Genomic DNA, 108310 nt, shown 5'->3' on the forward strand with positions numbered 1-108310 from the left:
GGGTGAGAGGGGAAAGATATAAAAGAGACCTAAGGGGCAACGTTTTCACGCAGAGGATGGTATGTGTATGGAATGAGCTGCCTGAGGATGTGGTGGAGGCTGGTACAATTGCAACATTTAAGAGGCATTTGGATGGGTATATGAATAGGAAGGGTTTGGAGGGATATGGGCGAGTGCTGGCAGGTGGGACTGGATTGGGTTGGGATATCTGGTCAGCGTGGACAGGTTGGACCGAAGGGTTTGCTTCAATGCTGTACATCTCTATGGCTCTATAATTGCACCTTTTCATGTCCGCAGTGTGGATCAAAAACATCAAACTCCTGAATCAATCACTAATTTCTAGCATTGTCAATTTATGTACCCTTACATACAACGTTAATGCATGCTCAGATTTTGACAGACAGCTTTGCAATATCTATTTTGGCCAAAGAGTCAGTTATTGTCATTCCTCATGGTAAACTGGTTAGCCCAAGATTAGATCACATGGAATAGAGGGAGAACTATCTATTTAGCTCAAAGGTAGAAGATGGTGGAGTGGGGTTGGGGGTGTGCAGTGGTGGAGAGTTGCTTTTCAAACTGGAGGCCTGTGCCCAGTAGTGTGCCACAAGGGTTGGTGCTGGGTCCACTGCTTTTTGTCATTAACATGAATGATTTGGATGTGAACATAGATGGTATAGTTAGTAAGTTGGCAAATGACACTAAAATTGAAGGTTTAGTGGACAGTGAAGAAGGTTACCTCAGAGTACAATGGGATCTTGATCAGATGGGCCAATGGGCTGAGGAGTGGCAGATGGAGTTTAACTTGGATAAATGTGAGATGCTGCATTTTGGAAAGGCAAATCAGGGTAGGACTTATACACTTAATGGTAAAGTCCTGGGGAGTGTTGCTCAACGTGGAGAGTTTGGAGTACAGGTTCATAGTTCAGTGAAAGTGGAGTCACAGATAGATAGGATAGTGAAGGTGGCATTTGGAATGCTTGTCTTTATTGGTCACTGCATTGAGTATAGGAGTTGGGAGGTCATGTTGCAGCTGTACAGGACATTGAGGATGTCACTGTTGGAATACTGCATGCAATTTTGGTCTCTCAGCTGTAGGGAGTCCAAAACTACAAGGCAAAGGTTTAAGGTGAGAGGGACAAAATTTAAGAGGGACCTAAGAGACAACTTGTTCATGCAGAGGGTGGTGCACGTATGGAATGAGCTGCCAGAGGAACATTGCAAACGCATCTGGATGGGTATATGATTGGGAAGGATTTAGAGGGATATGGGCCAAATGCTGGCAAATGGGACTAGACTTATTTAGGATATCTGGTTGGCATGGACAAGTTGGACCGAACGGTCTGTTTCTCTGCTGTATATCTCTATGACTCTTTGATAATGAATGAATGAATCAAAATAAATCAGCCAATCAAAATCTGTAGTCCAATGATTCCTTTCAATTCTATTTCTTAAGAATCTCTTAGTAATTTAGACATTCAGAGTTAGACTGTGTGGTATTCTTCCATCATTCAGAGGATGTGGAAAGATATGACAACAGACTGGAAATGACCAGCTGGTCCATTAAGCTTGCCACCACATTGAGGTTACCTTAAGCCAGGATCAAAACCAATGCAGAACTACCGAACATCTAATCTAAAATGTGAGGCATCTTCTATGATTTCTACTAGAATGATTTATCATTCATCATGGATAAGCTAAACTATCAGGTACTTTAACAGTCAGTCAATTATGAGATTTTTTTTGCTGGCACAAATATTGGAGGAAATTTCATTCTTGTGTTCTGAAGGTATAAGGGGTACTGTACCTTTAAGAATGTTGAAGGACTTAGCAAGCACACAGAGTACTGGAGAGTGTATAGTGTAACATTTGGTCCAGCAGCTGGCAGTACCTGGGTTGCTAGGAGACAAAAAAAATTCAAATTTGGACAATCAATTTAAACTATGCCCCAAGATACTAACCTCCAATCAAGTTTGAATTTTGTATTTTGACAATACTAAAACCAATTAAACAATCTGATGCTTTGCGGTATAAGACCAGTAAAAATTGAACAGTTAGAGGAGAACTGCCAAAAGGCTAACATCTGTAGGCTGCTAGTCAGAATTCTCTGAGAGGTACCTGTCTGGTGAAGGAGTTGGCACAGAGTAAAAAAAGCATTGACAGCCACCTGAAGAACAAATCTACAGAGGAAGACACAAAGAGAAGCTTCAACAGCTGGCTGGTGTTGAAATTTGAAATTTTGGTTAATCTTAATTGGAGGTTTTATTGGACCAGTATTGTAGAAGGAGAAGTAAAGGACAGGTTTAATTAAATGAGTTGTACATAGTTGCGAATTATTCTCTGTTATACTTTAAGAAATAAAGTTGTTAATTTTTACTTTAAATAGTTCTTGGCCTCATGAATTTTCACAGATTACAGCATGGGATAAGTCATTTCTATGTTGCTGGTTTAAATTAAGCAGGGGTGTTTATCCATGTCATAACACTTTGGGGGCTCGTTGTCGGGATTTGAATGATTTGGGAGGCTTTTGTCTGTGATTTGAACAGTTTGAGTCTTGGATTTATGATTTGAACAGGTTTAGACAGATTTGAATAGATTTGAGGTACGAAGAATCCCAGTAGATTTAAACATTTGCAGTATAGTATCCTAGATCTTTAAATAAAATGTAGGTGAGACAGTGTATTTAATTTTGGTAACTTGTGGTTGATTAAATTAAAAGTGAGAGAAATGGCTCTTAAAAATTGCTAAAGAGGTTCTGTTGTTTGAAGATGATTCTCAAATTTGCCAAGAAAGGAAAGCAAAAGGCTATATTTTTAGAAATACTAAATAAGTTAGATTTGGGTTTAACCAAGGACAAAAGTAAAACTGAAATGGTAAGGGAGTTACTCAAACAATAAGGTGTGTCAGAGAAACAGACAAGTGCAGTAGAGGTAGAAAAAACTTAAATTTCAATCGAGAATGGAGTTAGAAGATAAACAAAAAGAGAGGGGGGGGAGAGAAGAAAAGAGAGAGGGGAGAGAGAAGAAAAAGAGAAAGAGAGAAGGTTCTTAGCTGAGCAAAGAGAGAGAGAAGAAAGGGAGAGAGAAAAAGACAGAGAAGAAAGGGAGAGACAAAAAGAGAGAGAATTTGAACTTGAGAAATTGCGACTTTGTCAGCAAAGTCAAGTTAACAGCATGGAGATTAAAAGAGAAGGTAGAAATATACACAAATATATCAAAATACTGCCACATTTTGATGAGAAAGATGTTGAAGCCTTCTTTATTTGATTTGAAAAATTGGCTAGGCATATGGAGTGGTCTGAGGATTTTGGGGTAATGCTAGTTCAGACTAAACTAGTAGGCAGAACTAGTGAGATATTTGCCACGCTGTCAGATGAGGGGTCAAGACATTATGAAGAGGTGAAACAGGTTATTTTAAGTGCTTATGAATTTATGCCAGAAGTGTATAGACAGTGGTTCAGAAACATAAAGAAGGAACCAGGTCAGACTTATGTTCAGTTCGAAAGAATTAAACACAGTCATTTTGATAGATGGATGTGTGGTTTTAAAATAGACAAGACCTTTGAGGCTCTACAAGAGATTCTTCTGCTGGAGAGTTTAAAAACTCACTTCCAGAGATGTCTATTTATCCTATCCATGCCCGTCATAATTTTGTAAACCTCTATAAGGTCGCACATTAAATCCAATGCGTTTCATCCTGAATCCCAGGGAACTGTAGAAAGGTGGCATCAGATCATAAAACCATGTTGAGAGCATGGATTAACCGAATGATTGGGAGAAAGGTATCCCATTATTATTGTTTGCCATTAGAGATGCCCCCAATGAATGTACTCTGGTTGATCATCTATCTTAACACCATTTTCCTGCTATCCCCACATCCCTTGATGCTATTCGTATCTAGAAATCTATCAGTCCCTGTTTTGAACATTAATGGATGACTAAGCTTCCACAGCACTTCAGGGTGGAGAACACCAAAGATTCACTACCTTTGAATGAAGAAATTCCTCCTCATCTCGGTCAAAAATGGCTTGTCTCTTGTCCCCTGGCTCTCAGTCTCTCCAGCCAGGGGAAATATTCTTTTCTGCACCTAACCCTTATCTAGTCATAGAGATGTATAGCATGGAAACAGACCCTTTGGTCCAATTCATCCATGCTGACCAGATATCCTAAATTAATCTAGTCCCATTTGCCAGCACTTGGCCCGTATCCCTCTAAATCCTTTCTATTCATATACCCATCCAGATGCCTTTTAAAAGTTGTAATCATACCAACTTCCACTACTTCAGTACCTACATAGGTGCTGTACTCCAACTTTTCTACTGTTACATTGATGACTACATCAGTGCAGCATCTTGCACTCAGGCTGAACCAAAGCTGTTCATCAACTTCACCCACAACTTCCACCCTGCCCTCAAATTCACTTGGTCCATCTTTGGCACTTTCCTCCACTTTCTTGACCTCTCCATTTCCATCTCTGGCAACAGTCTCTAGACGTTCATTAAATCCACAGACTCCCATAACTACCTGGACTACACCTCCTCCTCACTCAATATCCTGTGAGAACTCCATCCCAATCTCTCAATTCCTCCGTCTCAGTCGCATCTGCTCACATAAGGAGACATTCCACTCACAAGCATCTCAGATGTCAACCTATTTTGAACAATATGCTTTCCATCCCTCTGTCATCCAGACAGCCCTCCGCCACACCTCCGCCATTCCCAGCTCCGCAACGCAAAATCCCCCACCTCCAAAAACACAATAAAGCCCGGTCCTTCTTGCCTTCACATACCACCGCACCAGTCTCCTCTTTCAATGTATCACCCTTAAACACTTCCACTAACACCAATTAGATCCCGCCACCAAGAACATCATCTTCCCCTCCCCACTCCTCTCTGCCTTCCATAAGGACTGTTCTCTTTGTCAATCCTTGGTTCGGGCCAATCTTCCCACCAGCCCTTCACCACTCCCCCTCCTCCCGAACCCTCAGGGTACCTTCCCCTGCAACCATAAAAGGTGCAAATCCCAACATACCCTTCCTGGGCCTGAAACTTTCCTTCCAGGTGAGACAAAGGTTCACCTGCCTCTCATCCAAGCTAGTTTACTGTACCTGGTGCTCCCAATGTGGTCTTCTCTACATCGGGGAGACCAAACATAAACTCAGGGCACATTTTGCTGAGCATCACAGCCAGGCCCATGGGGGCTGACCTGAGCTCCCAGTCACCACCCACTTTAATTCCCCTTCCCACTCCCTTTCTGACATGACCATCCTCGGCCTCCTCCATTGCCACAGTGAATCAGACAACAGATCGAAGGAACAATACCTCATCTTCCACCTGGGCAGCCTACAGTGAGTTGTCCAATTTCAAATAACCTCCCTTCCCTTCCCCCGACTTTCTTCCCAGCCACCCCCCCCACTTCCATTTCTCTTTTCGACCCTCCCTTCCAGCTACCAACCAGATTCATTCCTCCCATCGACCAACCAGGTCATACCTTCTGCCTGTGTTCACCTATCCCTACCTCACCACCCCACCCTTCCATCCCCTTTTATCTGCAGCTCACCTTACACTCCCCCCACCCCTGCACCCACCCACCCCCAGTCCCAAAGTAGGGTTACATCTGAAATGTACTCCACCTCCTGATGCTGCCTGCTTGTCTATTTTGGATTCCAGCATCTGCAGTTTGTTTGTCTCTACCACTTCCTCTGGCAGCTCATTCCATGCACACACCACCTTCTGCGTGACAACATTGCCGCTTAGTTCCCTTTTAAATCTTATCCCTCTTACCCTAAACCTATGGCTTCTAGCTCTGTACTCCCCCACCCCAGGGAAAAGACTTGACTTTTTACCCTATCCATGCCCCTCTTGATTTGAAAAACCTCTATAAGGTCACCCCTCACCTTCCAACACTCCAGGGAAAACAGCCCCAGCATATTCAGCTTTTCCCTATAGCTCAAAACTTCAACCCTGGCAACATCCTTGTAAATACTTTCTGAATCCTTTCAACTTTCACAACATTCTTCCTATAGGAGGGAGACCAGAATTGCACACAATATTCCAAAAGTGGCCTAACCACTATCCTGTACACCCGTGACATGACTGCCTAACTACTCTACTCAATGCTCTGACCAATAAGGGAAAGCATACCAAACTCCTTCCTCACTATCCTATCTACCTGCAACTGCACTTTCAAGGAAATATGAACCTGCACTCCAAGGTCTCTTTGTTCAGCAGGACCTTACCATTAAGGATATAAGCCCTGCCCTGATTTCCCTTTACAAAATGCAGCACCTCACGTTCATCTAAATTCAATATCATCTGCCACTCCTCGGTCCTTCGGTTCATCTGATCAAGATCTCGTTGTAATCTGAGGTAACTTTCTTCGCTGTCCACCACACCTCCAATTCTGGTGTCATCTGCAAACTTACTAACTACACCTTCAAGAATTCTGTAACTTTCAATGAAATCACCTCTCATTCAGTTTTTGCCAAGGTAACTAAAGGGAAATTAGCTTTTTTTTCAGGAATAATGTAAAAGATCATGTGTTTATCTGTGTGGGCTCAAGTAAATTGATGTTTTCCAAAGTTTCTGATAGCTGTGAAGCTTTTTCTTATTGATGATGTCTGAGACTTTTTCCTTCTAAAGAGAAGATATATTTGGATGTCTTGTATTATAATTCTATATTGTTGCAAAATGCAGTATTTCTCTAGAAATTCTTGAAAGAACTTTAAATGTCCACATCACAAGGACAGGACTGTGTTCAATTCTGATCTCCCTGCCATAGGAAAGATGCTGTTATACAGAAAGAATTAACAAGGATGTTGCCAGGTTTGGAGTGTTTGAGGTAAAGCGAGAGGCTGAGTAGACTGGGGCTGTTTCCCCTGAAGCATTGGAAGCTGAGGGGTAACCTTATAGAGGTTTATAAAATCATGAGGAGCATGGACAGTGTGAATAGCCATTGTCTTTTTCTCAGGGGAGAGGAGTCCAAAACTATAGGGCATAGATTTAAGATGAGAGGGGAATGATATAAAAGGGACGTAAGGGCAACTTTTTTACACAGAGGGTGGTGTGTGGATGGAATGAGCTCTCACATGAAGTGGAAGGCAGGTACAAGTACAACATTTAAAAGACACTACTGGATGGGTACCTGAATAGGAAGGGTTTATAGGGATATGGGCCAAATGCGAGCAAATAGCATTGGTTTAATTTAGGATATCTGGCTGGCATGGATGAGTTGAACTGAAGGATCTGTTTCTGAGCTGAGTTTCTCCAGAATTTTATGTTTTTATTTCAGATTTCCAGTATTGACAGTATTTTGCTTTTGTTGTGATAATAATAGCACATGTACCGTATAATCTTGAACTGTCTAAAGAATGCTGTCTAGCAATAATATAAGTACAAGGAGATCTCATACAGTATTGTTGATGGAATGGCATAGGTCATGCTTTTCTGAGTTGTAATCTGAGTGTACTTGAGGAGTACTACACATGGGGAATAAAAGAATTGAAATTTGTGGAAAATTGTGTTCATGGTGAAAAAGTAATATTTCTTGAAGAAATTGACTTAAGCAAGATTATAAATATTTTTAAACAACCTGTTCATGCATGTTATAACACACATTTGGAGTAGGTGAACTCAGATTTTTTGGCCCTGGGCAGGGGCACTATCACTGCAATACAAGAGGCCTAAAACCCACAGCCTCAGTTTCAACCTGCTCCTTCCCACAGATATTTAAATTAACCTATGCAGCATGTTGTGACATACCTCACAGCAGGTGAAACTTGAATGCAGATCTTCTAACTCAAAGGTAGGGACACTGCTTCTGCAACATAAGACTATTGATAGGATTGTATACTGAGGGTAATTATGCTTGACAGAGAAATTTAGTATATTCCAAAAACAGAAGCATTTTGTATAACTATTTTAAAAACTTAAATATAGCACGTGTCCATCATAGAATCCCTGCAGTGTGGAAGCAGACCATTCAGTCCATCAAATCCACGCTGAACTTCTAAAGAGCATCCCACCCACAGCCATGCCCTACCCTATCCATGTAACCCTGCATTTCCCATGGCTAATTTAGCTGCCATGCACATTCCTGAACACTATGGGCAAATAAGCAAGGCCAATCCAACTAACCTGCACCTCTTTGGACTGTGGGAAAAAACTGGAGCACTCAGGGGAAGTCCCCACAAACACGAGAAGAATGTGCAAAGTCCACAGACACAGTCACCCACAGGTGAGGTCAAACTCAGGTCTCTGGCACGGTGAGGCAGTGATCCACTGTGCCAGTCAGGCATTAACAATTTCACAATTGAAAATGTACATTATACATTTGGACTAAGTTGAAATGTTAAATGTATAAAACAATTAACCAGATATAGAGTGCATCAATTGAGGTGTCGCCTTTTTGTACTCTACCTCAATTTGTCTTCCCAATTGATATTAATGGGAAAGAAAATCAGGAGGGAGATAGCTCACAGGCTACCGAGTTGCTTTTCGTTGTGTTTTACTATTGTCAAAGGCTAACATTTCTCCATTATTTCTGCCATCTGGTATCATTTTTCAACACAAGTGACATTTTGTTATACACTTTTAGGCCGGTTACCTTTAAGTTACTACTTCCCTTTAAATCATCACTACAGTCCCCTTATGTTCCACTAGCTATTTGCAAACTACTGCTTCTCCACTGCCTGAGCTCCCAGTGCCAAGCCAACAGCTTGCAATGGGAAGAGTCTGGAAACCTTGGCACAAATGAGCTTATGAAGATGGGTGAAAAACCCAGAGTGTGCTGTTCTTACTGAAGAGGAATTCAGTTTGTAATTTTTTTGAAAATTCACTTTCAGGATGTGAGCATCACTGGTTGAGCCAACAACTATTGCCCATTGCTAACTGCCCTTGAAAAGGTGCTGGTGAGTTGGTTTCTTCAACCGCTGCAGCCTATCTGGTATAAATGGACTCACAATACTATTAGAGAAGGAGTTCCAGGATCTTGATCTAGTTACAGTGAAGAAACGGCAATACATTTCTAAGTCTAGTGGCGAGTGGCATGGAAGGGATCTTGCAGGTGATGGTGGTCCTATGCACCTGCTGCTCTTGTCCTTCTAGATGACAGTGGTCATGGGTTTGGAAGGTGCTTTTGCCCTCCTTATTTACTAGATGTGTTTATATTGATTAAGAACTACATAATTGCTGGCAAAAAAGAGGTCAGTAAAATGGAATGAATGATTTTTCATTAAGCAGATACACCTTCATTGATTGGGCAGAAGAGTAGCAGTGATAACTGAATATTAACTGATCCACAATGGGAAAGAAAAGTCCAAAAGATGAAAATGAGTTAAAATGTTTTTGTTTTAAATGTGGTTGAAGGGCAATTAGGGATTGACAATAAACATTGCCTTCACCATGATTTGCAGACTTTGAGAACAAGTTTGTTAAAAATTTCAATTTTGTAACTCTCTTTACTCAGTTGGATATATACCTTTGATAATGATTGTGTCATTCTGGCAATAAGTGATATGCTCAAAGTATAAAATAACAAGTTAGGATGATGCAATCCTATACTCTCACACAATGTGCTTTAGTCATATTCTTAAAGTAATGTTGGTGTAATGTGCCCATATACTGTTGTAATGACAAATTTACTTTTTCTGAAACTTCCCATGAATATCCTTATTTTGAGATCGCTATGTCGAAGTGTTCTCCAACATGTTATTATGCTGCTGATTGTGTATGACTGGACATGGATACAACTTCAGTCTTGTTCCTGTAACATGCAACACAAAATATAATGGAAATTTGAGTTCTTCTAAATGCTAATTGTACTTGGAAGTTTCATAACCTGATGTGCCAGTCACTCTAATTTCAGCAGCATTTAGTCAAAAACAACAATGCGATCGTGCGGAAATGCCAGGCCACTCATTTTCTCATCTTTCCTGTCCCTCAAAAACCTGACTAGCTCAGCTTAGGCCATCATTCTTCATAAAGGGAACTTGGTTCTTCCCTTCCCAGTCAGCACTTTTTATTTGGAACTGTTGAGAAGGAGAGTCAAATTGGATTTGAAACACTAACTCTGTTTCTGTCTCCACAGATGCTGCCAGATCTGCTGAATTCCTCAAGTATTCACTCTGTCTGTTTGTTGGCACTGTGTTTGAAGGTATTTTCACCTGCATTGTAGGCAAGGATAACATGGAGGGGATGTTTGGGTCTGCATTTGATTGGACTTCTGACTCTTCTTTTGCCTGAGGGTTGGTCAGTGGTGCTGAGAGTTTTGGAAGTTATGAACCCTCCCAACACTTCCTTAGTCAAACAGCCCACCACCACCAATTGATCCCCAGCATCCCCTGTGCAATCATTTTCAAATGGAGAATTGGCCCTTAATGACTTTTTTTTCTAAAACTCAAACCAAATGTCTAAAGGAACTGTCTAAGGTAACAAATCTCCTTTTTTGAGATTCAATGCACTTGAAAAAATATATTAAAGTTTTTAATGAGCGTTTTGACCCAATCGCATCAGCTTCTGCCAGTAAAGAGGATTTCAAAACCTGTAAAAATTATTTTATTGAAAGCTACAGCTTAATCAAGCTATTTTCTAAAACCTGAGTTTGAAAAAACTATTCCAAACTTTGGTGACCTATTAAATTTCAAGAGCTAATGCTTCGTTGAAAGTGATGTGCAATATGAAGATGTCCAAATGTTTAGAAGTTAATATTGCAAACAGTATTTTTTTCAAATTATGGAGTCTAAACAATTATGAAAGAAAGAAGAATATACATCATCCTTTATAAATGTCAGCTTCGACATTCAATTGCTTGTGGTTGTCCGAGTGCAATAAATTTAAAGACCACAGGAACAAATTGCATATGCTGTCTAAAGTGGGACAGTCACAAAGGCTGTTTTAAGGTGAGGCAGTTGGGTCTCACTCACTGATTGGAGAAATGACGTGAGCACTGTATGCCTTGAGTTGGGGTATTTTTTTGGACAACACAAATTTAAATACAATGGATCTCCAATGAGATTTGGTGTTTCAGGTGCATGACCTTTTAAGATGTAACAAATTTTGCAGAAAATAGTCAAGAGGTTAATGGAATGCTGGCTTTCATATCAGAAGGGCTGGAGAATATGGATTGTAGATATTATACTACAGTTATATAAAACCTTTGTTAGACTACACTGAAAGCATTGTGAGCAGATCTGGGCACCACGCCTTGGGAAAGATGTTTTGGCCCTGGACGAAGTTTAACACAAGTTTACAAGGATGAGATCTAGACTTCAATGATTAATTTATGAGGAGGTATTAGACAAATTAGGCCTTTATTCTTTATAATTTAGTTGTTTAAGGAGTGATCTAACTGAGGTATTCAGGACATCAACTGGAAGAACAGGGTAGATAAGGATAAACTGTTTCCACTGGTTGAAGATTCTAAGACCAGGAGGCATAATCTAAGAATTAGGGCCAGGCCATTCAGGAGACCTGTTAAAAAGCACATCTACATTCAAAGAGTAGTGGACGTTTGGAACTCTATTCATCAATTGGCAGTCAATGCTATTTCAATTGTTAAATTTAAATTTGAGAGAGACAATTTTTTTCAAAGTAAGGTTATCAATGGATTTGGGCGTATGGAGTTAGGCCACAGATCAGCCATATTCTTATTGAACAGACTCAAGGGGACAAATGCCCTTCTCATGTACCTGGGAAAACTGATTCCAGCCTGTAACTGGGCATCACTGGGCTTTCTCATTCAATTAAGCCTTAAGTGGAGTGAAGGTCTGATCCCTGAGAGTAGCCAGCCAATTACAGCCCAGTGCCTCCCCAGTTCTGGTGGTGCCTCCGGGAGTAGTGGACAACTGTTGGTACTACAGTGAAGAGCTTCATGGAGATTGTCAATGGACCTTCTGGTTGAGGTGAGTGTGATTGGGATCAGAGTTGCTAGAAAGGGCTTGCCACCAAAATGAGGTGGGAGAATGCGAAAAGGTCAGATTGAGGGCTGTTTTCCAGCAGAGCACCTTCCTGTCAACACCAGATTCATTGATCGAGCTTTCAGTGCCCATGATCGAGGAGTTTTTCTCCCAGACCGATGGCAAGTCTGCTAAGATTTTCTTCCTGCACAACTGGCCCCATGCTCAGTGCTGACTGAGTATGTTTGGGAGGAAATTAAATTCTGCACAGCATCCTGAATTACTATTACAGGCGAAGTGCATCTTCAATAAATAAGTATGTTACTTGATAAATGTATTTGAGGGAAAACATCACCTCACACCTTGAGTTGCAACCACAGCTACACTGTCTAGCTGTTTCTGTAGGTCAGTGGCCAATCACCTGACCAGCTGCTTTGGTCTCTCATTCAAGTTTAAACTTTCTAGTTAACAGTTGTGACAAAAAATATTTTTAAAAACTTTATTCAAATTTCCCAAAATGAAACAATATGTGAAAATATTTGGGAAACTAATGAACTGGAATTTTGCTGTTTCACCGACAAATTTTATTTTGAGTTTTGGGTACAAATAATATGGTTATGGATTGGCTTCAGAACACACAGGTCCTAATAGTGCTGATGGCAGGTAGGGCCATGAAGCGGCTGCTTGTTAACAATTTATCAAAGTTCCAGATAGTCGCAACATTGAGCTCCTTGTTCAATTTCAGAGTGAAGAGGAGGGAGGCAATTTTGTTCTGTATACAGAAGTAATTCCAAGTGGATTAGGTGAGGAGTGTTACCCAACGTGATGCTGAAGCCACAACAATAAAGACATCCTGCTTTTGGTCTCATCTTTGGTTGGGCTTGCTGATTTTCAGAGCTTGCATGAAACAAGAATTGTTCTATTTATGCTTGGGATGTGAGTATCAATTTCAAGGCCAACATTTATTATCTATCCCTAACTGTGCTGGATAAGTGATGGGGCTGACTTATTGAACTATTCCAGTCCTTGGGACAGCTGTAAGGACAGCTTTAGTGCTATTCAGAAGGAAGTTCCAGAATATTGACTGAGTAACAGTGAAGGAATGATACTATAGTTCTAAGTCAGGATGGTCTGTGAATTGAGTCCTTACTTGCTACCAGGAACATTGGACTCCAATTTATGAACAACTATAAGTATGTCACTTAGCCCTTTCAGCTTGCTCTGTCACTCAATAAGATCATAGCTGATCTGATTACTCCACATTCCTTCCTATTTTCAGAACCTTTGACCCCTGTGGTTATCATGAACCTACTGACTCTTCTTTAAAAGATCCAAAGACTCTACTTCCACTGCCTTTTAAGGAAGAGAATCCAGAAGAATCATGACACTTTTTTGAGAAAATAATTCTCCTTATTTCTTATAAATGGGAAACCACTCATTTTTAATAAGTGATGCTCAACTGTAAATTTTCTCTCCAGAAAAAGCACCATGCTTTCCACGTGCACCCTGTCAAAACCCAGAGGGATCTTACATACTTCAAATGTGCATATTTATTGGGTCTATCACCTGACTCAGGTTCCAGGCCCCAATGAAAAGATGTCCTTGGCTTCAGTGGGAATAATTCGGTAAGTCATACCCTTCCAATTTTGGAGTGCTATTATGCACTTCTACCAGCCAGAAATCTCAGTATCACTTTTAATATTTATCTAGATCTCTCACTATCATACTTGTCTCTTAAAGAGAAATTAATTTTCAGAAATTTTTAGAAAATTCAAGGAATTTGATTGGGAATTCCCAGCTAAAGAGGGATAAAGGTGCTTCAATAAATATTTACTCCAAGAAATAGTGTCCAGAGCAAGAAGAGGAAATAAGGGGCTACCTGTAGTGAGGCCAATGCAGTGTGTTATCATTAGTGCAGGGATAGCAGATGATTGGTGAGCATGTTTGGTTAGTGTTTCCAGTCTTTAAAATTTAGTGATTGTGTTTAAGTCTCTAGACTTCTTTATTCTTCTGAGAAATAGCCTATTCAGTTTTCATAGTAAGTCTTATTTTTATTTTGAAAATATACTTTATTCATAAAAGATATCTATCTATATATATATATATATATATATGAAATACATAGTTACAAAGAGCAGCCTGGTTGTGTTTAGTAGCATAACAAGGAAAGAAACTTTGGAGTTTGACTCTATTCAAAGGCACCAATTACTTGAACCAGACAACATTTACATGCATTTGAAGCACCAGGAAGGTCAGATAATTGAACAGACCATGGTGAGTTTATGCTAATTCTAAGGCTTTCTACTGCCAGTTTTTGTTTCCTGCCATTGCAGCCCTTATCATGCAGGTCCTCTCTTCCAGCCTGCTTCACAGTGATGCTGACTTGCTTAAAATTCCTCCTAGGTGATTGAGATGTGCGCATGTGTACATGGGTGCAAAGCAATCTGAGAAAAAAATGACAGGCTGAAGTGTCCATGAACTCCAAAGTGAAGTCCTGAAGGGTTAAAGTTATATGTCAGTCGTTTCAAAAGAAACCATGATGATGTGGTGAGCTGTTGCCCATTTGTGTGTACAAAGGGTGGAACAGGATGACAATGTACTTGGAGCATGCAGAGAAATAGTGGTGATGGTGGAGCAAAATGAAGGCCTAGAGACACAAACAGTGAGCTCCCTTCACCAGGTAGCTGTTCTGATTTTCATGTTGGGAATTGGCACCATTTCATTTCTCAGGAAGGAGGAGAGAATGAAGACCTGCATAAACATATGGTGAGATTAGCAGTTAATGGGATGCAAATATACAGAAATAGGGTGGTTTCTGTTCATTAGCAAGAATTCAGAACTTACTACTGAAACCTTAAGTGGAAGGTCTCAACATCAGGAAACTAATTTTTCTGCTTTTGTCACATTTTCCCAACTCTCTCTCTGTCTATTGCCCAAGGCTGGGAAAATCCCAGCCTCCATTTCTTTTTCTTTCATTTTATATCAACATGAGAAGTTAGTTCACTTGCAGTGTTTCTTGGGAACTCAAATTTATTTTTCTTTCCTTCAGGAGTTTCTGACTGACTGGTTATGGCTTTTTAAAATTTTTCCCCTAGGCTCTTCAATTTTCACAGAACAGCTCTTTTTATATTTTGACTGTCTCCCCAATCAAATGTAAAAACGAACTATAGGCCATATATAAATTGAACCTAATAAATTTAAGATATGTTTCAGTTCAAATTAGGTGTAAACTATCATTCCCTTCAGCTTGTGATGGGTGAAACATGCAACGCTGTGTCACAGTGGGGACAGCATGTAGCATCTGCAAGATGCATTGCAGAACCTCACAAGAATGCAAGTGGACAACACTTCCTGGATTTGAATTCTATTGCTGTTTCTTCACTGTTCTACGATCAACATGATGGAATTCCTTTCTGAGCCACACTATGGGGGTAACTGCACTAGCAGCAAGCATTAAAGGTTAAGTAATGCCCCTCTCGTATATCCAATTCTTTGCTCTTGAAGTTCCTGCAGGTTTGGCACCAATGCAATGAGCACAAGATGATTGAATAGGCTAACGTCACAGTGGCAAATGTACTCCACATTGAGATGAAATACTTTGAGATATTTCTCAAGACGCAATAACAAGCTGTACAAATATGGTCCTTTCTCTCATAAAAGATCTTGATCTCCAGATGCCTGCCTGAAGCTCTGATTGAGAGGTGGATGTGCCTGACTCAATAACGAAGGCACAAGAGACAGTATGTGTAATTAGACATTTGATGGTTCTGCAGTGATGCTGCTACTGGAAGATTTGATTTCTTGTACAACAAATTTTGAGGAACATTATCTGAGGACTGTTGAAGATACTTTGTTGTGTTAGGGTACTTACAGTGAGTCTATGGACTTATGATTGCAGGCAACATTATATGGAGTGTTTACAACATAGAAACAGGCAATCCTGACATTAACCCTGTTCCTATATTTACTCAACATCATCCATCAAGCCTTAAAATATTCTTTGTAACTCTGAATGCCCTTTCATGTTCTCTTCACACAAAACTATATAATTATGTGCTCTACTTTAAAAGCAATTTGGGTAGAGCTGGCCACCAATGCCTTAAAGAATTCACTCTAACTACATCTTAAATTATTTTCTTGATCATCTGATCTGAAATTTATTTTCACTCATTGCTGTATCACCAAGCACTGGGAGCAATTGATCACTGTTGACCTTACTATGACCCCTCATGGTATTGATGATTTCTATTAGGTTACCAACGACCTTTACACTTTGAGTGTAATAAAAGTTCAATTTATTTGGTTTATTAAGCCACCTTTGCACTTCAAATGGGAGGTTTAATAAACTAAGTAAATGTATTGATGCTAGATTGAACCAAGCTGCAAGGAATCAATTGATCTCTGTTTCAATGCGTCAAAGGTTATAGATTATTGTGACATTCCTCCAGGACTCATGATGAAGAGTAGTCCATAACATTATGGAGACATGCAACTATAACCAAGTAGCCTGCTAACACTGTAATGTGGGAATTGTTTTATCAACTTTTACATCTTGGCTGAGACTGAGATGGTGTAATTTGGCATTTTCTATTGTGCTTCAGTTGACATGTTGGTAAATATTGCAAATCATTGGCCCAGTTTTTCTGGAAATGTTAATGGTGTGTGAATGATATACATCATTGTTAAAGTACTAATTGGTCAGTTTTTATTTTGATGAGGAGAAGGTATCCCATAAAGTATGAATTGATACAGGTGCTGGCCTATTTGGATCCCTCTACTGTTAGCATTGCAAAAACAGCTTTTCATATTTAACCTCCCTGTGATTTTCCTGAAATTGTTGTATTTGCAAATTAGTTGCCCATTAAACGCGTTACAAAAAGTTAAAGTCTAGTAAATTAATAATGCCATTTTTCTTTTTGTGATGTGACAATTTGTTTTGACAAGTGCCCAAACTCTCTTGCACAGACAATGGCAAATATAATTTGGAGTGGTACTATTTCAGTGGTACCATAATCATGAACTGGGAAACGAGATTTTGAAAAATTACTATTTCTACTTATTTGTTAGCCTTTCTTTATTCACTCCTAATCTAATCTTAATTCCTCATATTTCCTATTCTGTATCTCAGTTGGGAAAGATTTCAAAAATTTTAATTCATCCTCCTGTCTGTTAATTAGACCTGGTTGGGCAGTTCTGTATATTCTATGCATTAATTGTATACATCCAACCTTCAAGTCTTGAAACACTTTGAAACAAATCCTGTAAATGCACATAAAATTAACTAATTCACATTAAAATGTGAAGGACTACATATAGTCATGTCTGTGGGTCAGAAACCTGAAATACTATGGACAATTTTAGCCCATAATTCCAAGGTTTGTTTTGTAAAAGAAGGCACTGCCATAAATGGAGAAAGTGAGGACTGCAGATGCTGGAGATCAGAGCTGAAAAATGTGTTGCTGGAAAAGCGCAGCAGGTCAGGCAGCATCCAAGGAGCAGGAGAATCGGGCTTATGCCTGACCTGCGCGCTTTTCCAGCAACACATTTTTCAGCACTGCCATAAATAGCTGTGATGTAAATTAAGTGGTTGAAGAGAGAGAGAAGAGAAGGGTGGTGTTCCTTCTAAGCCATGTTGCCACACTGCCACTCAAAGGGAACCCACATCCAGGTTCTCAAGTCCCATCTTCACATTGAGAAGTCCTTTCTTCAAATTGACAATATCCTACATCGTGACCTTTACTATACTCATGGAGAGGGATAGGAACAGACGGTATGGGAAAATATTTAAATGGGGGAGGGGGAATTACAATATTATTAGGCAGGAACTGGGGAGTCTAAATTGGGAACAGATGTCCTCAGGGAAATGCACAACCGAAATGTGAAGGTTGTTTAGACAGCAATTACTGATAGTGCTGGACAGGTTTGTCCCACTGAGGTAAAGAAGGGATAGTAGGGCGAAGGAACCTTGGGTGACAAGGGATATGGAACACCTAGTCAAGAGGACGAAGGAAGCTTACTTAAGGTTGAGGAGGCAAGGATTAGACGGGGCTCTAGAAGGTTATAAGGTAGCCAGGAAGGAACTGAAGAATGGAAGTAGGAGAGCTAGAAAGGGCATGAAAAAGCTTTATTGGGTAGAATTAAGGAAAACCCTAAGGCATTCTACATTTATGTGAGGAACAAGAGGATGGTCAGAATGAGGATTAGGGCTGATCAGGGATCATGGAGGGAACTTCTGCCTGGAATCGGAGAAGGAAGGGGAGGTCCTTAATGAATACTTTCCTTCAGTATTCACTACTAAGAGGGACCTTTATCTTTGTGACGACAGCGTGAAACTGACTGATTTGCTAGAACAGGTTGATGTTAAGAAGGAGGATGTACTGAAAATTTTGAAAAACATAAAGATAGATAAGTCCCATAGGCCAGACAGGATATACACAAGGTTACTAAAGGAAGCGAGGGAAGAGATTGCTGCACCTTTGGCGAGGATCTTTGCGTCATCATTGTCCACTGGAATAGTGCCAAATGATTGGAGGGTGGCAAATATTATTCCCTTGTTCAAGAAAGGGAATTACAGACCAGTCAGTCTTACGTCAGTGGTGGGCAAATTATTTGAGAGGGTTCTGAGATACAGGATTTATGATTAATTGGAAAACCATAGTTTGATTAGAGATAGTCAGCATGGCTTTGTGAGGGGCAGGTCATGCCACACAAGCCTTTGAATTATTTGATAAAAATCCACACAAAACCAGGATATAGTCCAACAGGTTTAATTGGAAGCACACTAGCTTTTGGAGTGACGCTCCTTCATCAGGTGGTAGTGGAGGGCTCAATCCTAACACACAGAATTTATAGCAAAAATTTACAGTGTGATGTAACTGAAATTATACATTGAAAAGTTGATTGTCTGTTAAGCCTTTCATCTGTTAGAATACAGTGATAGTTTCACTTCTTTCATGTGTAAATCACAAAACCTTTTCTTAAAAAAGTTGATTGAGCCCTCCACTACCACCTGATGAAGGAGCAAAGCTAGTGTGCTTCCAATTAAACCTGTTGGACTATAACCTGGTGTTGTGTGATTTTTAACTTTCATCTTCAGAGGCTTTCAAACTGACAGCATCATTGTGATTGTGCATCCTTGGATGTGTTTGAAAGCAGATCAGAAGTGGAAGACCCAGAGTCTCCAGGGCAACTATGACATATAGTTGTGGAATCAGCACAGCACAGTGCTGAGTGCCTATGGGTACCGACCTTAGCTATCAGCCTCTGCTCGGCCACTTTCCTCTGCTGCCTGTCCCGAAGTCCACCTTGGAGGATGGTCACCCGAAGGTCCGAGGCTGAATGTCCTGGACCACTGAAGTGTTCCCCAACTGGGAGGGAACACTCCTGTCTGTTGATTGTTGTGCAGTGCTCATTTATCCGTTGTCGTAGCCTTTGCTCGGTTTCTCCAATGTACCATGCCTCCGGGCATCCTTGTCTGCAACGTATAAGATAGACAACGTTGGCTGAGTCACATGAGTACCTGCCATGTACAAGGTGGGAGATGTCCCCACGTGTAACGGTGGTATCTATGTCCACACTCTGACACGTCTTGCAGCGCCTACCGTGACAGAGTTGTATGGAGTTGTCCTGAGAGCCGTGCACCTGGAAGTACTCAGGGATGCCCTCACATCCCTGAGTACTTCCAGGTACATGGTACGATGCCCAACTCATCGACCAACAGTTCCGACGTGCCACAGCAAGGAACCATAATGACCTCCTCAGGAGACAGACACGTGCTGCAACCGACAGGGTACCCTATGTTATTCAGTATTTCCCAGGAGCTGAAAAATTATGCCATGTTCTTCGTGACCTGCAACACATTATCAATGATCCGACGTGCCACAGCAAGGAACCATAATGACCTCCTCAGGAGACAGACACATGCTGCAACCGACAGGGTACCCTATGGTATTCAGTATTACCCCGGAGCTGAAAAATTACGCCATGTTCTTCGTGACCTGCAATACATTATCAATGAGGATGAGCACCTCACCAAGTCCTTCCCTACACCTCCACTACTTGCCTTTAAACAACCGCCAAACCTCAAACATTTCGTTGTTCGTAGCAAGCGGCTCTCAGGACAACTCCATACAATGCTGTCACGGTAGACGCTGCAAGACATGTCAGAGTGTGGACATAGATATCACCATTATGCGTGGGGACACCTCCAACCTTGTACATGGCAGGTACTCATGTGACTCAGCCAATGTTGTCTATCTTATACATTGCAGGCAAGGATGCCCAGAGGCATGGTACATTGGGGAAACCGAGCAAAGGCTATGACAATGGATGAATGGGCACTGCACAACAATCAACAGACAGGAGGGTTCCCTTCCAGTTGGGGAACACTTCAGTGGTCCAGGACATTCAGCCTCGGACCTTCGGGTGACCATCCTCCAAGGTGGACTTTGGGACAGGCAGCAGAGAAAAGTGTCCGAACAGAGGCTGATAGCTAAGTTCAGTACCCATAGGGAGGGCCTCAATCGGGACCTTGAGTTCATGTCGCGTTACAGGTCACCACCATTGCACTATACACACACCCACACTCACACACACACAGGCACGCCACTACACACATACACACGGACACACATACACACAGAAGCGCACACAGACACCCACACACTCCCTTACAGACACATACACTCCCACACTCACACATGCACCCCCTCACAGACTTAAGACACTCTGCACTCACTACACACACACACATACACTTTCTCACACTCAACCCCCAACCCAGACTGACACACACACACAGACCCACATACACACATATATTTTGTGGAGTGAATTTGTACTTGTAGGGTTACATTTTAATTTGCTCAAACACTGCACGCATTCATGTAGAACTCTGAGCTCAAAGACTGCATGAATTTATGTAAAATTCCGTTATCTCACTTTTTAGATTGGAATCAATCTAAACATCATGGCATAGACAGAGAACACAGGGGGCCAACACCTTCAACATATTGTCTAGCTATCACCATTGTTAACAGCTAACCAGAGAATGCAACTTTTTAAAAAAAAGGTTTTGTGATTTACACATGAAAGAAGTGAAACTATCACTGTATTCTAACAGATGAAAGGCTTAACAGACAATCAATTTTTCAATGTATAATTTCAGTTATATCGCACTGTAAATTTTTGCTATAAATTCTGTGTGTTAGGATTGAGCCCTCCACTACCACCTGACGAAGGAGTGACACTCCGAAAATTAGTGTGCTTCCAATTAAACCTGTTGGACTATAACCTTTTGTCGTGTGATTTTTAAATTTGTACACCCCAGTCCAACACCAGCATCTCCAAATCATGAATTCTTTGAGGATGTGACAAAACACATTGATGAAGTTAGAGCAGTAGATGTGGTGTACATGGATTTTAGCAAGGTGTTTAATAAGGTTACCCATGAAAGGCTCATTCAGAAAGTAAGGTGACGTGGGATACAGGGAAATATGGCTGTCTGGATACAGAATTGGCTGACCCATAGAAGACAGAGGGTGGTGGTAGATGGAAAGTACTCAGCATGGAGCTTGGTGACCAGTGGTGTTCTTTCTGCAGGCATCGGTTCTGGGACCTCTGCTCTTTGTGATTTTTATAAATGACTTGGATGAGGAAGTTGAAGAGTGGGTTAGTAAGTGTGTTGATAACACAAAGGTTGATGGAGTGGTGGAGTGTGGGGGGCCGTTGTAGGTTGCAACAGGACATTGACAGGATGCAAAACTGGGCTGATAGGTGGCAGATGAAGTTCAACTTGGAAAAGTGTGAAATGATTCATTTTGCAAGGTCGAATTTGAGTACAGGTTACAGGGTTAAAGGCAGGATTCTTGGCAGTGTGGAGGAACAGAGGGATCTTGTCCATAGATCCCTCAAAGTGGCCACCCAAGTTGAAAGGGTTGTTAAAAAGACGTATGGTGTGTTGGCTTTCATTAGCAGGGGATTGATTTTAAGAGCCCTGAGGTTATGCTGCACCTCTATAGAGGTCTATAGAGTTCTGGTCACCTCATAGGAAGAACGTGGAAGTTTTAAAGAGGGTGCAGAGGAGACTTACCAGGATGCTGCCTGAACTGGAAGGCATGAATTATGAAGAAAGGTTGAGGGAGCTAGGGCTTTTCTCACTGGAGCAAAGAAGGATGCGAGGTGACTTGATAGAGTTATTCAGAATGATGAGAGGCATCGAAAGAGTGAATAGTGAGCAACTTTTTCCAAGGTCAGAAATGGCTATCACAAGGGGCCATAATTTTAAGGTGATTAGAGGAAGGTTTAGGAGAGATGTCAGAGGTCAGTTCTTTACACAGAGAATGGTGGGTGCATTGAATGCACTGCCAGCAGTGGTTGTAGAGTCAGATACATTAGGAACATTTAAGCGACTCCTATATAGGCACAGGGATGATAGTAAAATGAAAAGTATGTAGGATAGTTTGATCTTAGAGTAGGATAAAAGGTCAGCACAACATCGAGGGCCAAAGGGCCTGTACAGTGCCATGTTCTATATTCTATGTTCTATGTTGTGTAGTATTATCACCATGCTAAATGTAGTAAACTTCAAATAGATTCAGTATTTCAAAACTGGGCATCAATGAGGCACTGTGGGCCATCAGCAGCAGCAGAATTGTACTCCAATGCAATCAAAACCTTATGGCCTGGCATATCCTTCACTCTCTCAGTACCATCAAGCCAAGGGAGTCACCCTGCTACAATGAAGAGTACTGGAGGGAATGGTAGAAGCAACACCAGGCATACCTAAAAATGAGCTGTCAACCTGATGAAACTACAAAACAAGACTATTTGTGTGCCAAACAGCATAAGCAGCAAGTTTGCGACAGAGCTAATTAATTCCACAATCAGTGGATCAGTTCTGCAGCCCTGCAACATCCTGTTGTGAATGGTGGTGAACAATAAAAAAAAACCTCTGGAGGAGAAGCTGCACAACTATCTCCATCTTCAATAATTGAGGCACCTAGCACATAGGTACAAAAGATAAGATTGAAGCTTATACAACAATCTTCAGCCAGAAGTGCTGAGTGGATGATCCATCTTGGCCTCCTTCTGAGTTCTCTGACATCACAGATGCTAGTCTTCAGGAAATTCAGTTTACTCCATGTGATATCAAGAAGTGGCATTGGATCAGTAAAGGCTACAGACCCTAACAACATTCTGGAAACAGTACCTAAAGCTTGTGCTTCAGAACTTGCCACACTTCTTGCCTAGCTGTTCCACCGAGTCCAATTTTGTTAGGACTCTTCCATGCCACATTCAGACAAATGCAGCCTTGATGTAAACTCATGACTATAATAATGCTGACAAGAAAGTACAAGAAATCCAATCTGGCCAATTAGTAAAATGATAGGGTGTGTCATCACAGTGTTATAAAGCAACCCTTGTTTTGTAACAACCTGCTTTCTGATATTCAGTTTAGATTCCTGTCGGGCCATTCAGTTGTTGACCTCATTACTACCTTGGTTCAGACATGGACAAAATAGCTGAATTTCAGAGGTGACTTTACATCAAGGCCGCATTTGACTGAATGTGGCATGAAAGAGACCATCCGCTCTGCGACTCCCTCATCAGGTCCCCCCCCCCCACTAGCCCACACCCCACTTCTGGCACCTTTCCCTGCCACCGCAGGAAGTGCAAAACCCGCGCCAACACTACTATCCTCACCTCCATCCAAGGCCCCAAGGGATCCTTCCACATCTGTCAGAAATTTACCTGTACCTCTACCAATGTCATCTTCTGCATCCTTTGCACCAATGTGTCTCCTCCACATCAGGGTGACAGCATGCCTTCTTGCACCCACCAATCCCACCACCCCATGGCTGAACATTTCAACTTCCCCTCCCACTCTGTCAAGGACATGCAGGTCCTGGGCCTCCTCCACTGCCAATCCGTTACCACCCGATGCCTGGAGGAAGAACACCTCATATTCCACCTTGGGACCCTGCAACTATATGGGATAAATTAAGATTTTTAATAGCTTCTTCATTTCCCCTCCCCCCACAATATCCCAGTCCCAAGCCTCCAACTCTGCACCGCCCTCCAGACCTGTCCATCACTCCCCCCTCTGACCTATCACCTTCTCCCTCACCTTCATGCTCCTATCGCTTTCTCAGCTACCTTCTCACAAACCCCACCCCCTCCCATTTATCTCTCAGCCCCGACCCTCAAGCTTCATTCCTGATGAAGGGCTTATGTTTGAAACATTGATTCTCCTGCTCCTCTGATGCTGCCTGACATGCTGTACTTTTCCATCACCGCACTCTTGACCATGAAAGAGTCCTAGCAAAATTGGAGTCAGTGAGAATTGGAAGAAAACTCTTCATTGACTGGAGTGACATCTGGAACAAAGGAAGATGGCTTTGATCATGACAGACCAGTCTTCTAAACTTCGAGAAATCTCTTCAAGTTTCCTGATCATTGCGTCCTCGGCTTAACTATCTTCAGCTGCTTCACAAATGACCTTCCTCTATTATAAGTTCAAAGGTATTTTGCTGATGTTTGCAACTCTTCCGATACTGAAACAGTCACATCCAAGTACAGCAAATCCTGGACAATAGTCAGGTTTGGCGGACAAATATGCCATACAAGTACTAGGCAATGACCATCTCCAACAAGAGCGAATTGAATTATTGCCCCTTGTCAGTCACGACATTACCATCACTACATTTCTCATTATTAACATCCTGGGTGTTATTATTGGCCAGAAATTGAAATGGACTAGCCATGTAAATACTGTGGCTACAAGTGTGAGTCAGATGCTTGGAATCCTGCAATGTATAACTCATTCTTAATTCCTCAGAGCCTGTCCAACATCTACAAGGCACAAGTCACACGAGTGCTGGAATACGTCCCACTTGCCTGGATGGTTACAACTCCAATAACGTACAAGAAGCTCAACACCATCCAGAGCAAAATAACTTACTAAATTGGTACCACCCCCACAAGCATCCATTCCCTCAGTAACTGTGCACAATTTTAGGTATCTGCTGATAATGTTGAAAATACCTTTGTGAACTCCAAATTGTGTACATTTGTCACAAGAGCACAGGAACACTTTCAAAATCTCATAGCCAGTGAGTTATGAACCAAGAAAAAGAGAAAGAAACAAACAAAAAAGAAAAAAAGAGACAAGTAAAGTTAAAGGTGAGAAAGACAATGAGAAGATAAAAAGCTGAGGAGACTGCACTAGTATTTCTTGACTGTCTTTTGTGACCCATATAATGAACACTACCTTTAAATAGATTTATCCTTTTAGCAATGAGGTGATGTCTTCAGACTTTCACTTAGGAATAAAAGTTTCATACTTCATCATGACAATTTGTCACAGTTCGGTGATAACACAAGAAATACAATCAGGATGAGGAAGTTCTGAGTATTCACATCACTTCAAGGTTAATTTCAGGCCAAGCAAATCAAACATTTTGTGCAAAGAAGCAGGGAAAAATATTCTTAATCAGTTTTCTACTCTATTTAAACTATAAAGCAATAATAAAAAAGGAAGTAGCTTGAGCACAGAAAGGGCTGGTTTTGCAAACCTTTGCTCTCGAACATGGAGCCTTGCTCGACAGGAATGCAGTTTGAGTAACACTCGTAGTGTTCTTGGTATTCCCAAAATTGGTCACTCGCCAGGTTCTCCAGTTCAAGGTCCCCACAGAATAAAGCTCCAAGTTGGGAGCCAGCCAGAGGGTGAAATATTCCCAGCATCTGAAAGTCATGCATAATGGTGAGAAATTTGGGAAAATATGGCAAGAATGAAAAATTAAGATTCTTGGCATCAAGAAAAAGAAGATTCTGAATTTCTACTTTAGCCTTCAATGGTTAGATGAGGCTCTTGCTGAAGGCTCTCACCTAATGCTCTTGTTATTTCCCAAATTCACCTACTTTATACACAAACTGCTATTTTCACAGGTACAGATGAAAAACTAGATTACAGTTCCCAACATGAAAGTAAGAATGGCAACTAAAGAAAGAAAGTAGAGCTAACCTTTTGAGTCCATTGACTTCATCAATACTTCCTGCTTCCTTGGGAAAGCAACCAACATAATCAAAGGCCTCTCCCTCCCTAGTTATATTCTCTTCCACCCTCTTCTATTGGGGAGAAAATATAAAAGTTTGAATACACTACAAACAAATTCAAGAACAGCTTCTTCCCCGCTGTTATCAGACTTGTGAACGGACTTCTCAAATGTTAATTCTCATCTCGCGCCTTCTGTACCCTCACTGTGGCTGTAAAACTGTATTCTGCACTCTGTTCTGCCACCCTGATGCACTTTATATGGTATGATCTACCTGTATAGTACGCAAAACAACATTTTTCACCTTATATCAGTACATGTGACACCAATAAATCAAACACAAACTCAAACCCTTCTTCAGAATTGTTAGTAGCTGGAAAATATGGTATATGTGCTGAAGACATGGGGTGGAGGAAGGGGTGTGGATGGAGTGAGTGGATAAAGGAGATGGAGAGAGAGAGAGAACATCTGTTAGGCAGACAAAGAGACAGACAATGCCAATTTGTGCTCTCAAATTCAACCCTGACTTTGTAATCATGCCTGCTAACAAGGGTGGCAGCACAAGGAAATTGTTGTCTTGTGTATTGACCTTTACATTACAAAAGCTAAGCACCAGCTTCCTATCTCCCCTGACAACCACAGAACATCTGGCTATTGTGTCCACAACGGTCATTAATCTCATCTTATCTGGGGATTGGTCCAATGCAACTTCCAAGCTCATAGTCCACACAATGGCCTCTTCTACCTCCTCCTAAACATCCACAAACAGGATTGCCTGGGCAGACCCAATGTTTTTGCTTGTTCCTGCTCCATGAAATTTATCTCTCCCTATCTGGACTCCATTGTTTTCTCCCCTTGTGCAGTTCTTTCTCACTTGCATCTGCAATTCTTCTGATGCTTTATATCAGTTTCAGAATTTCCGGTTCGTGGGCAGCAGCTGCCTCCACTTCACAACGGATCTGTATTCCCTTTACACGCACATCCCCCATCAGGATGGTCTTAGGGCTCTCTGCTTCTTCCTGGAAAAAAGTCTCCATTCACCACCACCCTCCTTCCACTTGGCTGAGCTCATCCTCATTGACGTCAACTCCTCTTTACCTCCTCTCATTTTCTTCAAAACAAAGGTGTGGCCATGGGCCCCAATTATAACTGGTTGTCCTTGTTCCGATCTTACTCAGTCACTCCCCACAATTCTTTTTCCAGTGCATCGATTACATTATTGGTGCTGATTCCCTCGCTCATTCGGAATTGGAAAAATTTCTCGATTGTTTCCAATTTCTACCCTGCTCTCACCTTTAGCTGGTTCATCTCAGACTCTTCTCTTCTCTTTCTTTCTGTTTCTGTTTCTGCAGTTAGGTGGGGCATGGATATCCATTGCAAACCCACCAACTCCCACAGATACCTCGACTATACAGCCTCATACCCAGCTCCTTTTTCTCCCAGTTTCTCTGTCTCTGTTGCATCTGATGATGCCACCTTCTGCAGGGGGCCTCAGAAATGACCACTTTATTCTGCACTCAATGATTCACCACGACCATGAATTGCAATGCCCTTAATCATGTTTGAACCATTTCTTGCACTTCTACCCTCACCCTTCCTCTTTCGTCCCACAATATAGATAGGGCAGTCCTCACTTTCAACCCCACCAGCATCTACATACAAAAAGCATAAGGTGCCATTTGTGCCAGCTCCAATGGGATACCACACCAGATACATATTCCCTTCCCCGTCCTTGTCAGCATTCCAGTGATCCTGTGATTCCAGTTGCCTGCCTCTTCAATACATCCCCATGTTCCCTCACCAACATCTCTGTCTCAGACTTGCTGCAGTGCTCCAGTGTGCCTCAGCACAAGCTAGAAGAACAGCATCTCAGCATCTCATTTTCTGCTTGGCGACCCCACAGTCTTCAGGAGTCAATATTGAGTTGAGTAATTTTAGAGACTGAACATGTCCTTCCATGTCCTTTACTACCCCCACACTCCAGGCCCTATCATGACATGGACAACTTTTTGCACAAAGAGTGTGGTGCTGGAAAAGCACAGCTGGTCAGGCAGTATCTGAGGAGCAGGAGAGTCAACGTTTTGAGCGTAAGCTCTTCATCATTCCAGCACCACACTTTTTGACTCTGATCTCCACCACCTGCAGTCCTCACTTTCTCTAATTTTTTGCACAGCCAACTTATTGTCATCTACTGATGGTCTCCATTATCATATTTTCTTTCTCCCTGACATACCATCATCTATTCCTTTGCCCGCCGAACTCTTTCTCCTTCGGGATTCCATCTCAGCTTATCCGCTAACTCTTAGCTACTTTCAGTTTGAAGAAGGGTCACTGGACTTGAAACGTGAACTCTTGATTTCTCTCCATAGATGCTACCAGACCTGCTGAGTTTCTCCAGCAATTTCTTTTTGTGTTTCAGATTGCTAGCATCCAAGATTCTTTGTTTTATGAAAGTAAGAGTTGTAACTTGGTGGCTGGTGTGTACTCGAGGTATTTATCTTGGTCAGGACCCTCTGTCCTTGGACATCAGAGTCAGCAAAGCACCAGCCTTACTACATCATCATGGCACATCTCTGACTAACTTATAATACAATTCAACACTTCAATACTGCATTCTGGAGTTCACTGACACCTTATATTGCAATGATGCTGCCAGGCTGCTTCGCGCACAGGAACATGCATCTATCTTATGCACTGGATAAGGATCCATCTCAGGACTCTTGATTTGCTTTCTTAGCATTCACTTATATTGTGCTAACTTGGACACGAAATTCTTTGCTATGCTTTTTAATGCACTGTTATTTCATTCAAAGTACACAGGCTGACAGTACTTCCATCTTAACTTGCCTTTTAGTGCGGACAGAAAATCAGACAACTTGTCATGTTTACCAACACTAAACAGACAAGGAGGTGGACATATTGCTGTATAGCTCCATACTATGTCAATGTCAAACCTGCAGCACGTGCCCACTACTTACATTGCAAACACACTGTATATGTTTCAACCACATGGCTATGTCTCAAAGTCCAAGGTGAGTGGTGCTTAATCCAGCCAATGGGGCTATTTTAGTCAGCAGGCGCTGCCACAGTTAGTTAGATTTTCTGATCTCAGCCCAGGGCATGGCACCACAGATAGTCGAGCACTTGGTGAGATCAGGGTCCAGGGATCTGTGTCCTTAGGTATTAGGCCAAATCAGTCCTGGGGGTTGAGTCCAAACAATGCGGGGTTTATGGGTAAACCAGTCAAGGAACTGCATAGAAACTGCAGAGAGCCGGTCCAACCTCAGTTGGGGATGTCCTCTCATGTCAATCCTGCAATGGGCCACGGTCAATTCCTCAGAGCTGCACACATCAAGGAGGGTTTCCTGGGAGTGGGATGTTAGGAAAGTGCAGTCATATTTCCAAGAATTTAGGGAAGTCAAGTGTGAGAATTGGAAGCAGCATGCTGGGATGCTGAGAAGGGAATCACTATGAAGTAGGGCTGGGGCAGCAACTCTATATATAAAGGCAGAAGCCAACATAACAATTGGAGGGCACACGGTCATTTGGGAGGGGAGAATATTTATTGAAGGTCACCATCAACTTAGAGGAACAGTACTATGTGATACGCCTAGGTTTCAGAGTTAAATTAGAGACCTCAATAGTCGAGGAAAAGAGTTGTCTGGAAATGTGGGAGTTCAAAGCTGATGAGGTTGACAGGGACTGCAAGGCAAGAGCAACATTAAATGGTTGGGGGGGGGGTGGCGGTGGGGGACATCCAGTATAACTGGTGGAGACTGCTGTTTCACTCTCTGGGGCTCACACTGGAAAGCCTTATGTTCTCAATTCTCAACTGTGCAATGCAAATGAAAAATAGCTGACTGCACATACAGAGTGAATGAACTAAACTATGTTTGTTTTGGTTGGTCTGCAGGAGTGTTTCCATTTGTGGGTGATATGAGGCCCTTCAAGGGCAAATTGCAATAAACAGGCTGTCAGAGAATTGAAGTTCAACACATCTACATTCACAAAACACTGTATGTGCAGCTCATGCATTGGCCAATTATGTATGTTACAAAATCCTGGGCTATAAGCAACTGAAGGATGAAATAAATTAAAATAAAAAAAAAACAAGAACAACCTTAGCACTATAAGGATAGCAAGGATGTAAAGTTTTATAATAGAAAAGACCATAGTGTGGAAGATTATTGAGAGTCTATACACACACATTATGACAGATGTCCAGGAGCAATAAATGGAAGATACAAAGTATTGCACTGCCCCCTTCCTCACCCACCGTTATTGAGAAACTGCTGAGACCTGTCTTCAGCTGAGAAATGCATCTATTAGCTATGAAGGGGAGAAAACCGCAAGGTTTAGGTCAGTATCTTTGAGATAACAGATAGATGAAGCCCAGAGTATAATGAAGTCTTTATGGCACCCAATGGGTAACAAAGGAGGACCTGTGCACAGTTTGGGCAGATAATTCAAACTGTTTGGAGCCAGCCAGCAGGCCCTTTGGAGACAAACTAGGGCACATCACCAGGGTAACCTGAAGTCAGGATTGGGATTGAACCTTCTGACCAATCAGGACATTACATGTCATTTTGTAATAGTTAATGAGAAAGTTAGGCACTTATCCTGATGAAGGATGGAACTACAATATGGTACTATTAGGAAAATATGTCAACCTTTTATTATCTTGAGGGAGTATATATTTAGTTTTGAATGAATTTATCCCACTTAACTGTTATAAGGTTGTGTTTTGGGTTAAGGCTTAAATAAAACAAAGAACCTGGAAATTTGAAACAAAAATAGAAATTGCTGGAGACCCTTAAAGGTCACTGGATTTAAATATTAACTCTGTTCTCTCTACAGATACTGCAAAACCTGCTGAATTTCTTCAGCAATTTCTGTTTTTGCTTTGTTTAAGTCTGTCTGAATTGTGAACAATCATACTCAAACACTAAGTGAGCAGTTAGAATATGCGACATATACTATAAAGCTAGTGATGAGTAGGTTGTTTGTCTGAAATGGTGTGTAACTGTATTTTGTGTATAAAGACCATGCATATGTGCATGTGTAACTCAATGGACAGTCTTTGAACTGCTCCCTGCATGCATGTGAATAAACCATGTGTATCTTGGATTTGGACTGCTCAGTGACACTTCTATTATTTAATATTATTTCATTGATCATCACAAATTAATCCTAGTATTCCCTGTGAAACCTTTAAAGCGTCATGCATGATCTACAGTTCGCAAACACCTTCCAAGGCATCATAGGCTGCCCAAGGGTATGGAGTTTCTTTTCTCTTACATTGCACCAGATGTCAGAAAACATATAGTTATATGAAATGTTTCATTTCTTGGGTGATGTAGTGATTGGGATGGGACAAGGTTTCAGTAATCCTTTGGCATTTATCATCTCTGACTACATGTGCACAACATGGCTAGTGCTCCACACATCTGAATAAAGTCTAATGATTAGATTCCTACAGTGTGGACACAAGCCCTTCGATCCAACAAGTCCACACCAACCCTCCAAAGAGTAACCCACCCAGACCCATTTCCCTCTCACTAATGCACCTAACACTATTGGCAATTTAGCATGGTCAATTCACCTAGCCTGCACATCTTTGGACTGTGGGAGAAACCGGAGCACCTGGACGAAACCCATGCAGACACAGGAAGAATGTGCAAACTCCACACAGACAGTTACCCAACTCTGGAATTGAATTTGGGATCCTGGTGCTGTGAGGCAACAGAGCTAACCATTAAGCTACTGTGCCGTCCATATGTCAAGGCATCCAATTAGGGGCATCCCAGTGCCCTTTTCAGGAACTTTTTTTGTTTCTGAAATTCTCCAGTGGGATAATGGGAACAATCCCCAATCCAGCAATATCAGGTACTATCATTGGTCTGGTAGCTGTGCAGCAAGCCCAACACCATTCACTACTGGCTTCCAAACAGTCTCGACATGAAGGAGGTCCAGCTGAAGTTCCCCTCAGGATGTAAAGGAGGTACAGGAGGCTCAGAGTCCGTTGTCCTCACTGTCATTTCCTGTAGATGAGTGAGGCACAGGATTGCAACATTCTGCGGATATTCTAGGCCACTACCACTTAGGAGTTGATAGCTATCCAATTCCAGTGGCTGTCAAGGTGGCACTTAATTTTTATATTACTGATTGCTTTTAAAGATCCAATGGGAACTTGTGTGGGACCTTTCAATCCTCAACCCATAAATGTATCAAGGCTGTTTCCAATGCAATTTGTGCAGGATGACACTGCTTCAGTTCATTTCCCTGTGATGAGGTCAGTGCTGTAGCCCGGGCAGTATGGTTTGCTAATAGCTAGCTTCCGCTAAGTGCAGGGTGCTATAGACTGTAAACATGTCCCATTGAGAGTGCTATATTATTAAAATCAGCTTATATTATATTAGTACAAAAGAGCAGCAACTGGTCAATGTGCAAGTCTCCTGTGATCATCATGACCACATTTTGAAGTCTGTCCCAGACTTGGGCAGATGGCGTCGGGGGGTGTTTGTGGCTGGAGGGTGCAGACATGCATAGATTGTCCCTGCCAGATGCAGGCTTTGACTCAGCCTCAACTACAAGAGGCTGGGACTCACAGGCTGGATCAAAGTGAAAGGACCAGCACCACAGAGTCTCCTGGGAGGAAACTTTTGGGGGGTAGGGCCCTGTGCGTGGTTCGTCTTCTACCTGGGTGTTTACATTGTCTCCTTGAGGGCGAAAGGTGCCAGGAATGTGGTTGAGGTCCCTTATGTCCATCTCACCTTGCTGTTGATGCAGAGCCCCAGTGATTACAGCAATGGAATTCAGATCTGTCTGCATCTCCTTCAGCCACTGATTATTCTGCTGGGCATGGCCACTGCCAACTTTTCATGGAGACATTAAGGTGTCTCACATCAGAGTCATCATGGTACTTGACGCCTCTAATCTTCAGTACAGTTTCCCAAGGGTCTCAGACAAACCTGCCTGTGCCATTGTGATCAGCTGTACATTTGCACAAAGTTACTAATGGCTGACACCAAGGGGTCCTCTCCTCCTGGGGCTGAGCAGTGCTTGGAATGTCAATGACTGGGGCATTTCTCCCTTGGCCTGCTGCAGTGATGTGCTGAGCAAAATGTGCTCCAGAGTTGAATCTGACTAATGTTCCCACTGAGGTGAAAGTATCTGAGCTAATGGAGAGTACAGGAGAGAATCTTGATGGCGCATCCTCTGAAGAATCTTTCCAGCCATATTGTGGTTCATGTTCTTCTGTGATGAGAGAAAAGGAGTGATTGAGTGAGATGCAAGTAGCTGGTATAACTGATAGTGTTGGTGCAGATTGTGGGGAGGGGTGAAACAGAGGAATGGGAGATGGCGAGGCGTTCAGTGTGATTCAGAAACAACAAGGGCATGAAGTATTAATAGTTCAGGAGCACTGGGTGGGTGAGAGTCATTGAGGAAAGATGTTGTATGTAATAATGAGAATGGTAAACCATGAGCCTTGAAAAGGTTGGCTGCAGTGTGATTGCAAAGTATCAGAAGGAAGATGGTGGCACTTAAACTTGCAGAGTACAAAACATCATGCACATTCTAGTGGAATTGATGCACACCCTCCATCAAATGTGGCATCCACATTTACTTCCTGGCAAGTTTGGACCATGCTGCCAGGATCTGATGCTGTGGTCTCCTGAAGAAACAGACATCCCTCTTCTCCTCCTCCATCCACCAGAAACTCCTTGTCCGTGTAGGCAAAATGGGGTATAAATTTGCCCCTCTTAGAAGAGCAATGTGAAGTACTGAACCTGACGTATACTGGTGAAAATAGTGTACAACTGGGGTTTAAATATGATGGGTGCCTGCAGGTTGAATTCCAGAAAGTGCCGGTACTGGTGAGCACTACCACTGCTGCTCAGTGTAAAATTACATGGAGAGGTGCCTTGGGGCCAGATGCCGTACTTAGTGAGGTGGAAACTAATGTGAGAAAAATCACCAGGGTAATTCAAAACGCCCAAAATTAACACAAACTAGAGAAAATTCAGCCGGAGTTCCTATTTGAGGCTGCCAGATCACTGTGGGTTTGTCTTGTCAGATGGAATGGCTGTATATGGCTTCTCTTCAATGATATTCATTTCCTCAACCGATCCCCATTGTGCACTATGGGTACTATTTGTATCAAATTTTTGAATGTTTTAATTTAGCAATCACATATGTATTCAAAGTGGAAAGGAAATTTGAATACCTTGGTTCATTCTATTTACATGTATTGTGGTTTGTTGAGGATGAGAAATGAGAAAAAAACCCACTTGCTCTGTTCCAAATTACAGAAAATATCTGCATCGCTGGTCCAGTGGGATATGTGTGCACAAATCATAAGTTGGTGTGACAGATAAGCAGCCAAGTCAATTAGAGTCATTCTGACAATTTCAGAAAAAAGAGGTGACGGTTTTTCACATTAATGCTATGCTTCAGCATTCTGACTACTCAGTAATCCTGTGAGGCTTGCTCTGCCTGTCCTCTGTTATTTTCACTTTCCTTAATACACATCTCTGCTGGCTTGTGTGGAGACAAACACTGGCACCAAGTGGATAGCTAAATGCACATCTTTCTCATGCCAGTGGATTTAATAAAGGAAAAGCTGGAAGGATTTCTGCAGACAAGAAGTAAAAAGATACTTGTAGTTACATACACTTTACATGATGTGCATGTCTGCTTAAAAAAAAGATCACAAAGAAAAACATACGGGGAAGCACTGATTTTGTGCATTCATAACAGGAATGAGCTTGAGCTAACAAAATGAATGCGTGAATGAGTTAGGATTTTACAAGCATTCAAGAACATTTATTTAAAAGTATATTATTTCACGACAGATGTTCAATGTTATTCTGGATCCGTGCATTGGTGCGTTGGTCCATATTTCAAATGAATAGATTGAAAACAGCTGAGGCAAAGACCACACACCTTTGCGCTGAATATGGACAAAACATAGAGAAAGGAGCTGAATTCCCCTCCACAGTCCAAAGATTTGCAGGTTAGGTGAATCGGCCATTCTAAATTGCCCATAATGTTAGGTGCATTAGTCAGAGGGAAATGGGTATGGGTGGGTTACTCTTTGGAAGGTCGGTGTGGACTTGTTGGGCTGAAGGGCCTGTTCCCACACTGTAGGAAATCTAATCTAATCGAAACTTCAGAGAGGAGGTGAGAGTGACTGCCCTTGGTAGCAAGTTCACATTCGTCTGAATGTGGCATCAAGCAGGCCTAGGAAAACTGAAGTCAATGGACATCAGGGCAAAATTTCTTCATTGGTGTCACATCTGGTAAAAAAAGATGGTTGTACTGTTGGAGGTCAGTCATATCAGTTCCAGGGCATCTCTACAGAAGTTCCACAGGGTAGTGCCCTAAGCCCAATCACCTTCACATGACCTACCTTCAATGACCTACCTTCCAACAGAAGGTCAGAAGTGGGGATTTTAGTTGATGATTGCACAATGTTCAGCACCATACATGACTCTTTAGCTACTAAAGCTGACCATTTCCATCACATTTCAAATGTTTATGTATTGAAATACCTCGGTTCAGTAATGACATAAATATACAGATAAAGTAGAGGTGCAGTAGGCAATCAGGTCAATGAGAATTGACAAAAATAAGTACTTAATGCCCTCTGACAATCCCAAAATACAAGGTCCACACAATTAAAAAGGCCATTTATTTCCAAAACAGTATATCAGCGACCCATTTTTCCCCCATGGACAGCCCCATAATAGATAAGCTGTTGGTGGAAATTGTGACTGCCCGATCATTCGAAATCTTCAAGATCCATCTTTGGAATATATCCACTTGAAAATTAGCAACATGAGGTCAAGTGTCTTATGTCTGATGTAGACATATTCATCTGTGATAGTGATATAGCTAAAGCAGATGCAAGAAGACATGTTGGTCTTTATTGTAAGACAATTAGAGTATAAGGATTATATAAGGATTGGTGAGTACCATGCACACTTTTGATCTCCATATGTGAAAAAGAGCATACTTGCTGTGGAGGCAGTCTGACGAGAGGTCACTGGGAAGTATCAGCCTATCAGGAAAACCTGATTGCAACAGATTTCCATTCTCTAGCACTATTAGAATACGAAGTGATCCAACTGAAACAGACAAGATTCTCAAGGGACTGCACAGGGTTGATGCTGAAAGGCTGTTTCCCTTAGCCAGGGAATCTAGAAACTGGTGTAAAGTCATAGCACAAGAGGTAAACCATTTATGACAGATAAGGATAGATGGATACACTTGGGCTTGTATCATGGGATTCTTTACCTTAGATGATTGCGATGCTTCATTGTTGAATGTTTTCAAAGTTGAAATAAATAGTTTTCAATCATCTGGGAATAAGTGAAATGGGGAGCAGGCAAGCAAGTGTCATTCAGGCAAAGATCAACCATGAGTACGTACTTAATAAAAGAGCAAGCTCAAGGGTCAGTATAGTCTACTCCTGCTGTTATTTCCTGTATTCTTGTTTTCTTATCCTTTGTTTATTCTCCTTTTTAACTTCTCAACACATGAATTGAAAATTCATTGAATAACATAATATTTTGTTAATATTGGTAGTAGTAATATAAAATCTGCATTTAAAAACATATTTTCCGTCAGGGCTGAATGTAACTGGCTCTCAATGTCCATGTTATATGCCAGAATAAGTAGACCACGTGAAACAGGCATTAGCAGGTAATACGTGAAATTCTATGCAAGTTGCATTAGATACAATTGTGTGCGCTAATTAAAATCTCACACTCCAGGCCCCTCAGGAAACGACATGATTTATGAATACAAAGGGGAGTCAACAAATTATGGTCCTGTGCCATTTCCTGTGCCCCCAGAGATCAAATCTGGATGGTGACTGTGAAACAGAAGAATGAAAGCTGAATGGTGCAGAAGTAACAGTCCTTTCTAGTTGAAGGAAGAGTTTTGGTATTTCTGCATTTGTGATGTTCACATTTACCAATAAGATTTATGTTTAAATAAAAGGGCGATTTCTCTATGAAATAAGACTTTCAGATAACTTTACAAAAGGTAACATTTGTTCAAATATTTAATATATGTACATGCAAATATTGTGGCTTTTCAATAACATCAATTACTCCTTTTTTTCTCTGTTGACAGTACTATACACTCAGATTTTAATTTTGTATGAGCTCCTGACCAAACAAAGACATTTGACATTGAAAAACTGGCCTTAGTGAATTTGTGCGGAACATACCTGCAACCTGAGGATTGTAGTTAAAAAAAAGTCTGTAGATAAATTGGGAGCAATAAACCAATGTACATGGAACCCAGAATCTTAATAGAGCATAAGTTCATCTCAGTGTGGTATTGCAACATATGTCTGGAAACTCCCAGGTTTGATCGTTAGCATTTGCTGATTTAATCTGTTTGAATGAGGTTCTTGTAAACAACAGTTCAAGTGTGTCTCATGATATTGGAGACAGATCCAATGTTGGTAAGAGTAGAATAATCTGATACGAAAATATGTTGCTGGAAAAGCGCAGCAGGTCAGGCAGCATCCAAGGAGCAGGAGAATCGACGTTTCGGGCATGAACTCTTCTTCAGGAAGAAGGGCTCATGCCCGAAACGTCGATTCTCCTGCTCCTTGGGTGCTGCCTGACCTGCTGCGCTTTTCCAGCAACACATTTTCAGCTCTGATCTCCAGCATCTGCAGTCCTCACTTTCTTCTAGAAGAATCTAACAGTTAATTTAGAGGAAGGTTCACTCACATGTTCACTCACACATGGAGTTTTGAAAATGAAGCTTTTATTGATGTTTGACGTCCATTGTCTCAGTGAGTCATAATGTATTCTATACAGTTTCACAAGTTTCTAGCAAATATCTGCTGCACTCATGGTTACAATAGTGTGGAATTGTAAACACATTTGGACCTAACAAGCTTCTAATGTGATTTCATTGGGAAGCTGAATTTGTAAAAGCAGCAGTGGTTCTACAAAATGCAAACAAACAAGCAATTCAATGGCACAAATAAAGTTACAAAGCATGAATTGCACACAACACCTGGATCAAAGGGGCATATACATATGCAGCCCACAAAGCTTCCACCCCAAAAATTTGTCAATTAAGTTTGCATGAAGCCAATATCTTAATCCAAGTTAATTGACTCAAACAGATCATTAGATGTAAAATTTCTTGCTGTAGGATTGATAGCGTGAGTTAGAAAAGAATGACAATTGCTACAACATAATTTGCCATCAGAACTTTCTATTTGCTTTTTGTTGTATTTATCCCTATTAATCTGGCAATATTTGAATCAAGTATAATGCTAATCAAATAATAGCAGGCACTCAAACCACTAAGTGCTGTACTCCAATAATATTCAATTTTTAAACAAGAATAAGTCAAATCTGTTGCTTTTGGATTTGTGGCAAATTGGTTTTACCCTAACTCTATTGAAAAAAAAATCTAGAGAGGGCAATGATATCTGTTCCATTAGCATTTCAAACGAGCATACAGCCTTGTTTAAATTTAATGATCACTGGCATCATACAAGCTCCAAGGTTGCAATTCACTTTCACTGAGTATCTGTAAAGTCCACAGGTTTGGATGACTCTCATTTTCATTACCTTTTAAGTTTGGAAAATCATGCAAGGAAAAACAATTATTCCGCATCAGAGAATGTATTTGGTGGGACGTGATTTTGAAATAAAGGTTGAAGATAGAGTCCTAATGTGCCAATTACACACACAAGCACAAATATCCACAAAAACAGACGATCGATTACCATAGCAACATACTTCCAGTCTTCAATGACCTGAAAAATAAAGAATAATTAATGTAGAAATGCAGTTCACTATAATGTTGAAAAAATATTACTAATAATTTACTGATAGTGAAATTTTTCCTTGGTCCTTTTTATAGCAGTGATGTCCACCCCAAAATCCAGACTTTCCACTCATTATTATCTGTCATGTTTGAAAAACCATGTTGAGGAGAAGCCGATGTAGGACTGGGGTAGACAAAGTTAAAAATCACACAACACCAGGTTTTAGTCCAACAGGTTTATTTGGAAGCACAAGCTTTCAGAGTGCTGCTCCTTCATCAGGTAGCTGTGGAACAGGATCATAAGACATGGAATTTATAGCAAAAGATTACAGTGTCATGCAACTGCAATAATATATTGATCACACCTAGATTGCTGTTAAGTTTTACATCTTTCAGCATGGATTGCAGGTTTCAGTTCATTAATATGTAAATCCCAGAATTTCCTTTAAGTCACATTCTTAAGATAACCTAAGATTTTATTTTAAAAAAGTGACATCTCAGCTCAGACAATGCATTAAAGGTGTGAGGTTAGAGTCTGTCTGTATATTAATCTTGTGTCAGACTGGTTCTATTTCCAAATTAGGAATTTATAAAATATTACATGGATTGGCTGCCTGCTGATTCTGTGCTTTTTGCGCAAAATAGAATGTATCGGCAAATATAATTCTGCAAATGCTAATTCACCCCACACACTTGTATGAATGTGTGTGTGCATGACAGAGAGAGAGTGTGAGTGAGTACATGTGGTAAGGCACGGATAAGGAAAATTTTACATCCTACTGGAATTACCCCCTCAGTTTATTATGTAATCCCAATTTCTTAATGTGTTATTTGCTATCTATTACTCCAAGTAAATTACACCAATACCAGTTGTTAGATCGCAAACAATCAGAAATTCCAGCCCAGTATTAAAATGTGTGCTGCTATTTTTGATGAAAAATTAAATGGTGGCTCACTATGCTCTCGCAGGGATATGTAAAAGACTCTTAGTCCTACTTTGTAGAAGAGCAGGGTGAGTCATCACTAGTGTCCTGCTTAAAACATTTATCTTTGAACAAAATCACTTGAGCAGATTTTTTTGGTCGCTATCACCATGTTTTTTGTGGGTTCTTGCTGTGCACAAACTGCTATGCTAACTTCTTTACATTTTCAAAAATATTTACACTTCAAAGCACTCCTTTGGTCGTAAGATCCTGTGGACATAAAAATTGCTTTCAAATGCATCTTACTTCTTTCTTAAGTAAAGAATTACAATTTAAATGAATTTTTTCAAAATTTAAAATGGGATACTGATGTAATTATCCTTTTTATATGTCACTTATTAATTTATATGCAATTTTTAATGAACGAGAAAAAGTACTCTCAATGAATTTCTGAACGGGCAATAACATTTGAATTAAATTGATATGACTCCTCAGAGACTTACATTATTCAGGGCTAGGATTCCTTTAAGTACAACTTACTTATTTTTTGCATCTTACTTTGTTGCACTGGTCAGGGTACAATGTGCATGCAGACATAATTTAAAGAAGAGGATTTAACTCAGGTTTCATGTGCATGCAGACATCATTTAAAGAAAAGGATCTGACTCAGGCTCAGGATTTTCATTATCATATTTAAAAGATTCCTGCATTTGTTGCAGGTGTTACAATTAGACCTCAGATGAGGCTCCCCAATTTAAGATCCTGGATGAGGAAAATGACAAGCACCCTTTTTCTATTCATGCACCCCATTAGTTGGCTGCAAGAATGTTGATTTACAAGTATTTTGCTCCCTTCTCAATACCTTTTTTCCAGATTCAAATGAACTTATGTTTTAGTCAGACTTTCTTGAACTAACAAAAGCAGTGGATTTATTCATTCCTACTTCCATATTAACACAACACACATAAACTGAGATTAGGGATACAAAGTGAGTCGAAAAAAAAGATAAAAGTTTAAAAAAATAGATTTGCGGATCAGTCTCTGAATTGTTCACAGAGTGTATAGTTCAACATTGTGACCATTACAATGGAGGTTATCAGTAGCAATGACAATGTTGGTTGAACATTTATTTGAATAATTTATCTTGGTTTGGAGGCTGGTGAAGTTCCTTTGTCTTGATGGCTCTTTTTTAACTGGTTTGCAGCACTCAGAATATATGAGGATCGTTACCTGTAACTTAGGGGTAACTAGGCAATAATTCTTTTATGGTGACCTTCACAGCATGCTAAAGCTCAGACTCAATCTGGTATACACACAAATACTCAGTCACATTAGTCTACCCCTCTAGAGTTGCAAATGTCTTTGTAAACCCTACTGTTGTGTATTCTTCCAGAGGGAAATACAAAAAAGTGCCTCCAGTTGTTGTTGCGCGGGGGATTGTCATCTTTGTCATCACAGGAAATCACTGCCAGTTTCGAGTTTCTTTGACATATTCAAGTCTCATCAGTCCTACAGAATGTTTATTACATCTGCAGTAATCTTATCTCTGTGGAATCTTCTTAATAACAAATTTTGGAATTGAGAGCTAAAAAAATGCTAGTAGTGTTTTTGGATTCCAGCCCATCACTGTAACCTAAGGAATCACTCTTCAACACTCAAGAGAAGTGTGGCCTCATGTGGTACTGGGCTTCTTTGTGCCAATTCTGTATCACAAAGTCATGTAAGCCATCCAGAGTTTTCCCTTACAAACACAATGGTATAATAGAACATTTTTTTCTATCACTATGTGTCTGCCTAACTAAGTTCCACTGAACTTCAGTCCGCTGTCATAACCTACTGTCTGTTCCATCCGAAATTACGAAGATAAGATCAGTCATGTGACGGGTTTAGCTTGTGAAACCAGCCAGGAAAATGAAACTGTTCCAAAGTGAGTTCTGGATTTATGATGACCTTTGACAAAGTGGTCATAAACTAAAGTATGCCAGGAAAGGAAAGCCACCTTGACTAAAATGATGCCAATAAGCATCATACAGAACTCAAATAGGCTGCAGCTGCCCACAGACAGTCTGCAAACAAACCTGATAGTTGCAGACCCTGCAATACACACTTGAAGTTGGATTTGAATGGGGCAATGGGACAACTGGCAGCATTGAGTAATTCGCTAGACACCCTTATTTGGAGGACGTTATGTGCACCCAATACCTAACATAATGCACACCTAAGGGCTACCCTGCCCTCAACGTGCCATCACTTGTTTGGGTTTGATCGATCAGGGTAATTGAACTTGATCAATCCATTGGCAGATCCTCAAGACCCTCCCAAAAGGGTGTGAAGTCTTTGAAGGATAAGAATCACTGCAAAACCCTGCTCAGTGTGGTAATTCAAGAATAACACCTGAAAGAGAAGACATCCCTGAGATCCTTGGAAGAAAACCAGATGACATCACCATGGGGAGCCGGCCAAGCTCTCGTGTGGTACTATACGATCATACAAAGTGAAGCTAAAGCATCAGGTAGTTTGTAGTGTTTATTGTTAATTTATAATATACTTTATTGTTCTAATATTATTTGTGTCAAATAAACAAATATTATTGTTTTACTATTATTAAGAATCAACTCACAATTCTTTGCTATGTATAAGAGTTCAAATAAACTGTGTGGCAGACATAGCACCTTCAAAATGCTCTAATATTCCTGCAGCTATGAAACATTCATTGCGTTGATTATATGCCTTGGCAAATTATGCTGGGGGGGGGGGGTCCTGTTCAAAGTCCTCAAATGAATGCATGGTCACTCTCCATGGTCTGCATAGCATGGGACTATTTCAGATACAATTCGGCTTTTGGGAGGCTGTAGATGGGGATCTAGACGAGGATCTGAATGAAACAGGCACCAACATCTGCTGTCCAGAACTCCCGCAACATTATGGGGTTTAGAGCTTTATAGGACTGTGAAAGAAATGGTGAAGTGGAAATAAAAAGACAGCCAATAAAATAGGAATATTAAGCCGCCTGGGAACTAATGAAAACCTGTATTCTAAGCAAAGATTGAAAAAGGTTGTCCAAATACAGGTGATTAGTTATCTCATCGTTTATGTGAATAACCGATACACCCCTACAGAGTGAGAACCTCCAGGAAATTCTGGTGGCACTGAATTGACTTTTGGTTTCACCTCACACACCATGATATTGAACATTCACAAACAATGCGACTGAAATATCACTCGAGCTCTGAGGACAGAACCCCAACTCAACCAACCAGAAAACATCCTGCTGCGCACTTAGGATATAAATTAAAAATGGCATAGAAATTGGCAATTTGGAAAAAAAAGGCACAACGACAAAAAAAAAGATGAATAGAGAATATAGTGAGGTGAGACTGACAGCTCTTGACATCAAGCCGCATTTGTCTCAGTATGGCATCAAAGAACCTTACAAAACTGGACCCATGGAAATCACAGACAAACTCTCTGCTGCATAGAGTCTGGAATATACGAAGTTGGTTTTGGTTGTTGGCTGTTGGTTGTCAGGCAACTCAGTTCCAGGATATCACTGCAGGAGTTCATCAGGGTGGTGTCCTAGACCTAGCCATTTTCAGCTGCTTCATCAAATACCTTCCATCAAAAAGTCGGAAGTGGAGATGTTTGCCTCTGATTGCACAATGTTCAGCACCACTCATGATTCCTCAGACACTGAAGCAGCCCATGTTTAAATGCAACAAGACCTGGTTAATATCTAACCTTGGGTGACAGGTGGCAAGTAACATTCACACCACACAAATACCAGGCACTGACCAGCTCTAATAACAGACAATCTAAACACCAATCCTTGAAAAGTTCAAGGGTGTTACCATCACTACATATCCCACTATCAATATCAATTGACCAGAAACGGAACTGGACGAGTTATATCTGTACAGTGGCCACAAGAGCAGGTCTGAAGTCAGGAATACTGCAACAAGTATCTCACCTCCTGACTCACCAAAGCCTGTCCACCATCTCGGCAGCTATTTGGATGAGTTGCCTCTGTAGGCACCTCAGCCATTTTATAAAGCCAAAGGCTAGGTTGCTTAAATTAAGGCACAAATCAGCAGTGTGATGGAATACTCCCCACTTGCCTGGATGAGTCCAACAGCACTGAAGAAGCTTGACACTACCCAGGACAAAGCATCTACTTGATTGGCACCCTATCCACAAATATTCACTCCCTCCACCACTGCACATTCAGTAGCTGCAATGTGTAGAAGATGCACTGCAGAAATCTGCCAAGATCCTTGGACAAAATCTTATAAACTAAGACCACTTCCATCCAGAAGGATAAGGTCAGCAGATACATGGGAACACTGTCACTCGCAAGTTTCCTCCAAGCCACTCACCACCCTGATTTAGACATATATTGTCATCCCTTCTCTGTTGCTGGGTCAAAATCCTGGAATTTCATCCCAAAAGGCATGTAGGTCAACCCACAGCAGGACTGGAGCTGTTCAAGGAGGCAGTGACGACCACTTTGCCAAGAGCAACTAGGGATGGCCAATAAAATTCTGACCAGCCAATGGTGCCCATCGCCAATGAGTGAAAAAAGTTGTCAAAACAAAATTGTTTCGACAACTTGGGCTGCCAAACATTTAAAATAAAACATTTCTCTTTAGTGCGTGCAGGACCTCATTGCACAGAGCTGGTTACCACCTAAAACAGCCATTAATATTCACAAATGGTGTCGCTGGAGTGTTTTAGGAGGCTGCAATGAATTTAGATTGCCCTGATTGGAGAAAATAGCCAGCAGCAGATAAATATTGTAGTATCTTCTTAAACTTAAAAAAGGAAATGTTGGAGAAACTTGGCAGATCAGACAGTATCTTTGGAGAGGGAAACATAGTTAACCATTCAAGTCCAATATCATTCTTCTTCATATTGGAGTCATACTGGACTCAAAGGGTTAACTCTGTTTCTCTCCCCACAGATACTGCCAGGCGTGCTGAGTTTCTCCAGCATTCTGTGTTTGGTGCAGATTTCCATGAATCAGCAGTATTTTGCTTTTAACATCTCCTGACATTTTGATGTGCAACCATTAGGAAATGGAGGAATTCTTCTTTGGATCCATCACACTCTCACATGTCAACTTTGCCTGTGCAATCGACCTCTCTCCTACTCTTTCCGCCTGCCTCCCAGGATGTCTTTTCATGGGTATTTAAGCAGCCTAGCATTTGACTTTGCCTGTGGGGGCAATTCATTCAAATAGCTGCTGAGATCCAGATTATATTCTCATCATTGGACCAGGTTCTTTCCACTGTTGCTCCTCCTCTTTTCGCCATGGGGCATTTGGCAGACCAACAGAAAGTGCATTACACAAGGTCCACTGCTGAAATAATGGGGTGGATGTTTTCTTTTGGCTGGTTTCAAGGTTGGAATAAACTACACAGAAATATGATTTGGATAAGTAACTCAAGATAAAACAATTTCAGGGGACTAGGGGAGTAGCTGCATTGCTCTGGAGGAAAAGCCAGCTCAGACCTGATGGGTTCAATGGCCCCCTTCTGTGCTGTGACAAATTCATGATTCTATAATCCCAGTCAAATTGGTTCTCAACAATCTTTGAAACTATTCAGGGACTTGATATCCGCATTCAGAGTTCTTATCAACAGTGGATAATTTGGTGAAACCTTTGGACTTAATGGTCAGAATCTTCTCAGTGTCTTCAGGGAACCTACATCAGCGGTAACTTAACAAAGTGGGAAGTGAAAATTCAGATTCTCAGCGTCGGGTAAAAGTTTTGGTGTGAAATTGGTAGGAATTTCTCAGACCTTGCTGGCTATAATGATCAGGAATGTCTCTTACATTCATTTGCATGCCATGAATACTCAGTAACACCCCAACCAATGAGAATTACATTCACTGCTGTAGGCTGGTTAGACAAAAGCGAGATAAACATTTGTTCTGAAAGATCTGGTGAGTACACACTTCTTCAGTTGGAAGGGTCTCCTTCACAAACAAGGCATTTCTTTGCTTAAACTGTTTCAGTGCAAGGGTTGCAGACTACCTGATCCATCCAGCTCAGAGGAAGTCTCCTTCACAACTGTTGCCTTGTTGCTGTCTACCATTAACAATGTAAGAGAAGTAGACTGCACGGCCCAACCAGCCTCCTCAGGTGAGGCAACCAAGTGAGCGTATATCAATGCATTTGATCAGGTCATGAGGAGCTCAAAACTCCTCATGAGCTCTAAACTTAGGTGGCATGGTGGCTCAGTGGTTAGCACTGCTGCCTCACAGCACCACGGACTCAGGTTCGATTCCGACCTCGGGTAACTGTCTGTGTGGAGTTTGCACATTCTCCCCGTGGTCTGCGTGGGTTTTCTCCAGGTGATCTGGTTTCCTTCCACAGTCCAAAGATATGCAGGTCAGGGGAATAGGCCATGCTAAAATGTCCAAAGTGTTAGGTACATTAGTCAGAAGGAAATGGGTCTGGGTGGGTTACTCTTCGGAGGGTCAGTGTGGACTTGTTGGGCTGAAGAGCCTGTTTCCACACTGTTGGGAATCTAATCTAATCTAAAACAAAAGGGACTCAACAAAAAAGGGGCTGCACAGAAGAAGGGAACAACATAACTGTGATAGATAAAGATGGGAAAGTCTGGCAGGGAGCTAAAATTGCAGGGTGTGGTTGTTGAGGTCCCAGAGGGTCCTGGGGACTGGAGGTAGACAATAGAGAGACAGAAGCAGTTTGTGTCAATGCATTTGTGATAAGAGAACAAGGAGGGTGGGAGCTGCATGTTGAGAGTGGGGAACACAATGGGGTAATGGAATATGGGGAGCGGGGAGAGGGAGAAGGTGCAGGTACATTGAGTAAGGGTGGTGTAAAACTAAAGGTAGACAGAGGAGCTGAATGAGAATGTGAGCTCATGGGAAGCTTGGAAGGTCAAGGGAAATGGTGCTTGGGAGCACAGTTACAGTGGGAGGTTGAAGGTACAAGGATAGGTGCTGGACAGCTCAAACACCGAAGGAGTGCACAATGAAACAGAAACCAAAAAAGATATTTCATGAGAACTCACTTAAGAATTTTACAGTGAAATGAAGCACTCACAGCAGCATTGAGATTAACAAACTCCAACCACTCACAACTCACAACCAGGTCACACAATGCACTGAACTCTGAGCAGAAGAGCAACCTGCACTCATCAATATTGTTGGTTGTGGTAGGGGTTGTTGATCTAAGTGAAATTGTGCAGGGGCTCCACTGGTCTGAGGATCTGAACCTTAAGAACATAGGAATGAAACTGAAATACGTGCTGCTAATTCCATGTTTTCAGGACTGTCTCAGAGGGGATTATGTCGGCCACCAAGTGTCAGAGTGAGTTACGTGCCAAATGCTTGGAATGCATTATAATGCTCAATGTTGTAAATTGCTTGCACATGGCTCCATGAGGAAGAGGCCTGCAGTCATAGGTGATGCAGGATGGGCCTCAGCACAGGGCAAAGTTTCACTTTAGAATCAGCCTGGTAAGGACCTAATCGCTTGACTACGACAAGATCTCAAAATAAAATCAAACATACTAATTCTTCACAAATTCTTACTTCAGTGAGCGACTAGTTAAACCCAGCAGCTGTACAGGTTTTGCCCAACAGAGAAGGAGGATAAAGAGATGAAAGAAAGTCCAGTGCCAAGAGGCCCAGAGCCACAAAGCTCGGGGCTTCCAGCTGAGGAGCATCAGGCAGTGGCTAGAGAGGCTAAACGGGTCCTCAACTCTGTCAAGCAGTGGACTGCAAAAGGATCTACTGAAGGTTTTGCACGCAACTGCAGAGGAGTGAATGTCAAAGCCATAGGTACCTTCACATGGCTCCTGTCACCTATGTCTGCCACCTCCTGCAGGAAGATTGGCAGCTAGGGGGCTCAGGAGAAAGTCTGTGGTGTTAAAGATCATAACTGGATTGAACTTCCTCATTGCTGGCTCCTTTTAAACTTTAACTTGGGGTGTGTGTGGCATCTCCCAGTGGGCCACAACACCAACTAGTCCATGAGCACATGGTAACCTTTCTCAGGACATCACATGACTTTGTCTAATTCACTTTGGCTAAAGCGTCAACTGCCCAAGCCATCAGAAAAGCAGTCCTTGATGGGCTCCCTTGTGTCATAGCTACAGTACCGAACAAGGCTCTTTGGCCCATCAAGTGTACACTGGTCAAAAACAATCATCTATTTTAATCCCATTTTCTAGCACTTGGTCCCTAGCTTTGCATGCCTTGACATAGCAAGTACACATCAATGTACTTCTAATATACTGAGGTTTCTGTCGCTATCAGATTTCCACCATCATCTGGCTAATTTTATTTCTCACATCCTTCCGAAATCTCTTGCTCCTCACCTTAAATTTATGCCCCTAGACAATGATCCCTTTAACAAGTGTAGAAGTTCCTCCTGTATACCTTGTCTATGCCCCTCAAATTCACACCCCACAATTATGTCTCCCCTCAGTCTTCTCTGCTCCAAGGAAACAGCCCCAGTTTTCTAATCTCTCTCTTCATAACTAAAACTCGCCAGACCTGGCAATATCCTGTTATACCTCCTCTGCAGATTCACCAGTGCAATTATATCCCTTCTGGAATGTAGATTTCAGAACTGCACACAATATTCTCACTGCTTTATGCAGTTCCAGCACAATCTCCCTCTTCTTAATTTTTGTGCCTTGTCTAATAAAGACAAGTAACCCCCATGATTTCTTAACCACTTTCTCCAGCTGTCCCCCTACTAAATGACCAGTGAACATGCAACCAAGGTCCCTCTGATCCTTGGTGCTTTCCAGAGTTCTATTGTTTATCATGTATTTCCTTGTCTTATTTGTCCTCCCCAAGGACATCACCTTACACTTATTTGGATTGAACTGCATTTACTACTGATCAGCTCATCTCGCCAGTCTGTGCATATCCTCCAGTAATCTAAGGCTATCAACCTCTCTGTTTACCACCCCACCAATTTTGTATCATCCATGAACTTACTGATCAACCTTCTGGCATTCAAGTAAACATCATTGCACCATTAAGAGCAAGGGGCCCAATACTGATCGTAGTGGAACCCCAGAGCATTCCCTGGCATCAACTAGCTGGATTCCCAAACAGGGGGGAATTTACTGGCACAAGGTGCAGATTGTTTGTCACCACAGGTAGCAATTTCTACAGGTGAACACCCGCTCTCCACAATGTTTACATTCAGCACAACTCGCAGGTTCCTCAAATGTTCAGTTTGTTGCTCATCATCTCCAGGGCTGGCCAATGGATGATAAAGGGGCGTTTCCAGATGGCATGGATAATGACCCCAATGCGCAATAATCAGATATTGATTAGTGCTTCAAAGTTGCCCATGCCTCCATTAAAATAACATTTGGTGTTCTGAAGATGTGCTTCCTTTGCTGGGGAACATTGGAACACTCAAGAGAAGCTGTCCTGTATTCACTGGACAGAATCTCCAGAATAGTGATTGTTTAATGTATCCCTGTGCAACCAAACCTCACAAGATGGCAGCTTAGAAGAGGTACAAGGACATGGACTGTAGGACTAGGAAGGAAAGGAGTCGACAGAGAGAGGTGAAGCTGATGATGCTGCTGTAGAAGCCAGTGCAGCAAAGAGATGAGGCAGACAGACCTGACATGGTCTGATGCTGCCTGGATTTGAGACTGAATGATTTTGGATTATCATATGTGAATACTCAGTGCTTGGAGACAAATCTGATTGAGAGGTGTTCCTGCTCTGAAATGAATATTTGATATCTAACACTAAAAATATTTGCTTCTTTGTTTGTCATTCAATTAGAGTTATTTTATTAGTTTTGCCCTAATGAACTCCTGCTCGGTTTCTAGGTCAGAGCATCATTTCGGAGTTATGCTGGAATAGACGGGCATTTTTGTCTACTGTCGAGATGAAGATGGCCAATACAATGCTGTGTTGCTCTCTCCAAACTCATATATCTAGCTTATGGTAATGCTTCCTGGAGGTCAAGTTCCTCCCAAAGTGCAGCAGAGACCAGTCGCTGTAGTTGTCTGGGTACTGCTCCACATGTTGTACATGTGATCATCTACAGCTTTACATTTGGCTATAGGAGTAACAGAACTAATCAGAAGCCTTCATAGTTAGAAAAGGACTACAATAATCCCATACAAAGTGTTATATTTGTGAACAGTGCTTGGTTCTACATATCACTAAAACTCATGCAATCCACAGAGGTTCTTTAATCTTGCTTTTCCTACTGCCACATCTGGATGTTTACCTTGATATTCACAGCTGACCTCAAGAAGACGTGCTGACTGTTTAGCCAACTTGCCTCAGATAGTGCATGGCATCTGACAGTCCTGGACCCAGAGTGCTCCTGCCTGCCTGCTGGGTATCTCCTGCACGGACAGAAATGCAAACTCCTTGGCCAGATCTACAATAGACAATTGTGCTCCTGTCAGAAAGAAGATGGTGAGGCAGGGCAAGTGGGTACCTCTCTGTGATTCCTCCTTTCACTATCAGTGCACAATAGCACCCTCCTCATCCTGTTAGGGGATGGGGTACCTACAGGGAGGTCAAGGTGTCTTGGACCACTCCAAACAAACCAGGAAATGAATGAAACCATGACTCCAGCAATGGAGTGAAAGACCTAAGATATATTCAACAAATACATATTGCTCTTCTCGACATGGCTCTTCACACTAACTCCTGATGAAGGGCTTATGCCCAAAACATCGATTCTCCTGCTCCTTGGACATTGCCTGTGCTGCTGTGCTTTTTTAGCATTACACTTTCGACTCTGATCTCCAGCATCTGCAGTGTTCACTTTCTCCTCTTCACACTGACTGCCTTTCCCTCCATTTCAAAACACACACCACACCGGGTTATAGTCCAACAGATTTATTTGGAGGCAGCTTTGTGCTCACATGCTGGAATGACAACTTTATTCAGAGCTCAGGCTGCTTTCCAATTTGAGCATGATCTTTGGCACCTCTTGCAGATGTTCCATTGGCTTGTCAATACATTTCTGTCATCTCATCAATGGCTGAGTCCAAATTCCCATCATTTATCATCTGCATGTAGCTCAGTAAGGACCAGTTCTGCAGCAATCCTCCCCAACTTCAGAGATCTCATTTGTAACTTTCTCCTCTAACTATGGGTCCCTATCAGTGCTGTACTCAGCAAAATGAGACCTCAGACCTGTTCTGGATAGATTATCCATCAAAGTGAATGCTCTGGAGGAGGATGGGGAAGAACTTCTTGACAGTGTCATCAGCTGAGGGTCCTGACACTTTCTCATCAGATGGGGCACTTGAGGTGAGCTGGGAGATGGGGTTCTTTTCCCTTCTCTCCGGGTGTGAGAAAGGAAAATGAAGGCTGCATAGAAAAACATAAAGATCTGTTGGTTTTGCAAGGCACCACCCTCACTCAAATGTTTTTTTAAGACATTTATGCTTCATGTGCAGCTGGAATTAGCAAAGTGTAGGCTTTCTCAAGCTGGATGGATATAGCTGGTCTGACCTTTGATACAGTCACCATTCCTTTGCCCCCCTGCCAGTTTCACTGTGCGTTCCTCAAAATGGCAGGCACATTTATGTCAGGCATTTACCCCTTGCATGTCTATGCATGTTTGCTCTGGTTGTGTACATGTTTTTCCCATAGGAGGGAAGCATTGGAGATATTATCACAGGCGCGTGAGTACATTCCCTGCATTTACACTTACAGACTAAGATGTCAGTTCCTGAACTGTGGATGTGTTTTTTAGTGATAACAGGAAGAAGAATGTGGAAGCGACATCTGAGGAGTGAAAGATTCTAAGCAAACGGGTGCTTCTGTTTGGTCAAAGGATTAGAGTAGGTGAAAGACAATGAAGCATGAGATAATGTGTGTAACTAAAATAACTTTGAAGTGTTTTGCCTGAAGCCACATTTTGTGGCTGTATCCTTGTTTCAGCAAGCACTGATGAAATGTATCATGTATATATTCTCTTACTTGTGATGAAAGATCAGTAAGCTGATGGTGCCGAAGCTGCTGAACGTTGCAATTCTTTTTATGATTTAGGCATGAGGTCTGGCAGGTAGATGTCAGCCAGTAACACTGAGGTGCATGTAAGTGCAACATTGGCAGCTCTTGATAATTGGGACAGTTTCATGAGTCACCTGATGGAAATGCCCGATGCCCAAATTTGCATGTGACTCTTCTGTAGTGTCAAACATACAATGATAACTCATACTCAGAGTTATGAAGTATTGAACAGACAGGGATATTTACCCTGGTGGTGCACAGCAGATCATTCATCCTCTTGTGGCACTGGATCCAGGTTTGCTTGAGTCACTCAAGTTGCCCTTGTCGATCAAGAAGACCTCTTGTCAAACAGTACTTCTCTTGTCTACCAGATGGCTTGTAGGTGGTGTTACTGAAGCATGCAGCCACATTCTGTCTGGTCTCAGATATCTCCAATAGCAGATAACCAGTAAAAGTTAAGTGATGATCCTTTTAAAAGGTGCTGTCTGCATGCTCTTGAAATATAGCACCTGAAAGTTGAAGCACAGGAGATCCCAGCGGCCTCAGAACTTCCTGCCCTCAAGATTCAGCCTTCTACAAAACCAACAAGCTGAGAGGAATGCAAAGTGCAACAACATGACTGGGCAACAGTCTCCAAATACAAAGGTTCTGCGTCTTGTAGCAGGAGTGGCAAATGCTGGCAGTGACATTTTTAAAATTTGAGCTGGTGTTATAAGCCAGGGCAAGTCAGCCAGGCACATTGACCTGCGATTATTGCTGGGATTTAAACTCACTGTAAGAATATAACGGCAGTCTTTCATTTAGCATGCATTCACCAGGGATAATGAGATGCTTCATCTCTTTTACACAGCTGTTGATTCTCAGGGCTTGGCAGATGATAAGCAGGAAAAAAGAACAAATTTGCATTTATAAAGTACCTTTAAATTCCTTCGGGTATTGTAAAGTGCTCTGCAGCCAATTAATTACATTTGATGTGCTGTCAATATTTTGTAGGGAAACTCAGCAGCAGATTTGTACACAACAAGAGGAGGTGCAACAGGCTCCATTAAAGAGGCACTTAATTACCAGAAGCATAACATGACTAGGATTGCTGTAAGGAGCTCTGCAGTACAGGTGAAGAAAATTTCAAGGATGGCTGACCCATTGTTTTGCATTACCCAGTTTGAAACTCTCACAAAAGTTAACAACAAATGAGAAGAGATTTTGTAATTATTAGTGTTGATGATGAACTGCTTCTTTGCTGAACAATGCAACTTTATTTCCATTGTGTTAAGTCAAATTGCTTTTCAATCATATGGAAAATAAAGGATTCCCTTATATGAGTTGTATGATTAAACCAAAATCTGCTTCCAAAGTAACAAACGGAATCTTTATCAGTGATGTTTACTTTTCGCACATTTTAGATGTCAGTAACTTTCATGTTACAGACTAAATCAGCAGTTTACGTTCCCTGTTCCAGGTGTAACTCGGACCTACAAACAATTACAGGGAAATTAATCAGTTTTCTGTAATAATCCCAAATTCCTTTCAGCACACACGCTTATCGGAGCTGCACTGTGCATTGAGCTAGAGAAACGTCACACAAATGAGTAAGGAAGTCTTACTGTGTTAACCACAAGTAAAATCTTAATCACATATGAAAGCTTTCGCACAATCTTTGAAGGGAATGAATGGAAGGGAAGGAAATCTGTCACCTTCACTTGGTTTGCCTACGTGTGACTCCAGACCCACAGCAATGAGGTTGACTCTCAACTCCCCTGTTAAATGGCCTATCAAATCACTCAGTTGTATCAAGTGTTATGAAGTCTCAACAAAGAAATAAAGCCAGCTGGGCCACGCGGCATTGACCTCGGTATTGGAAAAGACAACGGCCCTGCAAAATTATTTTACTAACATTGGGGGCGAGTGCCAAAATTAGAAAAATTGTCTCACAGACTAGTTAAGCAACACCCTGACATAGTCATATGTGCAGACAATATCCCACACACCACTATCACTATTCCTGGATATGTCCTGCTGTCAAAGTCTCATGACTTAAGGTAAACATGGGCAACAAAACCTCTTGATTACCAATATCGGCCTCCCTTAGTTGATGAATCATTACTCCTCCATATTGAACAAGACTTGGAAGAAGCACTCAGGTTGGCAAAGGCACAAAATAAACTCTGGCTAGATGATTTCAATTTTTGTCACCAAGAATGGCTTGGTAACAGCATTATTGATAAGCCGGTCAGCTCCAAAACCACATAGCTGCTAGACTGGGTCTGTGGAAGGTGGTGAGGAAACCAATGGGATCTTACCAATTAAGTGGAAAAGTCCTGCCCTGATTTGCCTTTCCAAAATGCAGCACTTCACATTAAGTTAAATTAAAAACCATCTGCCACTCCTTGGCCCATTAGCCCCTCTCATGAGGACCCTGTTGTACTTTGAGGTATCCTGGGGAGAACTGTTGAACGAAAAGACCTTGGACTATTGGTTCATAGTTCCTTGAAAGTGGAGTTCCATGTAGACAGGATAATGAAGCAGTTTGGTATGCTTGTCTTTATTGATCAATGTATTGATTATAGAGTTGGGAGGTCATGTTGTGACTGTACAGGACATTGGTTAGGCCACTTTTGGAATATTGCATTCAATTCTGGTCTCCCGGTTATAGGAAGAATATCGCAAAACTTGAAAGGGTTCAGAAAAGATTTACAAGGACGTTGCCAGGGTTGGAAGGTATGAGCTACAGGGAGAGGCTGAATAGGCTGGAACTATTTCCCCTGAAGCGTTGGAGACTGAGGAGTGACTTATAGAGGTTTATAAAATTATGAGGGGTATAGATAGAGTGAATAGCCAAGGTCTTTTCCCCTGGGTGTGGGAGAGTCCCAAACCAGAGGGTATAGGTTTAAGGTGAGACAGGAAATATTTGAAAGGGATCTAAGGGGCAACTATTTCACATAGAGGGTGGTGCGTGTATGGAATGAGCTGCCAGAGGAAGTGGTGGGGCTGGTACAATTACAACATTTAACAGTGTAGATGCCCTAACTATAATTTTGCAAAATTCCCTTGGGTCCATTTTTTCCTATTAGAGAATTCCGTATGTCAGCCCACAATTTAAGAAAGATGACAGAGAGAAACCAGGCAATATTATGCCTAATGTATGCTAGAAAGTAATTGCCAAAGTGTATAATTCAAGACGAAATGACTGAATCCCATAAATTTTCAGCTGAATAGGGAGAGCCAGCATGGATTTGTAAAAGGTTGGTTATGCCTGACAAATCTGATTGATTTTTTTTTGAAGATGTGACTAAACTAGCAGACTGGAAAATGTCACAGAAATTATTGATGGGATTACAGAAAGCATTTGATGAAGTCCCTCATACCAGACTGTGTGCTAAGACTGAAGCTCATAAAATTATAAATAATCTATTGAGCTGGTTAGCAAGTTGACTGAGCAAATGGAGGCAGATGCAAGGGATAATGGAAAGCTATTCTAACTTGCAGGAGTTAGACAATTGATGTCCCATAGGGATCTTTGTTAGGGTCTCAGTTATGCATCATATTCATTAATGACTTTGGTAATGCGATAGAAAGCCACGTATCCAAATTTGATGATGACACAAAGAGAGGTCACAATGCAAACAGTTTAGATGAAAGTGCAAAATCATTAAGAAATATTGAAAATTCAATAGGCAAAACCATAGTAAATGATTTGAATGTAAGCAAATGTAAAGTTATCTACAAAAGACTTAAAAGATTTATAGAGAATTTTCTGAATAATGAATAACTCACAACAGTGGAGGTCCATGAAGACGTAGGGGCCCAGGTACACACAAAAATATCAAGGATGGAATAGTAAATAACCAAAACATTCTGGAATGCTCGCTGTTGGCATGAGAGGATTAGAGACAAAGTCAACATAGTGTTGTGAAAGGGAAATAATATTTAACTAAATTATAAGACTTTATTGAGGAAGTAACGAGAAAGGTTGTTAAAGTGGACACTCTGGATTTAGTTCACTTAAATTTTCAAAAAAAATCTTTTGATATACTTTAAAGGTAACTATACAAAATAATGAAACAACACAGATAAAGAACTGGTTAGCTGACAGAAAGTAGAAAGTAAGGATAAATTGACTTTTCAGGTTAGTGGGTTGTGGCTATTGAGTGCTATAGGGATCAAGGCTGAAGCATGCTAAGCAGCATAGCATTTAAATAGCTAGAGATGACAGAACTCATAAATACTGAAGGATCCAGTCAAATTAACCACCAAAAGTTAACATGCTGGTCAGCAAGTGATTATGAAGGCAAATGGAATGCTAATGCTTATTGAAAGGGGAATGGAATATAGAAGTAAGGAAGTTTTACTATAGCCGTCATACTGTGGTGAAAGCATATCTGGCGCACTGCACATAGTTTTTAGTGTCCGGATATTTTGCTTTTACTCTTTCAATCAGAACTGGCTTATAGTCTGCTTTAACATCTATTATAACACACAATTTTGGATCTATGGCTTCTCTATTCACAAAAACCTTTTGATATCTTTGATCTCTAAACTTCCTCAACCATCTTCCTACCCTCCTATTCTTTTTGCCCATCTTCTTCAAAAGCAAGAAATCTATCACTTTGCCACTTCACTTCAGTTCTGAGGAGAAGTCATATTAAACTCCAAATATTGGGTGGAATCTTATAGGGGGCTAAGCAATGTGGGCTTTGGTGAAATTTGTGACAGAATCAGATGAAAAGTCTGGTAAAGGTCAATGTCAATTTCTGAAGCATCTAGCCCCATCTTTTATGCTTTTGACCAGTGGTGTGGCAAGTTTCCTGCTAAGCAGCAGATAATTATCAATTAATAGAAACTTTAGCTTGTGAAATGCTTTAATAATGGCCCAACTCACCATCAATATTCGGCTTCCTATCCAATCAAATATGTCGAACAAGCTAGATGTCAAGAATTCCCAGCATGCAAGTCAGAGCAGATATTTAGCAATTGCAGCTTGCCTCTTGCACCAAAGGAATTCCATATTGTTCAACACCAAACAGTATCTCAGGGCATGATCAATGAGCACCAGCTGCATGCACCCCTTGTCCATAGATACTGGCATCTGGCATTTGCCAACACCTCAGCACCATCATGGAACTTCTCATGGCAGGACACTCAGACCTGGAATTGCAGGGTGCACTAACTAGTATTGAAAGGGTGCAACAGGGGCATTTGTGCTCAGAGGTAGGCACCCAGCACATGATTTAGACCAGACTGCATCTCAGGGCTGCTCACTTGAAGAGGCAATGGCCTAGTGTATTATCATTGGACCATTAATTCAGAGACCCAGGAATGTTCTGGGGACCCGGGTTGGAATCCTGCCACGGCAGATGGTTGAATTTGAATTCAACAACAAAAAAAATGGCATTAAGAGTGTAATGATGACTGCATTGCTGATTGTCAGGAAAATCCCAACTGGTTCACTGATGTCCTTTAGGGAAGGAAACCACCAACCTTACCTGGTCTGGCTCCAGACCCACAACAATGTGGTTGACTCTTAACTGCCATCTGGGTGATCAGCTAGCAATGGCCTCATCCCATGAATTAATTTTAAAAGAAGAAATTAAAAAACTTGGTTTCCATGCTTATTCACAGTGCCCACCTGCATGCCCCAGCATCCATTCCCTGACACAGTTAGTTGTTGGCACTTCAGCAAGAGCCTAAAGCTATCAGTACTGCTGTGTTCAGATGCTCTTTAACACAGATGGGCTGCTTGTCACGCTTTTCAGGAGGGATCTTCTGTGGGGGAATGTCTTCCTGTTAGGCACACTGAAGTGTCAATCTGCATTAACATGCAGTCTTCTGGATGGTGAAGGAGCAAAAACTTGAAGCAGGTCTTTGCAAAGCCCAGCTACATTTCATCTGCAATCATTTCATCCCCCATATCATATGCCTGTAGAGTGAAGGTGCTCAAGGGTCAGATGCTCGTCAAAGTTAATTTGCACCATGCTAAAAGGGATAAGATGCATTTGCATTTGATTTATTGTTGTCACAAGCATTAAGGTATATTGTTGTAAAAAGCATTGTTATGCGTGCTATACAGGCAGATCACATTATACAAAGTGAGGATACAGTGTTAGATAAGGTGGAGAGAAAGAAATCAACATTAACAATTGAGAGATCCGTTCTAAAGTCTAACAACAATGGGAAAGAAGCTGTTCTTGAAACTGTTCATAAGTGTATTCAAAATTTTATATCTTCTGGTCAACGGAAGAGGGTGGAAGAGAGTATGACTGGGGTGGGAGGGGTCTTTGATTTTACTGGTTGCTTTCCCAAGGCAGTGGAAGTACAAATGAAGTTAATATAAAAGGAAATAGCAAAGATTTTTTTCAGAAATATAAAAGGTGAGAGGCAACATTGGACTGCTGGAAAATGAGGCTGGGGAAGTAGTGAACAATGAAATGGGGGAAGAAAAGGCACTTTGCATCAGTCTTCCCAGGGGAAGACATCAAGACAGTCGGGGTAGATGTGAGAATAGTGGCCATCACTAGAGAGAAGATGCTGGGTAAGCTGAATGGTCTGCAGGTGGATAGGTCACCCGGACCTGATGGACTATACTCCATAAAGAAGATAACTGTAGATCCATTAGTGGTGGTCTTTCAGGTGTCACTGGAGCCAGGGAGAATTCCAGAGGACTTGAAAATGGCTAATATAACACTCCTGTTTAAGAAGGGAGGAAGGCAGAAGACAGGAAATTATAGGCCAGTTAGCCTGTCCTCAGTCGTTATTAAGATGTTCGATTCCATTATTCAGGATGAGGTTACAGAGTACTTAGAAGTGCACAGTAAATTGGGGCTGAGTCAGCATGGCTTCGCCAAAGGGAGGTGAGGCCTGAAAGATCTGTTGGAATTCTTTGAGGAAGTAATGAGCAAATTAGACAAAAAAGAGCCAGCGGACTTGATCTATTTGAATTTCCAGAAGGCCTTTCAGAACATTACGCACAGGAGGCTGCAAAATGGTGTTAGGGGCAAGATACTGGCATGGATAGAGGATTGCCTGATGTGCTGATGGAAGATATGCTGGCCTAGCAGGGGGTCCAGAGGAGGTTCACAAGATTGATCCTGGGGATGACAGGCTTGTTATATAAGGAGTGGTTGAGGACTCTGGGTTTGAACTCTGAGCAGAAATTAGGCCATTTGGCCCATTGAGTCTGCTGCACCATTTAACCATGGCTGATAGGCTTTTCAATTCCATTTTCTTGCTTTCTCCCCATAACCTTTGATCACCATGGCAATGAAGAACTTACCTCTCTCTGTTTTAAATATACTGAATAACCTGGCCTCCACAGCTTTCTGTGGCAATGAATTCCACAGATTCACCACCTCTCGAGTTCTGAGGGAGATGGTTGAAGAAATAGCAGAGGCGTTGCTTGTGATCTTTCAAAAATCACTGGAGTCAGGCAAAGTCCAGATGATTGGAAAAACGCTGTTGTAACCCCCTTGTTCAAGAAAGGATTAAGACAAAAGATGGAAAATTATAGGCTGATTAGCCTAACCTTGGTTGTAGTAAAATTCTAGAATCCATCATCAGGTGGATTGACCATGTTAAATTGCCCGTAGTGTTAGGTAATGGGTAAATGTAGGGGTATGGGTGGGTTACGTTTTGGCGGGTCGGTGTGGACTTGTTGGGCCGAAGGGCCTGTTTCCACACTGTAATGTAATGTAATCTAATCTAATCGTTAAGGATGAAATTTCTAAATTCTTGGATGTGCATGGTCGGATTAGAACAAGTCAGCATGGATTTAGTAAGGGGAGATTGTGCATGACAAACCTGTTAGGATTCTTTAAAAAGGTAACAAGTATGTTAGACCAGGGAAACCCAGTAGATATTATCTACCTAGACTTCCAAAATGCCTTTGATAAGTTGCCTCACGAGAGGCTGCTGAGTAAGGTGAGGGCCCATGGTGTTCAGGGTGAGCTACTGGTATGGATTGAGGATTGGCTGTCTGACAGAAGGCAAAAAGTTGGGATAAAAGGTTCTTTTTCAGAATGGCAAGTGACAAGTGGTGTCCCACAGGGTTCAGTGTTGGGGCTGCAGCTGTTGACTTTATACATTAATGATCTGGATGAAGGAATGGGGGCATTCTGGTTGACAGGCAGGTAGTTCTGAGGAGGTGGGGAGGCTACAGAAAGATTTAAACAGTTTAGGAGAATCATTTTCCAGCAGCCCAATATCCTCTTTTGCCCTTTATATATCTAAAGAAATTCTTGCAATCTTTCCTAATATTTCTGGCTAGCTTGCCCTCATATTTAATCTTCTCCCCCCTTATTTCTTTCTTCATTGTTCTCTGTTGGTCTTCTTGGCTTCTCAATCCTCTGGCTTCCCACTGCCCTTTAACACATTATATACCTTCTCTTTTGCTTTTATGCTATCTCTGACTTAACTGGTCAGCCACGGTTGCCTTTTCGTCCCTTTAGTATATTTTTTCCTCGGAATGAATTTTTGCTGTGTCTCTTGAATTACTCCAAAACCCTTGTCATTGCTGTTTCACTGTCTTTCCTGCTAGGGTCCTCTCCCAGTCAATTCTACCCAGCCACTCCCTTGTGTATCTGTAGTTACCTTTTTTCAACTGTAATACCGTTACATCTGATTCCACCTTCTCCCTCTCAAATTACAGAGTAAGTTCCATCATATTATGGTCACTGCCTCCTAAGGGTTCCCTTCATCTTAAGGGCTCCCTTATCAAGTCTAGGGGGAAATTGCATTTAAACTCACAGAATTTGAGAGGCCGAGATACAGTGGACATGGAGATAATGTTTTCACTAGTAGAGGAGACTAGGAACTGAAAGTACAGCCTCAGGGTAAACGGAGGACCCTTTCGAACTGTGATGAAGAGGGTGAGGTATTAATGGAAATCATTGGCGCAGAAGGCTGCGGAGGCCATGTCATTGGGTATATTTAAAACAGAGATAAATAGATTCTTCATTGGTAAAGGGACCTAAAGTTAAAGGGAGAAGGCAGGAGAATGGGGTTGAGAAACATGTCAGCCTTGATTGAATGGTAGAACAGAAAGAAATGAAGTCACTCTGCTTTTATATTTTATGATATTATAGTCTTGCAAATTGAACTTGGGAATCTCCAAGTGTAACAATGATCTGAACAGAATGGAGTGAGAAGTTGAATGTGGTTCTGGGTTGGCAAGGGGATCGGGGCACAGCTAGCACTCCCTTTTTGATGACATATGCTGGTCCCTCAGCTGGCACTTGATATTCAGCAAGATCCTGCATATTTTGAGACTGATGCTGAATGCATGGTTGACTCATAGCCCTCGTTATTAGAGTACTACATGTCTCACTATATAGAGAAATATGCTCAGCCCTCATCTGCAGTGTATGCCACGAGTGACTGTTCTGAGACCTCAGATCCAATTTCAGTCATTATATTCACAGCATAGACCATTTCCACTGAGAGAGCTGCACCCTGCTGCTGGTGGGATGTTGGTCGCTGTGGCTGACTACCTAAGAAGGCAAAAACAGATGCAGGAGGATCAGAGTTTTTTGACTTCAACTCATTTTCCTGGAATGAGCCTATGACTTTATTTATCCTTGAACATGGTGATGGATCTGTGCCAGGTGCTGGAGAGAGACCTGACAGCTTCAGGAATGGGAGGTGATCCTCACCCAGTGGCTCTGAAGGTGACAGTCTGCTTGAAGCTCTGTGCAACTAGCTTCTTTCAGGGAGTGACAGGAGACCTGTGTGAAGTCTCTCAGTTGTGCTCTCGCAAATTGGTCAGTGCATTGTTCATTGGAGTTAGGAGCTCATGTTGCAGATATACAAGGCATTGGTTAGGCCACTTTTTGAATACTGCTTTCAATTCTGGTCTCCTTGGCATGGGAAAGATGTTGTTAAACTTGAAAGAGTATAGAAAAGATTTACAAAGTTTTTGCCAGAGTTGGAGGGTTTGAACTATACGAACCATCTGGGGCTATTTTCCCTGGTGTGTCAGAGGCCGAGGGTGACCATAGACACATTTATAATATCATGAGAAGTATGCATAGGGTAAAAAGCAAAGCCTTTTTCCCGGGGTGCGGGAGTCCAAAACCAGGGGGCATAGGTTTAAGGTAAGAGGGGAAAGATTTAAAAGAGACCTCAGGGGCAACGTTTTTACACAGAGGGTGGTGCAAGTATGCAATGAACTGCCAGAAAAAGTGGTGGAGGCTGGTATAATTACAACCTTTAAAATACACCTGGATAGATATATGAAGAGGAAGGGTTGAGAGGGATATGGGCAAAATGCTGGCAAATGGGACTAGATTAAGTTAGGATATCTGGTCTGCATGGACAAGTTGGACTGAAGTGTCTGTTTCATGCTATATATCTCTATGACTATTTACTAGAATGGCTGCATAATTTCACAGCAAGCAATTCAATGCTAACTGTGAAGCTGTTTCTTGTGACTATGAGTTCCTGCAATTTGCAGGTCTCTGGAGCCTGGGAGTTGTTTACAAGTGAACTGCTAGTTTGCAGTTAACTGAATGGATTGGAACTGGAAACAAATTACAGAGATAGACACACAGAGTGTGAGAGACATATAAGGATGTGCTCTTTTTCTCTGCATAGGACCTACCTGTTCTCTGCTGTAAAAAAAACTCAAATTAAACTTGAAGAAAGCGAGTTACTTTTCCTGCAGCAGTTGCTTGACCTGTAGTTTTTCAATTGAAATTTTAGAGTTTTAGTTGGTGTTATATGCCAATAGTTTATACGTTTATTTATAGTGTTTGTAATTGCTTTTAATAAATACCAAAACCTAAACTGTACTTTGTACCAAGCTTGGTCTGAACGTCAGGTAAATTGGGGTATTGCATGGACCTTCTGCAAAAACTTTAGCATGTGATATGACTTCAGGAATAGTGGGGCTTGATTTGCAGTATGCTATTGCAGTGGGTTGTAACAACTTTGCGGGATGGCAGCCAAAAATAAATACTTCTCAGGACACATAAGAGGCATGGCTAACACTTCAACGCAAATACAAATGCACAGTCATAAATCTGTTACTGATTAGGAACCAAGCCACACTGGTTCCTGTCCTTTGCACCATCCCATCTTGGAACCCTATCTCGATTGCTACTCTCTTCTCGAAGTCCAATGTAATCTAGCATTGTTTAATGTAGGACAATCCCATATTGAAAAGCATTTAAATAGTTGAAATCATTCACTTATATTCAGTATGAGTCAAAGCAAAGAACAAACAAATAAAAGGTGCATTTGCTTCTGCGAACAGACGGTTTGTCTGTGCTTTATTTCAAGCTTGGTTTGAAAGTCAGGTAAATTGGCGTCTTGTGTGGACCTTCAATAGAAATCTTTAGCTTGTGGTATGACTTCAGGGATAGTGGGGCTTGATTTGTAGTATGCTATTGCAATGGTTGTAACAACGTTGTAGCTGAGCAGCAACAAATTTACAGTCACATCAGTTGGAATTGGGATTAAATGATGCCCTATTTAGATTATTCTGCTTGATGCTGCAGCACTTTATTTTGCAGAAGGTGAAATTTCTCCTGATCCTGCTTGGAAAACTGTTGCTGCTCTCCCCTCCTCAGAACCCATTATATCACCTTGTTGCCTGTTGCCAAAGCCGAGCACAGCACATTCTGTCATGTAAGACTGGACAGTAAGCTCCCTCCCGGACTGATCCAGGTACTGGAACCTCACCTTCAGCAGACCTATCATATGCTCAACAATTCCTATATGGAGGAAAAGGCTGCACTCAGCCTCAGTCAGAGGTGGTGCAATAGAATCATCAATCCTGGCTGCATAAAGTAACTCTCATCTCCTAGTAACTACCCTTGTAAGCACCTAGCCTTTGAAATGAAGCAGGAACATGAGGGTTCGCAAGGTTGTAGACATTATGGCAGTTTCCAATGCTGATGATCACAGATGGAGCCATATTCTACTGATGATGCCAACTGTGTTATGGCATAGCACACGCATGAGATCTCATATAAATGCCTAGTGGCTCCATGGAGGCAGTCAGTGAATGTCACCTTGATGGCTTCCATGATAGGTAGCCACCCACTCTTCCATAGTAACTCAGAGCAGGATTAGGCCATTCAGCCCTTCAAGTCTGCTCTGCCTTTGTATAATCATGGCAGACCCTCTACCTCAACAACAAAATATTCCCACATTCTTCATACCCTTCGATGCTTTTAGCATCTAAAAAGTTTAATATCTCTTCTTTGAATATACTCAGTGACCTGACCTCAACAGCCCTTTGGGGTAGTGAATTCCACAGGTTGACCACCATCTTACTAAGAAATGTTTCCTCATCTCAGTCCTAAATGGCTTACTCTGTATCCTGAGACTATGACCCCTGATTCTAGGGGTAACCCAAACAAGGTAAACATATCCATACATCTCATCAGTCCATTAAGTGGGACAAGGAGGATGGCTGTGGAATGTCTCTACATGGTCCTTTGACAGAGGGTCCTTATTGTAATTAATACAACACAAACAATGTTGCACAGATAAAGTAGGATACTAGAAGTGCTGTATGATTCCTGATATCTTGTTCTCCCATCCCTGCACGGCCCAAGAAGGTCAACATTGTGTATTAGCACACATTGCTGTTTATGTACAATTCAAAGTGAGAGGATATCTGCTCTCTGCCTTCCTGTGGCCGATGAGATCTTAGACTGCATTTGTCAATTGTGACCTGCAAGTACAACTTTTGAGGTTGACTGTTATTAATTCTGCTTCACAGAGATGAGTATCTTTAATCTGCAGTCACTAACAACATGGTCAAGATTACTTGTGACCAGGATTTGTATCCCACCTTTATTAGACCCTCTTGGTCACATACGAGTGTTAGATTATATGTCATCAACCTGTACTGTATAAGTGCCTGGTTAATGCAATTACCCCTTGAAGGTTCTCACATAACTGACAAGTAGAGTGCTCAGCTAGAAATAAAACATTTACTCTGCCCACTCTGATTGTGGTCACAGCCACTGTCCATTTCCAGAATTTGGAGACTGGATCACCCGAGTAATGACTGTGGCTGTGGCCTAAAAATTGCTACTTTAATTTTAGTGAAAACAACAAATGCTGGCAATCATAATGGGTCAGACAGCACCCGTGGAGAGCGAGCAAGCTAATGTTTCATATCTAGATCACTCTTTGTCAGAGCTGAAGTGAAGTGTGGAGGGAACAGCATTTGTGCTATAGTTTGAGGTGTGTGTGTGAGAGAGGGGGGTGTCCTGGCAGGAGATACACCACTGTTCTGCCATTCTCACATTCTGATGACTTCAATCTGAACTATCAACATCTTCTCTCCACCAGCACCCTACAACCATTACTCCCACACCTACACCACCTCCCCCACCAAACTACAGCATAAATGCTGTTCCTTCCATACTTCACTTGAGCTCTGATGAAGTGTCATCTGGACTCAAAATGTTAGCTTGCTCTCTCTCCATGGATGCTGCCTGACCCACTGTGATCTCCAGAATTTTTTGTTTTCAGTTTTCTTGGCTCTTGTAAATGCCTATTGCTCGTTTGTCAAATTACTTGGCAAAACACTGTAAATTCAGTAGAATTTCTGCTGATTGTGATGCTGAAAATTAATCTTGAATTAAAACCCACATGTAATGGAACATTAACTTGCCTATTTTTCAATGTTCAGTAGTTTTATTTGCGTCCAGTGTTAAAACAAGAGGTAGAAAAAGATGAACTCACACTCTGATCATCATCTTCACTCTTCATATGTTCTGCTATGAATCTAACACCATCAACTGCCTCTTGAATGCTGGAATTGACCTTTGTTGATCCCTTCTTCCTTAGATCTTGATGGTCTGACAGATCTCCTAAATGCCAGCTGTATTCCTTTGTTGACTCTGGGTTGATGTAGCATGTTTGAACATCGGTGTGATCCTCCTGGCCATTTGGACAAGCTGATGTCTGCTCCCTGCTGATTCTGTCCTTCAGACTTCGAGTCTCTGGGCGCGTCATGAATAAGAGGGTGGGCAGCTTTTTGAGAAACATGTGCTTCACCCAATCGGGCATGGTGTGGGTACTGGGTGACCGATGGTGCACATTCAATACACAGACACTGGTAACTATTGAGAAGGTGACCAGCACCATGGTAAACATCAGGTATTTGCCTAACAGGGGCACATCCAGAGAGGTTGGAGGAACAATCTTGGAGATGAGCAGTAAGAAGACAGTTAATGCCAGCAGGACAGAAATGCAGAGCGTAATTTTCTCACCGCAATCTGAGGGCAAGTAGAACACCAGGATCGCAAGAGACGTTATCAGCACACAGGGGATGATCAGGTTAATGGTATAAAATAATGGCTTTCTCTTGATGATAAAATCATATGTAATATCAACATATGTTGGGTCAGTTGGTATCTCATTCCTTCTCCCTGGAAGGGAGACAATATCCCATTCCCCACTGGGTTTGAAGTCATCTCTGCTTGCAACGTCGCTGCTTAGGACTAAATCAATTTCAGTGCGATCGTATGTCCACGACCGAAATTTCAGGGTGCAGTTCTGCTGATCGAAAGGGAAGTGCTTCACTTCAATTCTGCAGGCGCTCTTATAGATGGCAGGAGGCAGCCAGAACACGTCTCCGTTGTTGTACACAATTGCATTCGTATAAAGCGACACTTCATAGGTTCCATCAGCACTGAAAGGAAAGAAAAAGGCCAAGAGAGCAGTTTATGACTAGGTTCTCAAAATAATTTGTGAGATTTAATCAATTCCTCGCCTCATCTGGCTGTAAGCTTCCATTGGTATGTCATCCTGACGGTATCACTACACCCCAAAGATTGCAATGGGTTCAAGAAGATGGTACACCACTAAAATCAAAAGGGCAATTAGAAATGGGCAATAAATGATGGACTAACCAGCAATGACCACATTCAATTTTAAAAAAAGCACTCCCAGGATTTGGGCATGTGTGGGTGAGAAGGGGCGTAAGAGGGAGGGAAGAGTGGTCACATTTCAGGACCAATTAAAAACAGTATAGTTCACAAAGTCTTGTATGTCAGATGCTTTCCAATTAAAGCATTTGATTGTATGAACTCAAGAGAAAGGGTTAACCTTTCTAATTCAGCTGCAGACCTATTAATAAAAAAGAAAATTGATCATCGGGCATTTATTGCTATTTATTTAACGTTATTTAATTAATTACTTCTTACTGACTTTTGGGAGTTTTATATGGAAACACAGAAAGTGAGGGAGAGAGACCTTGAGGGCTAGAAGGACAAAAAATAACCCCACCAATCTTTCATCTAGAAATTCATTCCGCACTTTCTATGTTTCTTGATACCTTTCCTGAAAGTAATTTTCCCTAGTTTATAGATGTCTCATGTTGTTCTACTTCATTGTTTAACTTGTTTAACTTAACACTTGTTTAACTTAAAGTACCGTTCCTGACTGACTTCAGCAATCTTATTTGCCTCTATAGAATTATCTCTTGGAAGCCTGTTTCCAGGCTAAAGTGCTTAATTTTCTTTTCCTATCATTGAGACTTCAGGCACTAAGGATTGGTCTTGTAACCCCACTTTTTCTGTCCTACCTTCAGGTTGGGAAAGGAATTGGAGATCATGAATTGGACCAAAGCCGCTTGATTGCCTTGAAGATTTTCCACTGCTGGAGTCAACTATTAGTGGAAGAAGAGGATTATTCCCCAAATTTCTTCCTCCTTCATCTCCCAAAGAATCAAAGCCACAAGATGTAACGGAGTACTTTCTCACAAACTCGACACTCACAGCAGTTATTTGAGACATGGAGAAGTGTAGACAGGTGCCTCACCTTCAAAGCCCTCTTCCCATTGTCAGCTTGTAGTATTCAATTTATGAAGATGTGAAAATACTATGTAACAGTGGCCATATATTGAAACTATTTAAATGTTTAAATTGTGCTCATGAGGTCTGATTCTCATCATACACTACAATGCAGGGTAATTAGTGTAGCAATTAAATCAATAAACTGGCTCAGCAGTGCAAATAAAGATTAAAAATTCATTTAATATTGATATTACTGGTAGTAAAATAAAAATATGAAGTGCTTAGTTCTCAGCAAACATTTTAAAGTTCATGGATGATGCTGGGAAGGCCGTCACTGATTGTCCTTGATAGAGTAAGCCTCCTCTTTAACCATTATCGGCTTTGTGGTGAAGGCACCCAGCAGCGATGGTGAGTAAGGAATACCAGGATTTTAACCCAGCGACGACAAAAGAACAGCAATATAGGATATGACAATGGCACACTGGCGATATCACTGGACTGATAATCCAAAGCCCCAGGCTAATATACTGGGGATTCAACAGCGAAAGTGGAACTCAATAAACTCTGGAATAAAAGCCAATCTATTGGTGAACGTGTGCTGACTGCAAAACCCATCTTGTTCACTACTGTTGTATTAGGAAAGGACAGCAGCCATTTCATCTAGTCTGGCAGACATGTATTTCCAGGGCCTAAAGAATGCTGCTTATTCTTAACTGCCCACTGAAATGGCATGGAGAGTCAATTAGGGATGGGCATCAAATGCCAACCTTGTTAGAAGTGCCAACATCCCTTGCAAGAATGAACAAAAGAATTCTGAACTCAAAAGGCATCTTGAAGGTATCACTTTTCCTTGAACCTGCTACTCTTGCCCTTCTGGTTAGTAGAGGTCAGTGGTTTCAGAGTACATTTGAAGGAACTTTGGCAAGTTGCTTGTGAGCACTGCAGGTATGTTGCATTGATGATGGAGGAAGGGAATCCTTAAGGTGAATTTTAAGATCCATCAGCATTAGAACTTGGGATAACAAGTCAAGTCTAAATTGTAATCTGAAAAATCCTGAGGTACACTTCCAGAAAATAGCATTCCCCACTGGGAGAGAGTAAAATATGTGACTCTTCAGAGCCACTGGATTGATAAAGCACAGAAGCTCTTATCTGGTGCCAATCTTCTGCATTTTCCCCAATTTCTATTCAAATAATCATCCAATGCCCTCTTGAATGCCTCAATTCACGCAACTTCAAAGATTCTCTGCATTTACAATTACTCGTTTTATAATGTGGAGGTGCCAGTGTTGGACTGGGGTGGATAAAGTTAAAAATTACCCAACACCAGGTTATAATCCAGCAGGTTTATTTGGAAGCAATAGGAAGCTACTGTTATTTTTAACTGTTTTTATGATGAGATATTTTAGTCACCTCTTAAATATATTTTTATAGATAAATTTTAATGAACCTGTTCAGACATGTTATACCTCTAAGACTTGAACCCAAGCCTGCTGGTTCAGAGGTAGGGACCCTACCATTCCTACACAACAGCCCAAAGCTGCTCTTGCTGATGGTTGAACTCACATCCTGAGCATTTCATTCACCTCTATACTGTCACTATAATATCATGAATTTACCAAACTTGCCACTCCAGTCAGACATTTTGCACATTATGGTCTGAGTATAGTACATAATTGCCAGGTAACACAAAAGGGCCATCAAATCAAGAGGGGCAAAATGACAAAATAGTGACTTACTTGTTATATAACACTATATCAGGGAGCCAAAGATGTCGAGAAGATATTCTGAGTTTATCGATCCCTTCATAGTTTGCAGGATCCCATCTTAGTCTATAGTCATTCCATTCCTATTTGAACAATTATACATCATGAATGATTAAAAGGTAAATTTTACATTTTTGTTAAATACCATTATGGCAATAGATCAGGTAGGAGTTCAATAAGAGTGTTTCAATATTGGTCTTTTCAAAGACAGGTGATGAAGCATCTAAACATTTAATTGAAGAATGATGGCCAATGAAAAATCTGCTGTATCAAATTGAATGCGTTAACTATGGTGCAATTCCCATTCTTCAAAAATGAGATTCTTCACATTTTGTCTGTTGCACATGATGTTTAAGGGCAGCACAGTGGTTTGCATTGCTACCTCACAGTACTCTGGATTTGAGTTCAATTCCAGTGGAAAACAATGAGAAATTATGAAACAAAGGGCTGAGTATTGCTCATTTTGGCCAATTTGGAGTTGCATTGCATTTTCTTTTAGACAATTTCTTTGACAGTTTTATCAAACTTGCTACATTAATTACCTACTGTACCCTTATGGCATCTGTCATGTCCAATTTACAATTCCATTTTACCATGCACTGTTCCCAGAGCAACTTTTCACTCAGCCGATATTTGCCCAAAGACCAGCACTCCTTGCATTCACAACATCTTTTAAAGGCTGCTGTACAATAGGACAACTGGAAAGAACCAGGCACATTGAGGTTCAACAGCTGTCAGCTTCACAGTTACCAGGAAAGGATGGCCTTCCACTACTAGAGCCCTCAGGTCCTGTTCTAGCACAGTTCCATCACAGTGTCCTGACACATGTGAAGCCTGCATCTGTATTGTGCCTCACATCCCCAGGAAAAGGATTTGGGAGTGAGAAAACTCTGGGCCTCCTGCACACCCCATACATTGTGAGGGGCCCTGTAGCATCGACTGCTCCCTGAGCTGGGTGCTATTGGCTCAATGGGAGTCTGCTACTGCTCCTGGGCTTGCCATTGACCCTGTTCCTGCTTCAAATGTGAGGACTGCAGATGCAAAGTCTGGATTAGAGTGGTGCTGAAAAAGCACAGCAGGCCAGGCAGCATCCGAGGAGCAGGAAAATCGACATTTCGGGCAAAAGCGCTTCATCAGGAATGAAGGCAGGGAGCCTCAGAGGTGGAGAGATAAATGAGAGGGAGGTGGGCTGGGGAGAAGGTAGCAAAGAGTACAATAGGTGGACAGGGGTGGGGATGATGGCGATAGGTCAGAGAGGAGGGTAGAGCGGATAGGTGGGAAGGAAGATTGGCAGGTCTGGAGGAAGTGGGAGGATTTGAAGGAAAAATTGTTAAGGGTGAGAACCAGTTCAGCCAAACGAATGAGAGTGTCAGTGGAAGGGTACTGTTGGGGACGTCGGGAGAGGAAGAAATGGAGGGCCCACTTCCTCTAGACGAAAGTGGTAGCCATGGGCACTCACATGGGCCCCAGCTATGCCTGTCTCTTTGTCAGCTACGTAGAATAGTCCATCTTCCGTAGTTACACTGGCACCACTCCCCACCTCTTCCTCTGCTACATTGATGACTGCATCGGCGCCACCTCGTGCTCCCGTGAGGTTGAGCAGTTCATTAACTTCACCAACACATTCCAACCTGACCTCCCCTTCCTGGACCTCTCCATCTCCATCAATGACAACCGACTTGACACTGACATTTTTTACAAGCCTACCGACTCCCATTGCTACCTGGGTTACACCTCTTCCCACCCTACCTCCTGCAAAAATGCTATCCCGTATTCCCAATTCCTCCGCCTCCGCCGTATCTGCTCCCAGGAGGACTAGTTCCACCACAGAACACACCAGATGGCCTCCTTCTTTAAAGATCGCAATTTCCCTTCCCACATGGTTGAAGATGCCCTCCAATACATCTCACCCACATCCCGCACCTCCGCCCTCAAACCCAACCCCTCCAACCATAACAAGGATAGAACCCCCCTGGTCTTCACCTTCCACCATACCAACCTTCACATAAACCGCATATCCACCGACATTTCAGCCACCTCCAAACGGACCTCACCACCAGGGATATATTTCACTCCCCACCCCTTTCACTTTCCGCAAAGACCATTCCCTCTATGACAACCTGGCCAGGTCCACGCCCCCCAACAACCCACCCTCCCATCCTGGCACCTTCCCCTGCCACCGCAGGAATTGCAAAACCTGCGCCCACACCTCCCCCCTTGCCTCCATCCAAGGCCCCAAAGGAGCCTTCCACATCCATCAAAGTTTCACCTGCACATCCACCAATGTCATTTACTGTATCCGTTGCTCCTGATGCGGTCTCCTCCACATTGGCGAGACTGGACGCCTTCTTGCAGAGCGCTTTAGGGAACATCTCCTGGACACCTGCACCAATCAAACCCACCGCCCTGTGGATCAACAGTTCAACTCCCCCTGCCACTCTGCCGAGGGAATGCAGGTCCTGGGTCTCCTCCACTGCCACTCCCTCACCACCCAACGCCTGGAGGAAGAACGCCTCATCTTCCGCCTCGGAACACTTCAACTCCAGGGCATCAATGTGGACTTCACGTTTCCTCATTTCCCCTCCCCCCACCTTACCCCAGTTCCAACCTTCCAGCTCAGCACTGTCCTCATGACCTGTCCTACCTGGCAATCTTCCTTCCCACCTATCTGCTCCACCCTCCTCTCTGACCTATCACTGTCATCCCTACCCCCATATTTATCTCTCCACCCCAGAAATCTATGCCTTCATTCCTGATGAAGAGCTTTTGCCTGAAATTTCGATCTTCCTGCTCCTCTGATGCTGCCTGACCTGCTGTGCTTCTCCAGCACCACTCTAGTCCAGACCCTGTTCCTGCTGCATCTGCTTTCATTTTCTCAGGTAGTCAGTCACAGTCACCAACAGTCGAGAGTGTAGTGCTGGAAAAGCACAGCAGGTCAGGCAGCATCTGAGGAGCAGGAGAATTGACGTTTCGGACAAAAGCCCTTCATCAGGAATGACATGTGCCCGAAATGACTATTCTACTGCTCCTCGGATGCTGTCTGACCTGCTGTGCTTTTCCAGCACGACACTTTCGACTCTGAGGTCCACCATCTGCAGTCCTCACTTTCTCCACAGTCACCAACATCCCAACAGTGGGGGGGTCCAGCACTCTCAGAGGAGAAGGCATGAGTTTCTCTGATCTCAGTGGAGTCATCAGTGGCATACCCTGTAGATGAGGCTGAGCACACTTCACCACGTACTGAAACACGCTGCACTCCTCGAATAAGAGACACGTGTCCATCGATGCAGCATTCCCTCTCATTGTCTTACTGGCTATGTGGGCCTCTGACACCCTTGTGTAACAGCAACTTCCAGACCAAAAGTCGTTGCCAAGATCGGTGTACTGATGTCAACTACCAAGTGTAGAACATTGAAGTGGCTGTATGTGTTTACAGCCACACAGCTTCGAGGGAATATTGCTTGGGCGGAACAGTCTAGGGACTGTGCTTGTGAGTAATGTTACTGGGGCTCACTGCCAATAGCAACCTCTCCTCAACTGCACTGAGCACTAAACCTCACCCAGTTTTCGACATGGCCATGCTTAAATTAACGTGCAAGGTCTTTGCTGTACAAGAAGCTGGTACATGCTGTAGGTGTTAACAGCAAGATGTTCCCCATCCCACAGATACCAACTAAGAAGGTGGCTGTGTGTGTGGCTATGCAAAAGACAGCGCTGATAAACTTTGGCTCTGGTTGTAGCGCTAATGCACTAAAAACTATGGCAGGGAAGGCAATGTGAGGCATGAATGCTGTGATCATGAAGATAGATACTAATCGTGTGAGTATTAAGACAGGAAGCAAGGAGCCTTGTAAAACAGCCTTGTCCAATCTGTGAGCTGGATTCTGGCCCCGTATGTAAAATATCCCTAAGTAGCTTTCCAATGCTCAATGCCAATGCATTCTGCAATGAAAAGCAATATCCTGTAGGTTTTGTGCTTTGTGAACAACCTGCCTGGAGAGGTGCCACAATATGTTGGCAGATTCTGGAAGCCAATGTCTGTGGAGAAGGTGCGCATTTGGCTGGTTTCTGGGGACAAAGGGTGCATGTGACTGGTGAAGGTGGTTTCAGAGCCAGCAGCGAGGTGAATTCCTCAGGTCCCTGCTCTTGTTTCCATGTGATTTACCCAATGTCTAGACTTTTGAAAGAATTTGGTAAGATAGAAAGCTGAATATTGAAGAGGTGAATTGTATTGTCAACAAGGCATTTAGCAAGTAACAATCCCCTTAACTGGCAACTTGTTGTTGCCTGGTGACGAGCTCACCACACTACATATGAAAACCATAAAAGATGGAATGAGTTGCTCCCACCATTGAGATAGGCCTCACTGGGCTTCTCATCAAATTCACATCTGATTCACATATCTTGCTACAGCCCATATTGCTTAGACCCCTTCAAGATTCCACCCATAAGGATAAAAAAAAGCTAATTAAATAAATTCCATTTTTAGCTAAATAAAAGAAAATACTGCAGAATAATCAGAATGGAAATTCAACTTTTGAAGAAGTCATATCAGATTCAAAACATTAACTCTGTTTCTCTTTCTATAGGTGGCTGCCAGATTGGCTGCGTTTTTCTCGCACTTTCTGTTATTATTCCATTTCGAGTTGTCTGTTACAATTTAATCTACAGTTGTGCCATCATGTGACTCTTTGTTGACAGTTTGCTGATTGTCATTAACAGGAGCTCCCACTGACTTATATGTTGAAACCTATGCCCAAGCTGCATTGTTGGTAGTGATGTCTTTTGGATGAAATATAAAATCAGGCCTCTCTTGTACTTGTGGGCGGGCACAAAAGATCCCATAACACTACTTTGAAGAAGCATGGGTGAGTATTTCATCGTGCTATGACCAATAACACTCAACTAACACAGCAAAAACAGATGATCACATTGCTGTTTGTGGGAGCTCACTGCATATACATAGGCTGCTGCATTTCCTATATCATAACAGTGACTGCACTTCAAAAGTACTTCACTGGCAGTAAAATGCTTTGGGATGTCCTGTGCATATCAATAGTACTATACAAATAAAAGTCTTTCTTTTCTCTATCACATTCTAGACATCTGCAAAATAAGACACTTAAGACAGAAGCACCTTTCGATAAAAAAATTCTACCATAAATGTAATAAAATAGTACAGTTGTGAATATGACACTCACACACAGTCCATAACAGCCAGTTTTCTGTGTCATATTTGGAGTTAGGTGGTTCAGATTCAAATTCTGTTTAGATAACTTTGAGGAAAGTGGCAAAGATATCGAATGAAATTTGTCTGTCCTACTTCACATTATTGCACAATCTGCAGCATTCCTCTTTCATTATGTACGTTCTCCATCACTACAGATATTTATCATTGTCGATGCATGCTCCCAACCACTTTAATGATCTGATGAAAGACTTTCTTCTGCTTGCTAGATAATGTTACAGAGATGAAACAGGTCATCAATGGGATAATGAGCACTGGTGTCAGAAAATGAAAGTGGGGTCATCTAGGAGACCAGAGTTCTGAAGAGTCTGCTTCAATTTTGGGGAAAGACAATGTTAATGGTCCCAATTTCTGACTAAGGTAAATTTACGACTGGTTCTGAACTGGATTTTGAACAAGGTAACAACAGATGGCAGTGAAAGAGTTAAGAATGGCTTTGGAAAGGTCGGTGTCATTAGCATATACATGGAACCTGATCCCAGAACTTTGGATTATGGTGTCAAGGTACAGTTTAAAGGCTTTAGTAAGGTAAAGTGACAATGGATAAACCTTTAAACAATTTTAGATGGGATATTGATGATGCCGTCGAAGGAGATGCCAGAATGAAAGATGTTTTGGTGAACTAATAACAGCCATTTCCGAGATCTGGCTAAAGGGGAAATGTTTACGATGGATGATGTGGCCCAACATGTGGATGGATGTATAACTCAAGAAGAACAATGAGGGACACTACAATATGATCACACTCCCACTGAATGTAATTTGTGGCCTTGGTTTGAAGGCCATATTCAGAAATAGCATGAGGACAGGGAATGAATGAGAAACAAATTCTGTGTTAGGGCAGATTGGGATCGTGGAGGAAGGATTAGAATGGTGGCCAGGAAGTGGGCCTTCAGTAGAAGTAACTTATAGGAAAAAGTGACAAAGAAGCTGATAAGTTCCTGGCACTTGTTGGATGTTAAGTCAGAGTAAGCAAGAAAGAGTGATTTAAGGAGTTGTTTCTTTGTGGGAAAAGAGGTCACACATCATCTCTACATGTATTTGGAAAAGTGAATATTCAGTCTGTGCTCTTGATGATTCTATATCCTGAAGCAAGAGTCTAAGTTGGCTTCCTTTCAATGCAATTCATTTTAATACAGGTTGTTCTGCTCTAACATGACAGTTGTGTTCCTTTGCAACCTCGTGCTTTGGAAAACCACTATTGAAAATTGCACTGTTATTTGCTTCTTGCATATGAGATTATTATTCAGATGTAGTATGAAGAATATATGTTAACGTAAGCAACAGTCATCTTCTGAACCAAAATACAAGGCCTCATTCAAATAGGTTGATAGAATTCTTAATTAAGTATAGATTCAAATTACACATTTGGCTCATCATGGTTCCAATATTTCAAACGTGTGATTGAGCACATTCAGGATAAATCATACAAACCTGGGTGAGCCAGGCATTTGTTGTCATTATCTGTTCCCTCTCATTCTGGAGAAAAATAAAAATCACATAAAAATATCTTCAGAAATCACTGCAAATTGTACACGCAAAGGCATATTCATGTACATCAGCAAAGTGTTATGATATAATTAAAATTGAAAACATGAGCAAAATATCATTCAACAGATGAATAGACTGTCATCATTTAAAGTGTTACATCAGGAAAACCCCACATCTGTGGTTTCTCTTTGATTTTCACTGTTCCTTTCAGTGCAATACCATTACAATGGCTCTATAAATTGTGGAATTTTAAGCACAAATGACATTCAGTACCAAGAGAGTTACTGCAATCATTTGCATTGGTTTTACAATCATCACATGAGAAGCAGGCCCTATTCATAAAATTTACCACATCCCTAAGGGTGAGTTAATTATCAGTGCAGGTTTAAGCTACTTGTCCTCATTTAATGGACATTGTTCGACTCCCCTCCCACCCCAACCCAACCCCTACAACAGGCTTGCAACTAAAGATGTAAATACACAGCGAACCATGAGTCATGGCTTTGCATCAATGCCTCTTCAGTGGACCTGGCATGTGTTAGACTGGTTTCATTCAAACTGACTCCTCTGGTGCTGTCTTTCCTGCCAAGACAGTTATATTGGCAATGAAATCCAGAATAGAGGGATATCCTGACTCTGAAGTACCCTATTGAGCATGGAATTATCACCAGCTGGACTGGCATGGAGATCATCAAGTATTACATCTTCCAGAGTTGCCACTGAAGAATAACTAGCCCTGCCCATAGAAGCACCATGAATTCCAAAACCAACAGAGGATAAATGACATAGGTTGTGTTCGAGACCTTCTGTGGCCCTTCCAGGTTACGTTGCCACCTGTTCGACTATGTGAATGGTGGAACTATGAGTATAATATTGGCGTGGGGATGCTGTCACCAACTCATTCCATTGCAAAGTTTGTGCCCTGCAACCTTCCCCCTATCTGGGTTGTCCAATGTCATGACCTGACCCATCTCATGAAGTATTTGACAGAAAAAGGCTAGACTTTCATCACCAGACTTGAGAGAGAAATTAGCTGTGATATCAAGGAGAAGCTCTGCTATGTCACAATGGACTTTGAACAGGAGATGGCTACTGCTGTTTCCTTCTGCTCATTTGAAAAGAACCAAGATCTAACTATGTGATAGACAGGTAATTAGCATTATCAATGAGCAATTCAAACACCTTCTCTCAAACACTTTTCTTCCATCTGGAATTCTATGGTAGACCTGAAATTACATCCAACTCCATCAGAAAGCATGACATTGATATCAGAAAGAATCAATAAACAAACCTTTCTTGTCCAGAGCTACCACTGTGTATCACCGTACTGGAGCTATGGCATGCCAAAGGAGATAACAACTCTCTCTCCAAGAACATGAAAATCTAGATTATTTCCTGACCTCATTGTAAATACTCAGTCTAGACTGAAAGGCCCTATCCTGGCTTTTCTCTCCAGCTTCCAGCAGATGTGAATTAGCAAGCAGGAATATAATAAATCACATTTCATGGTGCAGCTTAATTGCTTCTAAATGGACTGTCATGATGATTGCATGGGATAAACTGGTAGGGCTTTAGTGCTAGTCTCATGGATAAAAATAGAATTGAGAAAATGTTGGTGGTACTTTTGGCAAGAAGCAACCAAGACATACTGCAATGCGTTCAAGGACTAAATTGTACATGTAGTTCTTCCAAATATTAATATAAAGGATCGTATTTTCTAAGTTTCTTAAATTCTTTGCAAAGCCTGCCCAAAAGTGGCGTAAATCCTTAGCTTTGCATAATATTGCCTGGATGTAAATCATTCAACCACAAAAATGTCTTGTTTCATACTTTCCATTTTAAACAGTCAATCCTTTTTGATTTCTGGACGTAAAGACTAATCTTTACATAATCATAAGTGAGGTTTGCATCACCTGTAAAGAAGATAGACCAGTTGAAACCTGCTGATGCCAATTTGTGGCACACTATAAAATAAATAAAGAAGGATACTAATGGACATGTCTAAAAGTTCTGAACTTAAGTTTCCTGCAAAACACAGAAACTGACTCTTGTACTTACATGTAACTAGAAAATATGTATGCATATTTAAACAAAATCACTAATTTAACATTACAGTAGCAGTCACCATAGTCCCACTCTCTCATTAGAAAGACAGATGACAACTAGTGGTGAGTTTCACCTGAGGGTCACCATGCCTCAGGGAAGGAGAGAGGATGAGCAGGCAGGGCTTTCACTGTAAACTCAGTTGGTATAAAAAGCCATGAACATAATGAATCTGATTTCCCCATCAAATCTCAAGGGCAGGGATTGTCAAATATTGATTAAGGAAGTCTCCTGGATGTATTTTAAGAATTCCCCAACTTCCCCAAATCTTTTACACAAATTATCCCAGGTAATCTTACATGTTTTAAGAAGATGACATCTCATTTTTTCAACTGCGAGGATCGAGAAGTTGAATGCATTTTTTTTTCTCCCTCAAGGCAACCCTATCATCTCAGAAATCAATTTCAATGCAGCAACTTTAAGTTAAAGATATTCTTCTTTACGTAAAATAGAGCTGCAGTCTCACCAAGGTACAATGCAATTACAGCAAGATTTTCTTGCCTTTATATCTCATAATCCTTGCAATAAATAATAACATACCACTTTTCCTGTTGCACTGAGGACACAGTACCAGTATGAGTTGATCTCATTGAATATTCCAGCCATGTTGTTAATCAATATTGCATTTTGCAATACATTCTTATAAAGTTGTGTTAATTTATGCATCACAGTAGCATTGTTTCAACTGAAACTGTATCCACTTACCACACTTATTAGCTGTGACAAGGACACTTTTATTGCAATGGTGACTATCTCGCTGCTGTTTTTTGCAGGTCTGATGAGTCTATTATAGCGATCCGGATGTAAAAGGTAGTTAGCTAGCCGCTCTTCTGCATTTTGAGGCAGGGCACCTATAAGATGAGAAAGTAAATTGATTTGAACAACATTGTTATGTATTTGATTTTTTATAACATGTCAATAATAGTGCAGAATTTCAAAATTGACAATTTAGAAGTTCTTCTAGCTTTAACTTCATTCCTATTTCAACTGTAGCAGGGTAACTGCATGATCTTAAAGAGTTCATGTGCAAAAAAACTCAACTATTTGAATTGGCATTTCAGGGTTACACTCATCAATGTGCCCAATGATATTTTTGGTTCACATAACATTGATGCTTACAGTGAGAGTCTGTTATGAGGCTACTGCTCAATCCTTCTTGTGCATTACTTGAATTTTCTGATTACAGGTTTCTGGAGAGTTTTAATTCCAGCCTTTATTTGTTGATGGAAGATAATAAAACCATAAATAATCAGCAAAATTTAGTAGTCTTAACATCATTATCAGGGTTTCAAACAGCCATGTTTTCGACATGGCTGAGTTATACAGCCGATGCCCATGTATTTGCTGTTAGCTACAGATATGTGTACATCAGTTAGTCACAATTCCTAAGGTTTTGTAAGAAGCGTAATTTTATTTTGTGCCTTTAAAAACTGTGGGCTGCAAGGAGAGCCAGCTGTTTTTAAAATGGGGATTTACCAGGACTGCTGCAAAAATTCACAGCAGAAAACCTAAAACTGATTGTGAAATTGCTATTGCGGTTATAGGTTCCTGCATTGTGCAGGTGATTGGGAGCTGAGCATTTATTTACAAGGGAAACTGACTGGCTTCAGCTAACTGGGCAGGTCAGAAATGGAAAGAAGTTACAGAGTCATAGACACTCAAAGTAGAAAAGATACAGAAGGATGTGCTGCAGTTCTTCCCAGCAGAAGTTGGCTGTTCTCTGCAGTACAAAAATATTAAAACTTGAAGAAAACCAGTTACCTTTCGTGCAGCAGGTATTGTGAGCTGTGACTTTTGAATTGACAAATCAAAGACATTTTGCAAATGAATCAGTCACTCTGTGCTTCTTACAAACCAGTGGAAGCTTTCAGAGAAAGATAACTGAACCCCATGGGCTTGGTGAGCTTAAATAGAATCATCCCTATAGCTGAATTGTGATGCAAGGACCACTGAACTAACTGTCCAGTTTTTTTCTACCTCCGCCAATAATTTATTTTCTTTATTTGCTTGTGTGTGTGTGTGTCTGAATAACAGGGAGTCTATGAGGGCATTAGAGTTTCAGCTAGTGCTATTATATGGCAATGGTTTATAACTGTTTATCTGCAGCTATAGTCTAACAATACTTACAATAAAAATTTTTATTTAGTACAGATACCTGGTCCACGTTTCCATTAAATGTGGTCTAAAAGTCAGGGAAATTGGGACTCAGTGTGTACCTTAGAACAAAACTACCATGTGATACAACTCTAAGAATAGTGTGACTCAATTTTACAGTGCAAAACCCTACTGGATTGTAACAGTCTCCCAAACATTGGTTCACCACTCCATGTAACATTCAATAAGCTTCTCAAAGCACCAACATCCTAATCCTCAAACCATTCACATTTGCAGTCACTCTGAATGAGAACAGGCAGTCTGCTACATGATTGTGCATATTGCTGACCAAGTAAAAGGTCCTCAAATTGACTTCACATAAAGTCTTCATAGCAGAGGTTAAAAATCATTGCCCTCCCCATTATGGAATGGCTTGATATGAATTGTTGAGAAACAAATATCTGGTACCCTTTGACAATGACAATACACACTGCAGCCATCCACACAAACCACAAGACTATTTGTTTCCAATATAGTGTATGAATAATTTTTCTTCCAAAGGTTCACACCCACAGAGTAAGAAAAAGCTTCCATCACTGAAATATTCAAGTTCCATTTTATATTATTTCTATTTGATAGCATTCATCATCAGGACTACTTTACGAGGTCATGCCTGGTTCACATGTTGTGGAGGTGCCGATGTTGGACTGGGGTGGACAAAGTTAAAAATCACACACAACACCAGGTTATAGTCCAACAGGTTTATTTGGAAGCACTAGTTTTCAGAGTGCTGCTTCTTCACAAGGTAACAAGTGGGGCAAGATCATAACACACAGAATTTATAGCAAAAGATCAGCGTTGTGCAACTGAAATGATCTGGTACTGCACTGAAAAATGTGTCACACTATTCCTAGAGTTGTACCAAGTGGTAAAGTTTTGTCCAATATATCGTTTTAATTGCATTACACCGTGATCTTTTGCTCTCAATACTGTATCTTATGATCCTGCCCCACTAGTTACCTGATGAAGGAACAGAGCTCTGAAAACTAGAAATTCCAAATAAACGTTTGGGCTATAACCTGGTGTTGTGTGATTTTTAACTATGCTGGCTTAGTTAGTGCTGTCCTTATAAGTCTTGATGGTGTTTGAATATTAGTCTGTGATACTGACACAACTTAAGCAGGAGCAGATTCCACAGGTAGCAGTAAAGGTGCTAACTCATTGCACAACCCATTCTTCCACTCATGTTTCAGTCAGAATGCTTTGTACAAGGATGAACAGGAGACCGTAAACCTTGCGGCGAATTTGCTTTTATCATAATTTTGCCAAAGTGGTAAACCACTCTTTCAGAGTCCCTGATCAGTTTGACATAGATTTTGGAATTACCAGTAAATGGTGAATTAGTCATAGCTACAGAGGTTGTGAATCGCAATTGATAGTATTTCCATCAGAATCAGAGGCTGCGAGCTTGAGGGGTCTGAGAATGTAATACAGTGTAGCACTGAAACCTAAAGGAAGCAATTGACAAAATGATAATGTCGATAGACAGTCCAAGGATGTCTCTCTGTTCTGGAAAGCTAACAGCTTTATTAAGATTGAAAAGGGGATTGAACAATGACCATCCATGACTTCTGATACAACTGAATGAAAAGTCTGCATAACCATTTTAAAAGAAGCAACTTAAACACTGAGAACATTATTCCAAGGTGGCAATAGAGTAGGGCTCCTGAACTAAAGCTCTGACCAGTTTTCTTTCTTCTTTTCTCACTTTTTTTCTTCAGTTTTTTATAATGTTTATTTTCTCGCTTCTTACCTTCTGGAGGGAGCTCGGTCGTGAGGGCAGCAGCAACAATAGCAGCAGCGAGGGGACTTTGCCAGTTGGCCATGAGGTAGTTGATGCTCCCAAGCAGAAATCAGGTGGTCGGTGGCAACATGGAAGTGGCTGGCGGCCTGGAGTGGCACCAGAGTGGGACTCTGGCGATCTGTGGTGAGATGGCAGCATGGAGGCATGGGAATCGAGAGATCAAGCCAAACACAGGAGAGAGATCAAGCCCTTTTGGGGACCACCAAACATGGAGGGACTGCAGGCCCATGGCTAAAGAAGGACTGTAATTTGGAACTTTTAACTTTATTTCTTCTTTACTACTTTATGCTGACAAGAACTGTGACATTGAACTTTTAACTTGTTTCATTATTTTTCAAATCTTTATGTAAGATTTTGATTCTCGGTACCTTGTACCTAAGATGGCGCCATGAATGGCGACATGGTAAACTTTTCACTGTGCTCCTGTATCCCTGTAGTTGATTACAAGTGACATTAAAACCCAATTTGTATTCAAAGTTAATGAATGTCAGATGTAGATAATATTAACTTTTCGAGCAACAGAGGCCCAGAGCAATTTTGTACTGTGCAATGATTCTTCCAAATAACTGAAACAGACACTACACCATCTGTAATTGCAGTGAAAATGTTCTACATTTCACTGCAAATAGCTCTTTAACTGACAAAAATACATTTGTAATTATCAGGAACTACATGGGCATTAGTTGTATAAGTGGTTGCCTTCAGCCACATGGAAAGTATGCTCATTAGAAAGTTTGATAATGATGTAATGAGTACTGAATTTTGATTGTTATTTATGAATTTATTATCCATTGTCAATGAATAAGGATTGAGATTAAAGCTTTCCAAGAACTTGTATTTAGAGGGGTCAAGTGCCACGTGAAAAGGATTGAGCAGCAGATTCATCAAATTATAACTGTAAGCTTCAATGTTATATGGACTAAAACAAAAGTTAATGTAAGTACATTGACCTTCAAATGCTAATTCAAATAATTAAGCTTTATTGTATCTCTTTAAAATCATATTTCCCTCAGATTCTGTTGGTAGAACTCTTACCCTTGGTTCAGAAATTTTTTGGTTCAAGTCTCACCCCAGGTCCTATGTGTATTAATCCAGAATAATAGCCCAGGACACTGCAGAGAGGAGACTGCACCATCAGAGCAGTCACCTTTTGGATGAGAGTGCAGATATTTTCTAATCAACCTGCTTAGACCTCTGGAACAGGTGGGACTTGAGCCCAAGCGACCAGGCTCAGAGGCAGGAACACTACCATTGTAGCACAAGAACTCTCTTGGAGGAAGTTATAAACTAAGGCTCTCAGGAATCATAATCTCTTGGGGGGGGGCATAAGAGATACAAAGGCATTCTTTCAACAAATAATGGGGAAATTATGCCTAGTGTGGATGCTGAGATTCATCCCAGAATATTATAAAAACTGTTCATTTTGATCATTATCACACTGCTCTTTGTGGGAGCTGGCAGTGTACAAATTGGCAGTGTATTTCCTACTATACAACATGACTGTGCTTTAAAACAGTGGTTCTTGACTGTCAAGCACTTTGGAACACCATGATAGGAACTTTATAAATGAAAACCTTTCTTTGATTTACAAACCAACTATCATCATTTATGCAGTGCAGTTGGAAGTTGCTCACTGGGACCATGTGGAATCCCCAGTGTAGCTCCAATGAAATTGCTTAGAGATTGAATATCCCACCAAACAAGTGCACTACTTTTGGAACCTTTCTTATGTCTCCATTTAAATCAGAGAATTCAGATGATTCTGCTTCAATTAAATAAATAGTTACCTCGGAAATGTTAGACAATTTAAAACCTAGTCTAACCCATGAGTAACTACTCAAGTGATCATCCATCACCTTCCCGTGCCAACCCCCCCAACCTCCCAATTTAACACACAAAACCCGAATAACATCTACCCTAACAATCTTGACCTGACAAACCTCATCCTCTTCCACAGGAGCTAACATCTCCCCCTTCTCCAGGACCCGGCACTCCCAGAGATCTGACATCCACCCACCTTTTTGCAGGGCCAACGACTCCTCTCTTCTTTGGATCCAACACCCTACATTCCACCTCCCGCCTCCCCAAAAGGAACCTGACACTTTCCCCCCAGTGCAGGACATTACACACTGCCACCCCTCACCCTCAATATTCAGTAACCCTCCCTTTCCAGGATCTGACACCCGCTTCTTCCCACCTGATGAAGGAGCAGCGCTCTGAAAGCTGGTGTTTACAATTAAACCTGTTAGCCTATAACCTGGCGTTGTGTGATTTTTAATTTCTCTGCCCAAGAATTGACACACCCTATCTTAAGAACTGACAGCCCCCAGCCCCTGTTCCTGGATACAAATTCCCTCTCCATCCCATTGGGATGTGAAAACCCCCACACCCTGGAACCTGACAAACCCTTCCCCCCGGGTTCCAAAGCAAACATACTTCCAACACTGGAAACGATATGCTGACCCACACTGACCTATCCTAAACACTTCAATGTCTGCCTGCTGCCTTCCCACCTAGTACCATGGCAGTCTACTCATCTGGCAGCATATGTATCTGGCACCTGAACCATCTGAGAGTCTTTGTACCTGGTACGCTGCCCGTTTGACACCTTACCCAACTAGCACCCTGACCTACTGGTACAATACCCTTCTGGCACTGTAACCTCACACTTAGCTTACTTACTGACCTTTCACAGCAGCTGACACAGAGGCTTTCTGTGAAGCTGAATATGTAAAGCACAGAATATGACAACTACGGCTTCAAAAATGGGTGACTGCTTTTATTTCCCTGAACTGTTCTGCATTAAAAGTATGCTCCACATTTCCAAAGTAACCCTGATCACTTGAATGACACCACATCCACAAGTACTGACTCCCTCCAACAATGATACTCAGTAGCAGCAGTGTGGATTATTCACCAGATGCACTGCAGAAATTCAAAGCTCCTTAGATAACATCTTCCAAACCCAAGACCATTGCTATGAATTAGAATTTCTGGGTGAGGTTTTGTGCCAAAAGGGCTAAACTGTAAAGTTTACCCTATCCTGAAAGAAAATGTATTATGTTGCTTTTAAAATTATTTATTTCTTAATGTGAAAAGTAAAATGTAAATGTCAATGATTACTTTTATTTGTTATTTTAACAAAGGAACTTATTATTTCTGTAAACATTTTAAAGGCTGAGTTGACACATTGAGTTATATATCAAACTTAAATTTATTCTCAAGTTTCATTCAATTGAATTTTTTAATCTTAGTTTTCACTGTCCTTTCAGATCTTTACCAAGATTACATTCGTACAATGTAAAGATTTCACCAGATGGCTCAGGTCATTAACAATAAAAACTTGCTTTTATATTGTGTCTTTACCATATAACAAATCCCAAACTCCAGAGGAATACTGTCAAACAAAATTTAACGCATAAGGAGGCATTAGGACAAGTTTGGTCAATGAGGTAGATTTTAAGCAGGGTCAAAAAGCAAAGATGGGGAGACAGGAAGGGAATTCCAATGCTTAGAGTTAGGTAGCTGAAGACTCAACAAGAAAATTGGGCAAACAAGATCAGATTTGGGGGGCACAACAATCCCAGGGTTGTCGGAACTCGAGGAGGTTACAGAGGAAGTGAACGTCAGTGTAATGGAGATATTTGAAATAAAAAAGTAAGCATTATAAACTTGAGGCATTAAATAAAACCAAAAGAAAAGATATACTCAATAACAGTCACAGAAAAGTTGTGGTCCAATCTGCGATCTGCTCAGAGTTGATCTTTGCCAGATTGGTGGGAGGATACTGTAATAGACTGTAGGCTGTCTGGATGTGTAAGGAGAAAATTGGCAAAGGTTGCCTCTCATAGTCGCTGTCCAATGACACCTACTGGTCAATCAATGTGAGAACAGGAGCAGATCATCCTGCAATATTGTTAAGCACCATTTCTGCAGTGACTGCCCTGACTACAAATGTTGATTGGTCAACTAATTATGGTCAGGAGGATTACTGTTGGTTATAAGTGCATTAATCAATACCTTGAGAGGGGTTGTTGAAATGAGAGGAAGGAATTCATGGGAGAAGGAGATTTTTATTTCAAGAAGTAGGGCCTCCACAATCATGGCAATATATTAAAAACTAGATTCACCAGCAATATGCCCAATTAAAGCTAGACTGCTTCCAAGATTTGCCATATGCTGTTATCAAAATTGAAAGGATCCTCGGAATAACAACTTTGAACCTCAGTATATTATACTTTGTGCAATGGTGTAACTTTGCACAAATTGCACCTTAACCACACTCCAAATGCCTAGAGCTTGAACTGAAATACAAAACATTGATTTGAAAAGAGAACTACAATTGGTATTAATTGGCATTTAAATTTAATGACGTAAATCAAAACTACATTTAAATATTTATTTTGAGTAATAGATTAAAGCAAAGTGGTGCATATATTATGAACAAATGAATACTAACATTTTTAGCTGAAAATTTTCACTGTTATTTTAAGAGGTGTCAGGTCGTTCAATATAAATGGGTAAACATCTCCATTATGTTTTCTATCTCAGCTTGTAACTACTCCTACCAGGAGACCTGCTGTCATGGTACCATGCTTCTCTGTTCTGTGCCAACCTTACTCATCGACTGTAGCTTATCTACAATCATCCGTGTGATGCCCATCATTCAGAACTTAAAACAGAGCATGTTCATTTTCACTGACACACTGGAAATATACTGAAGACTTTTCAGTAAATCTATTAAATGCTGCATTACTGCACCGCTATAAACATCAGCTGGAGAGATTGTGACACACTAGATAGTGTCCTTTGCATTTGATCCAGAAGGTCCCACTCTCACACTTGAAGGTCAAGGAAGGTGTGCCCATAATGTTGCCAAACATGTTGAGCATCAACTTGTAAATCCTTTCAACCTACATCAATGTCAGCCAGAAAGAATGAGAAAGATCTCATGTGACAGAAATTAATTGATGCTTCAACCATCAATATGCACAAGTCCAGAATGCAACATAAAGTCTATCTGGTTACAGCAACTTGGAGTCCATGTGGGCCAGATGGCTTATTTGGCTGGATTGATTGATGTGGATCAGTTTGGTACCAGCAGGACAGGGTTCAATCCCTGTTCTGGTTGGGCTGGTTTCTGGACCTTCCCCCTTGCCCTACTTGTGATAGATATGTTGAGTGTTGTGGGTTGGACCTGCCTTCAGGCCGAAAACTCAAAATGTTTGGTCTCATCTGGATGCTGTGTAGACCTCCACTACATTAATTATCTAGTTACATTATTGAATCATTCTCTCTAAATGTGTGCACATATATACACTGAACCGAAGGATATGCTATACAGCGTGACAAGGAGACATGACTGAGATTGAGAAGATAGCACAAAGTGGAAAGGAAGTGCTAAGTATATGATTAAAACCAAAAAGCAACAGCAAACATAGCTATATTCAGCATAACTAATTAAACCTGAAGGAATTTACTTGAAACAAAAACTATGGGATAACTTAGACCTATTTTGTGTAATTTCTGTACAACGTAAGAATGCCAGGTTGCTTCATATATCCTGGATAGCCAAATATGCAAGAATTGCCTCAATTTACTTGAACCTGAGTTTTGGGTTTATGGAGAATGACACAGCAGAGACAATGAGTTACTGACAACTTCTAGGAGCATGTTTCCAGGGGGTCATCACCCCACAATCACAGAGTTTAGGAAGATAGTAAGTCTCAGAAACCATCTGGTGAAATAGCAAGAGTTAGACAGCAATCCTCTGAGAGAGTCACAAAATGGATTTTAGCACTGAATACTAGTGAGGGTACAGACATCTCTGGGGGATGCACTCTAGAGCATTTCCAAGGTGCTAACAGGCAAACGATCACAGAGAAAAACATAGTGAACCATTGTCATACTGGAGATATAGGGATTCAGTACTCATAGGGTCATTTCGCAGTACATGTAAATCTTACATAAATTGTTGTAGGGGCCAAGGTAAACAACATCAGAGTGTACAGAAAGTTTTGAAAGAAAAAGGGGAATAGCCAGAAATTGTGATCCACGTGGGACAAATGACACTGGAAGGAATAGGGTTGAAGTCCTGATGCTGTACCTTCAGAGATTTCAGAGGTTAAAAAGTCTCTCGACTTTTCCCAGTGACACAGGCTAGTGAATATAAGAATCGTATGGTCACAAACAGGTTAATGTGCAACTGCAAAAGAAAAGGTGCAAAAGGGTTTCAAGATTCCTAGGACATAGAGTTTAGTTCTAAAGCAGGATGGACCAGATCAAGGTGATTGACCTTAATGCAGGTGAAATCCATTGTTGTTCTGGCACTGCAGAAGAGTGCTTAAACTCATTTCGCAGAGTTTTGGCGCCACAATAGAATAGCAACAGTAATAACTTATATCATATGCAAACACACAAATTAGAAGGGGGGTGCAGGCCATTCGGGCCCTCCAACTTACTCTGGCATTCAATAAAATTAGGACTGATCTGACAATGGCTTAACTTCACATTCTCACCCACACTGACTCTTCTTTGACTCTTCTTTGATTAACAGCAGTTAATCATTGACTCTTCTTAATCAAAAATCTATCTGCATCTGTCTTAAAAATATTATATTACCCCACTATTTGCAATTTCTGGGGAATACACTTTTAAAAATTCATGACCATCCAAGAGAAAAAAGTCTTATCTAACTATGCTCCCTAGGTTTTGCCTCTCCAATAATCTTAGCATCCATTTTGGCAAGTTCTCTCAGGAATCTTAAATGTTACAATCAGATCACCTCTCATTTTTCTAAACTGGAAGGGATAGAGCCTGTCCAACCTTTCTTTGTAAGATTACTCCTTCATTCAAGGAATCTATCAACCTTCTCAGAACTGCCTTGAACACATATACATTATTCCTTTAATAAAGATTCCAAAGCTTGGACAGATGTAACCTCAATATTGCTCTGTAAAATTGGTGCAAAACATTCACAGGCAGTGACCCTAGTTGGGAATGGGTTTGTTTTTGAATCTGCACAAAGTCAATTTGTACGCAAATTGGAAGGGACTTGAGGTTATCAAACTTTTGTTAGCCTAGAAGAAAAAATACCAAAAGCTGAAAATCTGAAGTAATGACACAAAATGTTGGAAAGACTCAGGAGGTTAGGCAGCATCTGCAGAGAGAGAAATAATTATGTTACCTATCATCGGAACTGGGAGAAGTTTGAAAGAAACAGGTTTTGAGAATGTGATGTGTGGAATGTGAGGAGAACAAAGGGAATATATATCATATGGTGGAGGATATTAGAAAAGGTTTCGAATGAAACAGCAGTTAATTTGCATTTCTTTCAATTTATAGTACTGCATTCTATCGTGATGTGTTCCTCTACATTAGAAAAGTCAAGTGTAACCTGGATGACTACTTTAGAAGACACGTCCATTTGGATCACAAGTATGATACGTATCTTTCAATCATCTGTCATTTTACACTTTCTATTTATCTGTGTTTGATTAAACGCCAGTCATTTCTCTGCAGGCATAACTTTTTTTTAAGTAGCTGGCACTAGCACAGGTACGTGTCAACATTTACTGGAAGTTCCTGGGAGTGTGGGAGATTCCTGGAATGTGTATCCATGTGCATGTGGATTCCTGAAATTAAATGAAAACATACAGAAGGATCCTGGGAATGTATGATATAAGTAGGAGCTCCCGGGAGTCTTATGTTCAGGCAATCCCTCAGGATTGAGGATGATCTGCATGTTCTTCGGTTCCATGGGTGCTGAGATAGCTGATGAACCTAATTTATGCTGTGCAGCCCATATCACATGCAGGACAGGTGTTGCTCAAAGGATCAGGCAGATTGGATTTTTTGGATTTTATTTTGCAATCTTTTTGACACCTCACTGAACTTGCAAACTTGCAATGATATTTCTCGATGTGCTCATTGCTTTTCTGAATCAATCATCTCCTTTCCGGTCATAGGCCCCAGATCCCCATGGCTCAGTGGAGTGTTGATCTCTTGAAGGGTGCTTTGAGGGCATCCCGGAGGAGTGTCTGCTGTCTTCCTGGGAATCTCCTGCTGCCCTCAAGTTTTGAGTAGAACAACGGTTTCAGGAGTCACATGTTAAGCCCCACTCAGAGCAGCTGGTTTTAAAGCAATTAGTATCTAGTTACTGGACATGTTGGCTTGGGAGAGGATATTGATGTTGGACCACCTTCCTAGCCACTGAGTTTGGAAAATCTTGTGAAGGTGTCACTGGTGCTACTTCTCCAGGGTTTTGAGGTGCCTGCTATAAGTTGATCAAGTCTGTGCTGTATATAGCAGTGGGAGAATCACTGCTGTCTAAGGAACCCTTAGTTCAGCTTTCATACTCTGGTCTTCAAATATGCTGAACCCCTACCTGGAACATTGGAAGCGATTAAGTTTTTCCCAAATGGGGGATGGGGTGGTTCAGAAGCATATATCAATAAACTGCAGCACCTGAGATTTACCCAACACTTAGAAGATCCCCATGTTAACAAATGCAGGAGTGCTGAAGGTTCAGCTCGTTTCTGGAAAGGGAACAACACATGCAGGAATTCATGGCAATGCGTCAACACTATCAGCTGGTTCTCCCGCCGAGGACAGTATGAAACCTCCTGGATTGTTGCTGACATATGCGAAATATTTCTACACTGTTCCAGACAGTCTGACTGGGAAAACTCTAATACCCAGTCATGCAAAATGAGTCGGTGGGAAGTGGGAGAGTGGGGAGAGCTGTGTTCTTGCAAAACACGTGCTCCATTTCTAAACCTCAAGTTGGTCTCTTTGCGTCAGTTCCCGCATTCGCCGATGCATCGCCCCAAATAAAACAGGGAGATGGCAACAAGACAATCTCCGCCAACTCGTTCGTCGCAACTGACCCAGACACGGAGCAAACGCGAGAAAGCTATTCTTTTGAAACAAACAGCGAGCAGGGCATGGACTGCAAGGAGTCGCATGATGGTGCTTTCACACTAACCTGCCGCAAAGTAAATATTTGTACAACGCTCAGTGTGAAACAACAACGATCCCAGCTCCCATTCCCACCCACCCCCTTCTCTCTCTCCTTCCCTGTTTATTTCTGTCAATAGGCACCTCGCTTACATCTGGGAGGCTGAGTCTGGGTAATGGGAGAGAAGCGTTTTGCACTTACTTTCGCCAGCGAGAAACAGAGAGGAGACCGTCAGCGTGAATGCCATCATCATCATCTTGCTGTTGTCTCCTTGCTACACGGACACTGGGCTGGGAAAGCACGATGCGGTTCACTCAAGACCCTTCCCCGCCGGCACCTGCACCGATCTGCTCACACAGAGTGAATGTGAACCGCTGCCGAATCCTGGAACGCGCCGTGGGGGCGGGATAGGGGAGACGGGCGATTTGGAGGGCAAGGGGAGGGGCTGGAGAAGGGTCATTTGGGCAGGCAGGGGGAAAAGGAGGGTCTGGCAAAGCGAAGTGTATCCCTCTTCCCTATTGACTGGAAGCCCCTTAGTCACTTAGCACCAGTTCGTTGGCACTTGGAAGCCCTGACTGACACCCTAACCCTCGGGGTTTAAAGCGCCTCAGAGCCTCCATCACCACTCTAACAGCAGCAATCCAAGTCCTCTCCCAACTCATCTAATCTGCTGCACAAATCCTCATCCATGACCCTTGTTACCTCCAGTTCGGACGATTCTAATGCTCTTGTGGTTTTATTTCCACCTTCCACCCCTCACCAGAAAGTTGAGCTTATCTAACATTCTGCTATACCCTTGCTAGTTCCGTTGGCCTTTTATTCACCGAGTTGTACTGGCTCCTAGTCCAACAGCATCACAATTGTACTACATGCATCCTTGTTTTCAAATCTGTCACTCCGTACAGTTCTGAAACTTCTGGTCAACTCTCAGAGCTCTGTGCTCCTCCAATTCTGGCCTCGTACACATTTCCGGTTTTGATTGCTGAAACATTGGAGGAAATGTTTTCACAGTTTTTAATTCATTCACAGAATGAGATCCTCAATGGCTAGGCCAGCATTTATTGCCCAGAGGGCAGTTGAGAGTCAATCACGTTGCTGTGGGTGTAGAGTCACATGTACATCAGATCAGGTGAGGATGACTGTTTTCTTCCGAAAAGGACATTACTGAACTCAATGGGTTTTTCTGACATTTGGCAACAATTTCATGATCACCATTGGGCTCTCATTTGCAGGTCTTTTTTTTTATTGAATTCAAATTCCACCATCTGTCAGTGGAATTTGAACTCAGGTCCTCAGAACATTACCTGGGTCTCTGGAATAATAGTATAGTGAGAATATACTACACCTGAGGTCATTGCTTCCCTCGGCTTCAGGGCCTGATCACTGGAATTCACTTCCTAAGTGTTTCCAACCCTCTTCCTTCAAGATGCTAATTAATGCCTATCTCTTGGATGAAGGATTGTCTATCTGTAGTGATGTTTCATTCTGAGGGCCGATGCCAAAATCTTGCTAACATTGTCTTTGACAGTTCCTCTGATTTGATGAGTTCTGAGATGCTTGATAAGATCAATGCATGATCTGCAGATTCTGTGGGACAGGAAGTGCTCGAAGCGGCAGGTGGATTGGGTTGTTGGGGGATTTGTGCACTCTATCCAACACCTTGACTTCATCTCTGTGTATCCTGATGAATTCCCTTTGTATGTTTGGTGCCTTCAGGAATGAACCTTCTCCACTTTGGTCGTTACGAGACAGTGACATTTTTAAACATTTATTCATGGGATGTGGGTGTCACTGGCAAGTCCAGCATTTATTATCCATTTCTAATTGCATTGAGCATCAACCACATTGCTGTGGGTTTGGAGTCACCAGACCAGGTAAAGATGGCAGTTTCCTTCCCTAAAGTACTTGCATGATTTAGTGGTGCTATTACTGGGAATGTAGTCTTAACTTTGTATGCTTTGAGAACATTCAGAAGGAGTTGTGATTGTCTTTCTGGGAGTTTCTGCTACAACTGGGTTCCAAGTACAACAGTTGATATGCGGTGAATGAACATCATGTCCCACCTAACAGAGTTGGTTTTCAGCAATGAGCACTTTGATGGCCAAGTTGAATTGGAAAAGGACACTGCTGATGTACTTTTTTTTCTGTCAGTGGATTGGAAGGATCTTGCAAAGGCAAGATTGGTGATCCAGTTCTTTGAATATCTTGCTATAGACTGTCAAAGTCTCTGAAGCATGTTGGAGTATGAGGAACAGTACAGCTTGATATACCGTGAACTTAGTCTCAGGTTTGAAATCCTACTCCTGAAGTATTCTTTTGCTCAGTTACACCTAATAACACACTTGTAAAGCACTTCAGGATGCTTTCCTGTCTGAGAGGTGCTATATATACTTTTCAACTTCACTTTGCATTTTATTAATTAAATAGAAGGAAGTGACTGAATTGCTTTATACAGTTGATGAAGTTGAGTTTGATTATGGTCACTTCGACTTACACACTGGCCATTCTGCAGTCTATCTTCTCTTCATGCCTGTTATGTATGTAATTTAAATTTAGAACTTTTTAAAAGCTTCAAAAGTTCTTGTTGAACATAAATTAGAGGTCTTACTACTGTACATCATTTCCACCTGGAAAAAGCCTGGTTAAAGAAGGCAGATGGCACACCGTAACTGCATGCTGAGAGTCTCACACATTGTTGTCATTTGTTTCAGTGTTAACAGATAGTATTACAAAGCAGATTTAGATGGAAACAGTTTAATCTGTTTAACCCTGATTAGTTGGAAACTACTTGATCTCACACCATGATGAATTTGTCTCAGCATTAGTTAATTGGAATTGTTATAAATGATGGGCACAGGAATAGAACATTGCCAGAATGATGTTTGTGCATTGAAATACTTTTACGCATCTGGATTCTGCACTTTATATGCCTTCTTAAGCAGGAGTGCCAGGTGTGACTGTAGTTACACTGGTCAAAAATCACAAGACACCAGGTTATAGTCCAACAGGTTTATTTGAAAACACTAGCGTTTGGAGTGCTGCTCCTTCATTAGGTGTTAGCGAGGGAGGAAGATCTTAGACACAAAATTTATAAGGAAAAGATCAAAGCGTCATGCAACTCATGAGAATGAATTGAACACACATTAGGCCTAAAATGCATTGTCTGACCTAAGTTGTTCACCTTTATACTTATTAAACCCTAAGTTATCTCAGGGCAGTGACTTGAAAGAAATTCTGGAATTTGCACATTAATCAATTGAAACCTGTACCTTCATTCTAAGTGATTAAAGATTTAAGAGCCAACTTATATGTGTTCAATTCTTTCAGATATGTTATATGCCAAAAGCTAGTGTTTACAAATAAACCTGTTGGGCTATAACCTGATGTTGTGTGATTTTTGACTTTGTCCAACCCAGTCCAAAACCAGCAACTCCACATCATGTATTTACACTGAGCTGTCCACAATGTCACCACACCTCCTGGAGGGTAGAAGTTGAGAAAGAGAGTCCTTGTCGTAACCTCAACTGGTGTGGGAATTGAACCCACACTGTTGGCATCACAAATTATTTGTCCAACCAACTGAGATAATCTACTCTCCCAGTCACTCTGTACTTTATAAATAATCAAAAACTGTCATGTTTATCTGAGGGAATCTGCTATACTGTCATCACAACTGGCTAATCATCTGACACAGAAAATGGGCTAAGCAACAAACAGCACATTGCTCTCACATTACTATTAAACCATAAGGCTATGAGAGTTAGGAACAGGAGTAGGCCATTTGTCCCGTGAACCTGCTTCACCATCTAATAGGATCATGGTGATCCAGCATTTTTTACACCCACTTCTCTGCCCTTTCCCTGTAACTGTTGACCCCCTCCCCCCCCCCCCCCCCCGCCCCCGCCCTCCATAAAGATCAAGAATCTATCTAACTCAGCCTTAAATATACACAAGAACTCTGCTCTCTGTGCCAAAGAGTTCCAAAGACTCACAATCCTCATGTACCAACATGCTGCATGTGTGAACACTCAGGTACAATTTCATCTGGGTGCCAAGTGACACACCACCCTCTTTCTAAATACATCCCTTTTCTGTCTGCTCACAAACACTGGACTGGCACCAGTTCACAGAGACAGAAGAGGAGATCTAAGCAGTAGCTCTTTAACCGTAGTGAAAAGAGGGGCTTGGACTTTCTGAATGTTGAGGTAGCAGGAATACAAAAGGTGAAACTTAAAGACATTTCCTTCAGCTTTGCAGTAGTGCATTGCATTACTTACTTTTTCCCCCTCCCCCACCAATAAAGCAGAGTCAGGCAGTCATCTGCAGCCGCATCACACAATATTTAACAATATTAGCTTGGATGGATTTCCGTATGGATTGTATGCCAGATGGACAGTGGGCAGGGTATACGTGGCAATCAGCCAATGGAATTGGCAGTGCCAGATCTGATTAGAATCAGCTCACTGAGCAAACAAGGAAACACAGTGCTGCCAGTAGGCAACTTGCCAATTCAAACCATTAAAAGAACTGTCCATTAAAGGGTAGTTTTGTTTTGCTGCGATTGCTTCAGAGATCAGCTCAATTGGACAGTGGGAGGTAAGGTAACTTCCAAAGGAACCTGAAATTCTTGAGTGCAGCAGAGAAGATGCTGGCTGAATAAGAGATCAACTTGGAGAGAACCCTCTTCCAAAAGAATGGGCAAATATATTCCAAGTTAAAACTATTGACAGACAATGAGTGAGGTAGCAAAACATGTTGTTACACCCACTGTGTTGTCTCTAGGGCTGTAATGCAGAACCAACAAAAAAGGCAAGGAGCCATAATGGCTGGTGTACTTCAATTTGTCGTATCTCTCTCCTTTTTGTTGTGCGTTATTCTTCTACAGAAGAAAGTGAAGAGATTCATGAGAGTCTACTGAGATTGCAAGTGCTAACGTGTGAGGTTTCTAAACATAGTCTCAAAATTGCAAGGATTAAATAACAAGATAAAATGAAAAATAGGAACATTTGAATGGGAAGTATCTGGGTTCAGTGTGAATTGCACTAAACATGGAACAGTACATCACAGGAACATGCCCTTCAACCCACCTGTGCTGACCTTGAAGCTATTCTGAATTGCCATCTGCTTGCGGTCTGTATCCCTCTATTCCTAGCCTGTTCATGTGTCTATCTAAGTACCTCTTAAACTTAGCTAATATATATGCTTCTACCTTCTCCCCAGAAACACATTCCAGACACCTATCAAACTCTGTGTAAAATAAACTCCCTTAAACTTCTCCTCTATTACCTTAAACCAACCCCCCCCCCCTTAGTATTTGCATTTCCACACTGGAAATAAAGTCTCCAACTATTCACAGTATCCATGCCTCCCTTAATTTATATACTTCTATGAGTCACTCCTTAGCCTCCGATGCTCTAGCGAAAACAATGCAACTTTGTCCAACCTCTTCTTATATGTAATACATTTCAATCCAGGCAAGATTCTGGTAAGTCTTTTTTGGATCCTGTCCAAAACCTCCATATACCTCTTATAGTGTATGGAGCAAAACTGCACATAATTCTCCAAATGGGATCCAACCAAATCTTTTACAGTTGCAACATAACTAGCCAATTTTTATACCCAATGCCGTGACCAATGAAGGCAAGCATGCCATTTGTCTTCTTTACAACCTTATTCATTTGCATTGCCATTTCCAGGGAAGTATGGACTTGGATCGAAAGATCCCTCTGGAAATCAGAAACAAAAACAGAAGTTGCTGAAAAAGCTCAGCAGATCTGGCCACATCTGTGCAGAGAAATCAAAGTTAACATTTATCAGTCTGTTAATGGTCCTGCCAATAACTGTATGCTTTTCTCATGCATTTGACTCCAAAAATGCATGACTTCACACTTGTCCATATTATAATTCATCTGTCATTTCTCTGTCCAATTTTTCAACTGATCTACATTCTACTGTATCCTTTGATAGCCTTCCTCACTATCCACAACTCTAGCAATTCTTGTGTTGTCTGCAAACTTACTAATCAGACCATCTACATTTGAATTTAAGTCATTTAGATATATTACAATCAACAAAAATCCAGCATTGATCCTGTGGAATACCATTGGTCACAGATCTCCAGTCAGAGGGACACCCCTCCACAACTACACTCTGTCTTCTATGACCAATCCAATATGATATCCAATTTGCCAACTTACCATGGATCCCATGCAGTTTAATCTTCTAGACCAGCCTATCATGTGGGACCTTGTCAATGCTCTAGTAAAAACCATGTAGACAACATCCACTGTCCTACCCTTATCAATCATCTTTCACAAAAAACTCAATCAAGTTTGTGGGACAAGACCAAGATATTTGTATCCTCATTAGCCATTTGTATCCTCATGTGACTGTGTGGATTCAGAATTGGCCATGGAAGTAGAGGGTAGTGGTGGAAGGGTGTTTTTCAGGCTGGAAGTCCATGACTAGTGGTATTCCACAGGAATCCATACTGGGACCTCTGCTGTTTGTGATAATATACAAATGACTTGGTTGGAAATGTAGATGGGTGGGTTAGTAAGTTTGCAGATGATGTGAAGATTGGTGGAGTTGTGGATAGTGTAGAAGGTTGTCAAAGGATACAGCGGGATATAGATCAGTTGGAGACCTGTGTAGAGAAATGGCAGATAGAGTTTAATCTATGTAAGTGTGAGGTGCTGCACTTTGGGAGATCAAATGTTAAGGAAAAGGATATAGTTAATAGCCCACACTTAGAGTATTGTGTTCCGTTCTGGTCACCACATTACAGGAAGGATGTGGAGGCTTTGGATAGGGTACAAAAAAAGATTACCAGGATGCTGCCTGTATTAGACAGTATGAATTATGAGGAGAAGGTAGAAAAACTCAGGCTGTTTTCTCTGGAGTAGTGGAGGCTGAAGGGAGACCTGATAGAAATCTATAAAATTATGAGATGCCTAGATAGGGTTGATGGTCAGAATCTTTGGGAAAAAGAGTTGAAATGTCCAATACTAGGGACAAGCATTTAAGGTGAGAGTGAACAAGTTCAAATGGATGTGAGGGGCAAGTTTTTTTACACAGAGTAGTAGGAGTGTGGAACACACTGTGGTGGTGGAGTCAGATACACTTGGGGCATTTAAGGGAGTTTTAGATAAGCACATGATTATGTAAGGAATTGAGAGATATGGACAGGCAGAAGGGATTAGTTTAATTTGGGGTCATGTTTGGCACAACATTGTGGGCCGGGTCGGCCGGGGGCCTGTGCCTGTCTTGTACAGTTCTTTGTTCTAAGACCTCCCCTTCATAAACCAATGTTGACTATCCCTAATAAGTCTACTCTTTTCCAAATGCATTTAATCCTGTCCTGAAAAATCTTCTTCAATAATTTCCTTAGTACTGATAGGGGAGACGCTAGCTTCGTGGCATTATTTCTACACTCTTAATCCAAAGACCCAAGTAACATCCTGGGACCCAGGTTTGAATCCTGCCATGGTAGATGGTGAATTTGAATTCAGTATAAGTTTGAAATAAAGAGTGTAATGATGACCATGAAGTTATTGTCAATTGTCAGAAAAACTCATCTAGCTCAATGATGTTGAGGGAAGAAAACTGCCACCTTTATCTGATCCGGTTTACATGTGACTCCAGACCCACAGCAATGTGGCTGACTCTTGACTGCCCTGTGGGCAATTAGGGATGGGCAATAAATGCTGACCTAGCCAGTGATGCCCTCATCCCGTGAATCAATTTTTAAAAAAAGTGTAATCCTCACCAACCTATAATTTCCTGGATTATTCCTGTTGCCCTTCTTAAGAAAAGGAACAAGCTGTGCTATTCTCCAGTCTTCTAGAAACTTGCTTGTGGCTAAAAAGGAAAACAAGATCTCTGCTAATCTCCTCTTCTGCCTTATTCAGTATCGTGGGATAGATACCAGCAGGTCTTTGGGACGTATCTATCCTAATGTTTTTCAAGTCACCCAAAACTTCCTCCTTCTTAATATCGACATGCCCTAGAATATCGTCATACCCTTCCCTAATCTTACCATCATCCATGTCCTTCACTTTAGCAGATATCAATTGTCATAATCGATAGCAAAGTACTCATTAAGGGCCTCAACTACTTCCTCAGGCTCCACACATAAATTCCCTTTATTGTCCTTGAGTGGACCTACCCTTTCCCTAGTTACCCTCTTGTTATTAATATGTGTATAAAATGCCTTGGGATTCTCCTTAATCCTATTGATGAGTCATGAGTGGAATTGCAATTTCTATAACTGACAGCAGATGAAGAGTGTGTTATTCAGTTATACAACTCATTGGTATCACTACATTGTGTACACAGTGAGCAGTTTTGGTCTCTTTATTTAAGGGAGGACAACAACACATTGGAGTCAGTTCAGAGGAAGTTTACTAGGTTGAAATCTGGTATGTGTAGGTTGTCTTATGAGGATACGTCAGAGTGGCTTTGTTTCCATTGGAGTTTCGAAGAGTGAAGGGTGACTTAATTAAACTGCATAAGACCCTGAATGGTCCTGACAAGGTGGAAGTGGAAAAAATGTTTCTCTTCTGGGTGAATCCAATACTAAGTGGTCACTATTTTAAAATCAGGATTTGCCCTTTCTAGGCAGAGATGAAGAGTTCTTTTTTTTCACAGGTTGTGTGACTTTGGAATTCTCTGCTAAGAAGTTGTGTCATTTTTAGGTAGAGGTGGATAGGTTCTTATATTATGAAACAAAGAACCGTCGATGCTTTCATTATGTATTGTCTCAAATTTGAAACAAAAGCAGAACCTGCTGAAGAAACTCAGCAGGTCCGGCAGCATCTATGGAGAGAAACCAAAGTTAATGTTTCAAGTCCAGCGACCTTCCTTCAGAACTGGAATCCCATTCAGTTCCGAAGAAGGGTCACTGGACTCGAAACATACACAGATGCTGCCAGACCTTTTGTGGATAGATACTTATAAAGCAAAATCAAGGGCTATCAGCACTGGATTGAAATGTGAAATTCGAAACACAAATAGATCAGCTGTGATCTTATTGAATAGCAGGCTTGAAGGGTGATTTGTCTATTTCATATGTTCATGCCTGTTGTAGAAAGAGTGAAGTTGAGTGTTTGCTTGGAGTGAGACTGAGAGATGGTTCACTGTCCCCTTGTGAGTGGTGAAGAAAACACTGAATATTAAGGAAGGAGAAGAATGACTGTGGCCAAATATAATGACAGAGATTGGGAAACAAGAACTTTATCTTTGCTGACTTGGAGGGATCTTTAAATTGCAGCATTGTATCCACTCCTTTGGAACTGTTCATGATGTATCCTGGCCATCATTACCAGCATATTGGGTTTTCTCTTTCCATATGTGGGGTAAGCATATTACTCATGGTCCTGGCTGCAGACAATAACTCATCCAGCAGGTGACAGGAGGATTGCTTTACTTTTCCTCTTGACTGAACCCATGACCTGAAAAGAGAATTTGTAAAAATTACTCATTGTCATGACTCGCTGGGGTAGTGAACTGGAAATCATTTCCCACTGTTCCGGACTTGTCGCTAAACTTACAGCTTTGAAAAGAAGTGTGTGACATCCCCAAACTGCTTAATTTTCAGACCGAGGTTAATAAAAGCATGGATCAAATTTCTGTACTAAGCAAGTGTCACGATTATAGGTAATTAGATTCTAGCTACAGACACACAATTATAAACTGATTAAATTTTAACACTACTAAAGAAGCTGTAAACCCCTCATAAATGCCCCTCACAAAAATACACACATAGATATAAAAAAGGGGGAAAAAGAAACATGGGTGGAGGGGAAACTAGGAAAACAGTTCCACAGATTTGTTTAAAAAAATTTGTCAGGTTGGTTCTTGCCGTTGTGAAGTATTCTCATCAACTTCCTGTTTCCGATTGCTGCCACAGAGCGCAAGAGGCACAGGGTGGCTGGTTCACTCATGAAAGGGCTCTGACTTATCCAATTCAAAGTCACAACTTGTGGCATCTGGAGGATAGATACAATCAGTTCTTCTATAACACCATGGTATTGTTCTTGTATAACCGCGCGTTATAGAAACATTTCGCTTTAGAAACAGCACTTAAAGTGTTGGTGCTGTAATCGCATTACAGCCAACGTAGGTTTCAAAAGTTCGTGTTGTAGAAACAGCATCTCCAATTCGTCAATTGCATTATATCGAATTCGCACTGACGAAACGCGCATTATAACTGAACGACTTGTAAGCTGTTTTTTTTTCAGGTTTAAAATGGCTTCTTGCTGCTTTTACTTCTGATCTAAATAACTTTTCTCTGTCTTATTCGCAGCCATAGTCCACACCAATCAGTCTCACTTGTAAACAACTCCTGAGCTTTAGTTCATCTGTATATTGCTGGAACCTGCAACTACATAGAGTTCAAAGATATCAAATTCCTTGCTTTCAAAACACAGCCATCCTTGGGTTTCTCATTTCAGTCCATAGGATTAAAAAATATAAAAGTATAAAGATAAGGTGTTTAAATTATGGGTTACACAGCTGAACTTTAAAAACAGCAGTGTTCTACAATAAATATTTTAAAAACTATTTAATGAAGCATTGAAGGGAAGTTGGAAGTTTGTTAATCTTGTGGAAATAAATTGCCATGCATCTTAGGTCGTAGATTGTCATTTTGCATTACTCAAAACTTCCACGACCCACTGCATTGTGGCATAGGGCATGTCTGACAGGCAGCCATGGCGTGATTGTATTAATTGGTCTCCATATTATTTTTTTTCTTTTCCTGAAAGTCAGTCATTCAAATATATTAGGATGCATGAAAAATAATCACAATTCATTAGGAAAGTCTTTCACCAAGATTCTGAGAGGTCGATTGTCACCTTCACTGCCTGAGCAATAATTTACCGTATTTCAATACCCATCTAGTGTGGAATCCATCGAGTCATTGTCCTGTTGTGTTATTCATTCTGTCCTGATGATGAAACTGATGATTGCCTCCTGATACCACCTAAATATGTTATTAGGTTAACCGTAAAGGAGAAGCAATAATCAAGCACTCAACTTGTCTGAAAATATATTTAACCCATCAGTCATGAGTTCACTTAATGAAAACACACTGTCGCTAAGATTTATATGATGTGAAACTGCATTCTTTTTCTTACCATTCAAATAGGATTTATTAAAAAAACTCAGATATGTTCTTATTAAATTCTGTGTTTTTAATCTGTTATTCATCAACATACTGCCACTCAAAGTAATGTTAGCTCAGTGTCAGTTATTTGTGTGTTTGGGTTAAACCAGGATTTGAAAGCATACTTGAAGCTGATGGCATTGTACCAAAGGAGTATTGCATTGTTTGTTACACAATCAAAACATAATGTCCTCCTTTGCCAATGAACTTTAAACCTGGATTGTAAAAGGATAGGTTTTCATTGTGGAAGGTTGCAACCAATTTTTGATTTGAAATGATAACTAATAGTACGTGGCCGAGAAGAGCAATTTGTGAATGAGTTGTCCACCAGGACTATATGACCCTAAGCTTGCTCCATGTCATACTGTAAGCGTAAATAAAAGATTAGTATTACTCTTTGAGTTTTGTTTTCAAACCCGTGAAATTTTTCCCTTCTTTGTAAAAATGAGAAAAAGAACAAGTAATTGGAATTTCCAAAGCTGTAATTTTATATTGAGGTGACAAATAAAAATATTTGGATTCTGTTACCCTTCAGTTTTCCTTGGATGGTTGGGAAGGGAATCTGAGCTGGTAAATTGCTCTGCATTGAGTTAAGATAAAGTTTCTTTTTGCCTTTGTTTCCAGATTTTATATTATCTGCCCACCTTGATCTAAAAGTTGGTTGGCACTAATTAAGGTACTAAGTCATACAGTGTTTTGGGCTTTATTAATTGGAGCAGAGGTACAGGAGCAAAGAAGTGATGTTGAACTTATAAAAGGCATTTGTTCGACGTCAGCTGGAATATTGTGTCCAGCTGTGGGAGCTGAACAGCTGGGTCATTTCTGCAGACAGAACATAAAATGTCTTACAAAGTGATTGCCCAGCCTGCACTTAGTCTCCCCAATTTGAATGAGACCACATTGTGAACAGCGAGTACAGTAGACTAGATTTAGTGAAGAGCAGATAAATTGCTGCTTCACCTGGTGGGTGTGTCTGGGGCCTTGGATTGTGAGGAGGGGTAAAGTAAATGGGCAAGGATTACAACTTCTGCGATTGGTTGGGAAGGTGCCAGGCTTATGCCTGAAATGTCGATTCTGCTGCTCTTCGTATGCTGCCTGACCTACTGTGCTTTTCCAGTACCACATTCTCGACTCTAATCTCCAGCATCTGCAGTCCTCACTTTCTCCAAGGTGCCATGGGAGTACGGGGAGGTGTTTAGCGTGAAGGAGGAGAAGATCAAGGTATTTCAGTGGGAATGGCCCATGCAGACGGGAGGAGAGGGGAATATTTTTATGACGGTGGCAACCTGCTGGAGGTGGCAAAAATTCCGGCTAACCATCTTTTGGATGTGGATGTTGGTGGAATGGTAGGTGAGGATGAGCGGGTAACCTATTGCTGTTTTGGGAGGGAAGAGACATAGTGAGGGCCAAAGTGCAGTAGATAGGTTGGACATGGCTGAGGGCTTTGTCATCAACGTTGGTGGGGAATCCTGAGTTGAGAAAGAAGGTGGACGTTTCGTAGGCCACCTTGTTGAAGTTGGCATCATCAAAACAGATGTGATGGTGTTGGAAGAACTGGGAGAATGGAATAGAGTCTTTATAAGAAGCAGCTGTGATGATGTATAGTCAAGGCAACCGTGGAAGTCGTTGGGTTTGTAGTGAATTGGTAAGCAACCTATCCCTAAAATAGGAAACAGAGATGTTGCAGAAGGGAAGGGAGGAATCAAAGATGACCAGGTGAAGGTGAGAGCAGGATGGAATTGGAAGCAAAATGGAAAAACCTTTCCAATTCCTAATGATGGAGGGAAGTAGCAGTGGAGAAAGAGTTGATGTTGGGTGCCAGAGTAGGACTGGAAGAAGGAATGTTCCATGTAAGCCACGAAGAAACAGGCACAACTGGGCCCATATGGATACCCATGGCCCAATGCTAATCTGACTTGTTCAATTCTAACTAGTTTCAAGGAGGGTTCCTCTCTGCAAGGCCTTATGATATTTCAAATTCTATTGTGACAATGCTGTCACTTTAAAAAGGCTGTTTTGTCCTTGGTTTTCTTCAAGAGAGGTCGTAACGGCAGAGGTGGCGAAGTGTCTAGTTCAACAAGGTGGCCTACAAAATGTCCACCTTCTTTCTCAACTCAGGATTCCCCACCAACGTCGATGACTCCCAGGTCAGGTTTCATTCTAGTTTGGTTTAGCTGTAGCAGTAAGAAGATGCTGTAGTCCGGAACATTTCCAAACTTTAACAGATGATTCCTGACTGATTTTCTCTCTGAAATTTCTTTGGATGTTGTTCCCTCCTGCCTGGAAGAATCCGTATTTCAATTTGCCTTTTTGCCAGGGGGTGTGTTTATGTGATGTTACTGAAACATCTTCTTAATTAAGTTGCTATATCAGATTGGTTAAGTTTTCCAATAGTTAAGTTATTCCAAATTCTGTTTTCTTTAGCTCGTGTTTCAACTATAGTGTTTAAGTAAATTCTGTTTTGCTTAAAGCCAAGTGGTTTAACCAAGTGTACCACACTTGGAATATCAACTTCACATCTGCCTTTAAACTCGGAGAAAATATTAGGGATCTTGGCTACCTTCTTAAAATATTTTTGTGGAGGTCTGGCCTGGTTCATAACACTATCTTCCCAAACTTGCCTGATTACCTAACTTGTCTTGTTTCCCCACTTGCCATTGGCAGACTTCTTGATGCAGGTGCCATCTTTAAAGCCTAGTTATATATCTAGACAAGTGGTGGTAGTCCAGAGTTATCCTGCACATTTCATTTTATTTACCTCAAACATGTCAGACAGAGAGGAATTAGCACCCCATTTCGCCGATGGGAAGCTAGATGTCCTGCTCGGCAGGGGTGTATATGCAGTCACTGTCAATGGAGCATACCCTGAGATCTTGTTGATGGATCGAGATCTGGAGGAGCAAGCAGTGAGCTGGAGTCACCAGGGAGCCACCCTGATTTCATATTATAAATTGACACCATCTAGTTTCCATCCAGTGGGTGGGAGAATGAAGAAACAGAATATCAATGAGATGAAATGATGGATTAGTAATGAGGATGTTAATAAGATGCTATTCCACACAAACAGGCCTCTTCTCACTCACTAGTGAGAATCTCATCTTGCCAATTAGAAGATGGACACTTTTGCTTTTAACACCAAGATGCTCCTCACTGTTGAAAGTTTCTCAACTTTCCCACCAATGTCCATGCTATTCAGTAACAAAAGTAGAGGTTACTGGAAAGGCTGAGCAGGTCTGCCAACATCTGGGGAAAGAAATCAGAGTTAATGTTTTGGGTCGAGTGATTCTTCCTCAGAACTGAGAGGAAGGAAATAATTTAGTTCCGAGGAACTGTCACACAACCTGAAATGTTAATTCTGATTTCTCACCACAGATGCTGCCAGACCTGCTGAGCTTTTTCAGCAATCTCTATTTTTGTCTCTGATTTACAGCATTTGCAGTTCTTTCAGTTTCCTACATTATTCAGCATTTGGCAAGGTTTTGCCCAAAATCCAGTTCTGCAATAAATCCCCCACCATAGAAAATAGCAAGTTTACTAGACATAGCCACTTCATTCTGCAAACTGACTGGTTACTAAGTAAGGCATTGTTTTGTCTGAAAATAACACTTGTTAGTTTTCATTTAATTAGAATAAACAATATTTGAGCCACAGGTTTATTGAATTACACATGAATCAGAAAGAGAAGTTAGGCTTATTTGCTACCATTTTATTATTCGTTCCTAGGATGAGTGTTACTGGCTAGGCTAGCATTTATTGTCCATCCCTAAACTGCCCTGTGGAAGGTGAGCTGCCTTCTTGAATGGCAGTGCATGGGAAGTTGATTAGTTCAATTGGCAGATTTCTTGCATGTTTGGTAACTACTACACTTCTTTTGCAGTGGAATTTTAATATATCTCATTTGACTTAATTAATACAGCTTTAGGACTTTGAGGTGTTATTGAATTTTTGAAAACATTTGGAATAAATAATTGGGAAGTTTTGTGTTGTATTTTTGAAGTAGTGATCTTTTTTCTGGCCTATAAGTGTAAATGTAGTTGGTAGTTTATACTAGAAATTAATTTCTTCATCTCAGAATTAATAGATATGTGAATATGGTATTTTAGTCACTGGTCTTAGCATTTATTTTGTAGAATTTTGATTCAAAATCAATTCTGGGAGTTGTGGAAGATGCTTATTCTGTTTGCAGTGGTTCATATCCAGTATATTTGATGTCATATGATCAAGATAATCTTAAATCCTTGAAAGCTTATTGCAGATAATGTTGTTTCTCACAAAGCCATTATCATTGGTTGAATTAACTCATTGGTCTCTCAGTTGAATTGAGTATTAAGCTGATATTTCCTGCAATCACTATAACAATGACCTCTTACAATCCCCATCTATCTATCATGACCCGCCAAGCACTGCAAAATATTTTCAATAACACTTTTCTTTGATACTATCCCTGTTCACCAAACCCCTCTCCTGTGAAAGAGATTTGGATGGCAAACCATTCAGTCTTTTACACCAGCACCAGTGCTTGGATATCCATTTAAAACTGTATGCACTTAAGGTTGTTTTGAGCAAAGATTTTAAGATTTTATGAGGAACATGTAGGGTAGAAATAAATAAATTATTTTTTGCAGATTGATGACTAGGGAATAAAGCTGAGAAATTAGAACCAAACCTTTTAACAGTCAAGTTAGGAAATGTTCCTACATACAAAGTTTAGAATAAACTGGGAACTCCCTTCATAGATGGCTATTGATGTGGGGTCAATGTGGGGTTTTAGGTAATCCAGATATATAGAGTTACATTTTAGATTTACCTTGTATGCAGAACAATGTTGAAAGGTTATTTGGCTTGCTTCTGTTCCAAACAACTCTTTTGAAAGTCTGGTTACAGAATCACCAACGAGCATTATGTCTCAGTGATTTTATCCTGCTTTTTCCCAAGGGTTGATGCACTTTATTTCTATTCAAATAATTTTCCAATGGCTTCCACCATACCACAAGGCAGTGTGAGCGGACCCAAACCATTTGGTATGTGAAAAATGATTTTTCCCATATCAGATTTGCTGTGTTTGCAATCACTTCAAATCAGTGTCCTGTCATTCTTGATCCATTTCCAAACTGTCAAAGTTTTTCCCTATGAACTCCATTCAGACTGGTCATGACTTTGAAAAATAATTTCTGAGCCATCTTCTCTCATAGAAGAAGTCAGATTTCACTAATTTAACCTCATAATTGAAGTTTATTGTCTCTTGAAAGACCTTTGAATATCTCATCTGCATTTTCTCCAATGTATTCACATCTCTCATGCAATGTAGTGCCCAAAACAGAACACAATATCCTAGGTGAGGTCTAATAAGTATTCGATATAAGTTCAGCGTAACCTCTATGTCCCTAATAACAAAGCCCAGGATGCCATATGCTTTATTAACTGCTCTCTAACTGTCATAATCATGATTTGGAGATGCCAGTGTTGGACACACAAAGTTAAAAATCACACAACACCAAGTTATAGTGCAACAGATTTAATTGGAAGCACACTAGCTTTCGGAGCGACGCTCTTCATCAGGTGATAGTGGAGGGCTCAATCCTAACACATAATTTATAGCAAAAATTTACAGTGTGATGTAACTGAAATTATACATTGAAAAATTGATTGTCTGTTAAGCCTTTCATCTGTCAGAATACAATGATCGTTTCACTTCTTTCATGTGTAAATCACAAAACCAATTTTTTAAGAAGTTGAATTCTCGGGTTAGCTGTTAACAATGGTGATAGCTAGACAATATGTTGAAGGTGTTGGCCCTCTGTGTTCTCTGTCTATTCCATGATGTTTAGATTGATTCTAATCTAACAAGTGAGATAACGGAGTTTTATATCAATTCATGCAGTTTTTGAGCTCAGAGTTCTACATGAATGCATGCAGTTTTTGAGCAAAGTACAATGTAACCCTGCAAGTACAAATTCACCCCACAAAATATATGTGTGCATGTGGGTCTTTGTCTGTCTGTGTATGTGTGTGTCTGTCTGGGTTGGGGGTTGTGAGTGTGAGAAAGTGTATGCGTGTGTGTAGTGAATGTAGAGTGTCTTAAGTCTGTGTGGGGGTGCATGTGTGAGTGTGGGAGTGTGTGTGTCTGTAAGGCATGGTACATTGGGGAAACCGAGCAAAGGCTACGACAACGGATGAATGGGCAGCGCACAACAAT

The 108310-nt window shown here is 41.3% G+C and overlaps 1 protein-coding gene across 3 annotated transcripts; it reads right to left on the reverse strand.

The window, feature by feature from the left end:
• Positions 1-38444: 38444 nt before the first annotated feature.
• On the reverse strand, positions 38445-91672 carry LOC122562507 (neuronal acetylcholine receptor subunit beta-4-like). 3 transcript variants are annotated; one of them, XM_043715358.1, is made up of 6 exons: positions 91149-91670; positions 78736-78881; positions 75871-75915; positions 69162-69271; positions 65366-66317; positions 38445-38742 (listed from the first exon to the last, which is right to left on the reverse strand). In XM_043715358.1, exons 1-6 carry the CDS (start codon positions 91201-91203, stop codon positions 38590-38592), a joined length of 1461 nt encoding a protein of 486 aa, XP_043571293.1. In that variant the 5' UTR covers positions 91204-91670; the 3' UTR covers positions 38445-38589. The 3 variants fall into 3 exon arrangements, with proteins under 3 accessions (XP_043571293.1, XP_043571302.1, XP_043571310.1); XM_043715375.1 differs by lacking the exon at positions 38445-38742 and adding an exon at positions 53001-53142 and having other exon boundaries at positions 91149-91672; XM_043715367.1 differs by lacking the exon at positions 75871-75915.
• Positions 91673-108310: the final 16638 nt, after the last annotated feature.

Source organism: Chiloscyllium plagiosum, chromosome 2 (genome assembly GCF_004010195.1).
Source record: "Chiloscyllium plagiosum isolate BGI_BamShark_2017 chromosome 2, ASM401019v2, whole genome shotgun sequence".
Taxonomy (NCBI): domain Eukaryota; kingdom Metazoa; phylum Chordata; class Chondrichthyes; order Orectolobiformes; family Hemiscylliidae; genus Chiloscyllium; species Chiloscyllium plagiosum.

What these genes read in the sequence shown, in the direction of transcription:
- LOC122562507 (XM_043715358.1), bottom strand. Translation starts at nt 91,203, where the DNA reads ATGATGATGATGGCATTCACGCTGACGGTCTCCTCTCTGTTTCTCGCT. An exon ending in CAAATGCCTGGCTCACCCAG is followed by an intron (nt 69,272 to 75,870) that starts GTTTGTATGATT and finishes TTGTTCAAATAG; the next exon opens with GAATGGAATGACTATAGACT. An exon ending in GATATAGTGTTATATAACAA is followed by an intron (nt 66,318 to 69,161) that starts GTAAGTCACTAT and finishes CTTTCCTTTCAG; the next exon opens with TGCTGATGGAACCTATGAAG.